At 41.9% G+C, this 140,206-nt stretch overlaps 13 protein-coding genes and 2 long non-coding RNA genes across 21 annotated transcripts; 7 read left to right on the forward strand and 8 right to left on the reverse strand.

Annotated features, from left to right (window-relative positions):
- Positions 1-1,028: 1,028 nt before the first annotated feature.
- On the reverse strand, positions 1,029-4,792 carry buc2l (bucky ball 2-like). The gene is made up of 5 exons (XM_034109216.1): positions 4,671-4,792; positions 4,281-4,559; positions 1,657-3,711; positions 1,466-1,561; positions 1,029-1,181 (listed from the first exon to the last, which is right to left on the reverse strand). Exons 2-5 carry the CDS (start codon positions 4,555-4,557, stop codon positions 1,153-1,155), a joined length of 2,457 nt encoding a protein of 818 aa, XP_033965107.1. The 5' UTR covers positions 4,558-4,559; positions 4,671-4,792; the 3' UTR covers positions 1,029-1,152.
- A 6,746-nt stretch (positions 4,793-11,538) lies between these two features.
- On the reverse strand, positions 11,539-15,481 carry LOC117466083 (bucky ball-like). Of its 3 annotated transcripts, none has more exons than XM_071206921.1 (7): positions 15,281-15,481; positions 15,014-15,166; positions 13,032-14,516; positions 12,856-12,957; positions 11,991-12,080; positions 11,877-11,918; positions 11,539-11,787 (listed from the first exon to the last, which is right to left on the reverse strand). In XM_071206921.1, exons 1-6 carry the CDS (start codon positions 15,285-15,287, stop codon positions 11,887-11,889), a joined length of 1,869 nt encoding a protein of 622 aa, XP_071063022.1. In that variant the 5' UTR covers positions 15,288-15,481; the 3' UTR covers positions 11,539-11,787; positions 11,877-11,886. The 3 variants fall into 3 exon arrangements, with proteins under 3 accessions (XP_071063022.1, XP_033965116.1, XP_071063023.1); XM_034109225.2 differs by having other exon boundaries at positions 11,865-11,918; XM_071206922.1 differs by lacking the exons at positions 11,539-11,787; positions 11,877-11,918; positions 11,991-12,080 and having other exon boundaries at positions 12,851-12,957.
- A 414-nt stretch (positions 15,482-15,895) lies between these two features.
- Positions 15,896-24,628, forward strand: kbtbd2 (kelch repeat and BTB (POZ) domain containing 2). Its single transcript, XM_034109223.1, has 4 exons — positions 15,896-16,069; positions 18,285-18,857; positions 20,535-20,700; positions 20,880-24,628. The coding sequence occupies exons 2-4, from the start codon at positions 18,685-18,687 to the stop codon at positions 22,437-22,439; spliced, it is 1,899 nt and encodes a 632-aa protein (XP_033965114.1). The 5' UTR covers positions 15,896-16,069; positions 18,285-18,684; the 3' UTR covers positions 22,440-24,628.
- Positions 24,629-26,096: 1,468 nt separating this feature from the next.
- avl9 (AVL9 homolog (S. cerevisiase)) lies at positions 26,097-46,716 on the reverse strand. The gene is made up of 16 exons (XM_034109224.2): positions 46,474-46,716; positions 44,126-44,246; positions 38,926-39,011; positions 38,439-38,510; positions 37,482-37,571; positions 37,336-37,402; positions 36,913-36,953; positions 36,775-36,813; positions 36,609-36,678; positions 35,741-36,222; positions 34,961-35,095; positions 34,664-34,883; positions 33,671-33,788; positions 33,273-33,326; positions 28,463-28,551; positions 26,097-28,204 (listed from the first exon to the last, which is right to left on the reverse strand). Exons 1-16 carry the CDS (start codon positions 46,555-46,557, stop codon positions 28,077-28,079), a joined length of 1,896 nt encoding a protein of 631 aa, XP_033965115.1. The 5' UTR covers positions 46,558-46,716; the 3' UTR covers positions 26,097-28,076.
- Positions 46,717-47,160: 444 nt separating this feature from the next.
- lsm5 (LSM5 homolog, U6 small nuclear RNA and mRNA degradation associated) lies at positions 47,161-48,801 on the forward strand. Its single transcript, XM_034109261.2, has 5 exons — positions 47,161-47,265; positions 48,016-48,111; positions 48,234-48,261; positions 48,350-48,422; positions 48,538-48,801. Exons 1-5 carry the CDS (start codon positions 47,214-47,216, stop codon positions 48,568-48,570), a joined length of 282 nt encoding a protein of 93 aa, XP_033965152.1. The 5' UTR covers positions 47,161-47,213; the 3' UTR covers positions 48,571-48,801.
- psme2 (proteasome activator subunit 2) lies at positions 48,792-51,707 on the reverse strand. The gene is made up of 11 exons (XM_034109249.2): positions 51,510-51,707; positions 51,213-51,245; positions 51,069-51,131; positions 50,896-50,982; positions 50,313-50,358; positions 50,133-50,230; positions 49,962-50,030; positions 49,812-49,879; positions 49,631-49,685; positions 49,188-49,274; positions 48,792-49,118 (listed from the first exon to the last, which is right to left on the reverse strand). The coding sequence occupies exons 1-11, from the start codon at positions 51,552-51,554 to the stop codon at positions 49,038-49,040; spliced, it is 732 nt and encodes a 243-aa protein (XP_033965140.1). The 5' UTR covers positions 51,555-51,707; the 3' UTR covers positions 48,792-49,037.
- Positions 51,708-52,226: 519 nt separating this feature from the next.
- LOC117466075 (E3 ubiquitin-protein ligase RNF31-like) lies at positions 52,227-68,519 on the forward strand. 2 transcript variants are annotated; one of them, XM_034109215.2, is made up of 24 exons: positions 52,227-52,429; positions 54,222-54,427; positions 54,692-54,838; positions 54,960-55,115; positions 55,536-55,592; positions 55,952-56,066; positions 57,689-57,850; positions 57,948-58,095; positions 58,694-58,845; positions 59,151-59,311; positions 59,491-59,733; positions 59,912-60,247; positions 60,829-61,014; positions 61,102-61,308; positions 61,631-61,804; positions 62,261-62,359; positions 62,905-62,994; positions 63,126-63,240; positions 63,614-63,726; positions 64,097-64,210; positions 64,921-64,969; positions 65,319-65,415; positions 66,672-66,834; positions 67,982-68,519. In XM_034109215.2, exons 2-24 carry the CDS (start codon positions 54,224-54,226, stop codon positions 68,027-68,029), a joined length of 3,336 nt encoding a protein of 1,111 aa, XP_033965106.1. In that variant the 5' UTR covers positions 52,227-52,429; positions 54,222-54,223; the 3' UTR covers positions 68,030-68,519. The 2 variants fall into 2 exon arrangements, with proteins under 2 accessions (XP_033965106.1, XP_033965105.1); XM_034109214.2 differs by lacking the exon at positions 52,227-52,429 and adding an exon at positions 52,514-52,660.
- Positions 68,520-69,030: 511 nt separating this feature from the next.
- On the forward strand, positions 69,031-84,698 carry irf9 (interferon regulatory factor 9). Its single transcript, XM_034109234.1, has 10 exons — positions 69,031-69,117; positions 69,496-69,564; positions 70,380-70,502; positions 70,596-70,776; positions 73,585-73,730; positions 79,408-79,495; positions 80,787-80,846; positions 81,016-81,405; positions 81,848-81,963; positions 82,799-84,698. Exons 2-10 carry the CDS (start codon positions 69,508-69,510, stop codon positions 82,958-82,960), a joined length of 1,323 nt encoding a protein of 440 aa, XP_033965125.1. The 5' UTR covers positions 69,031-69,117; positions 69,496-69,507; the 3' UTR covers positions 82,961-84,698.
- On the reverse strand, positions 83,640-99,639 carry emc9 (ER membrane protein complex subunit 9). Its single transcript, XM_034109253.2, has 6 exons — positions 99,460-99,639; positions 98,978-99,181; positions 98,283-98,359; positions 98,082-98,151; positions 95,250-95,341; positions 83,640-84,938 (listed from the first exon to the last, which is right to left on the reverse strand). The coding sequence occupies exons 2-6, from the start codon at positions 99,170-99,172 to the stop codon at positions 84,758-84,760; spliced, it is 615 nt and encodes a 204-aa protein (XP_033965144.1). The 5' UTR covers positions 99,173-99,181; positions 99,460-99,639; the 3' UTR covers positions 83,640-84,757.
- On the forward strand, positions 89,852-92,971 carry LOC117466079 (homeodomain-interacting protein kinase 2-like). The gene has a single exon (XM_071206939.1). It carries the CDS (start codon positions 90,144-90,146, stop codon positions 92,469-92,471), a length of 2,328 nt encoding a protein of 775 aa, XP_071063040.1. The 5' UTR covers positions 89,852-90,143; the 3' UTR covers positions 92,472-92,971.
- On the forward strand, positions 99,220-114,704 carry LOC117466090 (neutral cholesterol ester hydrolase 1-like). Of its 3 annotated transcripts, none has more exons than XM_034109238.2 (5): positions 99,220-99,251; positions 107,652-107,874; positions 108,030-108,099; positions 110,751-110,922; positions 111,116-114,704. In XM_034109238.2, exons 3-5 carry the CDS (start codon positions 108,032-108,034, stop codon positions 111,734-111,736), a joined length of 861 nt encoding a protein of 286 aa, XP_033965129.1. In that variant the 5' UTR covers positions 99,220-99,251; positions 107,652-107,874; positions 108,030-108,031; the 3' UTR covers positions 111,737-114,704. The 3 variants fall into 3 exon arrangements, with proteins under 3 accessions (XP_033965129.1, XP_033965128.1, XP_033965126.1); XM_034109237.2 differs by lacking the exon at positions 99,220-99,251 and adding an exon at positions 99,775-99,932; XM_034109235.2 differs by lacking the exon at positions 99,220-99,251 and adding an exon at positions 106,524-106,749.
- LOC117466110 (uncharacterized) lies at positions 100,650-101,153 on the reverse strand. The gene is made up of 3 exons (XR_004554237.1): positions 100,945-101,153; positions 100,804-100,868; positions 100,650-100,729 (listed from the first exon to the last, which is right to left on the reverse strand). It is a non-coding gene; the product is annotated as an uncharacterized lncRNA (long non-coding RNA).
- Positions 101,204-105,823, reverse strand: LOC117465657 (uncharacterized). Its single transcript, XM_034108611.1, has 4 exons — positions 105,730-105,823; positions 105,594-105,640; positions 105,382-105,524; positions 101,204-104,587 (listed from the first exon to the last, which is right to left on the reverse strand). The coding sequence occupies exons 1-4, from the start codon at positions 105,741-105,743 to the stop codon at positions 101,204-101,206; spliced, it is 3,588 nt and encodes a 1,195-aa protein (XP_033964502.1). The 5' UTR covers positions 105,744-105,823.
- LOC117466113 (uncharacterized) lies at positions 107,770-110,844 on the reverse strand. Its single transcript, XR_004554240.2, has 4 exons — positions 110,755-110,844; positions 109,255-109,441; positions 108,028-108,106; positions 107,770-107,861 (listed from the first exon to the last, which is right to left on the reverse strand). It is a non-coding gene; the product is annotated as an uncharacterized lncRNA (long non-coding RNA).
- A 9,941-nt stretch (positions 114,705-124,645) lies between the features above and the next one.
- LOC117466096 (tumor necrosis factor ligand superfamily member 10-like) lies at positions 124,646-138,046 on the forward strand. Of its 2 annotated transcripts, none has more exons than XM_034109248.2 (6): positions 124,646-124,917; positions 125,859-125,984; positions 128,617-128,662; positions 134,192-134,308; positions 134,890-135,134; positions 136,042-136,190. In XM_034109248.2, exons 1-6 carry the CDS (start codon positions 124,810-124,812, stop codon positions 136,093-136,095), a joined length of 696 nt encoding a protein of 231 aa, XP_033965139.1. In that variant the 5' UTR covers positions 124,646-124,809; the 3' UTR covers positions 136,096-136,190. The 2 variants fall into 2 exon arrangements, with proteins under 2 accessions (XP_033965139.1, XP_033965138.1); XM_034109247.2 differs by having other exon boundaries at positions 124,659-124,917; positions 136,065-138,046.
- The last annotated feature ends 2,160 nt before the right edge of the window (positions 138,047-140,206 follow it).

Consider the following 140,206-nt stretch of genomic DNA (forward strand, 5'->3'; position numbering starts at 1 on the left):
GCCTCAACACAATACTATGACTCTAATGTCCTTCGACTATTAATTCAATAGTGCAAACCTTTGTTTTCACACTAAGAACCAGTTATAGCTGACGTTATCAGAAACAGGACTAAGAGTCATTGGAGGCTGTATTCAGCCACAGCTGCACCTTAATGTCAGCATGCAAATTATTTTTTACAATGAAAGCACACTGACGTTTAGCAGGTGCAATCCTCACTATTTTATCCATGCACACATTCCATAAGTGTTTTGTCTTCACCAAAAAAATCTCCCAAGTTCAGTAGCAGAAGGGGTTATTTTTCCAAATTCCCAACTTCTGACCTCCTAGCATTCCAGCACACATAAACAAAGCTGAAGTAGACTTTTAAAATATATATTAATTTAATCAGGATTATGCCGTTAGTTACTGTCAACAGTTAAGCTATCATCACTAAGAGAAGCTGTAGGTTAGAGGCTATATAAAATCTGTTATCAAAATGTCACAGCTTTGAAACCACCAGAGACCCACCATGAGACCACCAGTGACTCATGATAAAACACATTAACTGAAAGTTAGATAACACTGTCAGTTAAAAGGTCTTATGCAAATAAGGGATCACAGTGGCATGTTAATAATGAATCACAAGATGAAAACTGTCAGATGTTCTTTTCGGAGAGGAAATTGGTTTGTTCTAATTGATCAAAAGGAAGATGTGTCTTTTTAGGGAATTAAATGATCAGGTTACTCCAAATAACATTTAAATATGACTTTTGTATGGATAATTTCTATTTAAATCTATTCCAAATTCCCTGTAATAATACATGGTACATTTCCTTAAGTTATTAACGTGTAGAAAATAAATAAATAATTTTTTCAATAGTTTATCACCTGATGAAGATAAATGATGATATTTTTACGATTACAATATATTGTGGAACATAGTTCCATCTAGTGGACAAAATAGGTTACTACATCTCATACCCCAACACGTTGATGAAGCAGGTGGAAAAATTGAAATATACAATTAGTATCAAAAATCTGTGTTTATTTAAATCGTAATAAATAGTGAACATTGTGATTTATAATACAATTCATTCAAGTGGTGAATAATTTAAGTGACATTTTCTTTTAAAGCGAGTTTCTCACTTTGTTGAATTGTGCTCTCGTGCAAATCAGCATCTTGTGTCTTTTCTACAATTTCCTGTGGAGAGAAAAACAAAATGTTATGCATTTCATTTGTGCATAATTGAATACTTGAAACGGCAACTTCAATAAAGCGTGCTCGTGCAACTTTTATGGGGTTATGAGGCATGACAATCTATATTAAATGGAAGACAAAATGGTGTATATTACTCTTCTGGAAGGATAAAGGCTTCTCAGACAGAGCAGATAATAAAATACTCAGAAAAAAGAAGGGGATCTGCTAAATGCCATTTAGTGCAGTTGTTCATGCTCTCCCACTCAAGATAAATGCAAAAAACTAACCTTGTGATTGTGATATCTTGTGTTTATTAAAATATGGTGATCTGGCTTCATTCTTGAAGCGATCAATGTCAGCGTTTGGCAGCACTGCTTTCCTATCTGTCAAATAAGAAGTCGTACAGTTACAGATAAAACTGAGTGATATGACAACATGTGAAGGGTTAACCTTCCTGAGGTAAAATACATTTGCTTACCAGTTTGCCCCCTGTGTGTCGGGTAAATCTGATCCATTATCCTCCATTTGTCCTGGAGGGAAACCGGCATTGCACAGTTCTCATCCATTTCCTGGATGGCGTTGCCGTGGGGACAGTGGTGCAGCCTCTCCCATGCAGCATACTGGTGCGGCGGCTCATTGCACACACAGTTATTCTCCTTCAGGTTTGGGTCCATCACTGTAAAACCTTTCTCAACATTTTGCTTTGAAGCCAGCGGCCTCTTGAGATCGTTGAGCTTCCTGGGAGGAGCCGGCCTCCAGTTTGAGCCGAAGCGAAATGAGCCGTTCTCAGAAGACTCTCCCTCACTGTAGTGTCCATGATGAGGGCCACAGACATCAAGACCAGAACCTTTTCTTATCAGCCGTTTCATGTGTTGAGATTTACAGGATTCACATGTTGGCAGGAGTGAATCATTCCACTGTTGGAAAAGAGCAGCTTTTCTTTTGAAGGTGTGACCATCGGGTTCTGGAGCAGCCGACGTGCTGGTCCTGCTATTCACTACACATCTTGAGCAAAGTCGCTCCCTCTTGGACACATAAGGAGTAAATGCTTTCTCATTGAAATTGCTGTTAAGGCAGCATTCATTGTCAGAGAGGCTTCTCCGGTCCACCTTCCCTTTGGGTTTGAACCGCTCTTTTGACTTGCGAGCGGTAGGTTGTTCTTTGTAGTCGTGGTCTAGTTTTCTCCTTCTGCTAGGAAAATCTAACCCTTGGCTGCTCAGAGGTCTGTCCCGTTTCTTGGGAGTTGGAGGGATTTTGACACAATAGTCAACATTATCAAAGTCAGCAAGCCAGCTGGTAGAGGGGAGGTAGGTAGGCAATGACTCGAATGAAGTATCATGGTGATCATGAGCATTCATTTCTCGTCTAGCTGTGATGTCATCTGCCTTAAGAGGGGAATTGTCCAACAACTTTGCTGTGCGAGTGATGGGATCTTCTTCTGTGGCAGGAATATTCTTCATAGTCCACATCTCATCCCTAGGATCCTCCACTGTGGGGTACATTTCCTCCTCTGCCAGAGGAGGCATCTCAATCTCAGGGACGACCTCTTCTGAATCAGCCTTCTCCCTGACGGTCAGCAGGTCGGCTGAAGGCACTTCAGCTTCAAAAGCCAGGGTTTCATCAGGAGACTCTGCGCGGCCATTTTGGATTAGAGAGTCAGGTGAGGGAATCAAAGTGTCCTCTGTTGACCATACAGTGGATTCCATCTTCCACAGCTCATCGAGGTACTTTGGGTTTAAGGACAGGTGAGTGGCTTTGAAGTGGAAGTTATTAGACGGCGTACTCTGATCGCTGTCACTGCTCGAGTCAGAGGAGACAGAGTCTGTCTGGTTCCTGGACTCCTCCAGAGCAGGCATTTTATCACTGCTCCTAGGCGTACCGACTAATAGGATGTCAGGAGAAATTTGGAGAGCCTGCTCCGACTGGTTTGCAGGAAGGTGTTGTCCCTCGTTCTGCAGAACACGGCCCTGGAGGATGGAGCTACTACACTGGACCAAGTCTTCGGAAAAGTTGTGGGATACCTGTGCAGTCTCACGAGAGTGCAGGAGTTGTAGTCCTACCGGCGTGGTGCAGCATTCAATCCTCACCTCCTCCGTCTGAATCACAAAGCCCCCATTTGGTGGCGTCCTGGTGGTGGTAGTAGAGGGTGCCTTGTCCTTAGGCTCCTGGGAATAATCCCTCTTCTGCACAGCCGCCGCTGGAGGAGACGGCTGCTTGATGGGTACAGCTGTTCTGCTGTCGCTGCTGCGGGCTGGGGGCCTGCTGAAGGGCTCAGTGGTGCTGGATCCTGGTGTGCTGGTCCTCTGGGTTGCAGACAAAGGCTCAGTCTGAACCTCAGAGCTGGTCATTTCTCTGGTCTGGCTGTTGTGCTGGTACCGGAATCTACGGGAGTGGTAGGCCATGGTCTGGTAGTACTGAGGGTTGAGCATGCGTCGATAGTCTACCAAATGGAGGTTGGTATGGGGTAAGACAAAGGTAGGTGGCTCCACAAAAGGATTTGGCTGATAGTGGGGCATCACTGGCATGCTGTAACCTTAATGGCAGAAGAAAAGTAGTGTCATTAGTCCACAAACACACTACTTAACAGCTCATCTGAACCAAAAGGCACTGCCTATGCTAACACGCTAGTGTCTAGCAGGTTGAATGATTACCTTGTTCACATTCTTAGTATGCTTTTATGTATTTAGCTATTAAAAGGATTACCTTAGTCATTCGGTATGTGGGTTTTTAGTCATTATACAGTATATAAACAATCGCAATTTTAAATTGATGATGGCACTAGCGTAATGATATTCATAGCAGTACATAATACTTGAGACAATGTAATCAAATTCAAACTCTTGGTGGCACCTTGCCTGTGAAACAAAAGTCTCTACAAAGTTTGTTTGCATGTATGCCATGAGAAAACAAAGACAAGCTTTTAGTCAAAACTACAGGAGGACATTATTTGAAGGCACTTCAATTAATTGTGCTCTACAACATTGGCTTTTAAAAGCAGTGTGTTTTGCTCCATAGCACACAGCATAAATTAAGTCTTTTCAGGGAGAATTTCACAACCAAATCAATGAGTTGCACCAAAATAGTTTGCGTGAATTGACTTACCTAAACCAGGGTAGCCATAGTATGGGTTGTAGGGCAAAGGCATGGGCACAGGTACAGGCCACTGCATGCTCTGCATAGGCATGTATGGCTGCGCAGGCTGGACGTAGAAGAAAGGTTTGTGGTGGTGCTGGTGCTGCTCCTCAGGACGTGGAGCTCCTGAAGGCCCCGGAGCCGGCTGATGGGGGCCCTGGGCCTGTTGAGCACCATATGGTGGGTCAGGCGGCCCTCGGGGGCCAAGACCGTAAGATTGTCGGTAGGTGGCTGTGGCTGCGGCCATTTCTGACAAAGACACAAGAAGCAAGGTCAAATAATTTAAGTTGTTTGTTCTCTCTCTGCAAACGTGTGACAAAATAGCAGATACTTTCACTTTATGACAAAAAATGTACTTACTTAACAAATGTCAAAAATGAAGATCACTATTGACAAACCGACACAGCTTTCAAAGAATGTTTCAAATCAAAGGTGTGGACTAATTCAGGTCAAATGCTGCACTGATTTGGCTGGATTTTCGTTCCAGGTGACACTTGTCAAATTAGAGTTTGAGGACCTTCTTCCTTAGCCAATAAAAAGGTGTCTTTCCCAGGGAAGAGGAGGCGAGAAGCTGATAGGCTTTAATTAACACACCTGCAGCTTGTCAGAATCACTGGCACAGGTTGCAGATATGTTGCTCAAAGTGGTTCCCAACCTGGGGGGCGCCAAAGCTTCCTGATTTAAAGTTTTGTAAGACAGCCTTCATTCCTGTGAATACAAATAAATAAAGTTGTTTGTTTTTTAAATGTGGATCGTTATATATATTACTATTACGCAAGTATGATTGTTTAAAATAAGAAATGATATAAACGGGACATTTTAATAAAGAATCCTAGAAATAACAAGGTAGGAGTTGGGGAATATTTTCCAAGGCCCATAACTTTGACCCAGTTTATCAGATCAAACTGTCCTGAGAGGGAAGAGTCAATTATATTGTGTAATTTTGTATTGGAACATTTATTTCTCAAACCTGTTTTATGGAAGAGAAAAAAGAAAATATTTCTGATAAACTAATATTTTATCAAACGGTAAATGGTGAATTAATATAACATTTAGAATCATTGAGAACGGGTTATATCCACAGGGACTAGCTCACCTTTAAATTACAATAGCATTTCTCTGCTTTGGACTGATGAGTATATGATCCTTGCATGTTAAATGACTAACACAAACCTTACATTTATGCATGTGCATGTGTCAGGAAGGCTCCCAAATAATTCTGAGGGGCCTATCCTATTTTTGTAATTAAATGATAATGTGCTAATCCATTACTTTGAGTTGTCTGCACTCAGGAAAACAACCCTATCAGGTGTTAACCCAATCACTAGGACAGCTCTGAAGGCCAAGGGTCAGAGAGAGAGGGTCACACTCTCCGGCTGCAGAGGGCAAGGAGGCACGAGGTCGTTCGAGATGAGAGGATTCTAATCTTCAACTTTCTGATGAGATGGGATGCTTCTTCATCTTTCTGCTCGGGGGGCTCAAGCAGACAACTCTGCAGGACGAGCGAGGGCTTCAGAGGCTTCTATAATACAAGGTTCCATGTTTCTTGGAGGAGTTTGATGTCTTCCTAACGGGGGGGGACACCTGGATGCGCCACTTGGAATACGCAGTTGCACTGCTCTCAAGCAGATAGCAGAAGGGATGCAGGAGGCAGATGAGCCTCCATTTCACTGGGGGATCATACAGTGCTCACTGAATGAGCCACACAAAAGCAGAGCAATTGGGGGGTTGGAATATGGCGCTCTGATGAAGAAGAGTTTGAGCCAATCAGCACCTCAGTGCTAATCTACAGTACCAGGATGCCTTTACACACCAGACACTCTTTGTCACAAAGAGAGGAGGAGAACGAGTCAGAAAGACTGAAGGACATGTTCTTCCAGCTCTCGTACAAAGATGAACTTTGAATTAATGTTATATCTTGGATGTTTACAGATGTACAATTAATGACTGTCTTCATATTTCCAATGACCAGACGTGTTAAATAGTGGTGATTAATATATTTTTGCTGGATCAGATTACACTTTCGCACTAAACAAAATTAATTAATTAATATTTTCAGATTATAAAGTATTGAATAATAAGATATTTCTACTATTATCACAGATAATGTTAATATCCTTAATCGTCCAGCAATCAGGCTTAACAACACTACTCTTTAATGTATTATCCATGCACAGAAAGACAATGATGTTTAAAGTAATGGATTAATTTCAGTTTTGGCCCAAAACAAATATGTTTGCTATTGTGCACCTGTGTTTTATGTGTGTTCATTTCATTTCATTTCATTTCAAACCTTTATTTAACCAGATTGGTCCCATTGAGATCATAGATCTCTTTTTCAAGGGAGACCTGCAAATTATTAATATCATTAATATATAAAATCATTAATATGCTTTTGACAAAAGATGATCCAAACACTGATGAGAGATGATTTTTCTATTATGATTGGCTGTATCAATCATTGTGATTGACTGTTTCAATCTTATTATGTTGTTCTTAATGTGATTTTTATTGATGTAATTTATGTTGTGTAAGTCTGAAGATTCCCATTGATTTAAGTATTGAACAAAAATATTATTAGACTAAGGTTGTTAGATTATCAAAATTGATAAAAAGAGAGTTGGTGGTTCTATGTTCCTGCCTGTTGGCGGCAGCTGATAGAGGTGTTATGGTTCTATGTTCCTGCCTGTTGGCGGCAGCTGATAGAGGTGTTATGGTTCTATGTTCCTGCCTGTTGGCGGCAGCTGATAGAGGTGTTATGGTTCTATGTTCCTGCCTGTTGACGGCAGCTGATAGAGGTGTTATGGTTCTATGTTCCTGCCTGTTGGCGTCAGCTGATAGAGGTGTTATGGTTCTATGTTCCTGCCTGTTGGCGTCAGCTGATAGAGGTGTTATGGTTCTATGTTCCTGCCTGTTGGCGTCAGCTGATAGAGGTGTTATGGTTCTATGTTCCTGCCTGTTGGCGGCAGCTGATAGAGGTGTTATGGTTCTATGTTCCTGCCTGTTGGCGGCAGCTGATAGAGGTGTTATGGTTCTATGTTCCTGCCTGTTGGCGGCAGCTGATAGAGGTGTTATGGTTCTATGTTCCTGCCTGTTGACGTCAGCTGATAGAGGTGTTATGGTTCTATGTTCCTGCCTGTTGACGGCAGCTGATAGAGGTATTATGGTTCTATGTTCCTGCCTGTTGGCATCAGCTGATAGAGGTGTTATGGTTCTATGTTCCTGCCTGTTGGCGTCAGCTGATAGAGGTGTTATGGTTCTATGTTCCTGCCTGTTGGCGTCAGCTGATAGAGGTGTTATGGTTCTATGTTCCTGCCTGTTGGCGGCAGCTGATAGAGGTGTTATGGTTCTATGTTCCTGCCTGTTGACGTCAGCTGATAGAGGTGTTATGGTTCTATGTTCCTGCCTGTTGGCGGCAGCTGATAGAGGTGTTATGATTCTATGTTCCTGCCTGTTGGCGTCAGCTGATAGAGGTGTTATGGTTCTATGTTCCTGCCTGTTGGCGTCAGCTGATAGAGGTGTTATGGTTCTATGTTCCTGCCTGTTGGCGGCAGCTGATAGAGGTGTTATGGTTCTATGTTCCTGCCTGTTGGCGGCAGCTGATAGAGGTGTTATGGTTCTATGTTCCTGCCTGTTGACGTCAGCTGATAGAGGTGTTATGGTTCTATGTTCCTGCCTGTTGACGGCAGCTGATAGAGGTGTTATGGTTCTATGTTCCTGCCTGTTGGCGTCAGCTGATAGAGGTGTTATGGTTCTATGTTCCTGCCTGTTGGCGTCAGCTGATAGAGGTGTTATGGTTCTATGTTCCTGCCTGTTGGCGTCAGCTGATAGAGGTGTTATGGTTCTATGTTCCTGCCTGTTGGCGGCAGCTGATAGAGGTGTTATGGTTCTATGTTCCTGCCTGTTGGCGTCAGCTGATAGAGGTGTTATGGTTCTATGTTCCTGCCTGTTGGCGGCAGCTGATAGAGGTGTTATGGTTCTATGTTCCTGCCTGTTGGCGGCAGCTGATAGAGGTGTTATGGTTCTATGTTCCTGCCTGTTGACGTCAGCTGATAGAGGTGTTATGGTTCTATGTTCCTGCCTGTTGACGGCAGCTGATAGAGGTATTATGGTTCTATGTTCCTGCCTGTTGGCGTCAGCTGATAGAGGTGTTATGGTTCTATGTTCCTGCCTGTTGGCGTCAGCTGATAGAGGTGTTATGGTTCTATGTTCCTGCCTGTTGACGGCAGCTGATAGAGGTGTTATGGTTCTATGTTCCTGCCTGTTGGCGTCAGCTGATAGAGGTGTTATGGTTCTATGTTCCTGCCTGTTGGCGTCAGCTGATAGAGGTGTTATGGTTCTATGTTCCTGCCTGTTGGCGGCAGCTGATAGAGGTGTTATGGTTCTATGTTCCTGCCTGTTGGCATCAGCTGATAGAGGTGTTATGGTTCTATGTTCCTGCCTGTTGGCGTCAGCTGATAGAGGTGTTATGGTTCTATGTTCCTGCCTGTTGGCGTCAGCTGATAGAGGTGTTATGGTTCTATGTTCCTGCCTGTTGGCGGCAGCTGATAGAGGTGTTATGGTTCTATGTTCCTGCCTGTTGGCGTCAGCTGATAGAGGTGTTATGGTTCTATGTTCCTGCCTGTTGGCGGCAGCTGATAGAGGTGTTATGGTTCTATGTTCCTGCCTGTTGGCGGCAGCTGATAGAGGTGTTATGGTTCTATGTTCCTGCCTGTTGATGTCAGCTGATAGAGGTGTTATGGTTCTATGTTCCTGCCTGTTGACGGCAGCTGATAGAGGTATTATGGTTCTATGTTCCTGCCTGTTGGCGTCAGCTGATAGAGGTGTTATGGTTCTATGTTCCTGCCTGTTGGCGTCAGCTGATAGAGGTGTTATGGTTCTATGTTCCTGCCTGTTGACGGCAGCTGATAGAGGTGTTATGGTTCTATGTTCCTGCCTGTTGGCGTCAGCTGATAGAGGTGTTATGGTTCTATGTTCCTGCCTGTTGGCGTCAGCTGATAGAGGTGTTATGGTTCTATGTTCCTGCCTGTTGGCGGCAGCTGATAGAGGTGTTATGATTCTATGTTCCTGCCTGTTGGCGTCAGCTGATAGAGGTGTTATGGTTCTATGTTCCTGCCTGTTGGCGTCAGCTGATAGAGGTGTTATGGTTCTATGTTCCTGCCTGTTGGCGGCAGCTGATAGAGGTGTTATGGTTCTATGTTCCTGCCTGTTGGCGGCAGCTGATAGAGGTGTTATGGTTCTATGTTCCTGCCTGTTGGCGTCAGCTGATAGAGGTGTTATGGTTCTATGTTCCTGCCTGTTGGCGTCAGCTGATAGAGGTGTTATGGTTCTATGTTCCTGCCTGTTGGCGGCAGCTGATAGAGGTGTTATGGTTCTATGTTCCTGCCTGTTGGCGTCAGCTGATAGAGGTGTTATGGTTCTATGTTCCTGCCTGTTGGCGGCAGCTGATAGAGGTGTTATGGTTCTATGTTCCTGCCTGTTGGCGGCAGCTGATAGAGGTGTTATGGTTCTATGTTCCTGCCTGTTGGCGTCAGCTGATAGAGGTGTTATGGTTCTATGTTCCTGCCTGTTGATGGCAGCTGATAGAGGTGTTATGGTTCTATGTTCCTGCCTGTTGGCGTCAGCTGATAGAGGTGTTATGGTTCTATGTTCCTGCCTGTTGATGGCAGCTGATAGAGGTGTTATGGTTCTATGTTCCTGCCTGTTGACGTCAGCTGATAGAGGTGTTATGATTCTATGTTCCTGCCTGTTGGCGTCAGCTGATAGAGGTGTTATGATTCTATGTTCCTGCCTGTTGGCGGCAGCCGATAGAGGTGTTATGGTTCTATGTTCCTGCCTGTTGGCGTCAGCTGATAGAGGTGTTATGGTTCTATGTTCCTGCCTGTTGGCGGCAGCTGATAGAGGTGTTATGATTCTATGTTCCTGCCTGTTGGCGGCAGCTGATAGAGGTGTTATGGTTCTATGTTCCTGCCTGTTGACGTCAGCTGATAGAGGTGTTATGGTTCTATGTTCCTGCCTGTTGGCGTCAGCTGATAGAGGTGTTATGGTTCTATGTTCCTGCCTGTTGATGGCAGCTGATAGAGGTGTTATGGTTCTATGTTCCTGCCTGTTGACGTCAGCTGATAGAGGTGTTATGATTCTATGTTCCTGCCTGTTGGCGTCAGCTGATAGAGGTGTTATGGTTCTATGTTCCTGCCTGTTGGCGTCAGCTGATAGAGGTGTTATGGTTCTATGTTCCTGCCTGTTGGCGTCAGCTGATAGAGGTGTTATGGTTCTATGTTCCTGCCTGTTGGCGTCAGCTGATAGAGGTGTTATGATTCTATGTTCCTGCCTGTTGACGTCAGCTGATAGAGGTGTTATGATTCTATCTTGTTATGCAGCATGTTGATGATGATCTCTGAACTAGCTAAATACATGGGTCTGGGGTAGAGTTCTTCAGAATTGACGTGGCAACTCACCCGTGCAGTCAGATCGTGACTGCTGTGACTTGTGATGTGAATTCTCCGGCCGAAACTCCAAATAAACCATCAGTGTTTGACATCAAAGCTCCTGCCCTTCCCTGAGTCGGTGACTCCCACTGCATTGCTGCTACACAGAAGTTTCCCTTACAGTAGGGAAATAATCTGCTCAAAAAGCATAAATGACCTGATTTACACAAACTGCCTGCAGTTATTAAGATCACTGTTTGAGTAAATGTACAGTTTATTTGTTGATCTGTATTGTTGCTGCATATTATATGAAATATGTCACTTTAGATAGGGGTTTTACGGTTTACTCAATGAAAGAAAAAGCATCCAATTGGGTTGGGACGCATTGCTTTACACCGTCTTAATGAGACTCGTTGTCTTGTCTTATTGCAGGTGAACAGAAAGAAAACACACTGCATGAGACCAGTTTGTTTACTAGCAAGTGATTTTAAGTATTAACATGTTTGTGTGGGAATCTGGTTTGTTTGCTTTTAGGTAAAAAAATAAAATATTTCCCTAAAAAGAGTTTTTTTTTTATTGAATTTGAATAACTGATGAATTCTTTGGTCCATTAAATGTCAGAAAATAAGGGAAAGTCCCCATTGAACCTCCATAACGTTCTCCAACTGCAAGGAAGTGAAACAGAAACTATCCACTGAGGTTACAGAAACAGTTAACACAAATAAACACAAAACATAATAGAACAACACTTCCATGCATAATGTGAACCATTGCAACATGTAAAATGATTCAAGACAAAGTTTAAATAATGACAATACTTTTATTGGACTGGCCCCAAACTGTGGCACACCATCATGTGCAACACGACCCTCAGCCCATTGGTTTGTGAAATCCATAAATCATGAATAGTGCAAGACAGTGTCACTGCAGAAACTTTATACATTTTCTTAACTTGTATCTAAACAAAAACAGGTGTGCGGTGCATTTCACCTGGTGCTCTAAATATTTTTTAACTTATTATTCTTGACAATTACACCTTTAAGGGGGACCTGGGGAGGAAAGAAAACATTTTGTTAAGATGTATTTTTAACAAAACAGAAGTCTGAACATATTGCATTTCACCTACAGTTCAACACACTTTGGGTACATTAACATCTTGGTTCTCCTCTCATCGCAGAGCCTGACAAAGATAGAACACAAATTAATTGCATGCAAAGAAATGTAACAGTGTTAACAATGTTATTATATTAACCTCTCTCCCAGTGTAATGGGGGTGGCTCGTCGTCATCGTTATCCTCGTCTCTTGGCCTGTGGTACATCACTTTCCTCTGAGTACTCGTGTCTGTGCAGTGGATAGGAGCAGAACATAAAACCAGGAGAGAATTCAATTTGAAGATTTCATTAATGCTTAGAGAAGAAGCATGTGCTGTATCTATGAATTTAAGAAAACAGCAATGACAAGGAAACACCTCAGAGCCCAGAGGTTTGAGTCGTGCCTTTTTTTTGTACGTCAATCTTTTTATAGTGAGTGTAAACTAAAGAGATTTCAAATGCTTCCCGCAAAAATTCGAACGATACTTCACCAGGTGGATCTGATTTTAAATGCGTTTTGTTCAGGGTTCATACACTTTTTCACCAATGATTTTCAATTTTGAATTGAATGACCTTTACCTAATTTTCCATGACCAAAAAAAGTACTCTTTCTCAGCGGTACCACTGAAAATTGTTTATTTTAACATGGAACAGGAAAATAAAGTCTGAAACATGTTGTGCCTATCTAAAACAAATCAAATAGTAGGCTTACTAGCTTCTACGCTAAAGCAACTCAAATCTCTCACCAGCAAAATACCTCGTCAGTTAAATGCCATTTTACGTTTCATTACTATACGATACAGTATTTATTATCATTATAGTATTACTATTTCGGCGATTAGATCAAATATAAATTATATTTTATGCAACTTTAGTTACATTTCCATGACTTTTCCAAAACTTTGGGAAGAATATTGTTTTCCATGACCGTAAGAACCCTGTTTGTTATATTTAGAGCTGCAAAATGATTGACGGAGAATGAACTTGAGCTTGTATTTTCTGCAGGATATTTGAGTGACTTCAACCTTGTCGTTGCAGGGCGGCTGCTTGTCTCCGCCTGGGAATCAGATCACCGTCTCCCCACCTGCCTGGGTCTGCCATGGCCAGATCTTCTCTGCAGGGTCCGTCTATAAAAAGGGTTAACTTATTCAGTCCATATTTGAAACATGGTTACATAATTTGACAAAAAAAGGCAACTTACCCAGACATGTTCTGCACTGCAGCTCACTACCAGTCATGTCTCCGGCCTCATCAGCTGGCTCCTGCACGCTGACATCATGACCTCCCTCCTGGGTCACTGGATCGGAGGGAACTTTGTATTGGCCTCTTTTATACCAGTGTTTTGCGGCATGTCTCAGTGGGACAGACGGGGGCTTTTTGGGTGCAGAATGCTTCCTCACAACCACTCTGATGGGCTTCTCGCAGCCTCTCTCAAACATTTCGTCCTCAGAGTCTCCGCCCTCATCCCTGTATATCTTGGAGCTGCGGACTTTACTCCTGGCTACTCCTTTAGCGAGGCTTTTCCCACAGCAGGCGCACATGAACCTCTTCGATCCTGGCAGCCGCACTTCTTCCACTTCATTAGCAGCTTGCGGAGACCCACTTAGAACCTCTGCAAGCCTCCTGCCTGTATACACATGTTTGGGGAAAAGATCTGCATCGTCCAGATCCGTGGAGAACATCTCATCTCTGGAGGAGAGCTCGTCCAAAGATGGACTGAGAACGCTCATCCGCTCATGGGTGGACGGCATGGACAGGTAGTTGTAGTAGTAGGGAGCAGTACGGGGGGAGAGGGAGGTGGCTGGAGCATCTCCGGGGGTCTGAACACTGTCAAAAGGCAGCTTGAGGATCTGGTGGCTCTGACAACTTTTGTGATGTTCAGCCTTTGTGACTTTGTCAACACTTCTAGCATATTTGAGTGCCTGCTGACTGAAGGTAAAAGCGGAAGATGGAAGGATTGGATCCACTCTATGTTTTGGGAGCTCTTTGGCGTCACATTTGGGAACACTTTCATTGGTTGCTGAGATATCTGACTGGACATCTGCAACCTCTGCAAGGAGGAAGTGTTCATCTGCTGCTGGCTGCTTCAACTCAGGATACTCTTCGTGAATAGAGGAGCTATCAAGAGGCAACTCCCCTTCAAATCCTGCTGACCAGCATCCCGCGGGGCTCAGGCCATCTAAGCTCCGTCGGCTGGACTCGCTGTCATACACCGCTGTGGTGGAGTCACTGACGGTCACAGCTGGAGAATCAGAATAGCTGTCATCAGACGGCGAGGGAAGGATGGGACTCTGCTCTCCACTTTTCTTTTTTTCTCCTGGAGAAAAGATTCCAGATGAGTGTGAGGTGACTCCCGAGTCGAGCTCTTTCTCAGCGCCATGCAGCTCAGTGGCTCGCATTTGATCCAGGCATTGAATGAGTTTGGTTATGGGGTCGCTGGGGTCGGTTTGAGCCTCTGAACAGGCCATTTCACGGCGCTCGTAAGGCTGTGGCTGCTGGTGGTGGTGGTACTGCTGCTGCTGCTGCTGGTACTGATGGCGAGGCATGTCATGCCAAGGAGGAGCCTGGAAGCGGGGCTCAAACATTCGCCTGTAATCCATTGGATATAGCGGGGACTGTGGGTATACAAACCCAGGATACTGCATGTACTGGTATGGCTGCATGCAGGGACGACCATAGTTTAGACCTGGGAAATAAAAATATGCATTTAAGTGCAATACTGACGACTGACAGTAGTGGAGAGGAGAATATTAAGCACGGTGTGGACTCAAGTCACACATTTGATGACTTTAGAGTCAACACAATTAAGACAAAAACCGGACAAGAACACCAGTGACTCCTTTTGCGTTGAAAATACTTGATAACTTCCTTCCTCTAAAGAACAAATATTTAAAAGTATGTTATTTAAAGAGCCCACTATTCTAAACTTATTTTCCCATATCTTAGTGCTTTGTCAAGAATTAAGATTCAATGGCTATGATATCATAGGCACAGTAGCTACAGTGCAGTCTTTGGCCGTGACAAATCACAGGTTTCTCCAAGAATGCAAAATAATAGACAGAGAAAACCGAATAGTGCAAGGGAAAGTGGTGCAAAAAAAGAAATGCAGTAAAATACATTTCTGGTGAAAAATGATAACATTTAATGATAAATGTAATGATAAATGATTAAATCGGTTGATACCTCCAGGTAAGCCATACTGACTGTATGGGTTATTCATCTGCCACTGCTGGTACATGTACTGTGGTTGAGAAGGTGGCTGGACATAGAAGAAAGGTCTGGAATGTTGTATTCTTTGTTGTCCGTTCCCCTGTGTGTGTGGTTGTTTGCTTCCATCTACAGGAAGCAGCCGTTAAACAGTTAGATAATATTGTTTTCAAGCAAGTACTGCCCGCACATTGGGGTTAATAAAACACGGTTAAAGTTGGATATGCAAGAAGGAATCTTTACCGTCCATTTTCTTTCACGTGCTTGCTCAACCTGTTAGAAATAAAACACTGCAGAGGAATGAAAACAACCAAATAAATATCCCCTGGCTTCGAAAAATGAAAGTTCCGTTTAACAGTCAATTTTTCGACAAACAAGCAGAAGCAGAAACACTTTTTCGCTCAGGTCCACATAACGTTCTGCTTACACAAAACGACGCCTCACTGCCAATTAGTAATATAGGAAACACCTGCTGCTGCTAGCTAGCAAATTAGCTTCGAGTTTCAAAAGTGTCAGTTAAAAAATAATGAAATGTATCAAACGTATCAGCATTAAAAGCAAAAGAAAATGGAGACTAGCATAGAATCATTTTTCTATGTTTAAAAATGGTTTTATGTTGTTGACAAAAGTTCCAAATTGGCAATATAAGAAGATTTGTAGCCACACATATTAAAAACACTAATTATGTTCAGAGGTGGGACATAACTTATTTACTTAGGTTCTTTACTTATTATTATTACTTATTTGAGGCAATAAAACGACTTCCAATGTATATTCTCTATTTGTCCAGCAGAGGGCGCAGATACTCTGTTAAAAAGTACTGGCCGCTTAGTCTGGACGCATGCGCAGTATCCTCATTTGGCCTCTACTTCTTTCAGCGCTTATGATGCGCTGAAAGGTTGTCCGTTGCTCGGCGCTTCAACACAACTGTTTAACGTCTAAATTCGGCTTGAGGAGCTTACTTGACACTTTCTGATCACCAGAGAAGCTATCGCGACGATTTACTGTGCGTGGAGTCCGGCTACAGTCACTGTAAGGAAGCGTGGATGTTGATTGTTGGAATGGTTAACTTGAAAAGTGCCTCTAGCTTACGTTTATTTAGCTCATTTAGCAGTTAGCCTCTTAGCTGTGTGCCTGCTAGCAAGCATGATCGCTCGTTAAATGTGTTTGCTGCAGAGGGTTTGTACCTTTTTGATGGCCTTTCTAAAACCATTCAATAATTGACCAGATAATATGAGACGCTTGACTGTCCAGTATGTGTGACCACCAGACAGGGGCTAACAACTACGTTACCCCGGAACTGTGGAGCTAAAGTTGCTAACTTGCCGCGAGTGACAATCAAGTGTCGCTACATGAGCTAGCGATATAACATTATATCGATGCTAGCTGTTAAGATGTATTGGTCAGTTTATCAAAGCCAAGGGTTGTTTTACGTGTATTTTGAAACAAATGAACATGTATCACTATCTTTGTCGCCTTACCCAACATCAGCAAGATGTGCATTTTGCAACAGGCCCGCCTGTCTAATGTTACTTTGCCATGTTTTAGATGGCAGGCAGGGTTTGTTTTGGAAATGGTGGGTAACGGTAACTTGCTAATGTATCTGTCCATCCAGGATCGGTCTCGTCCAAATTAATTGTAATGATACAAGCTTAATAAAGATCAGCCTTTACTTCAGTGAACCGTTAGTAAGCAGTTTGTTGGGGTTAAATACGTCACTAATGTACAGTCGTAGCTTGCTAGGTAGCTAGCCAGTTATCTAAGCTAGTGCGTTGGAAGTTGATGTATATAGATGGACTAACGTTGTAAGGATGTGTCATGTGAAAACCTTAACTTAGCTATATCATGTACACGTTGTTGGTACACTGTAGGCCTAAATAGTAGTACAATGTACATGTATTCGAATTCAAAATGACTGATTTGCATTTTACTTGAGTATCTCAAATGTTCTGCTACTAAATAATTCTACCACATCTCAGAAGTAAATAGTATACTGCAGTTGTCTGGCAGCTTAATGTTGATTGTTTTTCTGATAAAATGAAGGATGACGTTTTTCTTTTGGATAGATAAAGTCCTCTTATTTCTAAGACTCAATTACCATTCGGAAAAACCGTCTTGGATCAACTTAAAAATGCCTCATCACAAAGCTGGAAACAGAAATGTGTTTTTGTCTGAGCTCATGAGACTTTTTAGAGATACTTCACATGGTTCTCACAGGGATACCAACATTACATACATGAGTTAAAACATCACAACCGTAAACATCTAAAGCAGTCAAATGCATCATACACATTAATGTGGCAGTTATGATGCATAAAGGAAAACACTGATAGTAGCAACAAATACATGCTTTTACTTAAAGGGGACCTATTATGCAAAATCCGCTTTTCCATGTCTTTTCTACATCAACATGTGTCCCCTCTGCGTAAAGAGATTCTGAAAGTTTCAGGAAAAAATATTTGCTCACTTTTTGTCCTGATCCATTTATATAAAAACCTGTCTGAAAACAAGCTGATCAGATTTTGGCCACTTTATGATGTCATAACGTTTTTTTGGCTTGTGTAACCCCCACCTTATCACCTGAATCTCCTCCTAGAGCACCATTGTGTTCTTTTTAACCAAATCTCTCTCAGAGGGGTGTGGGGAGGGGCTCCTTATTTTCATCTAAAGTAACAGACAGAGAATCAGCACTTTGGAAACAGAGGGGATTATGGGTAATGCTACAATGCATGATCCGTTTGGTATTTGGAGCCAAACACTTCAGAAACATGTTTTGTATATATCTGAGACCTATAATAAAGTAATGAAAAACAGTATAATTGGGGACCTTTAAATAATGTATTAAATGCTTTACATTTACACACGATCGGAGGTTGTCTCGGGTGTTTGTCAGTATGGGCATCCAGCAGATCTGATTCAGCGTGGAGGTGGCTGTAAAATGCACCATTTGAGATAAATATTCTTCCCAGTACTTTGTTTTGATCAAATCAGGAGTTGGAAAGTGTTTTGTTCCCATGTGTGTAGCGCCCTTCTAGTCAATCTGACAGTGTTGTTGTGGCATCATTGCACACAGAAAGATCTAGGCCCCAAAAAAGAGAAAGGAGATTATGTTGTCACGCTATGAAGTTGGGGCATCTTTGCTAATGAATCAGAGTTGTGTTGCAAAGGGTTATTTTCTCTGTCCCTCTAGTTTCCATGGATTCTTGACTCACCACCACTCGTTTTGTATTTCTCCTGTGTTTTTCAGGCGAGCGCTGATGTAGCAGGGTTGCAACAGTTGTGGTGCTCTCCCTCTACCTCCGATCCTCCCCGGTGCCTCACTGCATGACCTCAGACATCCGATAGCTCTAAGAGAGGAAACGACCCCTTCCTCACCCAGGACCCTACCCCCTGGACTCCTGACTGCCACACTCAGTAGCCATCTCCTCTTTCAACTCATCTCCAGAAGAAGGAGCAGTGCATATTTTTCCACATAGGAGTTGAACACCTCCACTTTGGTCAGTGGAGGTGTTGAAGACCTCTCCCCCCACGCCCCCTTGTTAGCTCTCTTGACTTTTTAAAAATATACATTCTCCCGGTTGGTTTGAGCCCGGTTCTGCCGGCCGTGTGACTTTTCAAAACTGGGGCGCGATTCATGGGATGCAACCATGTCGGATCTCAGTGAGCGCAGGCCGGTCAACACGGACTACGCTGTCTCCCTGCTGGAGCAGCTCAAGTTCTTTTACGAACAGAAATTACTGACTGATGTTGTGCTGCTGGTGGAGGACTCGGAGTTCCCGTGTCACAAGATGGTCCTGGCAACATGTAGCTCCTATTTCAGGTGAGTGCTGCAAGTGTGCAATAACTTGTGTGTGTTTGGGACTTCTGTTTGGAATGACTATTTTAGTGATGATGCTTTGTGTGGTGGGGCTCTTCTGAATTAGTCTCCTACAGTTTCAATGAATCATGCAACACGCAGTGTTTAACGAAAGCAATTATTCCCTTCAGTGTCATTTTGACGATATGTTGTCATTGTGAAGCGAGGTTGTTATGTCTGCAAGTGCTCACCTCCTACGGTTACAATGAATAATGCACAGCGTTGTAGAGTTATACACTCTTTACACGCAGGACGGAAAACAAGGGGATGGTGTTTCCTTGAAAGCCGGGCTCCTTCTGCGCCAGTTATTCCGTGTCGGATGTATTTCACACAGAACAAATGAAGCAATCGCTAACCTATAGTCGTACAGAAGCATCCCTCAAGGCCCTGAGGAGGCCTCATTTGAACGCACAACATTGCATAATGAAGTGTGTGCACTGCGGTGAATATGACAGAGCAGCAGCCTCGGCTCTGGGAAGAGTCCATCTGTACTTGACAGGGGCTTCATTTGAACACGCCGTCTTACTCTGCGTCTAACCCCTCCCTCTCTCACTGCACACACGCTCACACATGCATTCCAAGAAAAGGTCCTGACAACTTGATGCCTCTCTCACACCCAGCTCTTACACGATCTCACCCCCTGTTTCCCACACTCTCGTGATCTGGTGCGAACATGCAAAGCATTTCCCCTGCAGGGTTCAGAGGTGTCGCAGGCTACTACTCCTTCCTTTTCTCTCTCTGTCATGCTGCCTGCGCTTCCACCTCCCCTCCCCTCGCACGCCTCCCCGCTTCAGGGAAAGAGGGGAGAGTCTGGCGAGTGCTGTTGTATGGAGGGGAAAGTCTGGTCACGTAGGTCTTGGGGAGAAATGTAGAGAAAGGGGAGGGAAAAGAGGGAGGGGGTGGGGTGCAAGGGTATGCCTGCAGGGTTGTGTAACACAGCCTGGAAGGTTTAGCCCCTGCTGTGAGCAAAGCAGTCGCACCCCCCCAAACTCCATACAGGAGGACGGAGCGGTTTTGCAGGCACATTATTGCAAGTGACAAAATGATAAATAATTCAGAACTTAAAGCTACACCTTTTAAAGTATCCTATACAAGAGTACAAATCACGCAAACATGTTCTCCAAGGAGCTGGAAATAGTCAACATTTGGGCTTTAAAAATCCTTAGGATTAATTGATTACCTTACATGTTTGGTCATTTTCTGACTCTGGCAAGTGCAGCACAGAAGCATCAGTGCACCATAATAAATGCAAATGACCAGTTTAAGCCAATAACAGTTCTCCAGATGCATAACATTTGAGTAATAGATGCAGTAAGGAGGAGTCCAGCTGGAGACAAACTGTGCACAGTAAGCCCACCAACCAGGGGGGGGGGGTCTGTCACTTGTTGTCACTAATGAGAGAAACTGGCTTGGTTGGGCATGCTAATCAGTGTACACCAGCTGTAAAGCATCAAAATCAGTTGTGACTTCTTCAAATACGGCAGTATCCTACAATCCTGCACTTTTCTTAAGAACAAGAATCTGTTAAGTATAAGTTAAAATAAGTGTTATGATGATGTGCCAATTTGGGCAAAACAGTGCAGTTGTCTTCCTAATTCAGTAACTCTGTGTACTGATGGATGTTCCTTGGTGTTCCTGCAGGGCGATGTTCATGAGCGGCCTCAGTGAGAGCAAACAGACCCACGTCCACCTGAGGAACGTGGACCCAGCCACCCTGCAGATCATCATCACCTACGCCTACACGGGCAACCTGGCCATCAACGACAGCACGGTGGAGCCGCTCTACGAGACCGCCTGCTTTCTACAGGTCCGTGTAAACACTTGCTGTTTTTATTCAAACACTATGTAAATCTACCAATTAGATTACCCAATCTTCCTATTTACATCTTTAAATTACTATGGTTGTCAGTCTCTACTCTTGTAGCCGTGTCCTTTGATTCAGAGTGAAATGTCTTGTCTGACTGTGGTCTCTTGTCCCCTGTTCAGGTGGAGGACGTCTTGCTGCAGTGCAGAGACTACCTGGTGAAGAAGATAAGCGCTGACAACTGCGTCCGCATGCTGAGCATCGGCGACCTCTTCAGCTGCAGCGAGCTCAAGCAGAGCGCTAAGCGTATGGTGGAGCACAAGTTCCCCATGGTGTACAGGCAGGAGGCGTTCCTTCAGCTCTCCCACGAGCTGTTGATCGACGTCCTGAGCAGCGACAACCTCAACGTGGAGAAGGAGGAGACGGTGCGCGAGGCGGCCATGCTGTGGTTGGAGTACAACATGGAGGCCCGCTCGCAGCACCTGTCTTCGGTGCTCAGTCAGATCCGCATCGACGCGCTGTCCGAGGTGACGCAGCGCGCCTGGTTCCAGGGTCTTCCACCGAACGACAAGTCCGTGGTGGTGCAGGGCCTCTACAAGTCCATGCCCAAGTTCTTCAAGCCTCGTCTAGGCATGACCAAGGAGGAGATGCTGATCTTCATGGAGGCCATGTCAGAAATGCTGGGTGACGGATATGTGATGGCCGGGGGTCTGCCTACCAGAGTAGTGTGTTACAGCCCGCAGGCGGAGAAAGTGTACAAGCTCAACAACCCCCCAGGAGACCTGCAGAAGGTGGGGACTCTCGTTACACCAGACAATGATGTGTTCATAGCCGGGGGGCAGATCCCTCTCAAAAACTCTATCACCAACCACGGCAAGAGTGGAAAGCTACAGGCGGTGTTCCGCTCTGTCGACAGCTTCTTCTGGTTCGACGCCCAGCAGAACGCCTGGGTCCCTAAAACCCCCATGCTGTGTGCCCGAATCAAGCCCTCCCTGGTCCACTGCGAGGGCTACATCTATGCAATCGGAGGAGATAACGTCGGAGGAGAGCTGAACAAGCGCACGGTGGAGCGCTACGACTGCGAGAAGGACGAGTGGAGCATGATGAGCCCCCTCCCATATGCCTGGAACTGGAGCACCTCTGTGGTGGCGCACGACTGCATCTACGTGATGACCCACGACCTGATGTACTGCTACTTCCCCCGCGCCGACACCTGGGTAGAGATGGCCATGCGCAAGACGAGCCGCTGCTTCGCCTCCGCCGCTGCTTTCGGGGACCTCATTTTCTACATCGGCGGCCTCCACGTGGTCAGCAACTCTGGCATCCGCTTGCCCACGAGCACCATCGACGGCTCCTCTGTCACCGTGGAGATCTACGACGTCAACAAGAACGAGTGGCGCCAGGCTGCCAACATCCCTGCTAAGCGATACTCTGACCCCTGCGTGCGGGCGGTGGTGCTGCTCAACTCGCTGTGCATCTTCATGCGCGAGACCCACATGAACGAGAGGGCCAAGTACGCGATCTACCAGTACGACATAGAGCTGGACCGCTGGTACCTGCGGCAGCCCGTGTCCGAACGCGTGCTCTGGGACCTGGGCAAAGACTTCCGCTGTGCTGTGGGGAAGCTGTACCCCTCCTGCCTGGAGGAATCCCCCTGGAAACCCCCAACCTATCTCTTCTCCCCCGACGGAGCCGAGGAGTTTGAGGTGGACGGGGAGCTGGTGACCCTCCCTCACGTATAGCTCTTGACCTCCCCTCCCCTACCTCGCTGACTGAACCAGGAATCTGTAACGCTGAGGGATGAACATGAAGGGGGGGCGGATCACTTCTCTGATATGAAAGGGTTTGACGTTCTCTCTGTTGTGGAGGGATCTCCTCACGTGCAGCCCGGAGTGAAAAGATGCCCCTCGGAAACACAAGTAATCTGTCATTTGTGACATCTGTTAGATATTATTACAAGTCTGTCATACTGTTTCTACAATGTGATAATCTAAACGTCAACTTATTTTGTGATGATGATGATGATGATGCACTTAACTGGTAAACCTTCTCGGAATGACAATGGCAACTGTACCAAAATCCCCTAGCCCCCCCCTCCCCCCATCCCTTCTGATCCCCCTCTCCTCTTTTTCTCTTCCCTCACCACTGATAAATGAAACTGTGGAAAATCTATCTCTTAGAGTATAAGGCTTGAAAGGCTCTTGGAAAAGTTATTAGTTTGCTCCTTTGTGGAAGCAGCAGCTGTCGTTACAATGGCTCCCGAACGAGATCCACTAACACAATGTTCCATAGAAACTTCTCAAAACAATTTTAAAGCATGATATTGAGCTTGTAGTTTGTCAAATAAAATATGCAGCACAAGGTCCATTGTATGAAAATGTTCTCAATCTCACATCTCATGGCCTTTAATCTCGATTCTCTTCCCGTAAAACTGAGGCTACAAGAAGGTCCAGTATGTAGACATAGTGCTAAGATTTGTTTTGTAAAACTACTGATAAATGTTCAATATTCAACCTTTTTTAAGCTACTTTTGTCGCATAATAACAATTAAAACATCTGTGTGGCAACTGAGCAAAGAGGATGCTTTAAGATACATGTCTGAAAGCTGGACCTTGATGTTTGGATACATTTAAGCAGAGCTGCTTCTAAACCGTATTTTCATTGAAGACCACAAGTATATTAAATAAAGGAATTGTCTTTAGTCTATAAGATGTCATTTTAAAAAGCTCAAATTGTCTACCCAACACAATTGTATTGCTGAAGTGTTTAAACTTCACCTTGATATCTGTATCCTAAGTGTTCTTCTGACTTGACGAGCATTTATGTACATTTTCCATTTCGTACGCATTTTAACTATAATCCTGCTTATATCTGCTTTGTAATTTTGATCTGCTCCAAAATATAAAATGAGTTTGATCCATTGCTTCACCCTTCCAGCAAATTCCTTAAAAATTAGGCTAGTACTTTTTATTGAAATTCTGTTGACAAACAATAATGAAAAAACGCATTAGTTGCAGCTCTACTCAAATGATGAAATGATTGACAGTTGTCCTTTCAGCACTGGTTCAGACATGTTTGCTTGCTCTCGTCTCCATTTAAATCCATGTTTACTACAACTACCCTCCTCCACAAATGAGCAAAAATAAGTATTAGATTACCTTTTAACAAACGGGATCCGTGTTTTTCTTCTGAAGGCCCCCGCAGACGAGAGGAACAGGGGCTGTAGTTTTTGGGAGGAGGGGGAAATGAGTGAGGAGAGGATTTAAGAGTGGGTGACTGCAGGTCCGGTCACCCTCACCTCTCCTCTGTCCTCCTCCCCCACCTCTGTCTTCCACACAGCTCGCAGTTTACACCTCACTCCATCCATCGTCACATGATCATGAACATTTTTCTTTCCACAAGGGTCTCTACACAACTCCACTCTGTAGGTTTCGGGCTCATGCATTTTTTTATTTTTTCCCCCAAGCTGCTGAAATATATATATATAATAAAATATATATTTTTCATATGTTTAAAAGACAACTGTTTTAGTGTGGGGGGAAATAACCAGGTCTATTTTGTATTAGTGTCTTTTTTTAATTTAATATCAAACATTACTGTAGTGTGATTGTGGGTAGATGTCCATTTTCCTATCGGATTGAATTTTTTCTCAAGTGAAAATTGAGGAATCTTGCTGCTGATTGGTTGTGAGAAGAGAGGGCTGGCCCACGACTGTTGCTATGGAGTTCGTCCCGGCAACCATTATCAGCAGTGGAGAGGGCAGGTTATAGTTGGGGTTGGGGATGGGGAGCAGGGGTCTTCCTCCTACCTTTAAAAACATGAGCACAGGTGCTTCATGACAAACCTTACTAGCATGTTTGGCTGCATCATATTCCTTTGGCACTGTATTTTGAATGAACGTTAATTTATTAAAAAACATACCAAAAACGTTCCTGAAACTGACTCCCTGCTTCTTTTGTTTAGACTTGGTGTTTATTTATTTGTTAACCCTTTCATGCATAGAGGTCACTACAGTGGACAGCTATTCAAAAGGTGTTTTCTATGCATTGTTGCACCATCAGCCACTACATAGGACTCTATTGCATCATCCCATACACTGCTACTCAGTGCCAACTCAGTGTAAGTGCATCATAAATGTCTCTCTAAAACAAGATGGACGACAGAAAGCCACATGGACCAAGTCACCCATCTATATCTTGCCAATCCTTTCATGGAAAGCGCTCCCTGAAGGCATACAAAATATGGTGACATCAAGTAACAACTAAGGAATCATATAATTCATAAATCAAAGTATTGATTTTATGTTTGCAGGAAATCATGGTTAACCACCTGTCCACTACAGTGGACGTCATGCATCACTACAATTCATACTGGTACTGCTGCTGTTGTTCCCAGGGCCGTCCCTCCCTACTGGCAGATCATGCAGACTGTGTGGGGCCTCACCTTGTGGAGGGGGGCCTCATCTGAGGCGCGCGGCACGGTTTCGCTGCTGCGAGGCTCCAGTAGCACTCGTCAAATAACTGTGTGGAGCCTCAAATTGGCCCCTGGCCTTGGTTATTCTTGAAAATACTTAATCTGCAATATATTTTTGGGCCGTAAATCAATATACTTATGTTATTATAATGTAATTTTACGTTTTCACATCTTTGACTGAGGTTTTCATAATTCATGCATGAAACGGGTTAAATGTTTACCTTTCTTTGTCAAAAAAACTATCAAATATTGAACTGTTTTTGATACTTAAAGGTGGGGTAGGTAATTTTGGAGAAAGCAGCTCGAGTGCGCTAGAATTTGAAAATACACAGCCGGAACAAATCTGACACTTCCTTACAGAGCCCCTCCTCCAACACACACGAACGCGCACATGACCAATGAGGGCACGAGATAAGTGTGTGCCCCGATGGAAGGCTGACAGGCAGGTAGGCCATCCAGTCACTTTAGCCGGGCCGGCTCAGATGATTGGTCGTGCTTTTTACAGCGCCACGGCTTCCACAGATGACATTCTTTTATGGATTTGTTGTCAAAGCACTTAAGATATTCATTGCTCTCGGATTTTAAGAGCATTCCATGGAATATAACAAAGTGTAACTCGAGCCGGTTTCTTAAACTTACCTACCCCACCTTTAACACTACAAACATTTTTTATTGGTTACCAAAAAAGTTTTTGGACTGTGGTGTTACATTTCTCAATAGATGTGTAGCTAATATGTTTGAGGTGCTTTATGGCTAAGGATACATGATGGGAAATGATTAATAGTTAAAGATCAGAACACTAAACAATGCCAGTTCTGTAATGTATCAAGAAAAAACGGATACAAAATAATCTCTTGATATATTTATCTAATTAATCAGACAAAATCATTGTGTAAAAATAAATTAAATATATAAACAATCCCTCTGTACTGTGACTTTCTGCTGATCTTGCCGTGTCCTCGTGATGTTTTCGGAACACATGGGTGCATTTTTGTGCTACCATGTGCCACCACCACAACAACAACCCCCTCTAAACACACACACACACCACCACTTTGTTGTTCTGACCTACATTCGTACCCAGACAGAAACACCCAGAGGGATAACAGAAAATAACTGATCCCATATCACAGTCTCTTAATAAGTGAAAGCCTGTTATTATTTATGTTTTTTTAATACAGCAATTATAGTAGAGGATCACTTCTTCTCAAATACATTAAAAGCATCTGTCAAGAAAATATTCTGTGAACTGTCATTCACAATACATTCATATCTGTTAAATATAAAATGAAAATATATCAGAGGATAAAAAAAAAGAAACAAAAGGCAGCTTTTAACAGCTGATATCTTCTAATCCAAAAATCTAAAGAAAATTCCCGAAATGACTCGATGGCCAAAGAAGGTTTAAAAGCATGAAGAACAAAGGGGACATTAAAAGAGTTTTAGGGAGGGGGGGGGGGGGGGGGTGACACTCATTACAGAGCATGCTCACTGGACCACTTTGAATCCAACTGTTGTTGAATATCTGAAGCATGGAGGGAATAGATCCTGAAAGCACCTGAACATCACAGTCATACCAGATAAGAGTCACATAAATAGAATATGATGGCCGCTCAGTGCAAATACACACAGTGGTCCACACTCAGTGGTCCACACTCAGTTCCAGTGTTTTCATGATAAAAACGTGGATATTCTACACAACAAATAAATAACTTTAAACTATCTTCAGATGTACTAAATATAGGTCTCCCAATATATATATATATATATATGTAGTATAAAAAGGCCTGGGGGGTTAATGACACCCGGTCAAACACAGCTGGGTGCAGGTTCCTTCATAGTTACGAGAGGATTTCAACAGGAGACAGAATCAGACATTTAGTACACGAGGGTCCATGTAACAGCATTATGGTGAGCGCAGTAACAGCATTCAGATTGTGTTATTATTTGTGTAGTGGTTTTTGTTTTGTCAAATGAGAAGAGTGCAGTTTTAGAGCAAATTGAAATTGCCATTTTAATCTATTTTTTAAGATGATATCATCTTACATTTAATTGGATAAAACTACTAAATTAAAAAGGTGTAAGAAAATGACAAGTCAAAAATAACACTGAATATATAAATAAATAATATTATTGCAATACTTAACATTGAAACTACATTTTCTTCTTTAAAAACATTTGGCAAAGCAAATGAATAGGTAAACAAAATAAAGTTGTTGAATGTTATTTGTCTGATAGTGTTTTATGTCTCACTATTTCCTCAAATTAACCAGTAATTATAAAACAAATCATAATCAATACATTAATTAGTTTTCTTAATCACTTATTTAGTTTCATGTATGCAGGAATTGATGCCATTACTGCGACCACCACCATGTTGTTCCATCACTCAACAAGAGCCAGGCTGAGAATCTGAACCGTTAAAATGTTTGAGGTGCCACAGCTCATGCTGTTCTGTCAAATCCTGTGGCACCGATGAATCTTTGACCTCTCCAAAGAAATGAGCCTGAAACCGTCAGCAAAAATAGATACAGGCAAACTCTAGAAATACGCAGCAGGGAGAGTGACACGGCAAACCGTACGACAGTATCTTTAGTGTCATACAGGAGAGGATCCAGCGATACAAAGGGCCGCTCGGACATGATGCAGCCGGCGGAGATTTCTGGGTTTTTGATCAAAAGCGCTGGCAGTCTCTGCCTCACAGTGGAAATGGACTGTACAGTTATTATAACGCGGCGCCGCCTTCCTGTCATGATGTCACCCGGAGCCATCAACCTGAAGACGTCACACCCTTTTTCTCTCCTCCTTCATAAAAGCAGCTCCTGGTCCACTGAGTCTCGGGGTTCACAGCAGCCAGAGGGTGAGCGGACGACGACAGAGTCACACACACAGAGTGGGGGGGGGGGTTAGGGTTGGACCTCTGTGGCGGCCTCCACGTACTCTGGAGCGGCTACAGCTGCAGGCTGGGCCAGGGTGGAGAACCAGGAGGACATGGCCGACTTGGCGCTGGTCAACGCTCCGCCCACGGACTGACCTGAGAGCAGAGGGGGAGAACGGGACCAAATAGGTAAATGTGTCTTTTGGGTATTACTTGCTTTACTGTTTTGAATATTTTATCAATTTTGGACCATTAAAAGGGCATTTTCTACTATTAATTAAAGGAAAGGTGTGGGTGATGTTGAGGTACACCACACATATTGTAAAGAAACTGACCTGTATTTATTGGTTGTTCTTCTGAATAATGTTTTCCCTCGAACATTTAATTTAAGGAGCGTTGTGTGAGCTTTCTTACCCACTGCCTTCCCCGTCTGCACCACGCTGCGGCTGGTGGTCATCATGGCGTTTCCGATCTTCTTCCCTCTCTCGCTGTTCTGCACCGAGCTGCAGTGGACATAAAGAGAAGGAGAAAACAAAGGGTTCAAAAACCACGCATGCATCCAAGGTGTGACATTGCGGGGATTCTTCCACATTTCCAGGAAACAAACCACACAAAAGCGGCGTGGCTAAATGTTGCGTCAACCTGTTAGAGGGGATTATGTGCCGGCTGAGCAGCAGGTGCTGTGTCGGGAAGACCTGAGTGAAAGCGAGCGGGATCTGTTTCACAACAAATGCACGGCTAAATGCGGCTTCATTTGAACAGCAGCCTGGTGCGAGTCCAACCTTTCCCACGGATCCCCACTGACCTGACATTCAGCAGGAATCATCTGGACAAACAGCAGCTCGAGACACCATGAGGATGCAGCTGCCTCTCTGCGCCTTCACACCCCCTAATGAGCCAATTATTCCATCTGAAAATACACCGGGTCCCTGTGAATTGACTGCACTGCTGCTGCCCTGGTGGACACAACAGAGCTGTCGATCAGTGTGTGTGGTGAAATGAAAATGGGAGGAAATACATACATGCATGTTGTTTCTTTTGTTTGGGGAAAAGAAGACAACGCTGGTTTGCCTTTTCAAATGCAATGACCTTGGGTAAATACATTTACGTTAAAGTCAAGGTTATTTTAAGAATAAAATAAAGCAATTGTGTCTCTTTAATGCATTTTTAGCTGGTTGGTTTAGTGTAGATTGAGCTGTATTATGAACATTTTTGGAAAGGAATTATGTCGACAAACGCAATCATTTAGCACCACACGGCAGCCCAACATATTTAATATTTAATAATATCTGGATGAAGTGTGTGTGTGTGTGTGTGTGTGTGTGTGTGTGTGTGTGTGTGTGTGTGTGTGTGTGTGTGTGTGTGTGTGTGTGTGTTGCCTGCAGACAGATAGTGTTTTTGTGACTGCAGCATCAACATGGCACCCCCCCTGCGGCGCCGTCACTCCACCAAACAAGCTGCGGTTGCTAGGCGCCCGTTGCTAGGATCAGTGATCCGGCTCCGGAATCTGTCCTCTGTGCCAACTTCCTTTTGTCTTCCCTTTCAAAGTAAGAGAGTGGCTGCTGTGCATTCCCAGCGATGCTCAGAGGGCTTAGCGTGTTTTTGTCATTCTGTTTGAAGCCACTAGGTGTTTGTTCTGATGCCATTCTGTTTGTAGTAAATGTGTATTCTTTACATTTTATACAATATATTTTTTTGTATAAACATAGGGGGGGCTTTGAATATTATTTTAGCCACTCAAAAACACAGTATGACTCACTCTCATTAGGTATAGACTAAATGAATCATTATGTTAATCAAAACCACTACCACATTACAATTACAAATAAAAAACTTACATTTTTTTTTAAATGTTTTTATCTCTATTACATAACTTGTATTTTATCATTTTAATTACATTTGAGAATGGCTTTAACCTTTATTTGATTACTGATCGTAATGCTTGCTCATATAGCCAAGTTACATTATTACAAAATGCGAAATATGCACAAGTCTAGAATCATATCTTCCTCATTAGACTCTTGTTGTGACTGCATAGAAAGAATTGTATTAATGTTGAAGCTGTTAAAGGGGAAATGTGGATGAAATAATGGAACTTAAATCCAGTTACCATCTAGCCTCATGGTAACAGAAAGCAGTTTTTCCTCTCTCTGGCTGACCCAGATAAACATCTCCTTATGGGGCACTGCTCTGACAATAAAGAAAGACCCTCTAACAGCCAGAGTCCGCCTGCAGCCGTCACATGACTCCTGTTTTCTGAGAACATCTCTGCCACCGGCTGCTCTTTGTCCGAGGACGAGGACACATGAAAAGGGCCCCCCCCCCCCAGAGCATCCATAACACACGTGCAACACAGCACATTCACAAGGAAGTCAAGCGTAGGGCCTGCTTTTGTTTTTGTGTGTGTTTTTTATTCCCAGGGGAATAAATAGAGAGGAGGTGGCATGGCAGCAGCAGTGGGACAAAGAGTGATGAGCTGAGCGAATGGATGGACTCAAACAACAACATCTGGTCAATAGGGACAAATCACTGTGTGCCAGGAAACCAGCCCCATGTTTACATCTTCTTCTTTCCTTATTTACTCTTTCTTTCTGGTTTATACTGTAACTCCAGTGTTATCTGTTCAAGTATGGGTCCTAATCAAGATCTAAATTGTGTTCTTTAAAAAGGTAGGGTATGTAAGAATGGAGAAACCAGCTCGAGTGCGCTAGAATTTGAAAGTACATAACCGGAAAAAAATCTGCCCCTTCCTTCAGACTTCCTTACAGAGCCCCGCCTCCAACACACACGGACATGACCAATGAGATAAGTTTGTGCCCAGATGGAAGGCTGACAGGCAGGTAGGCCATCCAGTTACTTTAGCCGGGCCGGCTCAGATGATTGGTCGTGCTTCTTACAGCGCCACGGCTTCCACAGATGATATTTTTTAATGGATTTTTTGTCAAAGCATTTAATGTATTCATTGCTGTCGGGATGTTAAGAGCATTCCATGGAATATAACAAAAAGTGTTTCTGACGTGAATTACCTACCATACCTTTAACTGTACAACTAAATTAGAGATGTATCTGTTTCTGCGGTCACTCACTCATGAGATGACTCAACTTGCTTCAGTTCATGGTGAGGAAAGTGTCCGGGTCAGCAGGAGGATTTGGACATCCATAAGAGATGTAAGTCTACAAGCCCAAAGCTTCTGAACACATTTAGGAAACACACACACACACACACACACACACACACACACACACACACACACACACACACACACACACACACACACACACACACACACACACACACACACACACACACACACACACACACACACACACACACACACACACACACACACACACACACACACACACACACACCACACACACACACACACACACACACACACACACACACACACACACACACACACACACACACACACACCCCCCCCTTCCTGTTTTAGAGACTGACACAAAGCGGAGGCAGGAAATGAGATGTGTTTATTCCTGAGAAGACTCTAATGGCTGAGTGCCAAACTTCCTGCTGACACACCACCCCCCCCCCCTCATCACCCCTTAGCACCACCATAGCTCCATCCAGAGTTTTAGAGCACAGTGAAGACCGTGCCCCTTCACCCCCTTCCTGCTCCATGAACCAGCAATTTTCTAAAATGCACCATAAACATTATTAAATGATGAACTAAACTAAACCCAGTTTAAGGTGTCGTCCACAGTTTGTTTGTCCGTGTGTTTGTTTGCTGAGCATTTATGACAAAGTTCATAGTGGCCGTGTCACCAAACACCTTAAAGTGAAGTGAGAGAGCTGAGGGTACCGGGGGCCAACCTGCGCGTGTACTCATCGTAAAGCTAAGTTAGGGATGGAGCCAGTTTAGCTGTGTGTGTGTGTGTGTGTGTGTGTGTGTGTGTGTGTGTGTGTGTGTGTGTGTGTGTGTGTGTGTGTGTGTGTGTGTGTGTGTGTGTGTGTGTGTGTGTGTGTGTGTGTGTGTGTGTGTGTGTGTGTGTGTGTGTGTGTGTGTGTGTGTGTGTGTGTGTGTGTGTGTGTGTGTGTGTGTGTGTGTGTGTGTGTGTGTGTGTGTGTGTGTGTGTGTGTGTGTGTGTGTGTGTGTGTGTGTGTGTGTGTGTGTGTGGGCATTCATCAGACGCGTAACTCTAGAAGCGGAGCTCTGAGGTCTGTGGTCGGAGTCACGTTTCATCCACACTTCCAGGAGGGAACCGGAGCTGCAGCTGAAGAAGTCTCCAGCCCTGTTTTGTTTGAGAGTGAACTCGCTCATAATTAATGACTTCAGCTGATACAAGACCCCCCCCCCCACCACTATTAAGATGCTATATCGATCCACCCACACACACACACAGCATGGGGTAACACACTGCTTGCCACACACAGTTCGGGTGCTAAGAGGGCACAGCTCTTTGGAAGTGTAATCATGTATGGTCTAAAAGGAGGTAAGACAAGTTACTGTCCTGAACTTTTTAAAGAATTGAACAAATCGTTGAACTTATTTAAAATCAATTTGTATTCTTTATTTTAAACTAACTCATTGTTTCGTGCTCTAAGGGATGGATCCGGATTACCTTACATGTTAAGAATTTCTTTTTGAATCCAGCCCACACATTTAAATAATTCCCTCTTTAGAAATGTTCTCTCATCATTTGTTTTGAAACGATTATAATATTTAGGAAGTACAAAGCTTTTTCAGCGGCAAGAAGGACACTCCAACTAATTTGTGCCTTTAACATCATGTCCCCTAATTGATACCCTGTGCGGAGAACATAACATTATCATTTTGGAGAGTTGTAATATCTTTCTTTCAAAGTAAAAGCACAGGGGTCAGAGATCAAACACTGTCCCTAATGGCTCGACGTGTTCTTAAATTAATAAACAAAGTCTGAATTAGTAATTGAAAAAAACTCGGTTTGAAGAAAGTAGTAAAAGCCACATTCTATAAACACTTCTCAACATGTCAAATGCCTCTTCAGTGTCCTCCTCTCCCCACATGAGGGCAGCAACATGTTAGTTTTGGTGCGCACTGCATCAACTGAGCCACAGCGAAAGCACTATCCGATACGATGAAGTTTGAAAGAAACAGAAATAGGTCACGGCTCTGCTGCTGAATCTGCACTTTCCCTTTCCTGTTATTTCTGTTTTACATGTTGTTCCGTGACTTTATCTTTAAGGTGCCGTATCTTACAGAATAGATCAAGTACTCACTGCGAGAGTCGTAGTTTCACATCAGCAACACTGTACTGGCCCTGGAATGGATGTCTACAACAGAGAAGAAAGGCAGGCATCAATTAAAGCTTTTCTTTTCTCATGTTAGCTTCAGACATATATGATGTTTGGGATCAATTCATGCTGGAGTGTAACAATTAGTCGATGGCTGGGAAAAAGCCACGACAATATACCTGCACTCCAAGTTTTAAATATGATATTGGAAGGAACCACATTATGGCCCCTTTGCAACAACTTGAGTTTTGAGACCAGATTACATCCGGACCGTCTCCTTGACCCTTCATAACTTAGAAGTGATACATTTTGCCACAGCTGAGATAACGTCATTAGGAGTTTCTGTTTAAGATTTGATGTTTTGCCCTCCTCGGTGACCCTACCCAGGGGTGATGGCGGCCATGGCGGGATGCTTGTTGCTGTACCACACCCGGTAGTTGTGGGTAATCTTCCAGGCTGCAACGAAAGGCGCTCCGTAGTCAGCCAGCAGCCTCTCGTTATCTGAGACCAAAAGAGAGATGTTTGGAGTCAGTGAACACGATCAGCAGCATAACTGGATTTAATGTCATTTCAAAGCTGATTTAAGCGTGATGATCAGTGTGTGTGTGTGTGTGTGTGTGTGTGTGTGTGTGTGTGTGTGTGTGTGTGTGTGTGTGTGTGTGTGTGTGTGTGTGTGTGTGTGTGTGTGTGTGTGTGTGTGTGTGTGTGTGTGTGTGTGTGTGTGTGTGTGTGTGTGTGTGTGTGTGTGTGTGTGTGTGTGTGTGTGTGTGTGTGTGTGTGTGCAACAATTACAGCCCCGATCATTATTAGTCATGCAACGAAGATAAGTCACTGTGGAATCTAACTTAATAAGTGATAGATACAATCAGGAGAAAAGATAAGAAACTGACTTTTACAATAAAGATAATGAACAAATTGTGAAGCACTGGTCAAGTTTTTAGATTGAATTGCATTGTTTTGCATTAAATACAACATAACCATCAGAATGGGACCCTTTTTGTGAACCATCATTATTATTTATAATATTAGTATTTACTACAAAGGCTAATAGTGATCGCTATTGTTCTTCCCCTTGTTTAATTCAAATATTTATATACACTATTAACACATTTTTAATACAAAAAGAGTCCAAAATTGTCTAAAGACCATTTCAAATTCTTTATGTATGGTCTTTTAAAGTGCGTTCATGAGCATCGCTATAATACAATGAGACTGTACCACTATTACATTCTTTATTTAGATCAAATGTATTTCAATCCTATTTTGAAGCCTGCAGATACGCTAGCCAGTAACGGGTAATTAAGAAAAACAAGCCCTCGATGAAGCCATGAGAGGGAAGGAGAGGTTACAGACGGGATGTGGCTGCGGTCCCCCACCTTGCTGCAGAGCGGAGGACAGTAGTGAGTGGAGGTAGAGGGTGAACTGGGCTCTGATCCACTCGTCTCCCCCCTCCCAGCCCGTGCCGTCCAGGAACACGTCGTCGCGGTTCTCCGTCACGTGCTTCACCAGGTAGTCGGCGAACCTCAGGTCGGCCGTCGTCAGGTTGAGGGTCTTCCGCAGCTCCAGGTCCTGGATGTGGACCAACGCTTCCTCCACCTACAGCACAAAACATTATTTAAACACTTGATTTCTTTTAACCTTCACATTGTGATTAAATCTTGTACAGCACCGACCTCCACGATAGCGTCACTGAGGTGCCTCTGCTGGCGGAAGAGGATGTTGGTTGCCCCGGCAACGAAGCCACGCACCGTCACATCTGACAGGAGGTGATGCTGCTGCAGCGCCATGTAGGGCATACACAGGTAACCCTGGCAACAAGAGGCAAAGGTCACTGTGTCACTATGTGAGTTTATATCCTGCGGAAACTCAAACACACAGTGGGGATTATTGGATAAGGGCGGGGGGGGGGGGTTGAACAAAGATATAATTGAATAGGTTATTTATAAACTGCTGCTGATCTTTTATAGACTCTAAAAGTGGAAGGAAACATGACAATATATCACATATTTAGCATTTCCCTCCAAAACAAGGCTGAAGATGCAATTAAAATGCAGTTCATTTAGTTGAAGGAATAAGAGGAATACAAAATATATTAACTGCAGAAAAACCTATAAATCCATGAGATGGGAAGACTGACTTTTCTACGAAGACTTAAATATATATACTTCACTACATGGAAACATTTGAAAATATATAAGTATATTATTTGTATAATTAATAAAAATTGCATTTGGTTTGCCTTTTTCTCCACACACATACATGATTTACATCCACAGGAAGAAAGTTTTGGGCCTTGACAAATATTAAGATAATAAAGACATTACACTGTCAAAAAATAGATCTAATAATCGGTCCCTGTAGCTTGAGCTCAGCATGAGGGATTTGTCCGGACCCTCTGAGTGAAGATGCCTTCCATCTGACTTACAGTTAATGATTCACAGTGTAACCGTTACCTTAGTGAAGATGGGGAGCGGCAGGCCGTACTGGTCCTCCTCCAGCCCTGACACCAGCCCCTGGACCACCCCCCCCTGGCCGTTGGCGGGCAGCGGCTGCACGGTGATGGGCGTCCCCGGCTCGGGGTCGAAGGCGTCCGGGAGCTCCGGGTCTTTCCCCTCGGCTGCCTCCGTCTTCTCAGGACTCTCCTCCAGCACGCTGGGGTCCAGGGTCTCCCAGTCGCTCTCCGAGGAGTCCGGCGAGGTGCGAGACGGGGGTTTGAGGAGGTGGGTCTCCCCCTCGGTGCTGTCCCCCGAGGACAGAGGCTCTGCGGCGGGCTGACCGCTCTCCTGCAGCTCCGGGGGGGTGCTGACGATGTCGGTGGCGGACACGGAGACGAACTCCTCGGCCCCTGAGACGCTCTCCACCAGACTGGGGTCTTCCGACACGCTGCCCTTAGGCCTGTAGTGGGACGAGTCCACCAGGCCATGCTCCATCATACCTGCACAGAGGACATTGAATGTGAGTTTATTTCCTTTCTATCTCCACTTTCCATTATAACCCATTTTGACGTCCGCTAGTTTTCTGTTTGACATAATTAGGGTTTCTACAATTCCAACATATTTCTGGATGTGTCAGCTTGAAATTGAGTCATTTAAGAACAAGTAACACACACTACAAATACGCTGAGAGGCAAATAGTTAAAATATTTGAAAACATGCCTTGACTTGGGTAGACTTTCAGAACCTGTGCACAATCTTTTTGCTATTTTAACATATCTTTTGTTTGGTGTCAATGCTATGATATAATGCAATGCTCATTACTTCTGTGCACTATCCTAACAAATGCTTTACTTCATGTAAAAGTGGAGATTGTGGAGTTGCTGACCTGGAAAAAGTGATAAAACTGTCATCAGAGCTCCTACTAGTCTGTTGACAGGAGACACGTAGAAAAGGACCTGCAAACATAAACAACAACAAAACAGACATACAGCGTTATTTAACATGGAATGTTCTGGACTACTAGAAAAGAGAATACATGTTTCTAATCGTACCTTCTTCTCCAGCAGAATGAGCTTAAAGAGGATAAGAACCTATGAAGGATCAAATTAAACAAAGTGTTTACATTTTAAAGAACAATATAATAAACACTTTAAAGCTTATCATTGTCGTTCAATTTGTGTTTGTCTTACCTTGTGCTGAAAGTGAAGAATTAGATCTCGCGGTGATAACCCTGAAGAAAGAAAACACTTCAGCAAAGGAGGAATTTGAAAAATGCATTGTCATTTTTATGCAGTCAGCGACAATTACACGCCACAAAGTCCCATTAAGCACAAATATGGTCTGCATTTTTTGCAACTAATCATTAAAAAATCAATCGTTTTACTTCTTTAGTGTGTACTTTTGAATGACGAAAAGATATTATCATAAAATCAAGAAATTAACTGGAGTTTTATTCTACAAAATAATACATATTCCAAGTTAAAATGCATGAAATCACTCACACTTTTTTGTCACAAGTACTGTATGCAACTTATCTTTTCAGCGGTGACATGCCACTGGTCTGCATGTCAGTATTAATGATTATGAACACATGAAGTGAGAGTTTGACCCACCTAGATAGACCTGCGACCCCTCGAGAGTGGAGCCCCTCAGGGAGCCGTTCATGTGGTCGTACAGTTCCTGCAGTGCGGAGGAGGGAGGTCAGTGGTGTTGTTAACAGAATAATCAAACTGATGGTTTCTAATGGAGTTTTTCTAACCTTTAAAATGGAGATCTGGGAGAAGTCTTTCTCCTCGAAGTACGCGTGTGTGATGAGCTGCAGCTTGGCTTGAAGCAAACCGAAGAGAGGCTGGAAACCAAGACAAACGCTGTCAGCACAGATCAAGTGTTTACAGTATGAAAAAGCATTGCCTACTTCTGCTCATAGGGAGAAACAGCACTCACACATGACTCCTGTTTCCCCTCAAATCTTTTCCCCTCTAAAGCAGGAACTGGCCGGACATGATAAGATCTACTGTTTTCAGTTCGTCCTCATTTAACCCCCTTAAGATTAGAGTGAGAGTATGTCCTTTTGTATGTAAAGTATAGTGTGTTGCATTGCTGGACACCCCTGTGACTGTAGCTATTGTGCATATGAAAATAAAGCCTTTGAATAATTAATCTGGTATTGCAGTTGGTTTTCTTGGTAAGGGCATTTGCTGCATTTCGAAACATGTTTTCTGTAAATTATGAAAAGGTCCTTCCACTGACACTATTAAACATTGAATATTAATAATATGTCACAGAAGAGGCACAACATACAAATATCAAACCTGAAAATGAGCATAACAGGGCCCCTTTAATAACATAGAGGATTACAATTCATTTCCTTTTCCTAAATGCATTAATAAAAGATGGGAAATAGCTCAATCTGTTGCAGTAATTCACTGACTGGCTCATTCAGTGAAGTGTATATCAGATTGTCCCAAAGCCCGAAGTCTCGTGATGAATTTTACAATGTTAAAGCGTTGACTGTAAATGATGTAAATCTCTGTGGGGACGCATGAAATGGAAACGTCCGTCATGTTGATTCTTTTATCCCATCTTGTCTCCCATATTTCCATTCCTCTTCTACAAGATCATGCTGAGGTCACAGCTCGGAGAATTCATTTCTTTCCAGCATGAAAAGTAAATATTTTGATGTCATAAAAGACGGCTTCCTGACTGACTGACTCACCACTCGACTGAGGACGCACACGCTCTTCTGAACCGTCTCCCTGGTGACGTCAGCCTGCCGGACCTTCAGGGCCTGCAGAGGGATTGAAGACATTCAGATATTTATTTATATTAATACCACAAACGCTGCGAGGCCAGAGAGTGACTAATCGCTATGAAGAAATGATGTGGTCAGGGACAAAAATAGAAACGGGAGATGATGCCATTTTATATCCTTCTCATCCAATCAAGAAGGAACACATTCACTTTAAATGTATCGAGACTTTTCTTCGGCTTTTTTATTGTTCTTTCACATGTAAAAGAATGGAAGTTAATAGGGTTGAGTAATTGATGTATACATGGTCATTTTCTCGGTGGCGTATACCCTCATTCAATTGAGTATGTATCCCACCATATGTGCATGCATGCTTTTGGCTATACATTTACTGAGCTAGATAACAAAATCCATGGCTTTTTAATAATTAAGTAAAGAAAATAAGATGACTGACCTTTGCTTCTATTTGGCGATAACAGGAAACTCCATAGACACACTTCATGTCTTCACCGAGGGGCGGCAGGTGGAAATACACAGTGTCTGCAAAACAAAGTCACATTAATAATGTACCTTTATCTGTAGACCTGGGTCCCCCGGCTCAGTACACCAAGCCCACCATTACGAACCTTGGCATTAAAATGGACCGTGAACTAAAACTTGAGTCAAATTAAATCTGTGGTAAAAACGAGCTTTTATCACCTTAGCTAGCCAAAGTAAAACCTTTTCTCTCCAGACAGCAGTTTGAGACAGTAATCCACGCCTTTGTCACCACTCGGCTGGATTACTGTAACTGTCTCTACATGGGGGTCAGTGGGTCCTCCCTCGCTCGTCTGCAGCGGGTGCAAAATGCCGCAGCAAGGCTTTTAACTGGCACACGGAAATATGATCACATTTCCCCATTTGGGCTTCGCTCCACTGGCTGCCAGTACATTTTAGGATTCATTTCAAAATCCTTTTGTTTACTTTTAAATCCCTAAATGGCATGACCCCACCATATCTTTCTGAGCTGCTACACCCTTACACACACAACCGCCCTCTCAGGTCAGCGGATCAACTGCTCCTGAATGGGCCCAGAACCAAGTCAAAGCTCAGAGGGCCGTTGCTTCTCCACACTGTGGAACCATCTGCCCCTGCACATCAGACAGGCTCCCACACTGTGGAACCATCTGCCCCTGCACATCAGACAGGCCGCCACACTGCCTGCTTTTAAATCACTTCTTAAAACCCACCTCTTCTCCTTAGCGTATTAACATATTTTACAGTGTTGCTTTTATTGCTTTAAATTGTCTATTGTTTTTATTTGAACTTGTTTTATGGTGTGTGAGCAGAGCTGTGTTTTGTTTTGTTTATTCGCCTGTACAGAACTTTGGTCTGGAGGTTTAAAGTGCTCTATAAGTAAAGCTCTATTGTATTAATAATCTGAGTCATGCAATCTTATATACAGCCTGTCTATCAGGAGCATCTTGGAGCAAAAAGAAAGGGATACAATATGTGTTAGCTTAGCGCCACTCTTGCAGGATTTGCTCTGCAGAATAAGCTCACTCGTTAAAAGACAGGATGGTTATGTGAGAGAAAAGGTACAAAAGGGAGAATTCAACTCAGAGTCATAACAGCTGAGGAGACACAGGTCATGGGTTATTTTAAAACACAGCAAGGCTTCAAACAGCAGCAGGACAAAATGGATACACCTGCAGCCGCCTGTCAATCAAAATTCTGCTGCATGTTGACACATTTACTAAAAACCATTGGGGGAAAGATTTTACACTTTTTTTTTACACTGCATTTATCTGACAGCTTTGGTTACTTTCAAATTAAGATTTTTGCACATTATATATATGAAGACCATGAAATGTGAGGTTTTGTTTTATTTGGTTAAACTACCCAACAGTAACAGCTTAAATAATCTGTCAAAATTAATAGTTTTTAAATGATTGATCATGTTTCACAATTGTTGGCGCCGTTTTTTCTTTCAATAATTGTAATTTCTTTGTAAAAATGTAGAGGTTTCTACTAAACAAAGATTATGAAAGTCTCCCTTTGGACTCTGGGTAATAGTGAAAAAACATTTTTACTATTTTCTGATTTTTTTTAAACGCTAACAATCAATCAATTAAGAGAGAAAACAATAAGCAGATTCATATATAATATATTACATTACATTACATTGCATTTAGCTGACGTTTTTATCCAAAGCGACTTACAATAAGTACATTCGACCAAGAAGATACAACCCTGAAGAAAACAGAATCATACAAGTACATCAGGTTTCATAGAGCCAAGTATTTCAAGTGCTACTCAACTGGCTTTAGATAAGCCAGTCCTTTGTTAGTATATAAGTGCTTTGTTAGTAATTCTATCGCTCGAGGTGGAGTCGAGAGAGATGAGTTTTCAGTCTGCGCCGGAAGGTGTGTAAGCTTTCTGCTGTCCTGATGTCAATGGGAGCTCATTCCACCATTTTGGAGCCAGGATAGCAAACCCACGTGTTTTTGCTGATGGGAACTTGGGTCCCCCTCGCAGCGAGGGTGCAGCGAGTCGTTTGGCTGATATATATTTTTGATACATGCTTTGAACATGCTTCCAGTCTCTGTTGTATATCATTGTTAATATAAGCTGTAGCCCCTAATCCATTTAACATGAGTTGAGGGTGATGTCATGCTGATTTGAGCAGGATCTGCAATAATAACAGATCAACGTTGGTGCGTTTAAAGACACTCTGGACATCTGAGACGTTATGCTTTGAGCTGTTATAAATGACCAAATCTCACATCATTCTTAAAGCTACATTAACGTTTGTTTATTGTTTGTCTCCAGGGAAATATTTCCAAATAATTCAGCTCATGAATAAAGTGCTGTTCTGGCAGCTGATTTTTCTAATGTCGTATATTTAGAGTTTACCGAAACACAAAATTAAAAAGCAGAAAGAAAAGTCCTGCAAGAAAAATGTTATACTTTAGTGAACTGAATAGAAACTAGCGTGTAGAATAAAGGAAATCAGTCTTAAACCTTATGTGCAATGACATGGAAAACATTAGGTCAAATATGATTTACTGTCCAATAATACAAAATACAACGTCATATCAAAGATTGCCTGAAGCCCCTAACATGAAACGTCTCTGGGAACAAGCAGTGCACAAAATGCCACAACTACCCGCCTTCGTACCATGTGAGGAGAGGCTGACGAGCGTTTCATAATGTGGCGCATGAAGATCTCCTCAGGGATTCACAAAGGTTCAATGTGGATGTCAGAGATTAAGCAGAGGGGGGGGGGGGGGGGGGGGGTCCCGGCTGGACAGAGCCCCAGCAGCAAGACGCCAAAAACACAGCCTTCAACTCTCAGCTTAAGATAAGATAAGTGAGGCTGGAGCAGCACACTGTGATTTACTTACAGCCATTTTTGGTGTGGTTTCTTATGATTATTTAAATCTGAAGGGTTTATTTTGTGAGATAATACGCAGGTCTTCAATTTCCTCTGTGCATTGCATTGGGGTCCAGATGTGTTGCTTTTTTTTTTACGGTGAACTGGACATGTTTAAAACCTGCGTAGAGATATATTGTATTGTGAAAATAAGGAAACCATTTTAGTCCAGCACTGTCAAGCTTTTCCTTATCCATAAACAGGGGAAATAGCCAAATAGAAACATATGTGAGGGGCAAAACTGCTCAAAAACAAAACATTAGCTTGTCCAAAACGATGCAAAACGTTGAATACAAAACAGCTACAACGACTACTTTCTTATTGGAGCTCTGGGTGTTTCTTTGATGATTCTCTTCATCTTCAGTAGTGTTCCTCTCCCCTCTGTAACCAACACCCGGCTCTCTCAGTGCCACTGCTGCTTTTATGAGCCGCAGTGCAGAGGGAGTCGCTCACATCAATGCTGCTTTCATCAGCTAACAGTCTGCCTAGCGGCACAAACAAAGGACACAAGAGAAGAAGAAACTCACAGCAGGGGTTCATTCAAATATTCTACATTTAGAAATGCAGAAATGGGCAAAAACGCTGCCTGTGAGTGAGACCCTGAGAGGGGCTGATTTTCTACTGAAGTGAATTCAAAGCAGAGAGTGTTCTCCTTGATTCAGAATACATCTTATGATCTGGGAGCTGAATGCTTACAATAATATATTCACTACAGAGTAACGTCAGCACAATAACAATAAGGTTTGATGGCTGTAGTTTTAGTCGGACTTTGACTCAGTTCTTCCTTCACAGGGAAGTCTGAAGGGTAGCGGTGAACCACAGGAGGGTCACATGACTGCAGCCCAACACACGGGACACACACAGAGTCCCACTCTCTCTTCACAGTGTGGATACTGTTTCCCTCTGCAAAACCTCTACTTAAAGTGGACCTATCATGCTATATTTGAAATGTATATTGTAGGGCCATACCTAGACAAAACATGTCTGTGAAGTTTTTTTTTCAAAATACCAAACAGATCCCCCATTGTAGCCATGCCTCATTCTGCTCATACCCCTCTTCTGAAGCCCTGTTAGAGAAACGCGGATTTTGGGTCCTTAGCTTGAAAAAAATAAAAGAAGAGGCGGAGCTAATGCCTGATCAGAATTCTACCAGAGATAAAGTTAAATTCGGTTGTGATAAACCGCCATCCTGTTCTAAACCACGTCAAGGATTATTTCTGAAATAGTATGGAGCTCAAATGCGTTTTCTCTTGCGGGTTTATCACAAGGCGAGTTCTTTTTTATTTCCTGCTTTTCAAACACACGTGCTCTCCAGTACAGGTTAGCTCTGAGTGTTAGCAAGGCTTGCTAATGTAAACAAAGACGAGATTACGTCTAAAACACGTCAGGCATTGTTTCTGATGGCAACTTTCTGTGGGTCCACCGCCGATTTGACGTCAGTTCGGATGGAATCTGTATCCGCTCGTTGTACCCCCGTTTTTAAAAGATTTGGGTACGGAGGAAAAGAGAGAGGGTTTGCGTGAGTTCCCCGACGCACCGGGGACACATATTTATGTATAAAAGACATCACAAAGTGCATTTTGCATGATAGGTCCCCTTTAAACAAAACCAACCCTGAAGTCATCCCTTCAATGTCAGCTGGGTGGGAAAAACACAGACAAGCAAATAAAGCCGCAACTGACAATTAATTATTAACCATTAGTGTGCTACATACAACCCAGAGAGGAATGAAAGAAAGGCCCATTACTTGTTCAAAAAGATCAAGTTGACATTATAACTTTGCTTGAGGATGAAAACCAGCTACTTCATCATTTTAAAGAGGAATAGTAACTAACACCACATTATTGTCATCATTATCGATAAGTGTAGTTGTCTTTTGATTCGTTACTTCTATTAAAAAATATATTTTCAATTTTTGGATCATAATTAGATACAAGTTAGATTGATTTAATTGCATGTAAACCAGAATACAGAATGGATTTGCCTATATATATATATATATATATACAGTTTTTATAGATGTGCCTTCCCCCTCCACTACTGAAACCCAGTGCTTTAAATGTGTTAACTGTGTGCTTTAAATGTGTTAACTGTGTGTGTGTGTGTGTGTGTGGTGTGTGTGTGTGTGTGTGTGTGTGTGTGTGTGTGTGTGTGTGTGTGTGTGTGTGTGTGTGTGTGTGTGTGTGTGTGTGTGTGTGTGTGTGTGTGTGGGGGGGGGGGGGGGGGGGGGGGGTCGTACCTTCTGTGAAATTGTGTGCCCCGTCGGGAAGAGCCAGGAAAGGGAGGTACTTCCACTCCTCTGGCAGCAGGTTACTGTCGTGACCCTCATCTGGCATCAGAGGAGGGTAGGAGAACTCCACCTGAGGGGGGAGGGGGCAGAGAGTCAGCACATTTACTTATTATAGGATGCTTTAAAATATGACTTCCTTCGTATGACTCTGCATTATCTCTTCTTATTATGCTTTCTCATAATACATTAAAATGAATACTAAGAATCCAGCAAGCGAATCTTGGTATTTAACTGCATTTGTCACAGTGACACACATTGGAGGGAATTTTAAGTACATACATCAAATAGTTGTTGAGATAATCAGATGATGTTAGAGCATGACTAAACAGAACTTGCATCAAAATCAATCACACATTTTATTTATTTAATCACTATATTATGACTGAGCTCAAGGAGAGAAGGAAGCACAGAACAGCTCCTGCCAGAGGTGACCGTTAACAGCCTCCTAAAATATTGGCATAAAACCGGCCGGCCCTGAACGCCACACACACACTAGCAAAATGTTGCATTGCAGCAGATTAAATTAGCCAATATATAAATATCTACAGCTGTAAAAACACAACATACACATACATGTAGAAATAATATGAACCCTTAAACATCATATATAATAGTGACAGGGAACATCTACCCTCACTATATTTCATACTTAAGCTATTTGAAGCCGAAAAGTACTTTAACTTAAGCAATGTTTTGAATGCAGGACTTTTACTGAAGTTAATTATCTGAATCCTTCTTTCCATGTCAAGCTTCCTGCCAGAGAAACAGATGGGAGGCAGGTGAATAAGAGAAGGTGGCGACTAAAGGAGACAGACGGATGAAAGAGCCAAACCCCAATGTGATACCCAGCAGGAGATGGCTGGCCCCTCTCAGATAACGCCCAGAGGCAGCAGGCTGAAACAAAGCGTGTGCACGGCCCAGTCCGCTCTCATTTTTGCATACAAAAGTGTCTGTTTTATCTTTCGCTCATACAGCAGCTGCTTCCAAGCCTAGTGAGTCGAGGTTAACAGCACACAGAGAGACTTGGCAGATGGAGAGCAGCAACAACAAGGAGGAGGAAGCACAGTGTTCGCTTTACTGCAGCCAGCCTGTTAATTGAAAGAATTTTGAGGAAGAGGAGGCGATAATTAGAAGATGCATTCGTGGCACTTTACTGAAAGTCTTACAAACGCGTGAGGAGTCAAAAGGCCAACCTGAAAGAGTCTGTATTTTCAGATTAAGGGCCTTGGCTTTGCAGTTAGATATTTGTATGACAGTTATGTCTCAGATGTATAGCTGTCATAACAGGCTTTGATACTTCAATTCATGGCTTCAGACTTTATTTTATGAAGGCAGACTTTGGCTTATAAATACTGTATAAAAAAATGTCCCAGCTATTACAAGCTGCGTAAAGGTTGAGTGATGCTCTGACCCCACGAGGTAATGAAATAATTATAAAGTGTTGAAGCATGATTGATGGGAGGACACTTTGTTCTCATGTTTCTCTTATTTTTACCTATCTTTTGTGATAATATAAAAGCGACACAAATTCTTACTTTTGAGAAGCGTTAACATGCGTTGGTATCAATTCAGGAAGTGAAGAAATGTTTTGTTAATAGCATTTTAAGAAACAAAAACTCATTGCTTTTTCTATTTGGAAAAGTTCATTGAGATCAAGATCTTTTTTTTTAAATAGTAAACTATGGAACAAGTTACACAGTCAAATATGGTTTAACATCTAATACTATTGTTAAATATTCATTACTGAAGTATTCAAATGTCAATTACTATTGTTTTGCAGTTCAGCCATTAGACAGTTGTTCTTGGGTATTAGCTCTCTAGACTACAAAACAATGCCCACAAAACACACATATTACATACTGTATCCAAGCAAACCGTCATACCATACTACTGTAGATTTCCTGGTACTAAATCAGCAAGCTCTTTAAATAACAGAGAGGGAAGATAAATACTTTTAAACAAGCTTCAGCCTGCTATAAAAACACAGTCCTCGCTGTTGAATACACTGAAGTGGAAAGATGTCCAATTTGGCAGCAGAGCACATGTTATATAACCCTGAGAGCCCAGAGCAAACAGCTGATGTTAACTGTCTCTTCAATGCATGAGGAAATGTATCAACCCCCCTGCAGGATTTATGTATGCACTGTCAGAGAAGAAAATACGCAGTCATTGAGCCAGATTACAAGTCGATCCATTCAAAAATATAGTGGAAATGTGCCTTTATTATGATTTCAATGGGAAGCCCTGGTTAGCAGTTAGCAACATTAGCATGGAGAGAAGGGTCTACGAGTACGTACCTGACAGCCCTTTTTGTGGTGAAAACCAACCACCACGATATGCAGCACCGGTCCCTTTGGATCGTCCCTGCCGTTAGACTCCATTCCCCCCGGATGTTCTGTGTGTCCTGTGTAGTTTTTACCTCCGGTGTTGGATGTAAACACAGCCAGCAACGCGTTTTCCACCTGAATCCGCAGTAGGAAGACAGCAGGAAGACAGGCGTTCACAACACAAGCAGCAGCGCGGAGATGATTCTCTCTTCCGCCTTGTCCCAGTGTGTCAAAGAGTAAACACAGCAGGATGGTACACTGCAGCGCACTTCCTGATTCGTCAAGGCTTTGTTTTCATTATTTAAAATGATATTCACAATTACATGGCCTTTAACACAATAATTCCCTGTGTGTTGAAAGGTAATGGTAGACTACATCTTTTCAAAATTGTATAAGTGTTTATTTTTGTAACACAATCTATTTAAAACATGTAAGAACCAACCTGATTAAAACTGAGATACATTCATGTACATACGTTTATAATACATGAATAAATCAACAACGACTAACACGATACATTATGAATAAATAGCGTACTTGTATTTCAACACTACAGAGATGAGGTGGGGACTTATCTTGTCAAAGTAAAAATAATTACGCCATGAACTCACGCGCTATCGTGTGGAATTACATAATTAAATTAGATCGATTGCTTTTGCCTGTCCACTGACTTTCTTCTTTCCATTGGTTCTGACTGGTGCTCATTCTGAATGAACATGGCGGCTACTCCAGCAACAAATCCGTCCCAGTTGCTCCCACTTGGTTTGTACATTTTAAATATTGTTCCCGTTCTGTCTTTAAATAGTTGCCTGTCAATTACAAAGCAATAATAAAAGGCAGAGTGCGGTGTGTCGACTAGAAGCGAAGGTTCAGATATGAGATATGTTTGGTTAGCTAGGTAACGTTAGCATCATGCTTCCAGCTGCGGTGAAAACGCATGATAGTCGTTATTAAAACATTAGCTGTCTTTGCTAACAGTACAGATTGATGGTCTTAGATAGTTGTATGACTTTCACAACATGTCCATAATGTACTGAAAGGTTTTCGGATAGAAATGTATTGCTTTAAAAACCAGACACATTTTTAAATAGTGAAATGAAACCAAATACATTAACTTGAGTACCATAACATTTGATACTACTTTTTGTTTAATTGGTAGTTACCTTGAAGCCTTTCGGTTCCATCCACTACTTTTCCTCCACTAAATGTATCTGCCAGCTTTATTCACTTTACGCATAAAACATTTGCTACAAAACGTAAGAAGAATGTGTAAAAAATGTTTAACGATTTTTCATTAATTACATTGTTTAGTATAGGTTAAATTATGAATCAATTAATAATTAACCAGTGGGTCAATTCAAAGAAAATACATTGGGAACTATTTTGGTAACTGTTTGATGATTAATGCATTTAAAAAGGTAATCTAATAATTGTCTGTTAATTAACCTAACATTTCTGCCTAATACAAATTGGTTTGCATTTCTCACATATCTTTGTTTTTTATTCTTTCAGAGCTTGTGGACAAATGTATTGGTTCCCGAATTCACATAGTCATGAAAACCGACAAAGAAATCGTCGGCACCCTGCTTGGTTTCGATGACTTTGTCAGTATCCTTTTCCAGATTTCAATCTAACTCTGAAAGAAAACATATGTTGTGTTAAATTGTCTTCACTATGTTGCCGTTTGCTCTGAATCATGTCCCAGTTTTGCTCTTAACTCAGTGTTTTAGACATGGTCCTGGAAGACGTGACAGAATTGTACGTATACTTTTTATTCTTTGCATGATAGCACATTTTAAGGGACCTGTTCGTTAAATTAATCCATACATTTGTATCCATGTTTTAGTGAAATCACACCGGAGGGAAGAAGGATAACCAAACTGGACCAGATCCTCCTCAATGGCAACAACATCACAATGGTGAATACCTTGCAGTTTTGACTATTTATTCCACTTAATACTCAAACAGGTGTATCGTACACACTCCACCTTCCTTTTAGACCTTTAATATTCTTGTATTTTCTTTGATTCGCAGCTCATACCTGGAGGAGAAGGTCCTGAAGTATGAGAGGAGAGTCATCACCAATGAAGGCTGAGGAGTTATGCCTTGCCCTCGTTGTGTTCCTTAGTTGATATTGTTATTTGTCAGTCATTCCCTCTTGATCTTAAGTAAGGTAAATATTTTTGTAAGATTTCAATTGAGTATTTGTTATAAAAAGAGGTTGAATTCAGAAGTGCATCATGAATCACTCAAAACTGTTTTTCTTTTTACAAATAAATGCAAATCAGTTTAAAAAGACTTCTTTTATTACATTTTTGTATTTGTAGTTGTACAACTTTAGTGCAAGTTACAGTACGAAAAAGTGTCATCAGAGATCAGAGATAAAACTTGTATTGTTACCGTTTTGAAGAATAAGCAACATTTAGTAATGAACAGAGATGATTATTTGTGAATGCAACACATGAACAGAGATGATTATTTGTGAATGCAACACATGAATAGTAGTATCTGCCCCGCCCGCCCCCCACCATGCCTCAGTACATGGAAGGTTTCTCCTCTCCCTTTGGATTGGTCACCTTCTCCAGATTCTTGTTGATGATGTCGTAAAGCTCGGCCTACAGTGAACAGAGACAGTTATAGCTTCTTCGATGACACGATGGTGATAAATAACTGTTTTAACTTACGTAGAAGCCGCGAATGTCGAGAACAATCACTTTGATCTCAGAGTACATGTCCTCGTCCTTCTCGCTGACCAGCCTGCGGTAGTCCATCTAGAGGCAGTGAAGGTTATGTTAAAGATATTTCCAGTAATATTATCAAAGCTTTAAAGAGTTTCATTAAACAATCAGGAGGACATTTGTAGGACTATTTTCAGCGTAATGTGGGGCTTTTAATTGTGTGTTTTTTTGTCTACAGGACAGTTTGTGGGATTGAGTCAAAAAACCTACAGTGGTAATGTCCCCCAATGCCACAGTGTTTTTAATAATGGATATCACAAAGGAAGATGATATCAGTATTTGATACACACACAATACTTGAGGCTGTTTGTTTTATTATCTTTTAAAAGGAATTAGTTGACAGTAAGTTAAATGCAGATATTCACCCTTTAAGATAAGTTTATACTCACCACATGAGTGTCCTTGGAAGCCTTTCCTACAGCATCTCCTCTCTCTGAAAAGTACCTAAATAATTCAAGACGAAATGGGGTTAGTAAGTGACGGGAATGTTCCCATGAATATCTGCTGTTAATCTAAGAAATACTAAAATAATTATATATTTATTTTGTAGTGAAGAGAACGTCACACTACTTGTTGATGTTGGTCTGAAAACCGTCGACTTTGGTCTTCACTACAGCGATTCTCTCCAAGATTTTCTCCTGTAGTGGGAAATACATAATTAATCAAAACCTGACCAAACGTTGCAGCTACACACGGCCAGGATGCACATGCATAACGTACCTGCACTGCAACCCCAAAGTCATTTCCATCCTCGATTTGTGGGATGAGGTGCTGAATCCAGCAGGTGACCTGTAACACAGAAGAAGAGTGTTACATAAACACCATCACAAGTGCCATCTCAAATCACTCTGTTTTACACAACACACTTCATAGTGAGAGTGCTTCACTTACAGTGAGGATGGTCTCTCTAAGAGCAAAGATCTCTGGTTTCACCCTCTCCAGAAGCGTCATAATCTTCTCATTCCCATTGATCAAACCACATTTTGGAGCTGGTGGAAAGGGAGGGGGAATTAGACTTGTTATCATGTCATGTATATTCTGGACAAACACAAAACAAAGATATCACTTTACCTTTCTTTTTTTTCTTCTCATCTTCATTCTTATCCGTCTCCATTTCCTGTGGGGTGACATTTTAATGGTCAAAAATGTACAAGTGTCACAAGATCTTATGCGCTGTGTATGTGAGAAAGTGTATCTTTACACTTGTTGATTTAGATGCAGAGTAAACACAATTAAATCAATTTAATGAATCCTACCAAGTGGGAATTAGTTACAGGTAGCGTGTACACAGTAACATACAACTAGCTAATGTGGAATAAAATATGTCAATGATGATAAACAAATAAAAAACAATGGGGCATTTCAAAGTGTGACTTGTAATCCAGTTGTATTATTTAAATGTTTCACAATTGATCACACTGCAGTTACTGGACAGGTTTTGCTAATTTGGATGTACTCACTCCTTTCAGATACATTAAATAAACATAAGCTAAGTTCTACGGGTTGGTTCATGCCCTATACAGTCAGCACAGAACTAGTAGTGGTAGAAGTGAGGATATCAACAAGCCAAGTTATCTCAGGGAAAGTAATGAACCCCTGTTGGTGTATTTTTGTAAATGTATGTTATGATGTTAGAAGCTGTGTGAGACCTCACCTCCTCCTCTGGGGAAGGTGGGTCTGGGATGGGGATGTCCAGGGGTGCCTTCAGAGAGGACATGTCTGTGATACTGAGAGCGTCATCCTGAAAACACACAAAGGATGAATTGAGACCTGAAATAACAGGTGAAGGGTCCTTGATTTGTGTGTTGAAAATCTGAAGTTGCTGACCCTCTGCAAGGCATCCAGCTGTGCAATCTTCATGGGGATGTAGTTGGAGAACAAAAGCTCTGCCTGCAAAACAACAAGAGAAAAACACTTACAAAATATGCAACATAATACAAAAACACAAGAATAAAGTGGGACTGAACAAACCTCCTGATACAGGGACTGGCGGAAGTTCTCCACCTATGGAAAAGGAAATACATTTATGTCAATAACATGTCATTTTAGCTGCTGACTCATGTTGCACAAGACGGTTGGATTTACTTTCGTTTTTCTTTCACTCGGGGACTTTCCTCTGCTTCACCGAGTGGACTACAATTGACTTTGTTCTTTAACATGTTTGAAACAATCTGCTTACAGTTAACAGTCTTTTAAAGAGTATTTTAGCAAGTAGCTGCTATCGCATGTAGCCTACCGTACCTGCGCATTAACACGAGATCAACTCACCTTCTCTGCATTCGCTCTGCTGATTTTCAAACACGCTTTCGGCATGACTGAGCAGACGTTTTACCGTAAGGACAAATAAATACTGTCCGTAAATTAACTCAGAGAGAACAGGTGCACGGCAGGACAATATGGCTTCAAGTGAGACTTTTTACTATTTCCTCTTCAAGTTTGCTTTCGATTTAATGTCGGTTGATGAAGTTTGCGCCTCCCACTGTATCCCTCCTCCGCGGAAAGTAGGACGTTACCTAAATGTTCAGCCTTTCAGTTCAGTTTACGTGATTCAAATACAGAAAAGTAGATTCTAGAGAGACAATAACATATCAAGAAATACCATAAATGTGTTGGTGAGTCACGAGGTGATAGGATTTAAATATTGATTTGTAACACATGTACAAATGGCTTAGATACAATGGTATTGGCTATTTTATGAATGTGCACATTTTGGGTTGTAGGTAGGTGCAATGTAAATTAGAACAATTGTGCAAAATAGGTGTTCTATAGGCAACTTTACTACATCTACACATATTGTACTTTGCTGCACTACCTTTCTCTCCTTTACCTAAGTACATTCTGAAAAGCACTTATAATCTAATTGTACCATAACTGGTTAATTCAAGTGTTCAGAAACAAATAAAAAAGGTTAAAGACCACTTTTAAATTCATGTTACATTGTGGGAATTATGCTTTTATATTGAAAAAATAAAATCGGGACAGGAAGTGGAGCCGGAACATAAAATGTCCAACTGTAGTTTCCGCATTAGCTCCAGAGACAACAAACCCAGTGTAGGTGAAATATTAACCACTAACATGGGTTTTTAAAGAGCTTATTTGTATTAATGGAAACTTAAATACTTTCGACGTTCACTCCGAAGCAGGGAATAACCGTCTAAAATCGTGACGAAGGTTTCTACATTGAGCAGGTTTGTGAGTTACAAAAACTTTCGGTTTCAACTTACGTGAATTGTTGTTATCTTGTTTTTCTTGCTAGCTTCAAAGCACCTGACTGACACCGTTAAACCGTGTTGAATATGATTATACCCTGGAGAAACATTAGTAGCAGTGTTGCCAGTTAATGGATTTAAATGTGGTTAACGTCCATTAGAGTGACAGTAAGATGAGCCTGGGCTTTCCAACAGTTGTCATGATTAAAGGTGCGTTTTTAAAAGTCACTTTATGAAATATTAACATTTGTTTTGCTGTGAAAATGTATTCATAAAAGAAATGGTGGACTTTTACATAAGATATTTTACCCTGTACTTATTTAACATTTCACACCTGCCAAAATATCCAATCTCAGTCCGTTATCGTCCAATTGTCCAAGGCAAGTTTATTTTTGAAAAACAAATCAGCCACATAGGTAATTACTAGTGCTTTATATAAAGTATAAGAATAACAACTAATTACCATTAAAACAATGACAAGAAACAAAAGGTTAATAAGCACGTACAACCTCAATAAAACCTATATCACCACCTTCAAAACACTTACAAAAACTCACCTCTTCAAACTGGCTTTTAATGTGTGATTGTTGTTTTATTGCTCGATTTTAATGTGACTTTTACTATATGTATTTGTTGTCCTCTTTTACTACCTCTGTAAAGCGACTTTGAGCACCTGAATACATGTAGTATTATTATTGTAAAAATGCAGTATAGTTAAAAGATGTAATATATTTATTTTTAAATATAAACTGTTGATTTATTTTGTCTTTGCAAGATGCAATTTGTCTTAATGCATTACAGTTAAAATAGTAGAACTTCCTCACATAATGTACAACAGAGAACACAGCACATTCTCCCATAGGAGTAACAATCATCAGTGTTTCCCACAGATCTGAAATATACTTGGGGGGGGGGGGGGGGGTTGAGGTGATGTGCAACAACATTAACATTAACCTTTCTGTTGGTCGCTTGTTAGCAGACCCTTCACGCGATGGCAGAGCGAACAGGTACAGGCAGGGCCCATAATGATAGCCCTATAGTTTAAATCTACTACCCACACATGAACATATGGAAATGGGTTACTATTTAAAAAAATAAATGTATTTATAAATGTATTTACCTATCCATGTGATTTTTAGTGGGGGTCGACCTCAAATCCTCTAGGGGGTCCAGGGGTACTTTTTTTTATTATTGTAATGTAGAGACAAGGCTTTAGTGACAATCATGTATTGCCTTACAGGTTGGGAACCACTGCATTAGACCAATCACTACCCTCTCAAATGGAAATATGTGTTTACATAAATGGTGACCACACCGTTTGAGACCCACTGAGAACTTAGACTAAGTTAACTATCTAAACACTCAGAGAGTCCTTTACCTCACCTGAGCTGAGGTTATCCCGAGCTTGAATGACACACAGAGACCAATCAAGGGCTTTGATTTATGATCTGTATGACAGTGGCCATGTCAGCAGGCCAGATCATGTGGACAGCCAGTCACCCTGTGTGAGGCAGGCCACTTAACAGGCCAGAAGGAGGCGAGATCAGAGCAAGAGAGCAAGGGATCATTGTCCACAAGTTAATCGATCGCAGATAGCGTCGTGGTCACGGACGAATACAAAAAAAATTATAAAAAGAAAAAAGTATTAAAAAAAAAAAAAACCTAAATGGGTCGCGAAATATACTTGGGCGGCCAAGTATAGTCTATGTGTGGGAAACCCTGATCATGCTTTGATTTAAACACTAAATATATCTACTTCCCTCTCTAACAGCGATGAGCGGTGGTCCTGCATCGGTCCAGATGGACGAGGTCAGGATCAGATCCCAGTCCCTCCTCTCCGCCTCAGGTGTGGCCCAGGATGTGAAGGCGGAGGTCCAAACCATGGCCACCATCGCCCTGCCTCTGTCAGAGAAGTACCGTCACATCGGAGTGGAGGCCATCTTGAAGGAGAACACAGCGTGCCGCAACAAACAGGAGGTAAACATTTCTCTATCTGGTGGTGCTGCTTGGATAGACATTTCCTGACAAACCCTAAATATACAAAAGCTGATATCATACAAGTATTTAGCTGTGACTATCCACAATATTTGTAATCAAACTCTAGACTGCTCATTTGTTTTTATGAACTGAAATGAACTCAACTGCATTCACATCACCTCATAGTAGAAAGAGAATCACTCAACTTGACTGTTTTGTAGGTATAGTATGACATTACTCTCATTCATTTTGCCTCTTTTTCAGGTTCTGGAGTCCTTGAGTAGACTGATCAAGGCCTTCAGTATCCTGGAGAAGTACGGCTGTAATCTGACCAGTCCTGCTAGGCCCAAATACTGGAGGAGCGTCAAGCACAACAACCCTGTCTTCAGAACCACTGTGGATGCCGTTAAAGTGAGCAAAACATACATTGATCAAATCTAAAGAAACTGTTGTGAAGTGCAATATTTTATATATATCAAAACCTGATATATATAATATATATATATATTTCAATCCTCATTTTCTTCCACAGGGAGGCCGGAGAATCTTGTTTCTCTACGGTTACACCAACCAGCAGATCGACGGCCTCAGTTTCCCAGATGAAGTCGATGGACCAGACACGGCTAAAGTTGCTTCGGTGACGCTGGAGGTCATGACCTTACGCACAGAGGTGGACATGGTCATAAAGGTTGGCATTTGTTTGAAAGCAGTCATTTGAATACCTTGGTGTGTGTGTGTGTGTGTGTGTGTGTGTGTGTGTGTGTGTGTGTGTGTGTGTGTGTGTGTGTGTGTGTGTGTGTGTGTGTGTGTGTGTGTGTGTGTGTGTGTGTGTGTGTGTGTGTGTGTGTGTGTGTGTGTGTGTGTGTGTGTGTGTGTGTGTGTGTGTGTGTGTGTGTGTGTGTGTGTGTGTGTGTGTGTGTGTGTGTGTGTGTGTGTGTGTGTGTGTGTGTGTGTGTGTGTGTGTGTGTGTGTGTTGTGTGTGTGTGTGTGTGTGTGTGTGTGTGTGTGTGTGTGTGTGTGTGTGTGTGTGTGTGTGTGTGTGTGTGTGTGTGTGTGTGTGTGTGTGAGATTTCATTGTTTTCCATGTCTTTTATTTATGTTTGTTTAGGGCACACATCCTCACATAGAACACTTCAAAGATATCATCCCATTCATCATCCAGCAGGTCTGTACAAACATTTCCTGTTGCTTTACATTTTAATCTGTTTAATCTATTAGCATTTTTAAAATTCTATAACTTTTGGATTGACACATTTTTGTATACTTAAGTATTTATTCTAGTTACAGAAACTATAAACAGATAAATTGTTTCCAGAAATGAGCTGTGTATTATTTTGTGCACATGTATACACGATCATGAAGAGAACATTAATTAAATATTAAAAAAGTAACACTTAACAATGTCTTAGTATAAAGTGTATATTTAATAATACAAAAAATGCAAGTCATTTGACATATTTAGCTCAAATCTTTATTCACTATATTTGTCTTTTGTCTGTTGCATGAATGTGATGCTGTCTTCAGGATAATCTGGTGAACGATGCTGTGGTGATCCCGCCTGCAGAGGAGCAGCCGGTTCTGGCTCTTCCTCTCAAACCCACTCCAGTCCTCGTAGCACAACCTCCGACACCATCAACAGGTGAGCGGCCACCACCACATATCCTCCAAGTCGACCTTTTTCGTTTTTCAGAGAGACAAAAACACATGTTTGATCAGCGATCTCTTTTACAAGGGAGACCTGCCGCGCATTGGTTACACATGTAACCGAAAACAAAAAGCACACATACAACATAATGACAGGGGTACAATTTACAAACGTATTCACAAAGACGGTTACCAGGAGTATCAAATATCAATTCATCAATCTGTGCTTTAAAATGATGCAGGGGAACCAAAATGCTCATTTTCAATATGTTTTGCAGAGTGTTCCAAGCTAGAGGAGCTGCGCACATACAAGTTGTTGTGCCTAAAACAGCCCTAGCACTTGGTACATGTAATACAAACACATCCTGGTCTTAGGCAATAGCTACTTGCGACTCTCTGTGATGTCAGTGAGCAGATGTAAGGTGGTAGCTTACCCAGCATGGCTTTATAAATGAACATGTACCAATGACTGAGTCTCCGAACAGTAAGTGATGATATAATACAGTTCTCTAGTGAATGTGTGACATATTTAGCCTTCGTTAACGGCATCCATTTTGATTCAGCAGGGTATATGCAGGAATCCTGAAGTCACATGTAGTACCTTTTTAAGACCCTTTCCATACATTTTAAGACCTCATCGGCACTTCGAGTTCTAACCGGTTACACCGGCGACACACTTTACCTCACATTTACTATATGCAGGGTTCATTCACTTTTTCACCAATGATTTTCCATGACTTCTCCATGACCTTTACATCATTTTTCATGATTAAAAAAAGTACTCTCTCTCAGCGGTACCACTGAAAATGGTTTATTTTAACATGGAACAGGAAAATAAGGTCTGCATATGAAACATTGTGCCTATCTAAAACAAATCAAGTAGGCTTACTAGCTTCTACGCTAAAGCAACTCAAATCTCTCAGCAGCAAAACACCTCGTCAGTTAAATGCCATTTTACGTTTCATTACTATACGATACAGTATTTATTATCATTATAGTATTACTATTTCGGCGATTAGATAAAAAATCAATTATATTTGATTCAACTTTAGTTAAATCTCCATGACTTTTCCAAAACTTTGGGAAAAATATTGTTTTCCATGACTTTTCCAGGGCCTGGAATTAGCTTTTTGAATTTCCATGACTTTTCCAGGGTTTTTAATGACCGTAAGAACCCTGTATATACAGTATCGATTGTCCTTCCAACCATTTGGACGCAAACTTGCATTTCCCCATAACGATGTTGTTTAACAACCGGCGCAAACGGACCTTCGCGCGCTATCAATCTGTGAGATGACCTCAAACCCAACGGGATGCCATAAATAAACTACACAGAATCACACTACACACCTACGCAATGACTACATTCAGGCAGACTGTGGAACACAACCTCTTTGGACAATTCATATACTTATTGAAAACAAGCTACAAAATGTAATACCTTGGAAAATGCCCTTTAATACTTTTTAATAGCCTTAATTTTCGCTAAATAGATTTATCAACTTTTAATACATTTTAAGACCCCGCGGACACCCTGTTCAGTCTCTGATTGCATGTATTGTGCACTAAACATGCCTCTTGTTCATCATCTATACCTAAACATTTAATTTCTTTCAGGCTCTACTCCAGCGAGTAACTGTAACCTGTGTGGTGCCACAACAACTCTGTTTTGCCCGTCTTGTGACAATCAATCTTTCTGCGATGCGTGCGATGGCCTCTTTCACCGCCACCCTTCCAGAGCCAATCACAAGAGAGACAAAATACAGAAAACCAGACAGGGTAAGCCAGATTACAACCTTTTTAAATAAGTAATACAGCATTGTTTTGTTTTTGTTGACAGCTATGTTTTTGTCATTCGTTTCCTGATTGGCTGTAGAGGCCTGCACCATCTGTGGGTCTTCTGCTCACGCTGCGTGCTCCACCTGCGACCAGAGGCTGTGTGAGAACTGTGACAAGCTGTTCCACTCTCACCCCGACCGCATAGGACATCACAGAAGTATTATTACAGCATCTAAAACATCCAGGTGAGGAGAACAGGAACTTTATTTCACAGTCACTTCTTTATTTGGCAAACGTGTACCAAGATTTAAGGTCACAGGTTAGATTTTTTACTATTCTTTTGTACTTTCCTTAATATTTTTGAGCATCCATTCAAGATAGCTGCTGTTCTGTGAATATGATCTCCCCCCAATGGTAAATACTCTCACTGCTAGAGGTGGGAAGACTTCAATCTCAGCACTCAAACCTTTAAGCAACTTAATTCCTAGCATTAGCAAAAAGATATATGCAAAAACATAATATGCTCCAGAAAACTCATATAGATATGAAGAGTAACTTCCGAAGATGTATTGTCCACTATTTTACTTCCAATTAGTTCGATCTGAGTGAAAACTATATATTTAACTTTTATATCATACTATTGTGTTTTTATTTTTATCTAATGATGGTTTGCCACTTCCTCAGTTGTATCCTTTATTTAGGTTTGTGTGTTTCTAACACTTTGTGCCCATGCAAAATGAAGTGAATGAAGGATTTATGATGCTGTTGCCGTGCTGTAAAAGAAAGGGGAGAAGCAGCTTGACTATACCTTGAATGTGATTGTATTGCTTTACTGTCTTCCAGTCCCTCTCTGTCCCCTTGGGAGTGTGCTCACTGCACCACAGTGAACGAGATGCGAGCCGTGCTCTGCTCCACCTGCGAGCGCCCACGCCTCTCTACAGCTGCATCCATCGCTCTAGAGAGCCCCATGTTGGTCCCTACATCTCCCAGCACAGGTGAGACCAAGAGATAACGCAATACAAATACATGTTACTTAAACTACACCTTTCACAACAAAACCACAAAGTTAAACTTGGCAGTGAAGCTGGAAGAAGTCTTGAGTTTTGCAGGACAGTTTAGCACCATTTGTTGGCTGTGCTAAATACTTTTATCACAGCATATTTGAAAGAGTGTATTTTACATGTGCAATAAGCATTAATAAAACCCTGAAAAATGAAGGGATAAGAACACAATTCCCTCAAGGAAACAAAGTCACTTCATGTGTTACAGTATGGTTGAGCTGTGTCTTCTCACCCCTCAGATTGGAAGTGTAAGAGCTGCACAGTTGTGAATCAGGGCAGCAGCATCCTGTGTGAGGTGTGTGAGCGCCCCCGTCTGGCCACTCGCCCGCCTCTCGCCTCACTTCTGTCCAGCCTAGGATCTCTGGGCAGCCCAGGGTCTCTGTCCGAGTCTGGGACAAAGGTTTGTCTTACTGCTGCTGATAACGCTTGATTCAACTCTTCATTTTTACATTTGAAGACATCAGCATGTTGTTTGGGTTGCTCTTTAACATCCGTTCCTTAAATTAGAAAGGGGAAGATACGACAATGTGCTGTTCAATGTTTTGTTCACAAATTGTTTCTACTCTGTCTTTTTTTCAGTCTGTTTCACAGTGGATGTGCGAGTTCTGCACCTACGTCAACACACATCCCGTGGTGGTGTGTGAGATGTGCAACCTGTCAGGTAAAGACTCAGCCCAGCCGGCTGCGTCCAGCCCCAAAGAAAAACCCACGGTGGGAGTAAAGCCTCAACCCAAGCCCAGAGTCAACCTGGATGTCAACCTGGATGTCAAAAGACAGAAGATGATGAGAGACGACGGCCTCTATCTCCTCCAGCAGATCAGAGTATGTCAACACAAACACATCTCCCATTTCCCCCCCAAAAACTGTCCAAAGCCCCAAAGATATTTAGTCTACTCTATATATTAAAACAGGGAAAAGCAGCAAATCCTCGCCTTCAGTATTGAAATTATTTGCAGGGATTAAATAAAACTACCAGATTCGCCCTGTTTCTCCTTGGTAGGAAGCAGAAAAGCGCGACATCAGTGCTGAGGAGGTGTACGCAGCCATCGGCCTGTGTGGCGGCAGCAACACCAACCCCTGTGATTGGCTGACGTCAGAGCTGCCTCACCTGCTGGACCAAATCTGCGCCATGGCTGCTTCCGTTCAGCAACCCGCGGAGAAGAAAGTGGGTGAGGAGGAGGAGGAGGAGGAGGAGGAGCAGGAGGAGCACGGCGGGCAGAGCGTCGCAGGAGAAGGTGTGAAGCTGTCCAGAGCCGAGGCCAAGCTGGCCTGGCTGTCTTCAGGAGGAGACATAGACAAGGCTGTGAGACAGCTGCTGAGAGACAGGCGAGCCAAGGTGGGAATATTAAAAATGACTGCTTAGACATAGTATATTCAAAAGGTGTGTTCCTGCTGGAGGATGATACGTTTAAGCTGTCATTTGTAACTTTTCTGTACTTTTTCCTTCTTTATCACATGCTTTTAAAACACAAGCAGAAATACAAGACCCCTATGCCCTTATTAAACAAATGATTAATATCCTATGTTTAATGAAATCTGGAACTGATAACATAACTGGATTTGACCGGCAGCTTGCTGGTTATTGCTCCTTTTTAGATCTCCTGTAGGATGTAAGAACATCATTGAATATCGTCTCCTTAGTAACAACCATCATTTATGTTTGGCTACAGTCATGAAACAACAATACTCAGTGACTGCAAAGAGGTCAAATAAAAAGCTTGAGAAGACCGGACGCCTCTCCTGGTTTTATGACCTTGAACGATAACACAGAACAAAGGCGGTCTGTGTTGTGTTGTGAAACCCTCCTTAACCAGCAAACTTTAAATCTCTTTTGGGAGACACAAAGCTTGTCTCCTGGAGAGAGAAAAAGATCACGTTCATATGAAATGAATCAGATTTTCTCTCTGCGTGTTACAGATGAAGGAGCTGCACTCTCTGGGCTTCAGAGACGCGCTGCAGTGTGAGGAGGCCCTGCGGCTGAGTGGAGGAGAGGTGAAGGGGGCTCTGTCTCTGCTGCAGCGCCCCCTGCTGGAGCCTTTCCACCAGCGAATCTGGGCCAACCAGGCCGAGCCGCCTATAGATCCTTCAGACCCGGACAAACAGGTTAGGCTGCAAAACACCTGAGGGCATTCAGTGAGCATTTCCAGTAAATCACGTGTCTTCATGTCATGCTATTGAATCTCTCCGCAGAGGATGTGCAGGCGTCTGCTGGCGCTGTACGAGCTGCCCAGCTGGGGGCGCTGCGAGCTGGTCCTCTCGCTGCTGCAGGAGCCCGACGCCACCTACACTCTGGAGGACGTGGTGCAGGCCGTGAAGGAGTCCCAAGACAAGGACTTCATCAGGCGTGTCCTCAAGAACGAATGCCCCTGCTGTCTGAGCAGCTTCCCCCGCAGCAAGGTGAGGGTCGAGAGGTTACACCACAGCGTTTCAGACACAGTGTAACAGTGCGGACTGTGGGGAATCAAAACTCAAACTAAGACGCTTATACAGCACATTGCATTTTATTCAATTATATTTATCTTGTCAACTTCTTTAAATACATGAATTTTTCTAATTTAAATCATAAATGGACCAAAACACTGAATGGCATGGTGAAGCAATAATAGAGCTAAAAGAAAGAAACAAATTAGTCTTTTCCAGGAATATATTCAAGTTATTTTATTTAGCATTTTCCATAATCGTCAGCTACTTATTTCTTCTTCTTCTCACTGTGTTCCAGATGCAGTCCCTGACTTCCTGTCAGTGCTCCGTGTGCCACGAATGCTTCGGGTCCTACTTCAACATCACCGTGAGAGACAAACACATCAGAGACATGGTGTGTCCCATCTGCAGCGAGCCAGACATCAACGACCCCGAACAGCTGGACAGTTACTTTTCCACACTGGACATACAGGTACCAGGCGAGAGAAACAAGAGTCCTGTTTGGCCGCTTCACTTCAGGTTTCAAAACTGTCTCCCTTTAAGATGTATCTTCTAAAGAGGATTCATTATTAATTATGAATCCTCTCTATATTATGTAAAAATAACTCGTGATTTAACCATGATTTTAACATACAGTATATACATGAAATACAGCAGTGACGGTACGTTGATAACAAATATCAGCTTAACTATTTAAAACCTCTCGGACGCTGAAAACAGGGCTGTTTAAGTTCTCACAAAGCTACAAACATTGGATGATCGTTGAGAATATTTAGCATTCTCTATAGAGGAATCTACCCTACAGGATATAAAGGGGAAACACTGGGGGAAGTAATAGGGACAGTAGGGAAGTAGTCGACTAGTCAATTGGTTCTGAGATGTATGCTATTGCTAATTGTTGAAAGTTTTTGATGTTTTGTTTTCCCAGCTGCGGGGCTGCCTTGAGCCAGGCGTGTACGATATGTTCCATAAAAAGCTGACTGAGCACGCGCTGATGAAAGACCCAAAGTTCCTCTGGTGCTGTCATGTGAGTTCATCACGATCTGGTGTTCTCCCTGTTACCAGCCGTCAGTCCGACTCCCTCGTCCACCTGTACTTTGCATGCTTCGCGTACAGATTTGCCTTTTAATGAGTTGTTCTATTTTTAGCTCTGTTGGACCGCCGGAGCTCAGAGTAGTTTTAGTCACACTGTGATTTGAAATGGAGATAAAAGTTAGGGGAACATACAATTCAATGTCAATGGTGCAGGAAATTAGTTTAAGTAAAAAAGTGTAGTAAGCATTTACTACTATAAGGATATCAACTAAGAGGGATCCTACATGAAATAAAAAGCAAAGCTCACTGAGGGAATTTTTCCTTCTGATAATTTAATTAGTTTTTGTCCTCACAAACAAATGAAACACTCAATTATTATTTTACATATCTTCATTGAACAAGTTTGATCCATAAAAATGCATTCATCTCAAAAAGAGATTGTAATTGATAAGAGTATAATAACGTACATAAAAGGACACTAAATCATGCGTATGTACACTAAAGGAGGAGGTGTAAATATGTGTTCTGCCTCCTCAGTGCATCTCTGGGTTTATCAATGATGGAGACCAGCTGAAGGTCACCTGCCCTCATTGCAACAAGAGTCTGTGCGCTCGCTGCAAGAAAGCTGTGAGTATAACTGAGTGTGGAACCATTCGTCTTCCCGTCTAGCTTCATAGTGTTTAGGAATTCAGCCTTGAAACGTGGACTGACTTGGAGGAGGCGCTCTCTCATGAAGGCTCTGTTTTCTCTGCTGTCAGTGGGAGCCCCAGCACCAGGATCTGTCCTGTGAGCAGTTCCAGCAGTGGAAGAGGGACAATGACCCCGAGTACCAGAGGCAGGGCCTGGCCGGGTTCCTGAGGGACAACGGCATCAGTGAGCACACACACAGACTCACCACATAACCACCTGACCTTTGTTTATACATCAACTCCAACCACCACACTCATGGATGTCCTTTATGGGTGGTTGACACACAAATCTAGCCACTAACACTCCTTGAACAGGTTAATTAAGGACTAAATGTATATTTAAAAGGCGTGTACTTACAAAAAGCCATACAGCAGTTTGTATCCATTATTCTGATTTAGTTTTCTGTTGAATTCAAGTGGAGTAGAAAGTGGCACAAAAAGTCTCAATTACCTTAAATCTGTATATAAGTAAAACAACTTGATAATGTACTTTGTTACATGACACCTCACCACTTTTTGGAATACATACATTGACAGTATGTGGTGTTTTCTCGCAGCCTGTCCTCAATGCAAGTTCCAGTACGCTCTGACCAGAGGCGGCTGCATGCACTTCAGCTGCTCCCAGTGCAGGTACCAGTTCTGCAGCGGCTGCAACAACCCCTACCACAAGGTGAGCTTCTCAAGAGACACGTCTTCATTCAAGTTTGAACAGACTCCTAATTGATTTATGTGCTTAAAAATATCAGAAATAATTAGACTTGAAAAAGGCAATATCTACATTTTTAGAGACACTTTTTAGACGTATTGTTTGGTGCAGCAATGAGGTCAGAAACTGTTAAGTGTTGTCTGTTCTCGGTCATGTCTTTAGTTGCATGCTTAGTTGTGTCTTCATTTTTGTACAAGATGTTAAACATCTGCTAGTCTCTCAGTAGTTTTTTATCTGGCAATCTGTTTCAATTTGTTTTTCTCTTGGAAGGACTGGAACCTTTTTGACAGCATCAAAACATGCTCCTGTATTTTTTGTTGTAATTCTCTTGCAGACCATTTGTAAAACGCCCCGTTGCAATTACAACTGCCTGCATGCTCATCACCCCCGGGACTGTCTGTTCTACCTCAGAGACTGGGAACCCCCCCGACTGCAGGCCCTGCTGCAGGTACACATACTGGCTTTTGTCACAAAATATAATATCAACCACAACATCTTTGAAAATACAACATCAGTGTTTTCCATACATTGATTTATTTGTGGTTCTCATACAAAAATAAATAATTATAAATATTTGTATTTTGGTGGTCTAATAGATAGTGAGGTGGGATGATGATCGGAAGGTTGCGAGTTCAAATCCCGCCTGGAACACCACTACTAGTGTGCCCTTGAGTAAGGCACTTAGCCCTCAGTTACTCCAGAATGTCCCTGTAATTGGTCGTTGTAAGTCGCTTTGGAATAAGGCGTCTGCTGCTAAATGCCTACATTGTAAATTGTAAATTATATTTTTGGGAGAATAAACCCCACAGATCCTCAGCTCCGGTGTGTCTCACTCATTAACAACGCAACACAGAGCAACAAGAACGTTGTCTGCTACAGTAGCCATGAACTCCCATTTATTTTCTTATTTGAGGGGGGGTGAATGCGTGGGCCGCCCGAATAGGTTAAGGGGCCTTTGACTTTTCTTGCCGGGGGGGGTGCGGTGCGGCGCCCCCACAAATAGAATCAAATTCTGTGGGAAACACTGAACATTACATTGATGCAAAACAAAGATGGAAAAAACTCAACAATAATGCTCCTCCTGTTTTAATAAATAAATGACCAGCTGTTGTTGTATTGAATGTTAAAAGGATGTTTGTTTGCCTTTTCGTTCCTCAGAAGCGCGCTGTGGAGTTCAACACAGATCCCTCTAATGGAGCACAAACTGGTAAAACGTGTCTATTGTCTACCTTTACTTTCACCCAAATCTATTTCTGAGACAAAGGTTTCCTTGAGCCACTTTTCTACAATGCTTTAACAATAAAATAAACATGTTAATCTCCAAGTCGTTCCCTTTTAAAGTAAATGTTTTGCCTCCTTTTTAATTGTGTGCCTCCTCTGAAAAGCTCCTTTTTGTTTGAATGAATGTATACTATGTTGCCTTTGCTTCTCCTCGGCAAAGCTCCTTTTTGTTTGAATGAATGTATAATATGTTGCCTTTGCTTCTCCTCTGCAAAGCTCCTTTTTGTTTGAATGAATGTATAATATGTTGCCTTTGCTTCTCCTCTGCCACCCAGATGTGTGTGGTGTGATGGAGCAGAAGGATGAAGCAGGGCAGCCGATTGATTCCCCGTGTGGACACCAGACTCAGCCGGGACAGGCCGGACTCTGCGAGTGAGTGCTTGGAGCGCTGCTTCACAAACTGTCTGGTTGTTCGCTGCACCAACTACTTTAACCATTTAAAATAATATTACTAAACGATGTGGTATTGTAACCGAAAAGGTAATTGATTTGAATGAACCTTAAACTAGTTTGTTCAAATTAACACATTGGACAACATTCAAATATTTCCACATACTATGACTTTTTTTTTTAAATTTCGACATAGTATTTTATGTAATTTCTGTCATTTTTAACGACATACTATACTACACCTGGTTTCGACACACTATACAGTGCCTTATTTCGACATGAAATATGATGTTATTTTGTCTTTTTTTTTTGACATGCTATACTATGAAAAATAATTCGACAAAGTATATCTCAATCTCAATCAATCTTTATTTATATAGCACATTTAAAACAACCTTCAGTTGACCAAAGTGCTGTACAGGCAATAACTACAATATTAAATAACACAATGGAATATTCAACTAGTATTAAACGTTTTTAGCAGAGATTTAAAAAATAGACTCCGCAGTCCGGATATGTACTGGGAGGCTGTTCCACAGTCTGGGAGCTGCAACACTAGGCGCGTTCACACCGCAGTACTTTTCCCACTTTAGTTCCGATATAGTTCCGAAATGTCGCGTTCACACCAAAAAGAGCCGGAATTAAAATTAGTTCATGAGAACCTTTTTACCCCCTTTTCCGTTTTTCCCCAACTCCGGGGACTTCCAGCCGGGGACTTTGGGCGGCAGTATACGCCGTGAAGTTGTTTGCGGCCTGCCAGTATACCCAAAGCAGAAGAAGACGAAGTGACGTCAGCGTCGTCATTTGCCTAATCCACCCCCAGGGACTTATTCCGGTGTGAACGCGATCTGTACTTAGTTCATGAGAACTAAAGAGTTCTGATTAACTAAAGTGGGAAAAGTACTGCAGTGTGAACGCGCCTACTGACAGCCCTGTCACCTCGGGTTTTAGTATATGTTGTTTCTGTCCTTTTTATCAACATACTCAAACATCACTCAAACAACAAGATGCAGCTCGGGCTGATTTTAATGATCTGCAAAGTCATTTACAGTCACTCTGAAAACATGTGTGACTCATAGGAGTCACACATGCTATAACGAGCCTTATAATATATAAGCCTCCACATAAAATACTATGACTTTGTTCAAATTGTTCGACATTTTTTACGCACTTCATTTACTACTTTTTTGCTTTCACATTTCTTAACTTAGTCTTTAACCAAAGGTCTGTTCCCACAGGAGACACTACAGGGAGTACCTGGTGAGTCTGATCAACGCTCACTCTCTGGACCCCGCGCTGCTCTACGATACTCCGGAGCTCATTCGAGCCTGTGAGAGATACCAGGTGGACGAGCAGAAGGGAGAGAACGAGGACGATGTCTACCAGGCTCGACTTATTAAGGTGAGAGGCATCTTTCTCCTGCCACAGAGGTAGGGGGGATTGGTCCAGATCGAACATTTTAAAAGAAGGAACGTTCTGCAGACACTAAAAACATTACATCACACTTCGATGATGAAGCGCAGCGGTTCCGTTGTTGAGCCCATGTTGCAAAAAAAGTCCTGGTTTCAAACGTGGCTGAGTATCTTGGTGACTTAAGCCTAGGGATGCCAGCGATTATTCGATTATTCGTTAGTCTCCATAACCAATTTTTTTTTTTTTCTGGCTTAGTTTCAACCAAAATATAGACTAATGCTAATAATAGTAATAGTATTCCTAATTGTAAATGGCCATTGGTCACACCACCAGTTTGTTTTACTGTAAACTTGGAGGAAGCCGCGCAGGCTGCGCAGAGGGCAGACTGCTCATATATAAGTATGAAAACGGTAAGCAGTGCAAGTATAGTATAACATATATAGATATTAATGTCATGATGATAAACATTGTGGAACAATGATGACAAATGTGAATGGAAGGGGCGACGTAAAACTGACACAAAACAACAACAAACTTTTGCCGAGCCAATGGGAGAGTTTCATCAGCAGCACGTGGTAAAAACCACCAATGAGCGCTCAGCTCGAGATACCAGCGAGTCGTTTCCCATCAAGCATTTAGCTTCCGCAGCCCGTGGAGAGGAACTGCGCCAACTCGCCGCGCTCTCAAGTCTGCGGGCGTCTTTCTCCCGTGAGATTTCAAAGTCTCATGTGGGCGAGCCTCCAGAGCAAGTCGGACAAAATGACTAACCATCATGCAACGCACTAGCAAGACGTTGATCGCAACTGCGCAGGTCTGCGTCGGTCTCGCTTGTCTCAAACAAGCCTATTTACAGCCTGGCATATGTACTACAGCGTCTCCAGCGCTTTCGAGCGGTCTCATGTGAACAGACGCATTTCTGGTGCCTGTTGCGTGTGGACGGAATACATTTTTGATAACGATTGCGGTCCGTTTGCGTTATCGTCCTAGTGTGGCCGGGGCTTTATTTTCCCCGTCTCTTCTCAAGGTTCCTACAGAAGAAAGCATTCGTGTTAAATATGTATTGCAAAGAAGTGGCTATGATGTTTTCTATGTTTTAAAACTTGGCATCTGTTATTTTTCTTTGTTTTCAACACAGAAACTGATGGAGGTCCCTCTTGGAGAAAAAGTTCCAAGAAACAAATAAATGTCTGGAAAGCAAATCACTCAAACCACAAGATGCAGCTCGGGCTGATTTTAAGTCATTTACAGTCACTCTGAAAACATGTGTGACTCATAGGAGTGTCCGTGTGACAAAACAAAATGAGGAACATTTAATTGGGCACAGCTGTTTCTCGTTTGTGATCTTTTATCTTATCTGAAGCCTTTGTCTGTTCCTTCTCTCACATTTGAAGATGAAACCTGTATTTCTCTGTTGATAATCATGACAAAAGGAAGATTTTGTTTCTTGGTGATTTTCATCTCAATTTATCAGACAGTTTTTAAAAATGTTATAAATGTAAAGGAATTATATGCAGGATAGGGTACAAGATCTTATATGAATATGACAGTTAGCCGATTTATCTTTTGCACTTTAAAGAAGAGCCTCTTTTCGGAAATGTATGTAAAATATTGTGCAAAATTATATATTAATAGTAAGAATGTTGATACTTTTAATAAAAGACACATTAAATGTTCTGCTGTCTGTTTTGTTCCTTTCTTCTTCATATATAAAGAATACAATCAATAAACAAATTAGTTGGTTAGTTTGACATTCCTGAGTCAAGTTATAATGCTTCTCCAAAAATACATAGTATAGTATGTCGTAAATGAAAGAAAACGGCATGTATAGTTTGTTGAAAATATGAGAAACTGCCTACTAGTATAGTAAGTCGAAAATATCAGAAACGACATACTGTACGTCAAAACATATAAAAAACATTCAAATTACAGTGTATAGAAAATAAGTATGTTAAAAAAAGATAAAATATAGTAAAAAATATCAGGAAAAATGGTGACAAACGTTTTAGAATCATATCTAAAAAGTCATCGTTTAGTAAGTCGAAAAAAAACTTGTGGTCATTATGTATCATGTCAATAAAAGGAATGAATTTCGGTGTATTATCTGTAAAGTATCTGGTTACCTTTGTCGCCCCCTGGTGGTGGATGGCACAAAGGGTTTCCTCAAAGTCACGTGATTTCTGGGAAAAGGAGCGCCTCGCGGAGAGACAGCAGAGTCCGGACCGCAGCCCGTGAGCAGTCCCAGTCCGCGGCACGGGAGGAAACAAAACCGAGGTAAACGAAACTCAAAGCTACTTCCTTATAACACCTATCCGTCTATATTTAATATACTTATTCATATCACAGTCATAGTTAGAATTTAGAAGCATATTTCTGTTGCTAAACAAACCTGCATGTAATACAAGCGCAGGAATATATTTATTGTGTGATATCTGTTTGCTTATTGTCCCGGGGGTAGAATAACACACGAGTCCTAAGTCTATATTTGCATTACATCAAATCGATGTTTACACTTTTCACTGTTATATTTGTATTATTATATATGTTTTTTGTAAATGCTTAAGTGTTATTAAAGTGTCAAAGGAAGGATATGATGGGAAGTAACACGAGTCTGATAGTGGTTGTTATGTATTGTGTTGTCTGTGTTTTCAGTCTTAAAGAGCCATGGAAGGAACGAGAACACGCTCCACGCGCAGACTGCGCTCGTGGATCGTCGAACAGGTGTGTGTATGTTGGTTTGTTAAAAAAGTGTGTGTGTGTGTGTTTGTTTTGTTAAAAAAAACGTGTGTGTGAGGCAGAGGGAGGGGGAGACGGAAATAGAGAGATAATGGGCTCTAGTGACATTAAACAAACAATTAACAATTATCAGTGGTGGAGCCTGGAAAAACACTGCATTCCAATTATACTTTACTGAAGTACTCAAAAGTAGTTCAATTATATATTATGTTATTATTACACATGCTTAATGTAAAGCAGGATTTCAGTGTTAGGTTGAGGTCAAGCTAATGTTTTAACTATTATCAAATGATTACTTTCATTATGGATTAATCTGAATACCGTTAATACTCATGCATTATTAGTTGACTGTTTGGTTTGTAGAAACAGTTGGAAATGTTGTGAAACCTTAACAATGCTTGTTTTGTCCAAGCACCAGTCAAAGTCTCCACATTATTAGTAATCAGTTCAAATGAGTTAAAGGAACCCAAATATGAACCCTTATGACATGACAAATGCTTGCCAGTCTGTCAATCAATTAATTGGTGCCGTACTTCAAATATTTGTTGGTAAAGTAACAATTATAAGTAGTTGTATACTGTATATGACTTAAACTAAGGATTCCTTATCTTCTGGATTGGTTAATTGATGTTTACCATTTAAATTATGAGTTAAAAAACGAAATGAACAACCTTCAAAAAGACAGATTTAGAAAATGTATGCATTTTACATGACAAATAGGTTTCTGAGATTGTATAGACAGATAGATTAACAATGAAAATAACAAAATAGAAAACATCTGGCTTACCTTTTGGCTGCAGGTCAGCAGTGAGAAATTCCCAGGGCTGATGTGGGACGACGATGCAAAAACAATGTTCCGCATCCCGTGGAAACACGCAGGGAAACAGGACTTCCGTAAAGACGAGGACGCCGCCATCTTCAAGGTCAACAGCCCTCTTATATAAATCACCTAATTCATAATCCAGAGTCTCTGAAATGGCACTCAACAGAGTTTTGTGGCGTCTTTGTCTCCGCAGGCGTGGGCCGTGTTCAAAGGCAAGCTGACGGACGGGAGCCAGGACAACCCGGCCTCCTGGAAGACGCGCCTGCGCTGCGCCCTCAACAAGAGCACCGAGTTCATGGAGGTGATGGAGCGAGCCCAGCTGGACATCTCCGAGCCCTACAAGGTGTACCGCCTGGTGCCCGTCAGCGAGCAGAGTGAGACCTCAGCCTCCTACACACACTATTTCTACACACACTGCACAGATTTAGAGATCTCAGACTTTGACACACAGGGATGGAGATTAAGATTTACCAAAAAAGAGCGCAGTGGTGAAAAGCGTTTCAAAGTGACTGCTAGTAATGCTTCATTGGCTTGCTGTCAATAAGCAACAAATACATCATATACAATATTTGCAAAGTTAGAAGAGTTTGCAGCAAACGCTCTGCTATAAAATACTTACTTTTAGACTTGCTACCTCCAACGATAATGTTTTTTACATGATAATAGTTAGTTTCAGCACATTTTTGGGAACTGGTTGATATTAGTTTGTGGAGTTACAGTTATTATCTATTTGATTTATTTATTTTCAGAGAGTTATTACATTTTTTTGAATGTTGGATCAGACAATGCAATCATTTGAAGCTCTGAGAAAGGGTAACGGCCCTGTTTTCTAACACTTTGAGGTTTCATAGACGGATGAATCAACAAACAAAATATAAAACATGTGGCTTACCTTTCGATGCCTTCTTCACCTCCTCCTAGCAACGTCCAGATAAACATGGACTGACCTGCATGAGGTAGAGACTGAGAGGTTGTGAGCACGAATAACAGAGAGTTTATCTTAATGTTGTTTACACTGTAGCTTCATAATGACTGTGCAAGTTACAGTGGAGAAAGAAGATATTTGAGTAAAGTAAAAGTACTAATACCACAGTGTAGAAATACTATGCTACATGTAAAAGTCCTGCATTCATTTGATTTAAGTATAAACATATTAGCATTAGAACATAATGAAAGTACTCATTACTCATGTCTTTTTACAGAACAATATAAATTAGGTTATAAAAGTGAATGTGTGTAATGTTGCATCTGGGTTCCCTAAATAGTACCAGTTGACTTGTATATTTTGTATTGATAATCTGACTCTGCAAAGTAACCTGTTACGACAAAACTAAAAGTATTGGGACAACATTTGCTTTCAAAAAGCAGAAGAGTAGAAGAGTGATAAAACAGATGTGGGAAACCAGTTTGAATGTTCTTTTTTATCATTTGTTTCCTCTCCATTTCGGATGAATGACGATTCAGATGTCCTTGTATTATTTAATCTGTCAGGGGGCCAGCAGAGGGGAAGGATATATGTTGATAAGACTATCAGCAGCAACAGGAGGCTTGCAATGCAACGTGTGTGGAAAAAAACTGCCTCAATATTAAGGCAATTGGCTCTGCAGGAAAAAGCCCAGTCATGCATGAGTCTTAACCATAGACTGTATATATAAGGTCTTAACATGCAAATGAAATGGGATATAATAGTATACTAGTCATAGGGGACATGTTTACACGTTGAAGGCATTTCAAAGTGCTTTACAAAAATGAAAAACATTGAGAGCTAGAAACTTGACCTTTTGGTCTCAAGCTATTTTCCGTTTTGTTAGCCAATCTGCAGCTTCATCCGAAGAGGGGGACATATTTGATATTTGCAGGCTGTGAATACACTTGTATTCTTAGCCTGTTGCCACTCAGCACACAGACTCACACCCTGTTAACATCAGCATCAAACACTCATTTCAAGTGACACAATGTGACTTTAGAAACCTCTCCTGCTTGTGTCGCGATGGACTTTCCTCCCGTCACTTCCCATCTGTTACTGTTCTCATCCAAAACCTCGTCATGTTTTTCCACGCTGAATCATGTCCACTCTCTTCCTCCTTGGAGCTCTAATACTCTTGCTTTAGCCTTCATAGTTCTACAAACAGTTTCAAGAATAAAGCCAGACGTTTTCACCTGGTGCTTCCTTGTGGTGCAGCCCTTACATTCAGCTCATTGTAAGTCAACAACAACAATATGTAAAATGTCTGCAGACCTGTGGTCCACCTGACTGACATCAGCTGGAAGCTTTTTACAAGCTCTTGAATGCCCTCATGTAAAACATGCTCCTCTGTATTACTGACCTTTACCTCTTCTCTGTTTAAATCTGTTTTATCGTGCGTCGAGGACTTATTACGTACGGCTTCGCTCTTTAGTTTGAAGCTGTACTATTACCAGTTTTTACCCAGAGCCATACGAGAACTGAACAGTTACAACTTCCAACTGCACTACTTTTTAATAGTTGTATTAACTTATGAACTGATCGACATCAGAGATGCAAAATATCATCCCTGTGTTGTTTTTTTATATTGTAAACTGTATTTAAATAATGTGCGGGCATGTATGCATGTTGGTATGGATGTGTGAGCATGTTTAATGTGTATATGTTGATATAGATAATATATTTATTCGTTTTATGTGGAAATGCACTGCGAGGATTGCTTTTTTAAATTTCGTTGTACCTGGTGCGATGACAATAAAGGAATTATATTCTATTCTATTGCCATGAGTTACTGTACATGGTGACCCAGGGAGAAAGGGGCAAAGTACAATTCAGATTGCTTTACCTTCCTTATCAATGATCTGACTTCTCACTTCAAATACTTTGGAGAATGGTTTTGGATGGAGTTGTGCCGTCTTAAAAGTGTCACCATCTACTTTGCTTACTTTACTATTGCTTGTTTCCTGAATTGTATCTGCACTCATGAAACCACAGTGGAAGGCGGATCAAGTGACTTCTCTGTATTATCACGTTGGCTGTTTTGCTGAGTCAGCAGGGGAGTGAATTTTCTTTCCGAGGTGAAAAGTTCAGCCAACTTGGTCTTCTGGGACAATAACGTTTACTTTGACTACAGCAAACCCTTCTGTCCGTATTCATACACATACACCCCGACGTACTGGTTGTGCTTTATTGATATCTTTGACATGTATCTGTTTAGATGTGATGGCTCCAGAAAAGAAATGCAGAGCAAAAGTCGCCAAGAGGTCTAAGAGGAGGAGGAGAAGCAGCGACGACGACGATGACGAGAGCAGCGACGCCAGCCAGGTCAAGCAGATCAAGGAGGAGGAGGTCACCTCACAGCTGGTGAGATGACACATACTGCTCTCTGCTACTTCTACTCTATATCTCAGAGGCTGCACTTCTACTGGACTGCATGTATCTGAGCTCAGGTTACTTCATTGATTAAGGATTTGCATAAACACAACAGTTGATCAAGTTAGAAAATATGATACTAATCAAAATACTTTTACTTTATTGCTTTGAGTACATTCTGCTGTTAATACTTTTCACTTCTTAAAGAGGCCCTGTTGTGCTTTTTGTTGTTTTCCCTTTTCATAGTGTGTTAAATAGCTTGATTGCATGTTGACTGTAAAGGCTCCAATCCCTCCAGAGTTTCTCTCCAACATACTCCTAGTCACTATACACGCGTGCTCGTATTGGCTAGCGCTCCAACACATTGTACGTGATAGGCTAAGGGGCGGGACATCTCTAAGTGGTTGATCAATCACAACAGAGCCGACCAGCTAACCAATCAGAGCAGACTGGGCTCTGGTTTCAGACAGAGGGTGAAAAGAGGTGCTGCAGCACAGGCAGTATGAGAAAAATAAAGAGCTTTTTGAACATTGAAGCATGGAGACATGTCCCAGTCGAGACACTACATACTGATATACACCTGAACATCAGCAGGAGAGGACTCTTTAAAGTAGAGACACTACATACTGATATACACCTGAACATCAGCAGGAGAGGACTCTTTAAAGTAGAGACACTACATACTGATATACACCTGAACATCAGCAGGAGAGGACTCTTTAAAGTAGAGACACTACATACTGATATACACCTGAACATCAGCAGGAGAGGACTCTTTAAAGTAGAGACACTACATACTGATATACACCTGAACATCAGCAGGAGAGGACTCTTTAAAGTAGAGACACTACATACTGATATACACCTGAACATCAGCAGGAGAGGACTCTTTAAAGTAGAGACACTACATACTGATATACACCTGAACATCAGCAGGAGAGGACTCTTTAAAGTAGAGGCACTACATACTGATATACACCTGAACATCAGCAGGAGAGGACTCTTTAAAGTAGAGACGCTACATACTGATATACACCTGAACATCAGCAGGAGAGGACTCTTTAAAGTAGAGACACTGCATACTGATATACACCTGAACATCAGCAGGAGAGGACTCTTTAAAGTAGAGACACTACATACTGATATACACCTGAACATCAGCAGGAGAGGACTCTTTAAAGTAGAGACACTACATACTGATATACACCTGAACATCAGCAGGAGAGGACTCTTTAAAGTAGAGACACTACATACTGATATACACCTGAACATCAGCAGGAGAGGACTCTTTAAAGTAGAGACACTACATGCTGATATACACCTGAACATCAGCAGGAGAGGACTCTTTAAAGTAGAGACACTACATACTGATATACACCTGAACATCAGCAGGAGAGGACTCTTTAAAGTAGAGACGCTACATACTGATATACACCTGAACATCAGCAGGAGAGGACTCTTTAAAGTAGAGACGCTACATACTGATATACACCTGAACATCAGCAGGAGAGGACTCTTTAAAGTAGAGACAATACATACTGATATACACCTGAACATCAGCAGGAGAGGACTCTTTAAAGTAGAGACGCTACATACTGATATACACCTGAACATCAGCAGGAGAGGACTCTTTAAAGTAGAGACACTACATACTGATATACACCTGAACATCAGCAGGAGAGGACTCTTTAAAGTAGAGACACTACATACTGATATACACCTGAACATCAGCAGGAGAGGACTCTTTAAAGTAGAGACACTACATACTGATATACACCTGAACATCAGCAGGAGAGGACTCTTTAAAGTAGAGACACTACATACTGATATACACCTGAACATCAGCAGGAGAGGACTCTTTAAAGTAGAGACACTACATACTGATATACACCTGAACATCAGCAGGAGAGGACTCTTTAAAGTAGAGACACTACATACTGATATACACCTGAACATCAGCAGGAGAGGACTCTTTAAAGTAGAGACACTACATACTGATATACACCTGAACATCAGCAGGAGAGGACTCTTTAAAGTAGAGACACTACATACTGATATACACCTGAACATCAGCAGGAGAGGACTCTTTAAAGTAGAGACACTACATACTGATATACACCTGAACATCAGCAGGAGAGGACTCTTTAAAGTAGAGACACTACATACTGATATACACCTGAACATCAGCAGGAGAGGACTCTTTAAAGTAGAGGCACTACATACTGATATACACCTGAACATCAGCAGGAGAGGACTCTTTAAAGTAGAGACGCTACATACTGATATACACCTGAACATCAGCAGGAGAGGACTCTTTAAAGTAGAGACACTGCATACTGATATACACCTGAACATCAGCAGGAGAGGACTCTTTAAAGTAGAGACACTACATACTGATATACACCTGAACATCAGCAGGAGAGGACTCTTTAAAGTAGAGACACTACATACTGATATACACCTGAACATCAGCAGGAGAGGACTCTTTAAAGTAGAGACACTACATACTGATATACACCTGAACATCAGCAGGAGAGGACTCTTTAAAGTAGAGACACTACATGCTGATATACACCTGAACATCAGCAGGAGAGGACTCTTTAAAGTAGAGACACTACATACTGATATACACCTGAACATCAGCAGGAGAGGACTCTTTAAAGTAGAGACACTACATACTGATATACACCTGAACATCAGCAGGAGAGGACTCTTTAAAGTAGAGACGCTACATACTGATATACACCTGAACATCAGCAGGAGAGGACTCTTTAAAGTAGAGACAATACATACTGATATACACCTGAACATCAGCAGGAGAGGACTCTTTAAAGTAGAGACGCTACATACTGATATACACCTGAACATCAGCAGGAGAGGACTCTTTAAAGTAGAGACAATACATACTGATATACACCTGAACATCAGCAGGAGAGGACTCTTTAAAGTAGAGACGCTACATACTGATATACACCTGAACATCAGCAGGAGAGGACTCTTTAAAGTAGAGACGCTACATACTGATATACACCTGAACATCAGCAGGAGAGGACTCTTTAAAGTAGAGACAATACATACAGATATACACCTGAACATCAGCAGGAGAGGACTCTTTAAAGTAGAGACGCTACATACTGATATACACCTGAACATCAGCAGGAGAGGACTCTTTAAAGTAGAGACAATACATACTGATATACACCTGAACATCAGCAGGAGAGGACTCTTTAAAGTAGAGACGCTACATACTGATATACACCTGAACATCAGCAGGAGAGGACTCTTTAAAGTAGAGACGCTACATCCTGTTATGGTTCAAGGCTTTTATCAGTCATACGTTTAGCATACGTACATAGCTACAGACTGTGATGTACCTGAACGCGTTCAATGAACGATCGTTCATGAACGCGTTCATATTTTGGGCGAACGTGAACTGAACGTACTGTATTTCCGCTAGATGAACGTAATTGAGAACGCGTTCATTCTCAGCGGTGTATAACGGCGTTCAAAAGTGCGTTCATTCTCAGCACTGTATTATAACGGCGTTCAAAAGTGTACCAGATTTCATATGCCTTTCAGCCGAAAACCCAGTTAAAACACACCGTAAACAGGCTTCAAAATAATGCGGAAAACCACCCAATTTGGCAACAGCAAGCTGCCTGTGACGCGTACGCGCCTGTCACCCCTGGCTGTCGCACTAAAATATAAATATACTAAATATATCAGACTCCTCACAACAAACAATGTGGAACCGCGGAACCGGCGAGCATTGAATGAATGAATGAATGAATTAGTATGGACGAAGCCGAGAGCAGCTGCAGCAGCACTCGCTCAGAGTGAGACTCTACGGCAGGGGTGGGGAACCTCCGGCCTCCGGGCCGTATACGGCCCGCGAGACAATTTGGTACGGCCCTCGAGGTAATTTATAAACACACGCAAAAAATAAAAAAATGAAAGAAATCTAGACCGCAAAATAATTAAACAAGGAAGTGCCTGTTTTTCCTGGCCAAGATCAGGGTCCTTGAACACAACACGAGCCTAACGTGTCATCACGTGGTATATGTCTCGACTGACAGGGGTGCAGTTCTGACGGAGAGCACCAGAACGCCACTCCAGCACTTCAGAAATGGCAGAAAGTCCATACACATGCCGCAGTTTCTGCGTGTCTGTGTCTTTAGTTGAAAGCCCAGTGGCGATCTGCTCATCTGTCATACAGTCAATAACTTTGTTGTTATCATTAGCATCTGGTTAGCTAGCTATGCTAACGAATATAAGAAGCTTTGTCTACAACCAGTGAGGTAAAGGCACATCTTTATATGATCATTATAGTTATAAAAAAAATAAGAGAATAAAGTAAACAGGTATAAAATACTATATGATAGTTATTAATAAAGAAGAATACAGTTTGAAAGGGGAGTGATTTGTCAAATATCCATAAATTAAAAGAAAATCTGCTTACAGTTGTGTTTGGGTGTTGAGAGATGTGTCCATAGCTCTCCTAATGTTGCACTCAAAGTGCACCAGATTGATGCTTTTAACTTCAACATTTAAAAAAAATCTTCCCAGGGGAGCATGCCCCCCGGATCCCCTTAGAGGAGGTTAGGTCCCCCCCCCCACTTAAATCATGTTCACATGAATAGGAAACTAAATACATTTGCACACATCTTGTGTCCATATCTTTCTGTTTTGGTGGTCACGCCACACCGTGCACGTGCATGCATACGCGAGTCATGGTGAGATATCTGGATTAAGAGGTTGCTTTTTCTTTGCACAGAATGAAATGAATGGGCTGTGATTTTAGTTTTTTTAAGCAGAGGTCAATAACTTGTACGGCCCTCTGAGGATATTGTAAAAATTGAAATGGCCCATTAACATCGTACAGGAGACAATTAATAGCTCGCAGCAACATATTGAAAAAAGAACTATGAACTATAAATTAGTTCATTTTTGAAACCATGAACTTTAGTTCAACATTTTGAATTATGAACTATGAACTGAACTAGTTCATTTTAAAATGTGTGAACTGTGAACTGAACTAGTTCATGTAGAAAGTGAACTTTCCCAACACTGGCTACAGTGTAGTCATGACGATAACAATCTGAGGTCACAGGCTCCTCCTACAGTGCAACACAATAAAACAGAAAGACAGAAAAAATAGTGCAAGTAAATACAAAGTAGTAAAATAGTGCAATAAGAGTCTATATACAAGTGATTGGAATATGATATATTAGATCAATCATTTCTAAGTTGCAGCCAGATGAATGTTATGGATGTTGTTTCAAAAGTTCAGGTGTTTAATGTGAATGTATGCTGTTTAAGGTTAATACGAAACAAAAGTATTACCATCGTTTAACACTGCAGGAAGTTACACAATAAGTGTGAGGTGAATAAAGCTGTGACTTTGAGAAGCTAGTACTAATTTAAGTTCTCAGAGACATCGAGCAGACTCAGAGACAGTTTTATCCCACAGGCCATAAGACCACGTACTGAGCTTGCACTATTTTTATCGTTGTTGTTTTAAAAAATGTAATTGACATCTTGTAAATGCACTGTTGAGGAACCTGTGACCCAAGTGTTTCATGCATTACATACTACACCAGAGTTGTGAACGTGATATGAAAACAAACTTTGGATATTTAACTTATTTGATATGTAACTGTGTTCTCAGTGTGTTGAAGAGGATCTGTGGACGGCCCGCCCTGCAGAGACAGAGGACCCCGCTCAACACACCACCAGCAGCACCACACACAGAGACGGTGAGCCAACATGAACTCCACAGGAAGTCACAGACTGTCCGCTCTAACACTGACACGGATATGTTTGAGATCAATGTCTTGACCTCAAGAGACTTCTCTGCACAGATAGTGTTTTTAGTAAAATGTAGCTGACCTGAAATGACTTGACCTTATTCGACCCACTTTTTTTAATAGTAGTTCAAATCATGCAACACTCATATAGAGTCATTTTCCATCCCTATAGCTAATTTTAGATCATCCAAACTTAGATGCAAACTACTATGGACTGAGAGGCTATTTGCTTTCTGCCTCAGGTGTTTGGCTGCTTTGCATTGGGCACGATTAGAAACCTGATCTCAGCAGCTAAATGTGTCCACAGTGTGAGAGAAGAAATGAATAAGGAAGCTGTGCTGCTGTTGTTGTGATATAAAAGGACAAAGAGGATATGTAACAATGCTTTGGAGGCTTACCAAAACGGAAACACCCAAAGTATTGGCAACAAATCAAAGCCACATCACCACTGCAGTTCAAAAAGGTTATAATGGCAATTTTAATGTTCCAATGTCCGATATCCTTTTGCCATGACTTCACAGCAGGGTTTAGAGTGATCCTGACGCAGACACACACAGATGCATTGCCGGTCTTTTGCTGCAGTTCAGAATGATGTGTTATTGCTTTACATACCAAGGGTGAAGTATACTGTGTCAATAGTTGTGGTGAGCATCCGCCGGGGCTGGTAGAATCGGTATGCTCTTCCTCCCGTGTCCTCGTCATCTCCTGTCACCTATGACCGCTTTTATACACCCGGTGCAGCTAAACCCCGCCACCAAGTGTTCACAAATAATATTGCACTATACATATAAATTAAAGTAAACTGAGACACCAACAACACCCATAAAATGGCTCCTACTAGGGAAATGTAATCACTGACATGCTGCATGTATACCGTTATTTACAGTAACAGTGCAGTTGTGTGAAACCCGCTTCATTGCATGTCATTAGGCTTGTTTAAGACGCGTTGCATCGGTTTGCATTTATAAAGAATGCACACATGTGTTTAATCGTTAATGTCAGATATGTACTAAGTAAATACATTTGTTCCTGCTCAAGATTAGATTCAACTTTATTGTTATTGCACATATTACAGGCACTGAGACAACGAAATGCAGTTTAGCTTCCAACCAGGTGCAACAAGCCGTGAAGTGAAAAGTAATCTGGGTGTCCTGTTTAAATAAAATCTGACCACAAAACAAACTCTGTCGTGATTTCAAAACAACAGCTGATCATCTCTTTTATTATTCCCTCTCTGCAGCGGTTAATGAATTTACGTTGGACGTGCGGTTCGAAGAAAGCATCTCTGCTCCAGTAGGAGGTAATTCATCAACTTTGTTTTTTCGTGCAATGCCGTAGAAAGTTGCTCTCACAAGGAGGAGGAGCTTCTGACTGATATAACTACCTTATCTTATTTGGAAAAGTCTTTCTTTTATTCTTATCTTAACTACACATGCCTTAATTCTCCCTCTCCATCATTGTGTTCCCAGATGAGGATTCCTTCGGTGTGGTGGTTCAATATTTAGGACAGGAGGTTCTTAAACGTCACATCCAGAGAAACGACATCAGGATTCTGTACTTGCCTTCGTCCTCGGTCCCCCCAGCGCCGGCCGTCCTGAAGGGCCGGTTCCCTCGCGTCCCGCTGCCGGAGCCCCCCCCCTCGCTGCCCGCGGGCCCCGAGCTGCAGGCCCTGTTCACCCTGCTGCCCTTCATGGAGAGGGGGGTGGTGCTGACCTCCACCCTGGGGGGGGTCTACGGCAAACGCCTGTGCAGGGGGAGGGTCTTCTGGACGGGGCCGCACTGCACCACCCCGGGGCTGCACAAGATGGAGAGGAACACGGAGCCCGTGATGCTCTTCTGCAAAGAAACGTTCAAACAACGTGAGTTCCAACGCTGAACCTGAAACATGTAGAATGACAGTCACCACATGAGAGGGGTTTCGTCTGCATGTTTTTAGTTTAGAGTATGTTAACACGGCCTGTTCACCTTTTTTAGAACTTTTTATTTACTCCACAAATATATAACACACCCGCCTGTTCAGTCCACTCAAATCTACACGTTACTGCTCACATACATTAATTACGCCTTTCCTTCCAAGTCTTGGCAAAGTATACACATCGACATTCATTTAAACTCTCTGAGCGTTCCCTGGTAGTCGGTACAGACAGGTCCACCTTTCAAAGCAATAAGTCCGGATAACATTCCCAGGTGGCTTGTCTTCGTCCAGAGTCAGACCATAAACCAGTGAATTAGTTTAAACTCAAATGTCGTCTGAGCTCTGTGCTGCACTATTAATTATCCATTTGTTTTTCCCATAATCAGAACTACACAACTCCCGTATGAACGGCGCCGATCCTCCTCAGTGCGGCATCACTCTGTGTTTTGGAGAAGAGCTGAGTAACAATGAAGACCCGTCGAGCAAACTCATTATTGTTCAGGTAAATGTCCAAACTCTCCACTCTGGATGATATTTGTCTCTAAGCTCTCAACTAGTCATGAACACCAGACGTTAGCTTTGGATCTGATTGGATTTCAACACCAAAGGGATTCATTCTGCCTTAAACATATTTGTACAATGTATACACTTTTACCAGAAACAATTACAATAATAAATAACATGCTATAAATATATATTTGTATATTAAAATTGGAACACAATTGTATACATGTTTCTTTCAAATAAATCCTATCTGAAAAAAACCTTTTGCACTGCAGCATGTCTTTAAGTTTTAATAGGGAAAAAGATAAAAGCACTTATTTATTATAAACAATTAATTCATTATGTATTTCCTAAAACAACAGTATTGTGAATTCATATTTTTTTGTATTAAAACATGTTAATTACATTCACATGACTTATTTAAATATGTTTAATAAATGACTATTCTTTTTCAATATGTATTTACTGAAAATATTAATTTATTTTTATATTTCAAATATTGATAATTTATTAAAACTAATATAGTACACATAATTTCTTAATTAAAAATATTATTAATCAATTTTAACTTACAATTATTATTACTCACATAAAACTATTGAACTTAGGTTGAACTATTAGCATTTGAAGAAATTCCAGGTACAAAAAAATGTCTAAGTAAAAACAAAAATACTGTTATTTTCATTGGAAAGACTCATGTATTTTTCTTTAAATCATTTAACTTTTTCTACTCCAACAGAAAATGAAATGTGAAAATTAAGCATCACAGAAACGATTAAGAAAATAAATGTAATCAATCAAATAAAAATGCTGCTGTGACCTGCTGTCCTCAGATCAACTTCCCCTGGGCGGAGCAGCAGGTGCAGAACACGGAGGCCTTATTAGAGTCCCTGAGCATGCTGCACTCTCTGGCCTCTCAGTCTCCTCTGGGGGAGATCACCCTGAACCTGGTCACCGTGTCGCCCTCCGACGTCTTCTCCTGTGGGACCGACTGAGCACCGTGTCTGCACGAAGGGGGGGTGTAACTCCAAAAACGAGTATACAGTCCACATTTAACCTTGTCGTCTCAAATGCTCAAAACTCCTGATTAATCACAGAGTCTAAATTCTCCCAGAAATGTTTTTGATATCAAAATAAGAGCTTGTTTTGTAATAACAGACATGTCCTTATACATATAGCACAAATCGCACTTATGAAAGCTTAAACACTTTTTTTAAACTGGAGATAAAATCTTCAGCTTTTTTTGGTTTTACTCTGAGTACGGATATTGTTTGTGAACTGGAAGCACTACATTTAAACACGAGTCGTCTTCAGAGCTGCACTAAAAAGTAGATCCACAACATTTTACATTTCTATAAATCAGTGAATTCTTCCCGTTATTCTTCACACAAACATTTTCTGATTCCAGCTTCTCAAATGTTACTATCTACATGTTCTCTTGATGTGGCTGTAGTGGTAGTATCTTGGACTGCTATTGACCAAAACATGTAATAACTTCAATATGTTATTTTTTTTTACAGTGTTTTAACGTAGGCTACACACTTAAAATGTAATTTGAAAAATATCATAAATGCAGTTATAGTAAATGTTAAGGGAAACACACCCTACTCAGATAAGTTACAATAAAAACACCAAGTAGTTCAGTAGAGTAGTGAACAAGAATATGTAACCAAATAATAACCACTTTTTTTTAATGTTATGTCTGTTAGTTAACTCCAAATCTTAGGGTTCTCATTCATCATGTTAGGTTGTTGTAGTTAAACACAAACATTTACACATTTACGATAATGGGTTGTATTTTTAAAGGACAAAAAAAAGTTTTTACACTGCTGTTAAAAAATATGTTATCAAAGTTGCACCCAGTTAACCTTAATGTACCTTTAGGAGGGAATAAGATTAAGCTTGGGATTAGTTTTGAGAGTCCTGACTCTGCTAGACATGAACTGTTTTACAATAGTTGTTAGGTAATGGAGAAAACAGAACAGACCTCCATTTCAATACAAAAGTCTTGCAGTAAAAACAGTCTGCTGACGCTCAGAATATTTAGCATTCATATATATTTGTTTTAAAATATAGATTTAAAGATAATAACTATCAACTAAATATCCTGGGTTGTACACTATGCCGTAACTGTATTCAGATATAATGGACATTAAGTGTTTATCAATGTTTTTAGTATTTGTCAGTACTTCTCCTTTCAAGACATATTTATATACATGTGTCGGTAGTCTGTTTATACAGGAACCCCCACTTCTGGGTGCACACAGGAAGTCATATGTTTTTCACAAATACATATTAATAAACAATTACAAAATGGTATATGTCCTTAAAACTACTGTTTCATACTGCTATAAAGGGTTTGTAGTAGCATTTAAAGTGTTACACAAAGAAATGCTTTATTTGAAGGCAGCATCACCTTAATCATGATAACACTCATAAGTTTGTTTTTACTGCAAGACTTTTGTATTGTAATTTGAAGGTGTTTCTGTTATTGTGTCCACCCCCTGGAGCCTGTAATCAACATAGAAATAACAATTAAATATAAACAAAAATACCACAGATGCATTGCAATAGTGTTAAGGTAAATGTTTCCTTTAAATCAGAAGGGCTGCAACAAGGCACACTCAGGGTTCTACCAAGCTGTAAATATGTTGTTATTTATGCATGTTCTATGTTATGTCCCTGTTCAGTCTAATAAATAAGCTACGCTCTGTGTGGTTGTTATAAAAATCACATGTTGGGTCAGAACATCAATTCATCTGCGCTCCACACACACACGGCTCCACCTCGGTCTAGATGTTCCCGTTGGCTGGAGAGGAGAGCTCGGCTATCTTAGTATTCAGTTTCTGATTGGTCCAGTCCTTTGTGATGTCATCCAGGTGGCTGTCGAAATCCACCAACAGCGAGTGGTCGCCCGACTCCAGCATCTGAGTGGCTATCGACCGGATCTCGTCCCACTGTCTCAGCATTATCCTGAACACACAAAGACAAGTCAGTGTTCATGTTATTTAGACATTTATATTAAGCCAGGGCTGCGTTTCACTTCTCTTATTTTTCATTTCCTCGCTCCTTGGTCTCGGTATCACCGGAAATTGATTTGTCTGCGCCATCTTGAGTAGCGTCCCAGTGGCCTTATTTGTGCCGGAGGATCGAGAATCGAGGAACCACCAGTCCATCCTCCGGTGAATTCCTCAGATACTCGCCCCGCCCCCTTACTGTGTATCGCTCACTGATTGGACGATGCAGCGCATGCACTGATCTGATGCTTCTTGACATGAGAGCAGTGAAGAAAATACATGAAACTCACGAGAGTCACTCCTCAGTTTATAGCGTGTTTTGTTTCAATTAATGTTTCATTTAGTTACAAATATGTGATATATCTGAACAACAAAGTGGTCAAAAATCATTTTATTGGAACCGCTTGGGGCGTCTAATGGAGTAGACGGATCTAACAGGTCGTCCTAGTACTTCATAATAAATCCATTAACATCCTGCTATTTTTTTGTTCCAATTCGACCAAAACTTGACCCAGTTTAAGATTAAAGCTATCTGTGATCTACTATTGGGATATATGTGCAGCTATCATGCCTCCAAAGGTGACCAAGACGACTGCTAGCTTAACCAGTAGCATGGTTGAGGCTAAGGATCAACGCAACGAGATGCTAGAGGACATCCGCAGAATTGTAAGGGAAGTGATTCAGGATGAAGTTTCCTCGCTCAAGGCAGCTCGTGCGCTAGAATTTGAAAATACACAACCGGAAAAAATCTGCCACTTCCTTACAGAGCCCCTCCTCCAACACACACGAACGTGCACATGACCAATGAGGGCACGAGATAAATGTGTGCCCAGATGGAAGGCTGACAGGCAGGTAGGCCATCCAGTTACTTTAGCCGGGCCGGCTCAGATGATTGGTCGTACTTTTTACAGCGCCACGGCTTCCGCACTGATGACATTTTTTTAATGGATTTTTTGTCAAAGCACTTCAGATATTCATTGCTATCGGGATGTTAAGAGCATTCCATGGAATATAACAAAAACCGAGCCGGTTTCTGAAACGTACCTACCCCACCTTTAATGACACTGCTTCTCTGGTTTACTTTAAGAGTGGAGAGAGACTGAACATCCTTGAAAGAATTAACTTTAACAGTCAGTTGCTCCTGTTTTTTCAAAAGACTTTCCACAAAGATCACTCCCCCTCCTCCATTGTGAAAGCTTTAGTGCAGAGGTGAGTCACGCTGAAGTGTACTGCACTGATGGAGCCTACAGAGAACGAAAGCCTGCACACACATCACAATTACTGTAAAGGCCTCTCATTGACAAAAAGCACTCCCAACCCTGAACTCTAATTACGTTCCAACAAACTACAGTGAGGACACAAGGTCAGAGGTGGACAGACGGTCAGGATTTCACAGGAAGTTGAATACAAGAGATTAACTTTTCAAATGAATTAATGTATTTGGGATCAAGGACCATACACTAATCTCAGAAAATAGATGATTTAATAGTGATTGTAAAATAAAGTAAGGTCTTCTCATGGAGACGCAATGCAGTTACGATCGGTGAACATACTGACCTCTTGTGGATTTTCTGCAGAGTTACTATCTGAAGATGATAACAATTATGTTTTCTCTCTCGTATTTTGAAATCTAGATATTTGCACTAAGCCAGTATCTATTTTCATCTAATATTTTAATTAGAAAGAGCTTTTCAATCAATATTCTATCATATACATTATTTAGTGTGCATTGAGATTTAACATATAATGCTTGACGAAGTTCCCAAATAATCCCAAAGCTTTGTATGTGAGATTTAATTAGTTAACAGAGCAAATAATGACAAATATTTCCCTGAACGTGAACAGGAAGATTGTTAAAATGATTGTAAAATGTGCACTTCACAAATCACCCAGCAGGCTGCAGCCTTTTAAAGGAATTTGCAGTAAGAGTCAAATAGAAGTGCTGCAGGTCACCTTTGATATGCTTCTGTTTACTCAAGTAAACATCCTTTTGAGACAGCAGTTAATCACAGAGATTTGCTACAGTAATTAAAACCAGAAGCAACATTTGAATGACATATACTTACTGACACTTTGCTTCAGATTCCTTTAAAGTTTATTCTGTGACTGACTCTCAACATTCATTTGTTTTCCATGAGATAAACACCTTACGTCAAATTAACCACATCCCGTTTGAATTCTGTGTATTTCCCCCCCGGCCTTTTTCCAACCTCACTGTCACACACATCTTCCCCCAAACATGGCGTGTCGTTCTGACCTGGTGCAAGACTGGAATGAATTGTAGTAAAACATCTTAAGTAAGTGATGAAAGAGGAAGTGGCCAATGATATCAGGGGTGAAAAATGAGAACTGTGCTATACACTCAGCGTACAGTTACTTCCTTTCTCAACTAACTTTCTGTTTCAAAACCTTCGAACCTTATTGAGTAACAGGGTCGGCTCTAGAACAAATCGAATGAGGGGGGGGAATCATTTACCACGGGGGGAGGGGGGGGGGGGGGGGGGCTGCGTCCCTGGACAACTGGAGGCCCCACGCAAAGTTATATGATGAGGCCCTCTGTTTCGCGAGCGTCGACGAGGGGGTTAGGCGGTGGTAGTGGAGCCTCGCTGCGGCAATACCACACTAATTGCTACGCATAAGCGCATAGGCATTTGAGACGCATTTGCGGCTCAGTGGAGGCTACCCCCGCAAGATGAGGCCCCCTCCGCAAGGTGAGACCCCACGCAGTCTGCATGATCAGCCTGTCACCCTGCACACTGCCGTCAACAACCAACACACAAACACCAACGCAACTTCAACTTCAAAACATGCTGTAAAGTCTATTGTCTTTCACACACATTGCAGGGGTGTAGTGCTATTGTATAGCGCACCTATGACTTGTGCATACATGCACGGTTGTGGCACGACCACCAAAACAGAAACATATGGACATGGGCCACCATATAAAAAGTGTGCAAATGTATTTAATCCTATCCATGTGAACATGTTTTAGGTGGGGGTGGACCTAACCTCCTCTAGGAGGGTCCGGGGGTATGCTCCCCCGGGATTTTTTTAATTTTTAAATATTGAAGTTAAAAGCATCAATCTGGTGCACTTTGAGAGCAAAATTAAGAGATCTATGGATACATCTCTCAACACCCATTTGAAACAGAACTGTAAACAGATGTACTTTTTCTTTATGGATATTTTACTAATCACTCCCCTTTTAAACTATATTATTGTTTTACTGAGTATTTCAAACCTGTTTTTCATTTATTCTCTTATTTTGTAATAACTATAATGATCAGTGGCGTCGCCTGGCCTTAAAGCCCCAAATGTTTTTTCTGTAGCCCCGGACAATTCTCCCTCAATAATATAATACATTAACTGTGCTTTATGGCTTTACCTGAACCTCATCAAGACACTAGAGAGGACGGCAGGACTGTAATTTCCCGTGTTCAGTGAATGCAACAGAGGCAAGACACCAGACCAATCAGAGAGTTGCATGGAAATAAACGTATGCTTGTGTCATTCAAGCTCGGCTCTGTGTGTGTGTGGCCAGAGCCCTAGAGAGATAAGAGTTATGACACTCTTCGATGTCCCCGCCAGCCGGTCACGTGGTTTATGTATGCCGGTGTTGTGTCACATTATTCCCCCCCATCATGAAATGCCCCCCTTGTCACGGGAACGCGCATTTCTAAATGACACGTTTACACCTTAAACCGATGTTTAAAACGAAAAGTAAACGTTCAGGGGTTTTATTAATGGTAATGTTCAGACTGTGAGTTGTTTAGTGGTAGCTCATAGTCTTGATTCTTCTGGTTTAACTTTTCGCTCCGTATTTGAGGTGTCGAAATTCATTCGTCACTTCCTTTTCAGTTTTTGTTTTTTTTAATCTTTTTTTTTATCATTATTGTTACGTCCTGTCTGTATAAACGTGCTTTAAAATTTATTGTTTAATTTTACATAGTTGTCATCTAATAATCAAAATATATGTTTACAAACGTTACATAGTCTTTGTCATATTATTATATACGCTATGCGTACAAAATAAAAGTGTGACATTCATGAAACTTGCTCCATTTATTGGTACCAGTCCTAGAACCATACCCTGAAAAATGCTTGAGGGTATCGGATTCATAGAAACCTGCATAGAAAACATGTCTACCCTACTTTTATAATTTTCGAATCATAAATCTAATCGCCAGAAGCAAAATGCTAACATTATGCCATAAAGGAACTACAGCCGAGTACAGCAGCACGACTTCAACGTCACGCCGACTTAAGATCCATATTCAGAAATACAGATTCTAAATTGTTGAATTGTTTGTTTGAACAGTTTGCAAGAGCGCAGGGACTTGCTTTCAAACAGAACAGGGGCAAACAAACTTTGCCCCTGTTCTGGGGCAGTGTTTACGTGTTCGGTGTAATGTCCTCGACAACTTCTGTAGTCCTATTCAGCCACTTGTTAACAACCATCGTTTTTCAGACACGTAAACTCTTCAGAAATCACCAGCGGGGTCACTGCTGATGGATTTAATGTCGAAGAACAAAACGTGATCTGTCTCTTAAATGTGTTTCAACCACAGACCTTATTTCCAGATATTTCCCCAAATCCTATGGAGAGATCCCATTGGCTCTGAGACGAGGGAACCGGTAGTGGTGAAATGCTAACTCACTTCCGGGTTTTAGGACTCGTCACTGCACCACTCTATGCCGCTCACAAAAACAACCATGGGGGACTGGGTCGGGTCGATCATCACTGGGAAGTGGAATGAATTATTCTGAGGTACGCGTATAAGCTCTTAGACTTATTCTGCAATGTAAAGAAGAAACCAAAAGTGATTTGATCAAGCTGATGGTTTTAAGTGAATAACCTTTATTTTTTGTATGTATTTAAAATAAGGCGTTATTTAAATACTGATTGTTATTTGTATTGTAAGCAGTAAGGATCTGTGGTACTCTGTCTTAGTGACAGCAGCAAACTTTTTTTCTAAGAAACTTGGATTGGACAACAGGAATATATTGTTGGTTTTTTATTGTAAAAGATACATTTAAAAATCGTTTGGATCTGTGTTGATGATGTCATCATGTTATCATTTGAATATATCTCTAATCCCGTTGGCTTGATCCTTTGGAGTCATGGTGATGTCATCCACACATTTAGAATGCTTTTACTTTGATGCGTGGTATGAACTCACAACGATGTCACATTCCATGTTCCAGATGCCTACAAGAAGAACCCGTTTCTATCACATTTGGTTACGTTCAGTGTAGGACAAAGACATCCACTTTAAATCGACTCCATTTAGAGACCATTGAAGAACCTTTTATAGCAAAAATGTCTCAAACATTCCAGGTAGAGAGAGAAGACATTATCTCCAGCAAGTCTGCAGAATATCGAGTATTGGACTTTATTGGAGAAGGACGATTTGACGAGGTTGCAAAATGTGTCCTGGAGGAGGACCTGGACTGCAGCCCTTATGTAACAGATGATGTTTGGTGGATGACCCTCTGCAGACTGGACCATTCTGAACCATCGGATGTTCCGGTCAATGATTACGAAACTGACTCGAGTGGTGGAGAGAAAGACATGGAAATCTCCTGTGATGCAGACGCACGGCCAGATGGTTTCTGTCAAGATCCTCCCATCACATCTTTTAGGGAAAGCTCACAGAAAGAGCAACCCATGACTTCCATTGCTCACAATTCAAATCTAGAGAAGTCCAATATTGACACACCACACAACGAGTCCACACCTAATGCCAACGATGGTGCTGCAGCCGCCATCACACCTACTGATCAGGGCGATGTCGACAAAACGCGCACAGGATTACCAAAGAGGCGAAATGTTTTTCAGCGAATGAGAAAGAGAGTGGTTTCCTTTTACAGACGTTTTAATGCCAGTAATCACAATTCAAATCTAGAGAAGTCGGAGGACCTGGGCTCCAGCTCTTTTGTAAAAGAAGCAGGTAGCTTGTCAAGCATCTGCACCCTGGACCCTTCAGATTCATCGGATGTTGCAAACAATTCTGAAACATTTCCGGTAGAGAAAGAAGACATAATCTCCAGCATGTCTGCAGAATATCAAGTATTGGACTTTATTGGAGAAGGAGTATTTGGCAAGGTTGCAAAATGTGTCAACCTAAAAACCTCAGAGATTATAGCCATTAAGATTCACAAAGACAGTGAAGATCGAGTTGAAGAAGTGAGAATGTTAGAAATCATCAGGAAACTTGACCCAGAGAAGAACAACCTTATAAGATGTATTGACAATTTCTTTTTCGGAGACGTTTCTTGCCTCGCATTTGAGATGTTGGATCAGAGCCTTTTGGACTTTATGATAAACAGAAAGAAAGCATATACGCTTAATGAAATCCGTCCAATCACACAGCAGCTACTTGTAGCATTCAGAGCCCTGAAGAGCATTGGCATCATTCATGCAGACCTTAAACATGACAACATCATGCTTGTGAACCACCAGAATCAGCCCTTCAGGATCAAATTGATCGACTTTGGTGAGGCCATCCCAACATCCGAAGTAGAAATTGGAACAGAAAAGCAACCTCTATCATACAGAGCTCCAGAGGTGTACTTGGGCCTCCCCATTTCTGAGGCCATAGACATGTGGTCACTGGGATGTATTATTGCAGGGATGTATATTTTTGCTCACGTCTTCGTTCACGGCTCAAAATACAGTATTATGAAAGTAATTTGCCATCTTATTGGCCAACCAGGAGACCACTTGCTAAATGCTGGAAAGTTCTCCTCCAAGTACTTCATCAGGGAACGGGAAAATAGTCCAGAGTGGAGATTTAAAACGCCAGAGGAATACAAGAAACGAACCGGTGTCGAGGCTGACATTTCAGAGTGTGCTTTAGACCAGTATTCAAGTTTGGATGAAAAATTGGAGTATTACGTAGGGGAACAGGGCAGAGTTGAGTTGAAAGACAGGATGGCCTTTGTACAACTGCTTAAACGGTTATTTGACCTGGATGCTAACTCACGAATCACACCCGAGCAAGCCCTGACTCACAGCTTTGTAACAATGGGTCACCTGGAGGAGGACCTGGACTGCAGCCCTTATGTAACAGATGCTGTCAGGTGGATGGCCATCTGCAGACTGGACCATTCTGAACCATCGGATGTTCCTGTCAATGATTACGAAACTGACTCGAGTGGTGGAGAGAAAGACATGGAAATCTCCTGTGATGCAGACGCACGGCCAGATGGTTTCTGCCAAGATCCTCCCATCACATCTTTTAGGGAAAGCTCACAGAAAGAGCAACCCATGACTTCCATTGCTCACAATTCAAATCTAGAGAAGTCCAATATTGACACAACACACAACGAGTCCACACCTAATGCCAACGATGGTGCTGCAGCCGCCATCACACCTACTGATCAGGGCGATGTCGACAAAACGCGCACAGGATTACCAAAGAGGCGAAATGTTTTTCAGCGAATGAGAAAGAGAGTGGTTTCCTTTTTCAGACGTTTTAAGAAATAATCCCTTGGAAAGTAATTGAAAAGAAATATCTAATTTAATCTAATGGATTGTAAAATAAGATAAAATTGGGTTTTCTCCAGGTACGCTGGTTTTTTCCTGCATTACAAATAAATGCACAATCCTAAAAAAACAATATAGATATGTGAAACCCCCCAGATCCGAAGCTTTCAAATAGGGGCCCAGACCCTAAACAGAAAGCCCCTTAATGTCCCCCTCACTGCACAGAGCTCTGTCTCGTGTTGTTGGTACATACCCCCATGGCTGCTGCTGTCTCACGGACCACAATCAGCATGGCTCGGATTCTAGCTGCTGCCAGAACATTAAGAAACAATACTGCAGATACAGCACGGATTATATTGGTTTTGCTGCAGTGACTTTTGCTTAGAGTTGTTATATATATTTCTGTATTTCTATATTTCACAATCACAATCTGTTTGAATCATTTAATTTGTTTATTTACTTGTGCAAAAAAATAAAAAAATAAAAATTCCACTGCTTGAGTATATTTCAACATTAATGAGTATCGAATCAAATATTATGTTTTAGAAAACTGTTTTTAAGGCAGACATATCAATCATCTCATGCATGCTGATTGCTACCAGCGCTTTTTAACCTGATAATCTGGTTTGTATTACAAAACTAAATGAAGTAAGATGGAAAATATGAAAGAACAGAACAATATAAGGCCTTTTTAAAATGTATTGCTTGAATTGGTTAATATTGATCTCTTTTATTAAATGTTCTTAAACAATCTTGCACAATGCACCTACCTTTTTGCAGTATATAATCTGTGTTACTACATTTCACCAGCAGACATCTCTTCAACTCTACTCTGAGCAGCGACACAGAAGGAAGAGGTGGGATAGTAATGGAGGGTGGACGTTGGAGGGGAGTTTTTTTTGTGTAAAACTGTAACAACAGAGATTTAAAAAAAAGAGCATACAGAAATGACCATATAGATTGTATGTTAACAAAGGGAACATTTATATTTAAGTATTAAGCAGCAGTGACAGTATACAAACAATGACAAACTCCTGCCACAGCTACAGTACATTAAGTGAACGGAGCTAGCTGTTGCTGTAACGTCGGGTACTTACGTATGGCAGCCTGTTTGCGCCACAGAAAAATTCTAAAATAAATCCTGTAAATCATAATTATAATTATGACGCCAAGTCCAAGTCCAATTGAAATCCATATTAAGGTCAGATTTGCTACCACTACAGGAGTTTGTTGTGAGTATCTTTCCGTACTATCTCACTTCGGACCACTGGAAGTCTGAAGTGATCTCTGAGGCGGACTGGCTCGCTGACTTCCTGTTTCCCCCAATACCATTTTAATCCACACCAAGGATTGTGATGAGTTGCTGATCTGGAAGTAGAACTATCTGCATACATTTTATTTAGATATGTTCATTTTGAGAAGCCGATCACTGATAATAAAATATGCATTCCTGAGTAGATTAGAATGAACCAGTGTACACTAAGCATAAGGCTCCATGAATAAAGATAAACTACCACTTAAACAGCAGAAGACAAAAACATGAACACAGGTGTACAAACAATATAAGCAGGGGTGCACATCACTGGTACGCATGCGCAGCAACAATCTGAAATGCGTACCGTCACTTGTGTCACAAAGCGCATTTGCGTACAGACGTACTTGTGAAGCTTTTCCAGAAGGCGGTTAGATCACCGGACGACAGAGTCGGTCTCCGTGTGTTTTTTCTTTCATGCTGGGGTAGGGGTGGGGGGTATATTTGATCTGCTTTTTGGCAGTCTGGTTTAAATGTGCACTGTTGCATCTACAGTATGTATTTGACCGCTCAATAACATTCTGTATGATTTTTCTTTGTAAAAAAAAAAAAAACCTTTCAAAAATAAAGTGTCAAAATAAATAAATAATTGTATTCATTTATTGGAAATTTTTTTATACAAATGGCATTTATCTTTTTTGAGAATGAGTTCTTATTTTATTTTATTTATTTGGGTCTACAACAGATGATACAAATGTATATGTCAGTAAATGTGTACTAACAGAGGCGGGGGTGTGTGTGAAAACAACGGGGACAGAGCTGCTGTCAGACGATCAGCTGTGCGACGTCATCACAAACGGACGTCGCTTCACGTGACGCTCCGGAGGAAAGGACGTCCCATTGCTCTTAAAACCCATTTCCCCGCTTCTCGTGGTTTCCTTGCGCCTCTCCATGCTTCCCTGGTGGGAGGGACTAAACGCAGGGAAACGACGCAAGTGAGGGAAGCAAGGATTCCATTTAATCAAAGTGAAACGCACCCCTGGAGTTTTTTTTTTTTTTTTTAAATCAAGGAACTAACAATTTGGGGGGAAAGTATAACAGAAAAATATATTTTAAATCAATGTTACAATCAAGAAAAATAAGAATTCAATTAATTTAATTGCACAGAAAAGAAATCTGCTGTCCAACTACTTTGGGGGGATTTTATAAAATGACCTAAGTTACACTGAATGAAAGCATCAAATAATTAAGAACTAGGAGCTGTACCACTTCCCACAGGAAAAGGTTCACGATGAATGTGTATGGTAACGTGTGTGAATTAGGAAGCTATTACTTGTCATTGCACTTGATCACGAAATCATAAAAGAGGTATCTAGGGTTGGTCGCAGCTCTAAAACAAGCCACATCGATCAAGCGGTTTGGACCAAAGAGAGTTATGTTTGAAACGTGAAAGTAGAGTCAGTTTTCAACTCAAGAGGCTGAACTCGTGACAAAAGGTGTCCCCCTTCCGTCCGGCTGTCACTCACGTGTGTTTGTCTTTGAGCAGCCATCTTGAATCTTTGCGCTCGTACATCACGATGGGAGGAACCCGGTCTGAACTCATCTTACTGCCATCAAGCTGTGGAGCAAAAACAAGCATTTCTAACAAATCAACAAAATCATATATAGTGACATTGCAGAGAGAATTGCAGGAGTACACTTTTTAATTCCTCTGATCATCTTATTGTTTCACCACTAACTTATTTCTCATCTCTACAAACGGTGTTAAAGAAGACCCATCATGCAAAAAGCACTTTTTCATGTCTTTTATACATAAATATGTGTCACCGGCGGTGTGTCGGGGAACTCACGCAGCGTCAGAAAATAAAACCCTTTCTGTTGGGGAATAATTTGCCCTGCATGTCCTCCTTCGCTCTCTGAGCAGCCGCTATCTCCCATAAGGAGGGGCTGCCCTAGCATATTGTTGATGTTGCCAGTTTGTGACCGGGAAACTCGGTCAGAGATAGTTATTGTTGTGGGACACCTGGAACGCATCCTTCTCGGGGTGTAGATGACCCCGAGCCGTAAGCGACCACAAATGTGATTCAGTGTCCTCAGCGGTTTAGTCTATCGATTGAACAATGTTGATATTACACTCTGAACTAGTTAAACCCTGGAGCTACAGGAGGGTTCTTCAGAATTGATTGTGGCATCGCTACCGTGTGGTCAACTCGTGGCCCGTGACATGTCGTGTGAATTCTCCGGCCGAAGCTCCAAATAAACCGTCAGTGTCTGCCATCAAAGCTCCAGCTCTCCTCGTGTCTGAGTCTTGACTCCACTTGCTTCAGAAGTTTCCCCCACCCTCTCTCTTTTCCTCCGTACCCAAATCTCTAAAAACGGGGCTACAATGGAGCTGATCCAGATTTGCGTCCGATATGACGGAAATGTAGGCTGGATTTACGCCCACGGCCCTATCAGAAACGTTGCTATCAGAAACAATGCCCGACTGTTTTGGACGTAATATGGTTGGTGCATATTTACATTAGCATCGCTAACCAGGCCCGGTTCTACGGGGGTGCATAAGGGTGTAAAATGTAAAGTGAACAGATATATATATATATATATATATTGAAAGTGAAAAATATTAGATATATAATAACAATAAGAAGAAGAAGAAGAATATAGTTGAAATAAATTGTAATGTTGGTTAAATAACATGCTGCTGCATTTATTTGGTCAATTTAAACGGTAGCCTAAGTAACGTTATTATGTCAGGTGTGCGTGACCTGTGCCGCTGTGCGTTCGTCATCTGCAAGGTGCTTACACAGCAGTCAATGATGGACATCAGAAAATGGTTAAAACAACCAGCCCTTAACACCAGCAGCAACACTGCATCTACTGCAGGTAATAACATTTCAGATCATGGGTACATTACGTTACCCGCGGCCGCTGTTGTGGACACTAACGTCCTCCCGCCGGGTTTGCCCGCCTCGCCCACGGAGGCGGAGCAGCCGCAGCCGTCTTCGTTGCTTCAAACACCACCACCCCTCGGCGGCACGCAAGTGCCAGAGGACCTCGGCAAAACAGAGCCTGCCCAGGTATATTTAAAAAAGTACCCAACTCACCTGTACAGTGGGGTAAGGCGCTCATTTTGCAGCTCATGGTTTCAAAACAGAGATTGGCTGGAATATTCATGTAAAAAATATGCCATCTTCTACTATGCACGTAGACATTTCTGTCTTAAAAGGAGAGTGATTTGTAAAATATCCATAAAGAAAAAGTAAATCTGCTTACAGTTCTGTTTCATATGGGTGTTGAGAGATGTATCTACAGATCTCTTCATTTTGCTCTCAAAGTGCACCAGATTGATGCTTTTAACCTCAATATTTAAAAATATATATATATCTTCCCGGGGGGCGTGCCCCCGGACCCCCCTAGAGGAGGTGAGGACCCCCCCTAGAGGGTGTTAGGTCTACTCCTCACTTATAAAAATAGCACTTTACCACTGCACCCTCTCTAATCTCAGATGCACCCTGAGTCATTTTGTTCTGGATCCGGGCCTGTCGCTAACACTCAGAGCTAACCTGTACTGGAGAGCATGGCCGTTTCTCAATCGCGAGGATGCTGGCTTGGTAGTCGTGTACTTCCAAGTCACTTCCTTCAGAAATGAAGCAAGTATGCTTCCAAGCCACGGCTTCGGAAAACGAAGAAGAATGGAACAGGCTAACAAGTGTGCCAATCTCTCTAACGGTTTTAACATACACTGTACCAAAAATAAATACCTCACGAGGTCTATCTAATTATGAACTTGCTTTACTTTCACGGAACACATTTTTGGTGATAACAAACAAATGTAACAAAGTAACATATTTACCAAAACATGTTCTAGTACGCCACTACATACTTACATTTAAATGTTTGCTGCGTCGGTTCAGGAATTCTCCACAAGGGTTTTTGAAATTGGTCCATGCGCAAAGCATTGTGGGGATTTTAAGGACGCAAAGTCTACCCATGTGCAGCCTCGAAATTTCCCCCAAACCAAGGATATATGATCCGGTTATTGTGGTATAACCGGCAAGAGAGAAAGCCTTAGAGCTCCATACTGTTTCATCACGGCAGTATTTAGTTTAGCTGCCGGGTCCCGCATGAGCTCAGCCCCTTCCTCTTTTATTTTTTATCAATTCTTTTATTTTTAAAGCTTTATACCCAAAATCAGCACTTTTGAAACAGGAAGTGAAATAGAGGGATATGAGGCATGGCTAAAATGGGTGATCTGTTTGGCATTTTTAGCAAAACAATTTATAGACATGTTTTTTATATATCTGAGACCTATGCTATTGCCTAAACATAGCATGATAGGTGCACTTTAAATCTCTTACCATTAACAAAACTGCATTGTCAAACTGCTCAGAAATCTTATCCGCTATCTTCATTGCACATGGTGTCGGGCTGTGGGGTTTAAGGGAAGAACACAGATTTAACAGAAAGTTAGAAAGGTTAACATTTGACCAAAATACTGAACTTACCAACATATTTGAACATTTTACTAAACGTTCAACAGTAAAAAGCAGGAAACTAACCTGCTGTCTGTCACACAGGCGTTGGCTTGATAGTATCCCACTATCCTCTGCTTCGTCTGTGAACACCACACATCAACCTGAATCCAGAGAGCAAACCAAAACATTAAGACATCAATTATCTCAAATGCAAAACTGGAAACTCTTACAGAAAGAGTTTTGGGTACTCTTCTCATCACAAGAAAGCTTTCTCTGCAGCACAAGAGCCAGTAAAGTCATTTGATCTGGTAAAAAACCTATTAGAGTTAGTTTCACAAGTTAATAATTTATTGTCCATTAATATGGTAAAAGGTATAGTCAATAAAACACTAATTAGATTTAGAGTGCAACAATATTTGAAGGAGATGAAAGATGGGACAATCATATCGATTTAAAAGTCAGCTGTTCGTTGACTGAGATTCATTGACCCATTTTCCTTTACCATTGCCCAATAGTTTAATGTTGACTAGATTACACTGCATGGCACAACATATTAGAAAATCGGAACATTAAACCAATAGATGAGGGCTGAGGATGTTTTTGGAAATTGTTTTTAACTTGGCCCTAACTCTGCAAAAAGGACGTGTGTATTTTCCAGCTACCTGAATAAAGTCAGACTTTGAAGTGTAGCATCCCCCAGTTTGGAATTAGTATGATAACTCAGTAAGGGGATCTGAATAGTTCTTTCACCACTGGATGTTCAGCATGAGTCCTCCTACCTGTGTCAGGGCCAGCTGGGTGATGGGAGCCAGGGGCAGGTGGGAGTGAAGCAGCGGGACACAGTCTGTCACACACACAGCCCCGCCTGCAGAGCTGGAGGACAGCAGCAGCCCGTTGATGCTGCACCGAGGGAACAGAGAGGCGTGCAGGAACATCTTCACATAGGCCCGACAAGACAGCTCTACCTCACCCATGATGATTTACTGAGAGAAGAACACAGAGAGACAACGACAGTCAAAACTGGCTTCAAAAGACGCCCAGCGGAGGCTAAATGTACGTATACATCACATGTGAACAAAATAGATGATTCCCACAAGTAGTAGTCAACAATTCACACCATAAATCAGGAAAATAAGCCCCCCCAGACCTTGTGTTTATTTCAATGGATGTAACGTTAGCTCAGGGATCAAGCTAACCGGCTGCTCCTTTAATATGTATTAGCATTAGCATGCTAGCAAACCAGAGCTGAATTCAATCTTACCTTCTGAGATATGAGATATATAGTAAGCGTAGCCTCGACAAACAGATCCGTACTTTGCAATTATCAAATATAGCTGTTCATGCGGGTTTAGAAGCGGCTGTAATGTTTTAGAAGAGCTGTTACGGCTAACTGTTTTACTTGACAGAAATCGTCTGAACGTGTGTTTCCGGTTCCGCCCATTGGAGTTTCTTCTTCCGATTGGCCGATTCTGATCCAATAGGCGCTGGGCTACATGCACTAGGTTCGTGACGTAATACTGGTCCAACAAAGTGCCAATCATTAGCAGCTGACTTTTTACAGCAGTGTGACCTCAGTTAGTGCTAGATCGTTTGATTTCGGATTACAGTTACACAGTACGAGGTTTATTTAAAAAAAGGGGGGAGATTTGTTTACGAGTGTGCTCCCTCTCACTCCTCTTCACTGTCCTCCGGATTCCTTCAGGACTCCAGAGTCGCGAAGAGCCCATGCAAAATGTAATTAAATGCGTCTACTTTTACTACCAGATGTGCTGTCAGTTGCTGCAAAAATTGCCGACTTCTCGTTTCTCATCCACGATTACGTCACTTCCGCCGCCTAAAACCCAGGAGGTATACGATCTAGCACTTGTGACCTCTAGTGGAAAGATATCATTTATGATAACAATTAATTCTGCGTGTAATAAAAACAAATTTATATAATTCAAAAAGTGGTGAAATTAGATTTAAACTGAAAGTACGGTCCTCTGCAAACTAATTCTTTAGTCAATTTAGGAATATCTCATTAGGGCTGTGTCATTATGCTCAATAGCAACACTGCAATAGTGTACATTATATTAATGCAAGTAATATAAATATAGGGAAAGAATAAAAGTGCAATAAATGCTGATGGTAAACCATTATGTAAAAATAAACAGTACATTCAAATATTGCATATTGTAATACGTAAATAAAATACTTTTAGGCTTAGATGTTAACGTTTCTGCCAATTGTAAATCCTTTGGTAGGTTAATCTTCAGCATTACAGAATGTCTGTAGTTGTGTTACCGTCCTGAGAGAACGATGGATTTAAGTGAAAACAAGTTTTTAGTTTAAAAAAATAAAGCCCCTTTCAGCTTTTTGAAAATACTTGCTCCTTCAGTTCATCAAAAACAAACGAATGTTGTAGAGACAGGATTTTGATGTATAGGAGGGAATAAACAAAATAGTAAACAATGAATTGATAAACTTTTTTATTTTGAAAGGGCAATACAGGGCTCAGTTGAAAGCAGTCTTTGACGAACCTTCAGTGTCACCTAAAACACAAAAACAGACTTTGTAAAATCAGTATTTAAAAGCTTCAGTCATATTACAGAGTTCAAATACATACCCTGCCCATTGCTGCTCTGGACTTGCGCAAGTTCATAGCCTCTTTCGTCACCATTGGTGCTGTACCTGGAAGAAAGTCAAGGTGGACAGATTACACAGATTCTGTCCATCTTTCCAATAAAACAGCATTAGCTAAACTTACCCATTTGAAGCCATTTGGGACGCAACTCCTTGGGCAACAGTTTCATAATCAATGAGGTTTGGCTGCTGCTTCTTGTTCATGATCTTAGGCAGGTAACGCGGCTGCCCAGGCAACTTCTGCCAGGGCAACTTCTGCCAGGGCAACTTCTGCCAGGGCAACTTCTGCCAGGGCAACTTCTGCCAGGGCAACTTCTTGGATGGGAAGGAAGGCATCGGTAACCAGTTAGCCCGTTTCTGCATGTAAGAACCATAGATCTTGTTCAGGTTGTCTGACAAGTGTCCTGACTGCTCAGGCTGCTGCTGGTTCTCATAGCCAGACTGCTGCCGGGGCGGGGAGCCGGACTGCTGCCGGGGCCGGGGCGGGGAGCCGGACTGCTGCCGGGGCCGGGGCGGGGAGCCGGACTGCTGCCGGGGCCGGGGCGGGGAGCCGGACTGCTGCCGGGGCCGGGGCGGGGAGCCGGACTGCTGCCGGGGCCGGGGCGGGGAGCCGGACTGCTGCCGGGGCGGGGCCGGGGCGGGGAGCCGGACTGCTGCCGGGGCCGGGGCGGGGAGCCGGACTGCTGCCGGGGCCGGGGCGGGGAGCCGGACTGCGGCCGGGGCGGGGAGCCGGACTGCGGCCGGGGCGGGGGGCCGGACTGCTGTCGGGGCGGGGGGCCGGACTGCTGTCGGGGCGGGGGGCCGGACTGCTGCCGGGGTAACTGACGCTCCGGTTGCTGGGGAGGGTAGCTTGGCTGCTGGGGCAACTGAGGCTCCGGCTGCTTGGGAGGGTAGCTTGACTGCTGGGGCAACTGAGGCTCCGGCTGCTTGGGAGGGTAGCTTGGCTGCTGGGGCAACTGAAGCTCTGGTTGCTGGGGAGGGTAGCTTGGCTGCTGGGGCAACTGAGGCTCCGGCTGCTTGGGAGGGTAGCTTGACTGCTGGGGCAACTGAGGCTCCGGCTGCTTGGGAGGGTAGCTTGGCTGCTGGGGTAACTGAGGCTTCTGGGGAGGGTAGCTTGGCTGCTGGGGCAACAGTCGCTCTGGCTGCTTGGGAGGGTAGCTTGGCTGCTGGGGCAACTGAAGCTCCGGTTGCTGGGGGGGGTAGCTTGGCTGCTGGGGCAACTGAGGCTTCTGGGGAGGGTAGCTTGTCTGCTGGGGCAACTGATGGGGCAACAGTCGCTCTGGCTGCATGGGAGGGTAGCTTGGCTGCTGGGGTAACTGACGCTCTGGCTGTTGGGGAGGGTAGCTTGGCTGCTGGGGCAACTGAGGCTTCTGGGGAGGATAGCTTGGCTGCTGGGGCAACTGAGGCTTCTGGGGAGGATAGCTTGGCTGCTGGGGCAACTGAAGCTCTGGTTGCTTGGGAGGGTAGCTTGGCTGCTGGGGCAACTGAAGCTCTGGTTGCTGGGGAGGGTAGATTGGCTGCTGGGGCAACTGAAGCTCCGGCTGCTCGGGAGGGTAGCTAGGTTGCTGGGGCAACTGAAGCTCTGGTTGCTGGGGAGGGTAGCTAGGCTGCTGGGGCAACTGAAGCTCCGGTTGCTGGGGAGGGTAGCTTGGCTGCTGGGGCAACTGAAGCTCCGGTTGCTGGGGAGGATAGCTTGGCTGCTGGGGCAACTGAAGCTCTGGTTGCTTGGGAGGGTAGCTTGGCTGCTGGGGCAACTGAAGCTCTGGTTGCTTGGGAGGGTAGCTTGGCTGCTGGGGCAACAGTCGCTCTGGCTGCATGGGAGGGTAGCTTGGCTGCTGGGGTAACTGACGCTCCGGCTGTTGGGGAGGGTAGCTTGGCTGCTGGGGCAACTGAGGCTTCTGGGGAGGATAGCTTGGCTGCTGGGGCAACTGAGGCTTCTGGGGAGGATAGCTTGGCTGCTGGGGCAACTGAAGCTCTGGTTGCTTGGGAGGGTAGCTTGGCTGCTGGGGCAACTGAAGCTCCGGCTGCTCGGGAGGGTAGCTAGGTTGCTGGGGCAACTGAAGCTCCGGTTGCTGGGGAGGGTAGCTAGGCTGCTGGGGCAACTGAAGCTCCGGTTGCTGGGGAGGGTAGCTTGGCTGCTGGGGCAACTGAAGCTCCGGTTGCTGGGGAGGGTAGCTTGGCTGCTGGGGCAACTGAGGGTTCTGGGGAGGGTAGCTTGGCTGCTGAGGCAACTGAGGCTTCTGGGGAGGGTAGCTTGGCTGCTGGGGCAACTGAAGCTCCGGCTGCTTGCGAGGGTAGCTAGGTTGCTGGGGCAACAGTCGCTCTGGCTGCTTGGGAGGGTAGCTTGGCTGCTGGGGCAACTGAAGCTCGGGTTGCTGGGGAGGGTAGCTTGGCTGCTGGGGAAACTGAGGCTCCGGCTGCTTAGCAGGGTAGCTTGACTGCTGGGGCAACTGAGGCTCCGGCTGCTTGGCAGGGTAGCTTGGCTGCTGGGGCAACTGAGGCTTCTGGGGAGGGTAGCTTGGCTGCTGGGGCAACTGAGGCTTCTGGGGAGGGTAGCTTGGCTGCTGGGGCAACTGAGGCTTCTGGGGAGGGTAGCTTGGCTGCTGGGGCAACTGAAGCTCCGGTTGCTTGGGAGGGTAGCTTGGCTGCTGGGGCAACTGAGGCTTCTGGGGAGGGTAGCTTTGCTGCTGGGGCAACTGAAGCTCCGGCTGCTTGGGAGGGTAGCTAGGTTGCTGGGGCAACAGTCGCTCTGGCTGCTCGGGAGGGGAGCTTGGCTGCTGGGGCAACTGAAGCTCCAGTTGCTGGGGAGGGTGTCTTGGCTGCTGGGGCAACTGAGGCTTCTGGGGAGGGTAGCTTGGCTGCTGAGGCAACTGAGGCTTCTGGGGAGGGTAGCTTGGCTGCTGGGGCAACTGAAGCTCCGGCTGCTTGCGAGGGTAGCTAGGTTGCTGGGGCAACAGTCGCTCTGGTTGCTTAGGAGGGTAGCTTGGCTGCTGGGGCAACTGAAGCTCGGGTTGCTGGGGAGGGTAGCTTGGCTGCTGGGGCAACTGAGGCTCCGGCTGCTTAGCAGGGTAGCTTGGCTGCTGAGGCAACTGAGGCTTCTGGGGAGGGTAGCTTGGCTGCTGGGGCAACTGAGGCTCCGGCTGCTTGCGAGGGTAGCTAGGTTGCTGGGGCAACAGTCGCTCTGGCTGCTTGGGAGGGTAGCTTGGCTGCTGGGGCAACTGAAGCTCGGGTTGCTGGGGAGGGTAGCTTGGCTGCTGGGGCAACTGAGGCTCCGGCTGCTTAGCAGGGTAGCTTGACTGCTGGGGCAACTGAGGCTCCGGCTGCTTGGCAGGGTAGCTTGGCTGCTGGGGCAACTGAGGCTTCTGGGGAGGGTAGCTTGGCTGCTGGGGCAACTGAGGCTTCTGGGGAGGGTAGCTTGGCTGCTGGGGCAACTGAGGCTTCTGGGGAGGGTAGCTTGGCTGCTGGGGCAACTGAGGCTTCTGGGGAGGGTAGCTTGGCTGCTTGGGCAACAGTCGATCTGGCTGCTGGGGAGGGTAGCTTCGTTGCTGGGGCAACAGTCGATCCGGCTGCTTGGGAGGGTAGCTTGGCTGCTGGGGCAACTGAGGCTTCTGGAGCAGGTAGCTAGGTTGCTGGGGAAACTGACGCTCTGGCTGCTGAGGTTTGTAGTTCTGTAGTTGAAGCTGCCGGGGTTTGTAGTTCTGTAGTTGAAGCTGCTGGGGTTTGTAGTTCTTTAGTTGAGGCTTTTGACCGTACACAGTCATCTGTGGCTGTTGAGGACAAAAATGTACCTTTATTATTATTACTCTTATGCCTAAGTCGGAGATCATTTTACCTACCTAGAGACTATGGGAACATTTTTATCTGTGCCGTTTACATCCCACCCAATGGGAACGCATCTTTTTGAACAAATCTTTGAAGTGAACGAGATGAACTGATTCCTCCCACAAAACGGTTCGTTTGTTTGAGTCGCCGCCTTCCGCCAAAAGCCAAAGAGAAGCTGTTCGCGAACGACGAACTTAAAAATAACTGGCGGCAACAGTTCTGAACCGCTTCCTACAGTTCTTTTATCTTACATCCCTTTCTTTCAAGAGGAGGGTCCCGTTACACACAGTTTTTCGCCAGTCAACGTGTATTAAAGTTTAAATCTTCCGGATGAGCACAGCTGCGTGTCTCCGTCCTGTCAGATTAGACTTCACTCGCGTTTATGTCCATATCGAGAGAAAGATAAATAATCTGAATTCAGTGTGCAGTTTACTTTGACGCGGGGGTGAGCAGCAGAGGTGGGGAGAGGCGGGGCTATTGCCTCATCATTATCAGAAAATGATCGTATAGGGCGTACACACGGAGCCGTTTGACCCCCCCAAGAGCGTTGCGTATGCCGTTCTATCCACCTTGGGACCCGTTATCGTTTCCGCAGTCGTTTAGTGCCGTATTCGGTCGTCCTCGTGTGGCCGAACGGTCTATATGACACTAAACAGCAACGCAAACGACCGTTTTATAAGTTGCTGAAATACATTTTTAGATGGTAATTGGTAATGTGTGGCATGTTGTAGCTGCTCACCTTGTATGCATTTGAGGTTGAAGCAACACCGTGCGGCCAAGTGCTAGAAGAAGACCAGTCTCCAATGTTGAAGCCACTTGAGTCTGGGCGATAGCCTGCAACTGGCACATCTCCATACTCCTCAGTAGATCTAATAACGCGAACTGCAGAACAAACGTTTTTTAGCCCATGCAGAAAAAAACCAAGCAGCTTCACAACGTGACTAAACTTACAATTTGCTTGATTTCCCCCAACAGCTAGCAAGGACATCAGCAACCATCTAGACAAGAAAATCCAAAGTTACTATCATATACTGTAAGAATGAGTTTCACAATTTAAATAATTACACAAACGTTTTGTAAAACTCACCTGAGGAACCCCATAGCGACAGCTAGCAGAGTCACTTTGTCTGAACACCAAACCACTCAACTGAACCAGTCAGAAAAGAAGAAGTGACTGCAGAAACTCAGGAGCCCTTTTTAAGCTCACCCATCTTTCCTTGTTGATTAGCTGGACATATGAGTCATTAAAGGCAGGTGTGTCTAATTGGCTGAGGTCCACTGCATTATGGGAACTATTCAGAAGCCATTTGCATTTCACTCTTTCCGTATGTTTAAAAAGGTTGTTGCAAAACGTTTGGTATCCTCTCCTGACAGTACAACAGCACAATATACTTTTTGTAAACGTATACCTTGTCATTATTATGTTATTTCAGCCACACTTAATATCATGACTTAAACATTTACAGGATAAATCACATGCATTATAAAACAGACACATACATCTGTTTGTTATTTGGCTCTTAAAACTTCCAATTTAATATAATATATATTTGATGAATTAGACCAAGGAACGATAAACATAACCAATTATAAATTGAGAATATATAATGTATCTAAATGTATCATAATAAATATAATTTAAGCATTTATATATATATATATATAAATCAAAGGTGTCTTTTCTATACATGTTTTCATTAATAAAATAAACTACATTTCCCATCAGCAACCACATTACCTAATGCATAATCTACTTCCTGGAAACAATTTTCAAAATAAGAGAATGTCCCTATTCTGTTTGCAGTTGCCACTTTGAGATTGACTGCAAATCTTTAAATCAGCTTTTATTTTGAAATCGGGGTCATTCCTCCGTATATTGTCAATCCCTTGCGGAGACACCGATCGCCTGCAGCCGGTAGAGTGTAATCCGTGTGGAGAACGGTGGGCTTTAGACAGGTAGACTACCGCCGCGATGAGGCTCCGTTTGGCCGGTGCCGTGCTGCTGTCGGCGGCCGCTTACTACGTCTACCTGCCGCTACCGAGCGGGGTGAGCGAGCCGTGGAAGCTGATGCTGCTGGACGCGCTGTTCCGGAGCTTCATGCAGGCGGTGAGAGCCGGAGGATAATTTACACTAAACAGGTTGTTGAGAGGGGAACAGCAAGCCGTCAGGGTTATGGAATTACAAGAAAACAAACACAGTATCCACAACAGCCACCATGCACATCTTGAATTTGTATACTATCCTGGGTTTATATGTCTGCCCTTGTATAAATCTATATTATTCTCTCTCTTCTCTTTTTTTTTTCTTGTATAGAACATTTTCAATTATCCGGAATATTTTACATTGTGTATTATTTGTGATATATGTATTTTCTACTGTAGATATGTTTTTGCTGTATTTTATTATGTCTATCATTTATTATACCTTTCAAATAGTGTAATGCCTGAACACACTGCTGCTATAACACAATAATTTCCCAACTTTTAATCCATATCTAATCCATCTATCTATTTAGAAGTGAGGAGAGATGAATGTGACAGTACATAAACATTAACATGGAGAGGTGACAGCAGCACAACATTTATTAATAGAAATGTTGTATAACATACAAAATGGTACGGTAGTATTCAGCTAATCTGCCTTTAAACATCCAAATCCTATAATCGTATGCAGCATTGTGAGGCAACAAGTTTCTACTCTAGTTTAAAGTGCAGGACGAGTTTTCACACCCTGCTCATTCTTTCCATCCAGCCTGTCAAGCTTTTTAACGGCAGGGAGGGGCTCCAGACTCAGAGAGAGATCACACCTGATTTACATTTAAATTAATGATTAAATACTAAGTTGTACGCTTAAGGATAAAACATGTATGGAAGTTACGTTGTCACCAGAAATTTTCTACCAATACAATTTTGATTTCAGTGTCTTTTCTTTACCCAGGAATGAACACATTGTTCTCTCCGGTATAGAAAAATCCTTGAAATAACTGCCATGTGTGTTTGTATTTTCAGAGTGACGTGGCCCACGCTCTGGGTGTGTGCCATCGGATCCACCTGTTGAACCACGTGGTGTCCTGGGTGGAGGAGATCGAGGCTCGCTCCTGCCCCGCGGTCCACGTGACGGACACCGTGCTGGGCGGCGTGCCGACCCGAGTCTTCCAGCCCAAGGGAGGCAAGCAGCTGAAGAGAGGAGTCATATATTTCCACGGTGGAGGATGGGCGCTTTGCAGTGGAAGTGAGTGTTAAAAAGTTGGAAAGATGCCCAAAGAAAAGGGAAGATTGACAATGAACATTTCAACTTTTTGGGTTAACATGCATCACTGTGGAAAGCCAGTGGGACATGTAATAATTAGAGTATTGTTGACATGATATCACTTATCTGCCTCACAGGGATGCGATCATATGACCATCTTTGTCGTAAAATGGCGGAAGACCTGGACTCTGTCGTCATGTCTGTGGAGTAAGTTCTGTCACATTGCAGCAAATGTAATCTTGTTATTAATTGTCAATATTTAGCTGAGTATAAAAACCACAATCATTCCAAAACAGAGAAAAAAGTTCTTAAAAATAGTGTATTGGAAAACATATTTCCAAAGGTGCCTTATTATCTTCAGTTTTTAATATAAAACGGTTGGTTATCAGGGTTTGATTAATTTGTGGAAAAAAACGAGTTATTTATTTAATGAATTACTTGAATTAATCAATTAATCTCCCTTGTTTTCTTTTTGTGCATCTCTTGTCACTTTTTACTATACATTTTGAAGCATAATCTGAGCTCTAGTTAATGCAAACAATACTTTTTGTGTTACAGTTCTACTTACATCAGCATTAATGTAAGATGCTTGCGGATATTAAATCTGGAAGAAAACATATTTTTAAAACTGAAAAATTGGATCCCACTTATAAGTGCCCCTGTGTCAATTCAACAGAAACACCAGACCTGCCGTATCTTTGAATCATGTTTTAAAGTGTTGCATATACGGGTCCCAAAAGTTTGGGTACCACAGCAACAATAAATGATATCTGTAGAAAACAGAAAAGTGCAGCAGCAAGAATTAGACACAGGATCCGATTGATCGCCTGGATTGCTTCTCTCAAAATTCAAAGTACACATAGTTACATTCAAATAGCTGTACTTTACAAACATATCACATTTCTCCATTTAAGTTATCCGTCTGTCACAGTCATTTACTGTATCTCAAGGAGAAATTCAACCATAAACAATATAAACTCATAACGCTATCAAATAATACTTTCTATCAATATATCTATCTTTACCAAATATAACATATTATGGAGCTCACATAAATACACTGTCAGTGTTAATAAACAAAAAACAAGGCAATGTGCCTGCAAGACTTCACTCAGGTGAACAACACAGATTATCCGTGCGCAGCAGCTAACCTGCCTGCGAGCCTTCGCTCAGGTCACCTTTACACACGGTGCGGCTGAAGCCCGCGAAAATGGCATCTATAGTTGCCGACAGTTTAGTATTTTTAAAATACCGTTACTATGTCAAACATGCTCAAAACTTTCTGACACACTCTCTTAAACATCTCTAACATTATATCTCATTTACACAAGTTAACATCGATCATTTTTATCATGTACTGACCTGTAGAAAACAGAAAAATGCAGCAGCAAGAATTAGACACAGGATCCGATTGATCGTCTGGATTGCTTCTGACTGAGTAGAGATGGGCGAGTCCTGATTCATCCGGATCATTAACCCGGATCCTAGAAATGAGCTGGTCGTGACGAGTCTCCCCTCTCCATTAACCCGAGTCCTTTGAGTCCTACACCTGGTGTGACGTACAAATTAAAACTATAAATTGTGTCACTCGCTACTCTCTTTATAACACATAGCCGCGGGAAGTCATTTTGCTCAGGGGGTGCTGCCAAAAGTGGGGAGGGGGGCCACTTTAAAAAAACCGCGGTGCCCGGCTGTCAACGATATGAGCCGCATAAATTATTTGTTAAAGGCGAGACACGGCAGGCAAAAACATCGTTTTTCATGCACTGGTAAATGTTGAGATGTTGTGCAATTTTGACATGTTTTCTTTCAGGCTTTTGGAAGGAAAACGTACAAATTACACAATTAAGTGTTTATTTTACTTAGTTTGTCTATTTGTGTCTGTATATTTCTCCTAAATTCACCAAAAGTTAGCATTCTAACGTAACATAAAGTACCGTGACCGCTGTTTGCACCATGTCATCAGAAGTATCAACGCTCCGTCTCTCCTGCACAATCTCATCGGATCCAAATATGGTCATTTCCTTTGTATCAGCAACCAATCGTGAAAGTACAAAAGGGTCTTAAACCAAGAAACGAAATTTCATTGGCTGGTGTCAACTTCTGACAACGTGATTCGTTCAGATGCGTCACGTGGTGTGCTAAAACACATCCTGGTTAGCTTTCCGCTAGACATTTAAATCTCAAAATGGCAAAATAACGGCGAAAAAACTTTCACAGAGAAGACAACAATTGTCACTTGCACGAAACCTTCCAGTTATATTCCTATCAATATTATGAAGGCTTTTACAGAAGGGTTTGTTCATATATCATTCATAGCCTGAATTTTACAACATTGTATACCTAAAAACATGGCGAAAATTGATATTTTAGGGCTGTTGACAGTATTTTCTGATTTATGGAGTGATAAAAAGAGATATCCAATATCCCTTCTGTAAAAGCCTTAGATACTAATATGACTACGAAATTAAACAAGAATTGTGAACCTGGCTTTATCCAAAGTTCAGATTTTGGTTCCTGAAATGTGTTAAAAAATATGCGCATATCTGGATTGCTTCTGAGGACTGGAGGGGGCGGAAGTGTCCCCCCTAAGATAACCCCGGCGTCACCGCTCACCTGCCAAAGGTTCCACCTTGGTGCTACTTACTATTACTGTTTCTCAAACTGTACAGATAAACCATCAAATGATATGAATGTCACCAAAATAAATACAGATAATGTTGAGCTTTTCAAAACAATAAATTCACTGTTTAGCAAAAATAAATAAAAGTAAATACACAAATAATTGTACCATTTTTGGGGTGTACCACACATACAATTATATAATCTTGATTTTCTTGTATTTCCTGTGCCTATAGTTACCGTCTCGCTCCAGATGCGGTGTTCCCGGCGCAGTATCACGATGCGTTAGCGGCGTCCCGGGCCTTCCTGTCTGCTGAGGTTTTGGAGCGCTACAGCATCGACCCGGAGAGGGTGTGTGTGTCGGGGGACAGCGCCGGGGGAAACCTGGCTGCTGCTGTGGCACAAGAGGTAGAAAAACAAACACACACATAACATAATAATATGACATATTAGCAGTAAGTTAAATCTCCTTCTAAAAGATGAAAACAAGTGCTCTGTTGTTGTGTTAAACTGTCAATTGCTTCAACTATTAGCAGTCCCAGAATGTCATGAGTTTAGGTTCCATTGATGAGTTGTGAAATAGCCCTGCCTTTGTCCACAGCTCAGCTCTGACGACGCTCTGACGGTGAACTTCAAGCTGCAGGCGCTGATCTACCCCGTGCTGCAGGCGCTCGACTTCTACACCCCGTCCTACCAGCAGAACCGGGACGTGCCCATCCTCTACAGGCCCATCATGGCTCGCTACTGGCTGCAGTACCTGGGGGCCGACACCTCCCTGGAGCCCCTCCTGCTGGCCAACAACCACAGCTCCCTGGACCAGCCGGCCCTCAGTAGCAGCATCCGCTCCAAGCTGGACTGGACCGCTCTGCTGCCGGCCGAGCGCAGGAAGCACTTCCAGCCGGTGGTGAGAGAAACGGGATCGCCGCGGGTCATGGGCGAGGTTCCCCAGCTGATTGACGTGAGGGCGGCACCGCTGCTGGCGGAGCAGGGGGTTCTGGGTAGGACGCCCAAAGCATACGTCATGACGTGTGAGTTTGACGTGCTGAGGGACGACGGGTTGATGTATGTCAGGCGGCTGCAGGACGCCGGCGTCACGGTGACAAGCGATCACTACGAGGACGGTTTTCATGGCTGCATGGTGTTTGCGTATCTTCCGATGATGTCTAAGGTTGGATGGAGAAGCATGAACAACTACATCCACTGGCTGGACCAGAATCTGTAGACGGAGATCTAGATCCTCTTGAAGTCGTGGTTGCACCAAAGGTGGACCGGAGCAGTGGGGCTGGTACTTGAGAGCTCCCTCGAATCGGTGATGAGGAGACTTTGATGAAATGGTGGTTTAGGTAAAAACAATCCTGACCTGTAACACAGAACATCAAAGGTTTGATCTACTGTACCCTGAGCAACACGCCAAACAAGACATACAACTACCTACATTACAACTATCCATCTATGAGCATTAATGTAAGAAAACATGCTGTTTTCCTGGAGGACTTAACAGACACCTGAACATCTTCCTTGAGCACTTCTGCCACACTGTGCACACAAACAGGTCTTTAAAGCAAGTATATCTACTCAGTGTAACAGAACTTCACCGAACCTGAAAACCAAAACATTTCCAATAAAATTAAACCAAAGAAAGGAGTACCTGAATTACTTTTCCAAAAAAGAAAAAAGTTCTATGCAGTTTGAGTCAATACTAAATAGCAAATTGTAGGAAATATTTTCATAGTCAACTCCAATTTGTTTTTAGATCCTTTCAAGTTTGTTTTATCCCAATTTTAAAATGTATCTCAAATAAATAAACACACACACCTGCATTTACAGAACTAAAAGTATATAATATATATATATATATATATATATTTATAACGGGTTCAAAAATTGTATTTAAAACATAAAATATGGGAGAAAATCTAATAAAAAAAATACCAATCGCACCCAATGTATGGATTGGATGCATTATGTTATTTATCCATGTATTTCTTTATGTAACCTTTAGGGATAATCACACAGCTTTCCATGTTTTTCGCACCAGAACCAGAAGCAGGACAATATCCAACAACTTCTGGGGAAATAATATCAACAAATATCTTTTACTCGTTTAAAAAACTCTAGTATATTTTTGTAAAATATGACTACTTTTAGAGGTCTCTCACTTGTTCTTTTATGATGCACTGAGACATCCAGCTTGCACACACACATAACAAAGCCTGTCAAGATTACAGAGTGTGCACGTGGTAAAAGTATGCCAGAGTTCACAGTTGCTTATACTTACTGTATTGTGCAATATTGTATGTTTTGAACGTGTCCCTGCCTTTCTGATGACCACTGTACTGCAGAGCCAATGCAATTATGTTAATGACGATGATAGCTGTGAAATGTATGCGATGAATTACTGTATCACCGAGAGAGAACAGATCGTGTTTCTGCTGCTGGCCCAAAACGAATACAACGAACCGACGACAGCGAGTGACTGACAGTTTTCTGGCTTTGGGCCCAAAACGCCGCGAGCCAGCAGTGTATGGGGGTTATTCCCTATCTTTATTCAAGAGCGTGGTATTTAAATTTGAGAGCATACTTTATGTATTTCTTTCCCACAAACCCTGTCCTGGCACTCAAATAGTGCCTGCTTGCACTTAGATTTGCTCTGCTTCTGCTCAAACTGTACGCTTGCACTCAGATATATTGCTGTTTACAGATTTGTTCTGTTCTCATATTTATTCTGTGCGCGCTCGAAACTGTTGTGCAACAATCCTGTCAAAATCCCTCAACCAATAGGAGGCCAGGTGTCCTTGCGGGTGCGTTCGCGTTACTTATTACAGCGTCCCGTAAGGGCGGTCCTTTGGTTTATAAACTCCCGCCCTCCACAAGGAATAACCCCCATAGCAGTGCAGCAGAAACACTGAGCCAAGGGGGGGTCATTACTTCACATTTACCAGGAAGAAATGTTGAAATTGTAACACTGGCAATCATTTTCTCCTTTTCTTTTTTAGAGGAAAGTGGATTTCTGTGAGGAATGTCCCAACCATACTCATGCACATGTTTTGTATACATTCCAGTGACTATGTTTAATATACTTATTTAGGCAAATATGATATCATTTATAAAGAAATTAGCTAACACAATTAGTGACAACACAATATTTGTATAATGTACTGTCTGTGTTTTATCATGTGGGATTTATCTTGGAGATTTTTCTGTCAGGGTAAGACGAGAACTTATGGCAAAAGTGTGTTTTTAGTCACAATTCATAACGAAACGTTTTAATATATACATTAACGAGTTGAAGCACAACAAAAGAATTAACTGAATATATAATGGAGAAAGAATATACAGATTATCATATTATAAACAAGACATTTTGTGAGATCTATCCAAATGATTCAAGAAGAAAAAACTGAAGTATTAATGATATAGGGTAACTATGCAAAGATATGATACAGTATGAATATTTGTAAAAGATATAGTTACATATAAAATATATGATTGTCTTTTTGTTGTTTTTGGCTTTAAGAAAAGAACATTTGCAGTTACAATTATTTTTTTCTTAATAAATACACTGATGAGGGAAATGTAATCGGCAACATTTGAGTCTCTTAGCAATTAAAACTTTAGAAGAATAGTCACATTTTCAAATCATTGTAGACTGATTTTTTTTTCTTTTCTTACACTTTGTTGACTAAAAGCACATTTTTCAATAATGAAAACAATCTCACCACAGGTCCATCGCTCTTGTGGAGGTGTGAGGATCATATGAAGCACAAGACGTCTTCTCCATGTTGACTTCAAATGGACATTTGACATTATATATATTTTTTATCAGATGATGGATTCACATTTTAACGTCAATCAATAACATTTCCAAACTGACAAACTTCACTGGGAGAAAGAACACAAATAATGAGAGCAAAATATCTGCCAGAAAAGAGAGTATTGTTAGCATACACTTCAGGTCCTTACCACCCTGTTATGTTACTTTGTTTGTTTACTTGTGCTATTGGAGCATGTTCACTTCCTGTGGGGGTTGCAGTGTTTATAACATGCAAGCTAATGTGAGCAGAGTTCACTCAGTCACCAGATGTTGTTGCTTGGACTTGAAATGACAGTAACTTGATTCCTTTTTGCTATAACAAATGTTTGATATCTGTGAGGGTTCGAGGGGGTAATTAAAAATGTTCATACTCTGCTATTTTGTGATTTATTTATGAGAAAATATTTATATTGAAACACATATTAAAATGGTTGTGTTTCCTTGTTTTGTGAAAGATCACAATTCACACATATTGGAAATCATTTGTCTTGTTCATTATAACATGTTTGAAATGTAGCTGTCCCCTTCAAGCATCAAGTATAATAAAACGAAATAGAGTTTACTTGAAAATATTTAATTTATTTATCATACTTTTAAATTATTAATGTATAACTTATGTTACTGATTATAATTAGTTGCCATAGGTATTAAAACATAATAAATATGTTCATTATTTAATTATATTAAAGATATGTCAAGTGTATTGTGTCTTTTTAGTTTAATACAATAATAGTTTAGTGAGTTATATTCATCATATTAATGGTAAAAATATTGATCCCTTTATAATTATAGATCACTTTAAATTGCTGTTTGAATGTGAATTATTCCTAATGATCATTATAGAAAATTAAATACATTTTTAAAATACTTTTAATCAAATATTTATTATTTAAAAATGTTTACCTTATGCCAATATAATTTGTCTTGATAGTTTTTGAGTGATTTGTTATTTAATTATTAGTTATTAATTTAAACAGTAATGGTATTCATTTAGACATCATGTTTTTTTTTTAAATAATTTGTTAATACAAGTTTGACACAGGAGATGGCGCCAAATCCTCCTCCTGAACACCATCGACCAATCAGGAGGTCAGCTGTTATAAGGGAATGGAGATATTATTTATCACCTGAATCCATTTTTGTATTCTCTTTCTTCTTATTTGTATTTAAAGATTTATGAACATCATAACAGTTTATGGTTTTTATGTGAAGGATTTACACTTCAATCGTTTTATTAATTCCTGCACATAACAGCCTTTGCTTTTGATTTACGTCTGCAAAGTGAAGTCCTGCGATATTTTAGGGTAATAAAAACACTTACCGAGCAACAGATTTCTGCCTCACTTTCTCCATCTGTCTGACAAATGGCTTCAGCATGGCTTCCTCACCTCTTCACTGGCTATCAAAGAGTTGAGTCTGTCTTGTGTTTGTCCTCACACAAACAGTCCTTCAAGTCAAAGCCTGAAGAGAAACAGAAACCATGAGATGGTTGCGTGACAGAATGCAAGATGCCTGTCGGATCATGTGAGCAGAGAGGTGAAGCAGGAACCGGCCGCTCCTGACAGACAGGTCCGTTTGCTATTAGCATCATCTTTAAACCTGCATCTGGAGCGCCACAGGGCACACTCAGTGTTCCTCTGCTCATTTGAACTATTGCCCATCAGGACTCAATTACTCAAATGTGTGTTTGTGGGTGTTGGAGCAACAGTCTTCTGCCAGACAAGCCGCATGACGAAAAGAGTTCTGTGTTCACTCACCAATTATCCTCCTCACAACCACTTAATCCCATTACGAGTCACAGCAGGGCACAGCTTACCCTGGCACGAACTCTGTCTACAGAACAGGTCAACAAGTCTCAGTGTCAAATAAATGCTAAATTAGAGGAAACACCTGGTTCATCCTTTGCAGACCCTCAGTATCCCATGATTAACTCTGCACTGGTAATACTTAAATGTTCCGTTCAGGGGATTCTTGAAATCTGTATGCCGTCCCAAATATATATACGCCACAAAAATGGACCAAAGACATATTTTTTATAGTGCTCTTGATCACATCTGCATAACATTAAAATAAACTGGCGACTGCAAGACTACTTAAAAAAATATTTTTAGAGTATTAAATTGCGTTAAATGGGTATGATTGGTGCACATATTGGATCATTTACTTTCAGTATAAAACAGTATGGCATGTGTTGATAATTCTTTCTGCAGACAGAATGTACCTTGCCATGCATAATCAATTACGTATGTTTGGGTTAAATGCAGTGTTAAAGCCAGAAAACATCACAAACATGTTTACAAGGTTCTCACGATTATGTGGTTGTTGTTAAAAAAGCACCTGCAGGATATAACGAAAGACAGCCAAAATATAAATTCCCCAGCATCTGAAAAGTGTTGCCGCTAAAAATGTGCTTAGATGAACTCAAAATGACCACATAATTGTTTAAGCGAAACATAATAGTGCCACCTGTCAGGAGTTGTGTCCACTGTACTTGAAGGCTGTTTGAAAATGACAGGATTAATAGTTAGGAGAGAAGATAGACACATTTAAACTCTGGGTCTAATTGGCAGACATGCAGCTCAGATGGGAACTTAAAGAAACATCAAGCTGCTTTTTCCTGTTCACACCAATTAAGAAAGGTATGACTGACATGTGAGAAGATAAAAACAGTGATGAGACCACGGCGTGAACATGTGTGTGTGTGTGTGTGTGTGTGTGTGTGTGTGTGTGTGTGTGTGTGTGTGTGTGTGTGTGTGTGTGTGTGTGTGTGTGACCCGGTGGAGGCCTGACTTCCTTCCAGCCCCCCTGTGCTACTCGTTAATCACAGGGTGATCATTTCTAAGGAAAACAGAGGCGCCGGGAGCGAAAACAAACCGGCCAGAATGTGAAAGGAAAGCCGGAGCGGTGGGGAATTCATGCGGGAGAATGTTATCGCTGCGACTAAAGGTCATATTGTTCACTTCTTCCTGACAGGCAGAGGGAGAAGGGAGTGTAAGGCAATTTGGAACGAGGTGGAGGGAGGCAGGGTGAGACTGCAAGAAGGGGGATCAGAGAGGGAGGGAGGGAGGACGGAGAAAGATTGGTAGGGAGGAAGAGAAAACCACAATGTGGGCCTCAAACTGCACAAGGACACATTCTGTGTTCCACACACAAAGGCATGGGCAGAGAAGCACACACTGCATGGCCAAAAGCATGTGGACACCTGAACATCATATCTCATCGTTAAACATTGGATTGCAATACTATGGCCTTCCTCTGCTATAATAGCCTTCACTCCAGATGTTGGATTGCCTCGAAGCTAAGTTTATACTTTTTTAATCAAAAACACTCCCGTGAAAAACCTACAAAGGAATCTCAAGGATAACACAACATTGAGTCTAACAATCAAAACACAGAGAATATTCGCATCCCTCAGGCCAAGATCAAAATGTAATTGTGTTCAATTCAAACTAGACATAACTAGTGGCATAAGGTTGATTACTAAGGCTAGATCCTGACAAAGAGTCGTACAATTGTGTCTAGAAATAGGTGTTTTCCGTCAATGACAGACCCCACACCCCAAGCGTTGATGGCAAAACCATCAAGAAACTGTCTCATCACCAAGGAATTTGGACTACATACGATTTATATGCAGTACTAACGTTCAGTGCCAATCAAGTGGCAACCTCCAGTGTTAATAATGACGTTTTGCCGAATAGTTCAATATCAATGTTCTTACTTGGTGTTGGGGTTGGGGTCCACATACTTTTGGTCATGTAGTTTAGGGATAAAAGGTGCACACATATGTACACTTAGACCCTGACATAAATCTACACACTCAAGAACGCTTTTGGACACGAACAGGCATGTTAACAGAAATACACACACATACACTCACACACACACACTTCATAATTGTATCTGGAGGGGGTCTCTCTTGGGAGTCATAGCCTTCTGATCGTTAGCATCATACATTATAGAGACACACACACATGCACGCACAAAAAAAGTCGAGCAAAAAAAGTTTGGGAAAATGTTGGAAAGTCCCCAAAAGTTTCACGTTTGCTCGTTTGTCAGCTCTCAGGTTTCCTGCAGCACCATTGGCCACCATGGTTGTCCCACCTCTCCTTTCCAACAGTGTGTAGGTGTGTGTGCGTGCGTGTGTGTGTGTGTGTGTGTGTGTGTGTGTGTGTGTGTGTGTGTGTGTGTGTGTGTGTGTGTGTGTGTGTGTGTGTGTGTGTGTGTGTGTGTGTGTGTGTGTGTGTGTGTGTGTGTGTGTGTGTGTGTGTGTGTGTGTGTGTGTGAGACTATTTGTGGGAGTGTGTGTGTGTTGTTTGGGCCATTAGTGATATTGTTCAGCTCTGGTTACTTTGCTTGTTTTAATGGGAGGGCTACACTTAACACAATGTGTGTACGTGTGTGTTAGCAGGGAGTTTACCTTGGCATGGCAGAGAGAGAGAGAAACTAATACCTCATTTCAACTACAGAGTTAGACTCGACTTAACTCACTTTTGGCAACATGCAGGGGCCTCATTTATGAAGCAGTGCAGAGGATTCGTACTAAAAGGGTATGGACACAAAAGCCGAAAATATTAATATTTTAAAAAACGGTGGCGCACACACACACACACACACACACACACACACACACACACACACGTGCAGGCAATGTTCCCTGTATAAATCACTGCACTCTCTCATATCCCGCCCTGCTGAGCGCTTCATGAATGTTGGATGGTAGATGATATTTGATAGATCCAAACTCCTGTGGCATTAGCTTCTCTGAAGTGGTAACAAAAACATTATAGTATTTACATGTATTTTCTGAACGGATAATGTCTATCATCATATTCATAATATTTACATAACATAACAGAAAACCAAAAGTATAACAACACATATCTAATGGTTTAGTAAGAACAGCTTTTACACACACTCCTTTGTTTACTTCCAGAACATAGTGACTAATACGTAACACTTGTGCTTCTGTTGGCTAGCGCTCCAACGTATTGTACGTGATAGAGATGTCCCGCCCCTTAGCCTAAGTGGTTGACCAATCACAACAGAGCCGGCCAGCTAACCAATGGGTTAGGCTCTGGTTTCAGACAGAGGGTGAAAAGAGGTGCTGCAGCACAGGCAGTATGAGGAAAATAAAGAGCTTTTTGAACATTAAAGCATGGAGACATGTAGAGACACTACATACTGATATAGACCTGAACATCAGCAGGAGAGGACTCTTTAAAGTAGAGACACTACATACTGATATACACCTGAACATCAGCAGGAGAGGACTCTTTAAAGTAGAGACACTACATACTGATATACACCTGAACATCAGCAGGAGAGGACTCTTTAAAGTAGAGACACTACATACTGATATACACCTGAACATCAGCAGGAGAGGACTCTTTAAAGTAGAGACACTACATACTGATATACACCTGAACATCAGCAGGAGAGGACTCTTTAAAGTAGAGACACTACATACTGATATACACCTGGACATCAGCAGGAGAGGACTCTTTAAAGTAGAGACACTACATACTGATATACACCTGAACATCAGCAGGAGAGGACTCTTTAAAGTAGAGACACTACATACTGATATGCACCTGAACATCAGCAGGAGAGGACTCTTTAAAGTAGAGGCACTACATACTGATATACACCTGAACATCAGCAGGAGAGGACTCTTTAAAGTAGAGGCACTACATACTGATATACACCTGAACATCAGCAGGAGAGGACTCTTTAAAGTAGAGACACTACATACTGATATACACCTGAACATCAGCAGGAGAGGACTCTTTAAAGTAGAGACACTACATACTGATATACACCTGAACATCAGCAGGAGAGGACTCTTTAAAGTATAGACACTGATATGAACTTAAACATTTGCATAATATGACCCCTTTAACACATGTTTGTCTCTTTTACGTTTTTTTTGGGTAATTTAATTCAATTTAAAAAAGCCTTCTTGACTCCCAGTGCTCAACAACATTCACATTTTAACTTCAGCTCTAACTTTCCGCCTTGAACGCAGTATATGCACCACCTATCTCTAAACGCATCCAAACTGTTAGTCAGAGTCAAAGCTATTAAGGCCCACCCTGACGCAAGCTGCAACCAGTTCTGCCAGCATCTGCTTTTCTTCTTCTTACTTCTTGCAAGAGGAGGCATTTGTATGCTGTATTTAAATAAACCACTACATCTAGTCATATATCACATCACACGGTATTGTTCCCCTAAGAGCGGTACACCTGGGATGCAGCTGGGCCAGATACCTGTTTGTAGTCAAAGAGCCATGAAATATTATGGTTCTCACTTTCAGAATAATTATATGTACATTGTAAACCTTTTACAACGTACTTTAGCTATACTGTGCCCACTCATGGTCAATAGAGAAAGGAAGGAAGAGAGGCAGAGGGAACAAATGGGGGTTAAACGGAAAGAGATGGGTGGGAAATGGCAGGAAATAAAAGACAAAGGGTAAGAAGAAAAGATGGAAGGAGACAAAGAGAATGAGGTAGAGGGAGAACGAGGGAGTGGGAGACAAGTTTAGAGGGTGACTAAGGAGGGAGGGAGTCCACATTGCGGGGGAGTCGGTCAGTTCTTGTCTTTGTATCCCTATCAAAACTTGGCTGCCGTTCAGAAATACACTCAGTGTGTGTGCTTAAATCTGTATGAACCACAAAGTGGGGACTGAAATTCTGTTCACATTGACGGGCCACAAAAAAATTGTACTTAAGATTTTTTTAAAGGGTTACGACTTGGTTTTGGGTTCAAGGTTCAAGGTTAGGGTTAATGATGTCTCTCTCCCTGTTCTGAGGATGCTCTCATTGACCCTCACATGTTCTCTTGTGCTCTTCATCACACAAACAGTTTTTCCGTCTGCGTTACCCCCAGCAGGCCCTTCAGCCGGAGTGAAACCTAAGCGGAGAGCGTCTCCCGGGGGGCCACGGGGTGTAGGAGCCAGATTGAGGCCAGATGTTGCAAATGTAGAAAGAGAAGGACCAGGATCCATTTATAGGCTTAGCTTGCCTCACTGCATCAATGCAATGATGACAATGCAATCCGAAGCGGCTCACAGCACTGCTTAACGTCAAGGAAAAACACATTACGCTCACATTTCAATTCAATTCAAAACCTTTATTTATCCAGGTAAAATCCCATTGAGATCAATGGTCTCTTTTTCAAGGGAGACCTGCAGCAGTAGGTTCCACAAGAAGACATGAAAACATAAACAACAGAACAACAAAAGGACATCATACAGCAAAATGTACAGGGATTACAATTTACATATCTAATCACATGTACAGGTGCCAACAGCATCTGATGTTGTAGCATCCAACCGAGCGTTAAACACATGTAGTGGTACTAGCTTGGTAATTTTCCATTTTTTTTGCAGACTGTTCCATGTTAGTGGAGCTGCACATCTAAAAGCTTTCTTCCCTGAGACAGTCCTAGCACTTGGCACATTTAATAAAACCACAGCATGCGATCTCAGGCAATACGTATTTTCAATTCGCAGAGAGATCAGGGAGCAGATATAAGATGGTAGTTTATCCAACATGGCTTTGTAAATGAAAAAGTACCAGTGACTGAGCCTCCGTACAGTAAGTGATGGCATAACCGCCTTGGTATACAGAGTACAGTGATGCGTAAGTGCTTTACAATTTGTCAAAAATCTCAGTGCGCTGTGATACGCAGCATCTAACTTGCTCAGGTAATTGGCAGGTGCATTCATATAGATTAAATCACCATAGTCCAGCACAGGTAAAAAGGTCACAGAGACTTGCCTTTTCCTGGCCTCAAGCGAGAAACAGGACTTATTTCTGAAAAAGAACCCTACCCTAACCCTCAGCTTTTTAAGCAGGTTATTGACATGAAATTTAAAAGTGAGACAATCATCAAGCCAGATACCCAGGTATGTGTAACAGGTAACCACTTCAAGTTGTATTCCTTGTGTAGTTACAATATCCAAAGCAGTCTCCGGTGTACACATAAGCTATTCAAGATCTTTTTGTGTCGACTCGTACCATGAGATGTACTTTTAAAATATTTGTTGGATGTGCTCAGAAATGCGTGGGCAGTCAATCTAAAAATAAATCTCCTTTTCAATGTTGAAATGTTTTTGTGACACAAGAGCAGAAAAAATTGCGAACACTTTAAAGTTCTAAAAATACAACCATTTCTGAAGAATTGGATATGTGTGGAGAGATGAGGAGTTTTAAAAGTCAACTGCTATATGGTAAGGACGAGGATTAGGTCACATGTGATGTTTTATTTGAGATCCGTCCAAAGTTTTATTTATTTTTTCAGTTCTTTTTTTAAAGTCAGAATTCTGAGTTTAAAGTCAGAAGTAAAAAAAAAAATGCTGGTTGTCAGATCTCAAAAACATGTGGCTCTCATCCTCTTCTGTAAAAGGGTACTATAAGAACAATTGCAATATATCACACTTTTAAATATATACAAGATCATGATAAGAGAAAATATAATTTAAATAAATAAAAATTTAGCAAATCAAAGGAGTTTCATCCCATTGAACATATATAAACCCAGACATATTCAATAAGAGAAGTTGTGGTAAAGAAAATGCTGAACTTTATGTCTGTCCTCATACTGTATCTGTCCATCTAAACCTCCAGTGTTGCATTTTTTTTTTTTTTATATATATCTTTCAAATTCAATTTAGAATGTAAAAGCCAGAGGGGAAATGTGAAACGGTTTATTTAACAACTTCTTTCCAATGCTTATTGTAATTTATATGCTGTTTTCTCCCCGCTGAGTCAGATTTTTCACATGGTCAACACGAGACAAAGTGACAAATGTGGTAACAAGAGTGTTGTCTTTCACGCTGACACCTCATCATCTAACATCGGAATGTCTGTCCAGCGTGCTTTTTCCTTCAACAGGGCGGCACCGATTTTAAAGGGAACATCGTGTTTTTGTTATGTTGCCTGATAAAGACTGAATACTTCCAGGAAACTCACATCATTAAAGAGTCCTCACATCAGATATCTGTCCAAAAATATACGCACATACTTATAATACCAGTTCAGGTTTCACTGATATGAACTTTAAAAAGATTCATAAAAATCACTATCTTACCTACAGTATGTGTGTCCTTAAAAACTTGTAGTAAAAGACACATGATGGATTTACAGTAAACGATGAATGTGCAGAGATCTGGATCTAAAAGAGAAAAGCCATGTCTGTTTTGGATTTAAACAACTTGACATCTTGGCTAAGCCAAAGCCTAATTTATTGTTTGCTCAACTCAAAACCACTTGGCTATATAACCTAAATCAAATGATTGCTTTTCAGTGTGGCAGAATATATGAATCATGTCAAATAATGTCAAATTGGTAAAGGCAGTGGTGGAAGAAGTACTCAAAGTAAAAGTACTGCATTTACAAGTAAAAGTCAATGTTACTCAAGTCAAAGTACAAAAGTATCGGCATCAAAATATACTTAAGTACTCCTTGTGCTCATGGCCCATTTCAGAATTGTATATATTGAGTTACTGGGTTAATAATATGATTATATATCTGTTTTGATCACATCTGGTTCATGTAGAGCAGGTGTGTCAAACTCAAGGCCCGTGGGCCAAAACCGGCCCGCAACCTCATTTTATGTGGCCCGCAAGAGCTTGCAAAGAATATAATATACAATACAATTGGTGTAATTGTTAAATATTTTCTTTCACTTATTTGCCCGACTGCTTTCAGACGTAGTTATTTATGAAGTTATTACCAGAACTGATAGAAATCCAATGCAGAGCCAATAATATAATATAACAATTATATGTATAGGTATATTTATATAGTCTAAAAGTTACAACCGGCCCTTAGAGTGCAACCATATTGCTAATGTGGCCTGTGATGAGATTGAGTTTGACACCCCTGATGTAGAGCTAATTTAAATAACTGTATAGGCCTACTGCTGCTCAATATATTAACCTGTAAATGTATATCAAAGTGATTTAATAATTGATTTATATTTATATGAACTAATAATTAAAATGTAACTAGTAACTAAAAGCTGCAAATAAATGCAGTGGAGTAGAAGTAAAGTAGCATAAACTGAGAATACTCTAATAGAATAAGTACCTTAATATTGTACTTAAGTACCATACTTGAGGAAATGTATACTTAGTTACTATCCAGCACTGGTTAAATGGAGTTGAACAATCGTAATACAAGTTATGTACGTGCTGGCTCAGTGCACAGATCCCCCGCACAGATATGAGGCTCACAATAAACCGCAAGGCTATCTGTGTTTGTCCAGCGCAGAAATGACACAATAATCTCTCCAGGAGAAATTCAAAGAGGAAAATTCACCAGGCCCGACCCGCCTCCTCCTCCTCCTCCTTCTCCTTCTGGGGACGGGGAGGGTAGCAGTCAAGAAGTCAGCTCTCTGCCATTGTTCTTGTGCTGGAGGTCTGAACGCGGCACGGGGACGGCGCTGGTTGGGGAACCGGACGGCGGTCTGTCGTTATGACGGGCTCCGGTCCGAAGCTCGGGGTGCTTCTGCTCGTGGCGGTCCTGCTGCAGACTGTGGTCGTCACCATCACCGTGCTGCACTTCTCCACGGCTCTCAACTCGGTAAGGACAAAAGTGAAGGCTCGGAGTGACGAGCCGGAGACGCGCGGAGACTTTTTACGCATCGCCATGCAGTGCGCAACGAGAGTTGTTCGGCTTTTGAACGCAGCTGTAAAAACACCTTTAGCGGACTTTTAAAAATTAATGCAACGTCTATAAACTCTAGGTGGTCATTTATAGTTGACAGCTTTAAAGGAGCTCGTTTGTATGCGCCCTGGTTCTGTGGCTGCGCTCCAGTGCACGTCTAATTTACGTCCCCTATTTTTTTTGCACAAAGCAATGCAGGCCTCATATTTTGTGTTTTCTGTAAAATAATAACCGTTTGTACAATGCAGTTTCATGCAATGTGACACATTTATTTTCTGCATTTGAAAACAGAAAAAGGACAGGACGTATTGAGCTCTGGTTCAACTGTTATGCTTAGCTGTGATTATCAGGAAGGTGTGTGTGTGTGTGTGTGTGGGTGTGTGTGTGTGTGTGTGTGTGTGGTGTGTGTGTGTGTGTGTGTGTGTGTGTGTGTGTGTGTGTGTGTGTGTGTGTGTGTGTGTGTGTGTGTGTGTGTGTGTGTGTGTTGTGTGTGTGTGTGTGTGTGTGTGTGTGTGTGTGTGTGTGTGTGTGTGTAGGCTTGACTCACCCTGCTTGTTATGATGAGGCCCGAGTCCTTGTGTTACCTGGATTCAGTCCAGCTCCACTCTCAATCTGTGTTTACGGGAATTAATCATAAAATCATATGAGATGAAGCAGAAATACATGAGGAAATGAAACGTCAACAGATGAGGATGGACACAGGCCAAGAAATTATATTGCCTGAGGTTCCCGGAAAACTTTATCACAGGGATTATAAATGTGTAAAAGGATGGTTTTAGGGTTGGAGATGTACATGATAGTTTTTGGAATATATCTCGTGTTAGAAGAGAAATAGAGACATTTGTTCTTCTTGACAGATGAAGGAGACGTTTGCCAGGAGCAGCGTGTCCTGCCTAATGGGCGCTGACCTGCAGAGCTTCACGGCGGTCCGGGGGGATCCTTGCTGGCAGGTCACTCAGCAGCTCCACCTGCTTATCGAGAAGGTAGGAGAAGACCCCAAAAAAACACCCACTGACGTCCACACTTAGAAACTCACATGATAGATATCCAAAACGGATCATAAATCTCCGAGCTGCTTCATGCATGACTTCATCACCTTATCACACAGAATGACCTGTACATATCAGTATTTGTTGATCAGCACATAATGGCTCAATGATCATTTGGCCAGATGCTGAGATTTCTGGCTTTCATTTCTCAAAATCCCCCCGGTCTGTTGTGGATCAAAACTCCCCCACCCTGGAGACATTAGTAATCTCCCCACACTTAATCTGAAAAGGCCTGCAAAGCAAATGATAGATAAGCGTTAATATTATCATTAGAGTATTTTCACGGGGTCTCTTATTGATCTGACTTTTAGTGCTGTTATAAAGTATGATAAATATCCAGTACAGGATCGAGATTAACCAAACAAATAGTTCATTAGTTGTTCGACTATTTTGACAGTTGAGAATTGATTCAGTCATCAAGCAAGAATGCCAAATCTTCTCTGCTTTCAGCTTCTCAAATGTTTTAATTCAATGCTTTTTATTTAAGAAACAACACTACAGATCTTTATTATACTTCACACAACTCTCTCTGGAGATTTTAAAGAGTCCAATCCCTTTTTTTAACACAAGAAAGCGCACTTTAATGCTATTTTCTGTAACTTTTCTGCATGAGCAAGATGTCTCCGCAGGTGCATCATTTGATACTCAAACTTTACTGTACAGGGTATATAAAGATATCATATTTCATACAGTGGTTTCTTCCCCCCCATTTTTGGAAAAACTTGTTAAGAAAAGGTGAATACAGTTCCCATATATGTGACTAAGCAGGAGCTAGGTATTTCGGCTTTTTGCCTATTGCCACTGTGATGACATGTTCCTTCAATACCATGAAAACAAACCAAATGTGGATTAATCCGCCGCTGAAAGTAGTCCCAGGCGAATGAGAGACGGACTAACACATTGTGGTTTTCCTGAAATGTGTGTAGGATTTAGTGACTTGTAGTATATTGGAACATATTATTGCTATATAATATGTTTAGAGCATTCCTGTGCTGCTTATCTCTGAACAAAAGCAGGAGCAGAAAAATGCTGAAATGATCCAAAATCACTGTCTGCAGTGGAGACATACAATGAGCTCCTTCATAGCTGGAGACGTGAGGTGATCCTGTAGTTTAATCAGCACAGGAATGTGTTCACCTGCTCCGCTCTCGCACGCACGCACGCACGCACGCACGCACGCACGCACGCACGCACGCACACACACACACACACACACACACACACACAACACACACACACACACACACACACACCACACACACACACACACAACACACACACACACACCACACACACACACACACACACACACACACACACACACACACCACACACACACCACACACACACCAAAATATATTTTCTTCTTAACTTGATGCGTATTATTTGTTTTGTTTCCTTCTCTCACTGACCTTGCTGTTCTCTTGAATAACACATGCCGGGTATTTCCTGACTCAGCTACTGATTACATTAAGCTCAGTAAAAACACGACGCTGGGACATTTTGAAATGGAACATCAGCCTGTGCTCTCACCCACATTAAAGGCTCTGGTGAAGTTTAATCTTGTTTTGTTTTCTTCTCTTATTAATATGATCCAAAGATCTGTACAAATGCATTTTGTTATTTTCAAACCATCATTGCCTTGATACCAGACCAATGGGATTTGTCATGTAGTTAAACCATGATTTAAAGTCACTTCAGAGGGATGAAATCCATAATAAATGGAAGAAACAAGATGACTTATAAATATACGTTATTAGAGACAGGAGGAAGGATTTTGTTCCTATAAGTCATGGGGAACAGGAGACATTTTGATATAGTTTTTATTTTATTTTAGTTTTAGACAGAAGTATATATGAAATAAGACTATTCTCTGATTAAACCGACAGGTCTTTCTTTGTATTTCATCCTGAGGTCCTGTGGAAATAGAGTCTTGCGGGCCTAAGAAGAACAATAAAACAGTCTGAGAACCGTTACAGTATCTGTTACCCATAAATGTGGGTTCCCGCTGACTGACTGCAGGTGAAATTAGCTCACTAATGAGTTGTTTTCCTTTCCCCTCTCTCTCCAGTTATGGTCGAAGCTGGGGAAATTAAACCTTTGCAACCTCTACTGGCAACCATTAGGAACCGCAACAACATAAGCTATTTATTAACATATTGGAAACAAAAGTCTTGTCTGTCCTCCCTTCTGTAATGCTTTCAAAATTTTACCGTTTTTCAAATTCTCTAACATTTCTGGAAACAAAACTAAACAAAAATAAGCAGGGTTCGCTACAGCTAGAAATCGTTTCATCAGTTTGGCAGATGTTGCATCTTTTTGGAGCCATTCGTTGGGTGAAGGAACGTAAAACAGAAGGAAGGGGAGTGGGGTTGATTACCAACAACGAGCTGTTACCAACATGAAGTCTGCTCTGTATTCTGATGCTAATGTCAGCTGAAGTTCAGGCTTCAATTCAAAGGAAGGGCTGCTGGGTACACATGTGGAAGGAGCTTCTTGGCAGAAAACAAGTGTTGCGTTGGAGTCTTTTGTTTTATTAAATGTTTTCTCCTGTTCCCCCCTGCAGTCTCTGTCTCAGCGTTACCAGAAGCAGATTTCGTCGGCAGTGAGAGGTGAGAAAAATGTAAAACCACAATGACCTTTGACCTTCTGTATGTTAATCAGAGGACCCTGGTATAGAGAACCGCAGTGACCCATCCTAAACCCGGAAGTAAACTTCTTCCGGTTTCCTTCGTCAAAAACACAATGCAAATTCTCCATAGGATTTTGGAAAATAGCTCGAAATAAGGTCTGTGGTTGACACACATTTAAGAGACGGATCACGTTTTGTTCAGGCCGGATAATCTCCACATGTCTATCCTACTTTTATAATTTTTGAATCATAAATCTAGTCGCCAAAAGCGAAATGGTAACGTTATGCTATAAACGAACTACAAGCCAGTACCAGCAGCAGGGTCGCACGACTTCAACGTCACGCCAACTTAAGATCGTTTTCAACTGACTTGCACTGAAACTGCACTTTGAAACACTTTAAATATATTATTAACATTTTAAACTGTATACCCCGGTTATCTAGGCCCGTTTTGTTTTGTTTAATGTATACCCCGTTTATCTAGGCCCGTTTTGTTTATGTATACATGTCACACTGTGGGAAACGATATTTCTGGATGTATAAACACATGTAGAATTGTTGACAATAACGCTGACTTTGACTTTCACGTGCTTGCATATTTTAACAAAGCTTTTCATTTTAGCCACACAGAATTTAACTAGAAGTCATGGCAATTACCAGTCTGATATCGTTTTTACAAAGATGACAAGAAGAGTGTAGATAGAGGAGAGAACCACTACAAGTCAGGACACGTAAAACAGTGCAGCCTAGATGAAGGTGTGCTTACCGGTGTTGTCAGGGCTAGCATGAGGGACAAGGTGTATAGTGTCGGTGAGTAGTGATAGCAAGAGTACCGTTAACCTAGAGTTAATTTATTCACATTAATTCCCATCAACAAATCCATTTTATGTGTCACATGAAATCTTTATTAGGCAAGGCAAGTTTATTTATATAGCACTTTTCAACACAAGGCAATTCAAAGTGCTTTACAAAAAATGAAAGACATTCAGAAAATGGCATTTAAAATCAGTCATTAAAAAGAAAAGCTAATAAAATAAACATTAAAAGAAAAATACATGGATAAAAGTTACAGTGCAGTTTAAGATGTGAATAGTTCAATTAAAAGCAGCGACAAAGAGAAAAGTCTTCAGCCTGGATTTGAAAGTAGTCAGAGTTGCAGCGGACCTGCAGGTTTCTGGGAGTTTGTTCCAGATGTTTGGAGCATAATAACTGAACGCTGCTTCTCCATGTTTAGTTCTGACTCTGGGGACAGAAAGCTGACCAGTCCCTGAAGACCTGAGAGATCTGGATGGTTCATAGTTTAGCAGGAGGTCAGAAATGTATTTTGGGCCTAAACCATTCAGTGCTTTATAAACCAGCAGCAGTATTTTGAAATCTATTCTTTGACACACAGGAAGCCAGCGTAAAGACTTCAGAACAGGAGTGATGTGATCCACTTTCTTAGTGTTAGTGAGGACTCGAGCAGCGGCGTTCTGAATCAGCTGCAGCTTTCTAATAGATTTTTGTGAGACCTGTGAAGACACCCATTACCCCCTGATCCCACCGGAAGCGTCTGCACCGCGCTGCGACCTCCTCCTGCGTCATAACCCACCAGGCGCGTTTCAAAACGTTGCGGAGCGTCATGTGTGCAGCCTCGCAGTTGTTGGATGAACGTTCCACTTCCTGCCTGCGCTGCGGCGCGTCAAAAATAGGATTCATCCTATATTTTAGAGATGTCTTGCGGCGAGGAGCTTCTGGGACGCTTCGAGCCGCGGCGCAGCGGGTCTGGTGGCAACCCATTGACTAGAGTGGCCGCGATCGCTAAAAACGCTGCAGACACTCCAGGTGGGATTAGGGGGTTACCGGCCCCTATCACACGGCGGCGTGCGTTGCCGCTTGGCGGTGGGCGTGTCTTGAGCTTGGGGAGTCAACGCAAGCAGCCCGACCAACAACCAACCACATGAATGTCCCGTCCCGGACATACAAAGCAAAGCATTCATGCTACATCCATGCTGGCTAAATATACTGTCTAGGCCTGCTAGCTGTCCATTCAACGAAGTACACTGGATATAAACTCCCCAAACAAGCGAAAACCTACCAGTTTCCCCCACTGTCTTTGCCACCTCCCCCCATGCCTGGCTCCTCCGGTTTGCATCCCTGTATGTAAAGAGGGACTGGTCATAAAGCACCGGCTGATTGCCTACCGCCACGATCATGTTCTCCTCCTTTTGTTGACATATGGGAAATAACTGCGGTCCGGCTCTCCCAACATACACCCGGTTTGATTGGCTAGCGCTTGTACTATCAGATTTTCATACGAGGGATTTGATTGGCTGACGCCTCCGTCGAGGCGGCAAAAGTAGAACATTGCTCTACTTTTGCAGCGAGCACCTCGAGAGAAGCTACGCTTTGCTCCCACAATGCAGTTCGGCGAATCGTGACGTCACCCCATTCAAAGTGAATGGGCAGAAGCGTTGAAGCGGCAACGCACGCCGCCGTGTGTAGGGGCCGTTACAGTAGTCCAGTCTACTGAAGATAAAAGCATGGACAAGTTTTTCCAAATCCTGCTGTGACATTAGTCTTTTAATCCTAGATATGTTCTTTAGGTGATAGTAGGCTGATTTAGGAACTGTTTTAATGTGACTGTTGAAACTCAGGTCAGAGTCCAGGACTACACCTAGATTTCTGGCTTTATCTGTTGTTTTGAACATTGCAGGCTGAAGCTCAGCGCTAACTTTTATACGTTCTGACTTGGCTCCAAAAACCATTACCTCAGTTGTATCTTTGTTTAATTGGAGAAAGTTCTGACACATCCAGTCATTGATGTGTTCGATGCACTTACTCAGTGTTTGAATTGGAGCATCGTCTCCTGGTGAAACGGTTATGTAAATGTGTGTGTCATCTGCATAGCTATGGTAACTTATTTTGTTGTTCTTCATTATCTGAGCCAGTGGTAGCATGTAGATGTTAAAGAGAAGAGGCCCCAAGATTACAAATATTACACACCAGAAAACACAAAAATATCCATGAAATAAACATACAGTAGGCTATAAACAATTAAGGGATAATTGGGAAGGCATTACAAATGTAAATATATTTTAAATAATAAAACAATCCCACCACCACAGGTATCTACAGGAGAAGAGGGAATTCTCTCCACAAAATGTGAATGCCCACGTGGAGAATGGAAATGCAGTCATGCGGCTGCATTAGCCAATCTTTGCCATCCATACTTTCAGCTGCACTGACACCCCGTCAGTGGAAGAAGCCAAAGGCAGCTAAACGTACACATTCAGTGGAGGAGCTATTTTCTCCAACCAATAAGTCATTCAACCCGCTGACAAGAGAGCCCACCTCCGAAGATCGTGACTGGCTGAGGGACAGACTCTGGGGCAGGTTCTCAGGAATGTCTTGGCTTCTCTCCCCCGAGCCAGAAGAGGAACACTACAGCTTGGAAACACTTACTTTTCCTGAAATTCTCAAATCTGTTGGGCATCAGGGACCTGAGGCAATTGTGGCAGGTGGCTACACTGGTCAGCGAACCAACCCAAACTGGCATTTGTTCAGGAAAGGAAGGTTGACTGCCAGCAACTTTGGAGCTGTCCTGAGGTCAAAGCGTGTGACTGCTTCCCTTATTGCCAGGGTACTAGGGCAACAACAGACCCTTGATGGTGTTTGGTCTGTACAGTGGGGGACTATGAATGAATGTGAGGGTGTCAGGGCATTCACCACTGCAATCCATGAGTCAGGTTTGTGGCTCTCCCAATCAGGATTGTTGGGGGCATCTCCAGATGGTCTGGTAGGGTCTTCCGCTGTGCTGGAGGTAAAGTGTCTCTACGGAGCCAGGGAAATCACAATTAGTGAAGCATTGCAAATCAAGGGCTTCTGTGTCAGTAAGGAGGGAGAAACATTCAGCCTGCGTGAGGAATCCTTACTGGCACCAAGTGCAAGAAAGAAGAAGAAATAAAAAAATTGTCAATCGTTTTTAATTTACATTTACTCGCCTTTGCAATGCTGTGGTTGTTAGAGTGTTAGGTTTCCTGTCAGCTCGTCTGTTGGGAAGATATCAAATATTAGTTTCATGGAAGTCACACCGTCACATATAAGAGCATTAAGACATACAGTACATAGGCTAAAACAAAACATCTAAAGATATAATCTTGCACTTTGTCTCGTGCACATTTTCTCTAGTTTGACATTTTTATAAATGAAAATTGAACTAAAGAAATAAATGGTAGATTAATCCATATTGCAAATAGGTGTCAGCTGCTACACTAATTATAATAGTTATATTTCTTAATTAATTAAGATAAGATATTACTGTATTGATCCCAATTTGGGAAATGTTTGTGTTGCAGCAGCATAACAAGAAAAACAAAATATAAGTTATTATATATACAAAAGTATGTTAGGGATGGAATATTAAATTGAATATAAATGTAAAATGTACATGTGATTTGACGTCCAAGAGAAGCTATGGAGCAGAGAGTTCTCTGCCAGCCAGAGGTGATTTGTTATTAGTTCAATATGTCAAACTGATTTCCCTGACTACAATCTTTAGTTACATGGTGAAACGTTATGCTGCTTGTACTAATTAGACTTATCATATAAGCGACACAGGTTTTAATAGGATGTATTCATTATCTTTACTTATGTTGCGGTCTTTTCAGAAGCGCCATCTCTAAAACGGCGATACAGTCACTACCCTTCATTTGCATTTCACCGTGACATGGACAAAAATGTAACGTCAGCTTACCTCATGGCACGAATCCAGACTCTCCTTTGGAAAACATTGGCCGGGAAACGATAGAACGAGCACGTTTCATGCAAAGACCTGTGGCTGCAACCCGGAGCAAAGCAACAAAACATTGCGTAGCTAACTAGTAGCGCTAGCTTTAGCTAACGTTAGCTAACGAAACGAACTGCCGAGTAAAATTGGAAAACACCGGTAATTAATTATTCTATAATTTGTAAAACTACGGTGTTAAAAACGACAATTTCAAAAATACATATTCTAATGGTCAGATATAGATATACAGATACTAAAGATAGGCAGGTACTTGCTTTCAAGCAGAACACAGGGGAAAACAAACTTAGCTGGAGTGTTTACGTGATAGGCGTAATGACGTACAACGGCCTCGACAATTTCTGTAGTCCTATTCAGCCACACGGTAACAACCATCGTTTTTCAGACACGTAAACTCTTCAAAAATCACCAGTGGGGTCACTGCTGATGTATTTAATGTCATAGAACAAAACGTCACTTATCTCTTAAATTTGTCTCAACCACAGACCTTATTTCCAGCTATTTTCCAAAACCCTATGGAGAAAATGCATTGCTTTTTGACGAAGGAACCGGAAGTGCTAAAAATGCTAACTTACTTCCGGGTTTTACGACGCGTCACTGCGGTTCTCTAATTGCAAAACAAATTCCCCACATTGCCTTGAAGATGCAGTGTTGTTTTTGATAACTCCTGTTGTTGTTACCTGGGCACATTTTCATGTTTCTTTTTGTTTTCTTCCGCATCAGATGAAGTTTCTCGGGTGCTGCCCTCTCTTGTGATAGTAGACAGAGGTTCACCTCGGCCCAAAGTCGCAGCACATGTCACCGGAAGCTTTGTGCCCAAACTGGAGCGAGAGGGAGGAGGTGAGTCCTGCAGAAACTAACGTTGGAGTCTGAATTTAACAAAGTTTGATTTTAAACTAATCTCTAAAGGTATGGAGTGATGATCTTTGAGAAGTGATAGCCTACAGACTTTCATTCGATTTTGGGGGATTTGACTAGACTTAAGACGTAGTTATTTGCTTTAGGGCTTCATTCATACGTACAGATCTAATTGGCTTTTCTAAGGAAATACAGTAAAAAGATTAGGTGACACAACAAACGTCTTACAAATTAGATTTTAGACATTGGGTTACATCACAAATTTGTCTTAGAAATTTAATATCTGCTTAGGATTTCTGAATGTTGGCTTGCAAGGGGAATTCTTTCATTGCTTTTCAGTAATTTACTCAATTGTGACTCACTCTCATAATAACTGAGGCCAAGAGTTGAAAATGGGCTATGGCTAACCAAAACATCACATTGGTTGCATTTGATTTAAATTTAAAAATCTCTATATTTATCGCCCCAATCATATTAATGAGTAAAATAAAACAAAATACATTTTGAGGCATTCTACTTCTCATTTTCTCTTCCCAACACATTTTTATTTTGTACCTCCACAGCTCCAGTGTCGGCTGGGCGCCGGGTTCAGGGCCAGAAGATCTCCTGGTGGGAGGGGCAGAAGGGGCTGGCCTTCCTCCAGGACGTCCAGCTGGTGGACGGGGAGCTGGTGGTCCCGATGCCTGGCCTCTACTACGTCTACGCCCAGACCTACTTCAGACACACCCACTCCCTGGAGGAGGAGGGCGAGGACGAAGAGGAGGCCCAGGACAGAGGGAGACCCCTGCTGCAGTACGTCTATAAAAAGGTGAGGAGGGGGACATCATGTTTTATACTCTCGCATGATGTCGAGTGATTCTGCAGCTTATCCCTCAAATGTTTTTATCATATGGCTTTACCTTAATTTGACCCTTGTGGATTTTCTGACTCGCAAGTCTTTTTAATTTAAAATGTAACCTGCCCTTTCCCTCGTGTCGATGCGTCACATAGTTATTCTGCAAATTCCTTCATCACACTTTGTTTAGCCTTTATTCGACCTGACAGTAGAGACACAGACATGTAACATAAGGAGAGGCAGGGAGGGGTTGTATGCAACAAAGGGGTCTGGACAGAATTTAATCAGACTTGTTTTACATGTAATGCAAGTTGCCGTGCACATTTAGAACTTGCTCCTTTTAAATTAGTTTTTGTGACTGAACACGGCAGACTGATGATTCAGATATTTTGACAAATGACTAATGAATCCAGTAATTGAAAGCATCTGTTGTCTCACCACGTGGCAAACAGCCAAAACAATCTCTGTCTGCTTTGTCATGAGAAAACACAGGCTCTATTTAAAGCTGTTAAAGTAAATAGTTTATAATCACAATGATAAACAGTTATTGTGAAGTTTCCCAATAATGTAATACAAGATGACCCAGCCCAAAAGTCAGTGAGGTGAAGCCAAATTAATTTGAGTTAAGTTAGAACAATAATCTAGTTCTTTTTTCATACTTAATACGTTTTGAGGGAATTCTTGGACCGAATAAGGTTGAGGAAAATAAATAATTTGCCATCACTGCTTTTGTGATGGCAAAACTAAACGCACATGATTGAAGACGATAAGATATGTTCATAGTTTGGAATGATGCCAACTGGCAATCAATCAGCTGATTTAGAGATGGTAGTGGTGCACGGGCGATGCTTGTTTAATAAAAATAAGGTCTTATTCTCAGTATCTCACCTCACTCCCCGTCAGATGGGCTCTTACCCAGTTCCCATCCTGCTGATGAAGACGAGCCGAACCTCCTGCTGGTCCCGGGGATCCCAGTTCTCTCTGCACTCGGCCCACCAGGGGGGGCTGTTCCCGCTCAGCACCGGCGACCGCCTGTTTGTCACGGTCACCAATGCCTCCGCGGTGGACATGGACGAGAAGAGCAGCTTCTTCGGGGCGTTTCTCATCAGCTAGACGGTCAGATACGGGACTCTACATTGAGCGATCTCGGTCGTAAAGCATCGGTCTGGAAGAACCTGCTGCCGCCTCTAGACCCCTCCTTACAAGGAACACAAATGAAAAACTGCAGCAAGTAGCATGGAGAAAAGCTCTTTTGTCAGGATCCCAAATCAAAAATATATTTGACAACACTGGTTTCACATGCGATGTGAATGTCTAAGAGCTAATCGATCAACAAATATTTGTTCTTAAATGTATTGAAGTTGAAGCTAGGACTCAACAGAGATTTGAGTTTCTGTTGTACCGACATTTCCTTAAGGCATACTTCAACAATTTAAAAATGTTATTACTTAACGAAGTTCCATTTGGTCTAACCGGTCTCGAATAGCTTTGGTAAAACCTTAAACAAAATATTTTTTAAAAGTTTACAGAACTTACTTTACGCTTAATTCACGCAGGTTAGCGTCCGTACGCTATTTTGAGCTGAGCTTTCCTAACAGTGTGAACGGCTCTCAGATTTTCCACAAGAGGGAGCTGTTTTTACGGCTAACTTTCAACTTATTCAGTGACATTCTCACATCATGCCACCTTTAGGAAAGGTGAGTTGAAGCAGTTTAGACTTTTATGCTTTAATTAAACTCAATCCATTTGATTGATTTATATCAAATGCCCTTAAAGTTGGAGTCCCTGCCTTAAAGAATTGTTTGTATCGATCTTCAATCAGCTGAATATCAGTGATGATCTGAGTTCCTGGATGTGTTTGTAAAAATATGTAAATATTGTGCAATATTTGGTGTTTTTTTTCTTTTTCTAATAAGCTTGAGGTCTTAATGATCTCTTTTTCTCTCCTTAATGTCCCCTCAGTAAGATGTAAAACATAAGGCTTAAGCATGACCTTCTGAAACAGTTTACTGACCACGTGCTAATGCTAACATTAAAACCGTAACAGTCACATTGAAAGATTAAAGGTAGAAAATCACCACCTTTTTCTTGATGTGCTTTAAAAACTTTTACAATGTTATAACGGTGCTCCTTATAAATCAGGCTCTGTGTTTTGGTTGGCAGCAGCACCACAGTCTCTCTGCTGTTGGCTCTTCCATCCTAACCCCGCTCCAAATGGTGCATGTAATGCTCCCTAAATGGTCGGTTTTCTGCCATTCGGATTAGCGGCAGATGTGACCTTCAGACTTGGAAAACAATCATGCGTATCAGCATCCAAACAGCAGGAATGTGGGACATATTGCTTTTGTGATGTATTCAACAGTTTGTAATAAATACTGCAGTAAAGCAAAAAACTAAAAGGATGTCCACAATAATGAGTTCCAATTAAGTCCTCCTTTTTCTATTTACAATGAAATGCAGCATTCACTGTCTGTAGCACTTGAGTCACAACAAATTACCTTTTTTAATTTCTTGTTTTTGCAAAAAAATTATAGCGGTTTTTAAGTTGTTTCCATCATCAAAATTAAGTGAGAAATGTCAATATAATTTCAAAACCTTCAATGGTTTGAAGTTGATAAGATAAGGGCCTTATTGTGAGGTTATCAGCACTGTTTTTTACACCTGATGTGATTTAAATGCAGCCAGTACCGGGGTATGCTCGCCATCCATTGGATAACCTGGAAACATCAGACAGCCTTTTTTGTAGCTTGGAACACCTGAAAAAAGGCATCAAAAATAAAACCTGTACACTCATGAGGTTGTAAACAATCAAAAACTGAATGTGAATGTAAATAAGCATGTGGTTTTGTCTGTGAATATGTGAAATAAAGACACTGTCAAAGTCCTCTGATGCCCATAGAGAAGATCATTACCATCATCTTTTTCAAACAGATTTGTATTGTTTTATTTTAGTGAATACTAGGTTAATAGGTTTTGAGTTAACAGTATTGAAACCTTTAAAAAGCAGATGGCGAGGGTTTTGTAGAGTTTATAATTTTTGAAATTCACAGAACTATTACTTAAAAAATGCAACCTCAGATCCCACGTCGAAGGATAGAAAGCACTGGACCTTTGCTGATTAAAGCATGCTGTAGTGAAGAATTGTGCAACGTGCATTAAGATTTAAGAGCCCTGCAGTTTGTCAAACTCAAGAGATCAAAGCGGCACGGCTCAGTCAGCGAAAGCCTGGAATATTTCAAATCCGACTCCAAAAGACCACGGATCGGTCTTTCATCTGGATCACTTTCTTCCTAGATCTCTAAAAGCTTTTGTTTTAAATAAGTCCCTTAGTAGTTGGTGCAGTTAATTTACCAGATGAACAATACTTTGGAAGGATTTGTGTCACTTATTAAGGGTTTTGTTCCAAGCTACTCAAAAAGGCGAGATAATTAGGATGTGGACAGAATAAAAACCTTCCTTGCTCAGTCTTCTTAATAAGATTTGTTGGACGTTCGCTGATGTTTGAAAGGGAGTTCTGCCTTCTAGTAATGATTGATTATGCAACACAGGGTATATGCAGGAATCCTGAAGTCAAATGTAGTAGCCTACCTTGAAAGACCTTTTTTAAGACCCTTTCCATACATTTTAAGACCTCATCGGCACTTCGAGTTTTAACCGGTTACATTGGCGACACACTTTACCTCACATTTACTATGTACAGTATTGATTGTCCTTCCTCCTTATCTTCCAACCATTTGGACGCAAACTTGCATTTCCCCATAACGATGTTGTTTAACAACCGGCGTAAACGGACCTTCGCGCGCTATCAAGCCGTGAGCGTGCGATGTCCTGTTCAGATGACGTCTAATCCAACGGGATGCTATAAATAAACTACACAGAATCACACTACACACATACGCAATGATTACATTCAGGCAGACTGTAGAATACAACCTCTTTGGACAATTTATATACTTATTGAAAACAAGCTACAAAATGTAAAACCTTGGAAAATGCCATTTAATACTTTTTAAAAGCCTTAATTTTCGCTAAATTGATTTATCAACTTGTAATACTTGTTAAGACCCCGCGGACACCCTGAACATAAAGCGTAATGCTGCCGTCTAGTGCAGTGGTTCCCAACCTGGGGGGCGCGCCAAAGATCGCAGGGGGGGCGCCAGGCCTCAGATGATTTAATTTTTTAACATATAATTGTAAGGCAATACATGATTGTCACTAAAAGCCTTGTCTCTACATTACAATAAAATAAAATAAATAATTGATTAATTAATTTGAATAACAATTCAAGTTAGTAGCTATTATAGGCATAAAAAGACAGAAATGTATCATTCTTTCTTTAATAGAAATGTTTCTTCTGCGCGTAAAGTGTCCAAACCGGGCTTTTCTGGATAAACGCATTTTTAAAACAGTCATTGTCCATGCCGGTTTCAGTTGGATTATTTGTCACAGTTGCTCCGATCAGATCGGTCTCTTCCATTTTGTAGATTATTTACGATTTTTGAATCCACATAAACACATCGGCAAAATCCGGTTTACTTTGAGCATGTGTTTTAAACAGTTTAATCCCTTTGTGAATGGTTTCCACTTCCGCGCAGTCATTTAATTTCTTCATACAGCGGGAATCTAAATGAATTAATCCTGAGCCCAATAACCATCAAAGTCACTCCAATAGTGCTCCTTAATTATGCTTTCATCCCCCTTTAACAAAATACTTCACATTCATCTAGTTTGTGACAGTAGTTGTAGCATTTTTGAGAGTTTAAGGGTGCGTTCACACCTGCCTTGTATAGTCCGGTTGAATCGAACCCTGGTGCGTTCAGCCGCTTGGTGCGGTTCATTTGGGTCGGTGTGAACGCAGTCCGAGACCTCTTAAGTGAACTAAACAACCGGACTCTGGTCCGCTAAAATAGGTGGTCTCGGAGCGCTTGCTTGCGAACTCTGGAGCGGTTCATTGCTGGTGTGAACGCAGTCCGCACCAAAACATAGGAAGCGCAGTATTTACGTGTCACAAGAACGCGGATCAAATCTTTAGCGAAAGAGTCTTT

This window comes from Pseudochaenichthys georgianus, chromosome 20 (assembly GCF_902827115.2).
Source record: "Pseudochaenichthys georgianus chromosome 20, fPseGeo1.2, whole genome shotgun sequence".
In the NCBI taxonomy this organism is placed as follows: Eukaryota; Metazoa; Chordata; class Actinopteri; order Perciformes; family Channichthyidae; genus Pseudochaenichthys; species Pseudochaenichthys georgianus.

Coding starts and splice junctions, on each gene's coding strand:
- buc2l (XM_034109216.1), bottom strand. CDS start 4,557: ATGGCCGCAGCCACAGCCACCTACCGACAATCTTACGGTCTTGGCCCC. Junction 1,562..1,656: donor GACACACAGGGGGCAAACTG/GTAAGCAAATGT, acceptor CTTATTTGACAG/ATAGGAAAGCAGTGCTGCCA. Junction 1,182..1,465: donor CAAGATATCACAATCACAAG/GTTAGTTTTTTG, acceptor TTCTCTCCACAG/GAAATTGTAGAAAAGACACA.
- LOC117466083 (XM_071206921.1), bottom strand. Junction 14,517..15,013: donor TCAGTATGGCTTACCTGGAG/GTATCAACCGAT, acceptor TTTATTTCCCAG/GTCTAAACTATGGTCGTCCC. Junction 11,919..11,990: donor CCCATTACACTGGGAGAGAG/GTTAATATAATA, acceptor TATCTTTGTCAG/GCTCTGCGATGAGAGGAGAA.
- kbtbd2 (XM_034109223.1), top strand. CDS start 18,685: ATGTCGGATCTCAGTGAGCGCAGGCCGGTCAACACGGACTACGCTGTC. Junction 18,858..20,534: donor ACATGTAGCTCCTATTTCAG/GTGAGTGCTGCA, acceptor GTGTTCCTGCAG/GGCGATGTTCATGAGCGGCC. Junction 20,701..20,879: donor AGACCGCCTGCTTTCTACAG/GTCCGTGTAAAC, acceptor TCCCCTGTTCAG/GTGGAGGACGTCTTGCTGCA.
- avl9 (XM_034109224.2), bottom strand. CDS start 46,557: ATGGAGTCTAACGGCAGGGACGATCCAAAGGGACCGGTGCTGCATATC. Junction 37,403..37,481: donor CCCAGATCTCCATTTTAAAG/GTTAGAAAAACT, acceptor TCCGCACTGCAG/GAACTGTACGACCACATGAA. Junction 33,789..34,663: donor GTCCTCCGCTCTGCAGCAAG/GTGGGGGACCGC, acceptor TTTTGGTCTCAG/ATAACGAGAGGCTGCTGGCT.
- lsm5 (XM_034109261.2), top strand. CDS start 47,214: ATGAACATGGCGGCTACTCCAGCAACAAATCCGTCCCAGTTGCTCCCA. Junction 48,112..48,233: donor TGGTTTCGATGACTTTGTCA/GTATCCTTTTCC, acceptor TCAGTGTTTTAG/ACATGGTCCTGGAAGACGTG. Junction 48,423..48,537: donor ATGGCAACAACATCACAATG/GTGAATACCTTG, acceptor TTTGATTCGCAG/CTCATACCTGGAGGAGAAGG.
- psme2 (XM_034109249.2), bottom strand. CDS start 51,554: ATGCCGAAAGCGTGTTTGAAAATCAGCAGAGCGAATGCAGAGAAG. Junction 50,983..51,068: donor AGCTGGATGCCTTGCAGAGG/GTCAGCAACTTC, acceptor GTGTGTTTTCAG/GATGACGCTCTCAGTATCAC. Junction 50,359..50,895: donor CACCTTCCCCAGAGGAGGAG/GTGAGGTCTCAC, acceptor GTCACCCCACAG/GAAATGGAGACGGATAAGAA.
- LOC117466075 (XM_034109214.2), top strand. CDS start 52,624: ATGAGCCTGGGCTTTCCAACAGTTGTCATGATTAAAG. Junction 61,309..61,630: donor GCAGCTTCCCCCGCAGCAAG/GTGAGGGTCGAG, acceptor ACTGTGTTCCAG/ATGCAGTCCCTGACTTCCTG. Junction 63,727..64,096: donor GCAACAACCCCTACCACAAG/GTGAGCTTCTCA, acceptor ATTCTCTTGCAG/ACCATTTGTAAAACGCCCCG.
- irf9 (XM_034109234.1), top strand. CDS start 69,508: ATGGAAGGAACGAGAACACGCTCCACGCGCAGACTGCGCTCGTGGATC. Junction 70,503..70,595: donor AGGACGCCGCCATCTTCAAG/GTCAACAGCCCT, acceptor TTGTCTCCGCAG/GCGTGGGCCGTGTTCAAAGG. Junction 70,777..73,584: donor GGTGCCCGTCAGCGAGCAGA/GTGAGACCTCAG, acceptor GTATCTGTTTAG/ATGTGATGGCTCCAGAAAAG.
- LOC117466079 (XM_071206939.1), top strand. CDS start 90,144: ATGCGTGGTATGAACTCACAACGATGTCACATTCCATGTTCCAGATGC.
- emc9 (XM_034109253.2), bottom strand. CDS start 99,172: ATGGGTGAGGTAGAGCTGTCTTGTCGGGCCTATGTGAAGATGTTCCTG. Junction 98,152..98,282: donor GCCTGTGTGACAGACAGCAG/GTTAGTTTCCTG, acceptor TAAACCCCACAG/CCCGACACCATGTGCAATGA. Junction 84,939..95,249: donor CTGCTCAAAGACAAACACAC/GTGAGTGACAGC, acceptor TTGTGTGTTCAG/GATAATGCTGAGACAGTGGG.
- LOC117465657 (XM_034108611.1), bottom strand. Junction 105,525..105,593: donor TGGGGGAAATCAAGCAAATT/GTAAGTTTAGTC, acceptor TTTGTTCTGCAG/TTCGCGTTATTAGATCTACT. Junction 104,588..105,381: donor CAACCTCAAATGCATACAAG/GTGAGCAGCTAC, acceptor TGTCCTCAACAG/CCACAGATGACTGTGTACGG.
- LOC117466090 (XM_034109235.2), top strand. CDS start 106,615: ATGAGGCTCCGTTTGGCCGGTGCCGTGCTGCTGTCGGCGGCCGCTTAC. Junction 106,750..107,651: donor TCCGGAGCTTCATGCAGGCG/GTGAGAGCCGGA, acceptor TTGTATTTTCAG/AGTGACGTGGCCCACGCTCT. Junction 108,100..110,750: donor TCTGTCGTCATGTCTGTGGA/GTAAGTTCTGTC, acceptor CTGTGCCTATAG/TTACCGTCTCGCTCCAGATG.
- LOC117466096 (XM_034109247.2), top strand. CDS start 124,810: ATGACGGGCTCCGGTCCGAAGCTCGGGGTGCTTCTGCTCGTGGCGGTC. Junction 128,663..134,191: donor GATTTCGTCGGCAGTGAGAG/GTGAGAAAAATG, acceptor CTTCCGCATCAG/ATGAAGTTTCTCGGGTGCTG. Junction 135,135..136,064: donor TGCAGTACGTCTATAAAAAG/GTGAGGAGGGGG, acceptor ACTCCCCGTCAG/ATGGGCTCTTACCCAGTTCC.